The sequence below is a fragment of the Ictalurus furcatus genome, chromosome 13 (assembly GCF_023375685.1).
Source record: "Ictalurus furcatus strain D&B chromosome 13, Billie_1.0, whole genome shotgun sequence".
Lineage (NCBI taxonomy): Eukaryota > Metazoa > Chordata > Actinopteri > Siluriformes > Ictaluridae > Ictalurus > Ictalurus furcatus.
In genome coordinates, this window is record NC_071267.1 from 19127628 (window position 1) to 19247840 (window position 120213).

General features: G+C 37.6%; 4 protein-coding genes across 6 annotated transcripts; 1 reads left to right on the forward strand and 3 right to left on the reverse strand.

Moving 5' to 3' along the window:
- Positions 1 to 16383: 16383 nt before the first annotated feature.
- On the reverse strand, positions 16384 to 53214 carry abca5 (ATP-binding cassette, sub-family A (ABC1), member 5). Its single transcript, XM_053639150.1, has 39 exons — positions 52733 to 53214; positions 52474 to 52636; positions 49230 to 49419; positions 48834 to 49001; positions 48378 to 48475; positions 47876 to 48102; positions 47461 to 47602; positions 46807 to 46995; positions 46363 to 46510; positions 44723 to 44900; positions 44329 to 44387; positions 43970 to 44080; positions 43481 to 43656; positions 42687 to 42806; positions 42458 to 42596; positions 42262 to 42352; positions 40671 to 40810; positions 39595 to 39714; positions 36265 to 36466; positions 35983 to 36149; positions 35548 to 35675; positions 34495 to 34632; positions 34246 to 34359; positions 33896 to 34066; positions 31741 to 31854; positions 31312 to 31449; positions 28104 to 28169; positions 27928 to 28019; positions 27680 to 27803; positions 24267 to 24384; positions 24058 to 24149; positions 21722 to 21897; positions 21457 to 21532; positions 21140 to 21234; positions 19498 to 19617; positions 18962 to 19114; positions 18713 to 18792; positions 18561 to 18616; positions 16384 to 18462 (listed from the first exon to the last, which is right to left on the reverse strand). Exons 2-39 carry the CDS (start codon positions 52576 to 52578, stop codon positions 18322 to 18324), a joined length of 4962 nt encoding a protein of 1653 aa, XP_053495125.1. The 5' UTR covers positions 52579 to 52636; positions 52733 to 53214; the 3' UTR covers positions 16384 to 18321.
- Positions 53215 to 54209: 995 nt separating this feature from the next.
- kif19 (kinesin family member 19) lies at positions 54210 to 100676 on the reverse strand. Its single transcript, XM_053639152.1, has 20 exons — positions 100169 to 100676; positions 98478 to 98558; positions 70472 to 70582; positions 70230 to 70317; positions 68522 to 68658; positions 65348 to 65473; positions 63868 to 64062; positions 62369 to 62515; positions 61641 to 61763; positions 60964 to 61120; positions 60184 to 60358; positions 59627 to 59825; positions 58596 to 58866; positions 58369 to 58490; positions 58040 to 58203; positions 57013 to 57118; positions 56697 to 56820; positions 55905 to 56290; positions 55062 to 55227; positions 54210 to 54783 (listed from the first exon to the last, which is right to left on the reverse strand). The coding sequence occupies exons 1-20, from the start codon at positions 100205 to 100207 to the stop codon at positions 54644 to 54646; spliced, it is 3057 nt and encodes a 1018-aa protein (XP_053495127.1). The 5' UTR covers positions 100208 to 100676; the 3' UTR covers positions 54210 to 54643.
- Positions 100677 to 102641: 1965 nt separating this feature from the next.
- Positions 102642 to 111905, reverse strand: dnai2b (dynein, axonemal, intermediate chain 2b). 3 transcript variants are annotated; one of them, XM_053640646.1, is made up of 13 exons: positions 111636 to 111904; positions 110958 to 111148; positions 110088 to 110249; positions 109156 to 109277; positions 108868 to 109010; positions 108525 to 108638; positions 107378 to 107517; positions 107017 to 107139; positions 106709 to 106932; positions 106218 to 106353; positions 105839 to 105985; positions 104808 to 105041; positions 102642 to 103353 (listed from the first exon to the last, which is right to left on the reverse strand). In XM_053640646.1, exons 2-13 carry the CDS (start codon positions 111141 to 111143, stop codon positions 103330 to 103332), a joined length of 1755 nt encoding a protein of 584 aa, XP_053496621.1. In that variant the 5' UTR covers positions 111144 to 111148; positions 111636 to 111904; the 3' UTR covers positions 102642 to 103329. The 3 variants fall into 3 exon arrangements, with proteins under 3 accessions (XP_053496621.1, XP_053496620.1, XP_053496619.1); XM_053640644.1 differs by lacking the exon at positions 102642 to 103353 and having other exon boundaries at positions 104359 to 105041; positions 111636 to 111905; XM_053640645.1 differs by lacking the exons at positions 102642 to 103353; positions 111636 to 111904 and having other exon boundaries at positions 104358 to 105041; positions 110958 to 111228.
- A 2560-nt stretch (positions 111906 to 114465) lies between these two features.
- On the forward strand, positions 114466 to 118747 carry ppa1a (inorganic pyrophosphatase 1a). The gene is made up of 8 exons (XM_053639871.1): positions 114466 to 114733; positions 115866 to 115930; positions 116307 to 116360; positions 116824 to 116943; positions 117381 to 117467; positions 118158 to 118284; positions 118370 to 118497; positions 118644 to 118747. Exons 1-8 carry the CDS (start codon positions 114673 to 114675, stop codon positions 118743 to 118745), a joined length of 744 nt encoding a protein of 247 aa, XP_053495846.1. The 5' UTR covers positions 114466 to 114672; the 3' UTR covers positions 118746 to 118747.
- The last annotated feature ends 1466 nt before the right edge of the window (positions 118748 to 120213 follow it).

The window sequence follows — 120213 nt, forward strand, 5'->3', positions numbered from 1 at the left end:
TCCAAGTTGGGTTTTGTAACAGTCGTCAACTTTTTCTTTCCTTTTCCTTTGAACAAACCATTTCATCACTTAACTAATCAAACCAGAGAGGCTAAATTAATTTTTTTTTTAATCTAAATTTTTAAAAAATTTTTAATCGGTAATGCAAATAATATGATAAGATGATATGTATTTGAGTTTTAATTATTATTTATGTCACATTAGAACATTTTTGTTACATTTGCTTGTACATGTGTATAATTAGTACATGAATGAGCATTGCTCTTGGCAATATGTGCGCTCTAAATTAATGTCATTAAAATTATGAATAAAGCTTTACTTTTATGTTTGGAACTACAGTTGTCTACTGCTACATTTACACAATTGTCTATCAACAAAGTAGCTGCTGCAGAAGCTACTTAAAAAAAACTTTTTTTTTAATGCAGTCATGAACTATGGGCCGTTTTTTATTTTAAACATTGATCGTTTCTACTATAGTTTGATCTGTGGAAATACGTTGCTGGGGGCTAACCGACAGCGTTGTATCTGGAAGTATATTTTGTACCATTTTTATTCAGAAAATATCACAGGATAAGACAGTATGGTTTGTCTGAACATGTATCAGACCTGTGTTTTGAACAGCCTTATAGTCTTGGTGTTTTTCGTTTTTACACTAAATTCAGCCCATGAAGGCCATGGTAATGAGCTGATGAGTGTCACGTAATGGAGGCTGAGACAGAAGCAATTGCAGGTATGACAGTTTAATGAGACAACAAATCCAAAGGGTCAGGCAAAATTTGAGAAATATAAACAGGCAGAGGTCAACAATAACGCAAACGATCCAAAACAGGCAAGGCAGAGAATCAAGGTCGAGGGAATAAACACAGTCAAAAAAAAAAAAAGAACAGAACAGCAAACACTAGGTAAGGCTTAGTAACGACAGAGATAAGATCAACTGAGCATTTACTTCAAACAGATGACTGAACAGTTTCATATACAGTGTGGAGTGATTGTGAGTGTGATTGGGAAGAGCTGTGTGTGATCAGTCTTCAGCAGAAGGTGAACATGTCCGTATGTTGTTTGGGAGTTTTAGTCATCATCAGCCATGTTTGTAGTTTGCAGTGCATTCTGAAATGGCGTTGCTAGTTTGCCGTGATATGACATTGAGTTGAATCAGGTGTGTTAAATGAGGTAGAACATTAAAGTATGACACCCTTGGTCCCTGGCCTAGAAGATTTCAAGCATGTTTAGCACATCCCTCCTACCACTGCCAATCCATTCCACTGATGCTGAAGACATAGACACACTGTTTATTTCTCTTTCTCTGTATCTTTCTCATCTGTCTCTCCTTGTGTCTGTTTGTCTGTCTGTCTCCCATAAACTCAACTCAGTGGCTGATTTTAACTATAAATCACATGTCTCTGACCCCAGCCGATGCCTCCCGCAGTTTGAGAAGCATCTGTTGTTGGAGGCCTGAATGGAGTATGATCTCTCAGCAGTCAACAGAGATATGGAGGCATGCCTGTGGTTTTATCACTATGCCAGCTATGGCTTTTAAGGATTAGTTCAGCACCTGGGCTACTCTATGATCCCTCATGATGGAGTGAAACTCATGGAGCTGAACAACACAACAAATCATTCAGTCAAAGTAATCTGCACCTACTCACTCATGTAGAACTGTCAAATACAGAAATCTCACCAAGCTTAGATGATGCACAAATCAATAAGTATTACACGATGCTTGTTGTAGTATGACATTTGAAAAAGCATCACCTTCATGAAGGTTTGCTATTTTTTCCCTCTAATCAGTGCATGCACATGATGTATTTTAATTAGTCATCACGGACCTTTATCATAATGATAGAGCCACCTGTTATTGTCAGTGCTTTTTATTGAAGAGCCATTTCGAGCCTGCAAATATAGCACAACTCCTGACACTGCTTCCTGGCTGTCTCCTGCACTGTCAGAACAGCCAGAGCAAAAAGAACTACACTGTGATGCAGTATCCTGCCATCTGATTCATGGTGTATGACAGAATGTAAAGAAAAGAGAAGGAATGGAGGGAGAGCACCAGAGAGTGTGGGGGAGAGAGAAAAAGATGGCAACAAAATTGGGGTTGTGAGAAACCTTCTCCTTAATGGGTAAGTCAGGCGAGTCAGACTTGTCACAGCAGCGAGAAAGAAGCAGGGACTCTGCTCTTTAGTTTGCCATAAATTGAAAATGATGTGTCAAGGAAGTTTACTTTTCCAAAATCAGTGACGAATAGGTGAGAAATTAAGATGGCACAGCTGAAGTGGGATACAGAATTTTACCATGTTACCATGCATCAGTAGTTTACACATAGTACATACTACATACATGAGCAGCATTATGTAGTTTAGTGACATCTCAAAACGAATTGAACATGCAATGAAAGGAAATACAAAATTTACCTGCACAAATACCCACAGCCAAAACTTATAAAATTATTAGTTTTTTTTAAGGTACAGTTTCCGCTATTAGAATGTATTAATTTGTACTTAAGTTTTTTGGGTTTTTTTGGTTTTTTTTTTTTTTTTGGGGGGGGGGGGTCATGCAAGACCACCCTTCTTTTGTCAGCAGTTCTATAACGTCAGCTCAATAGTAATTGTACACTACACTACATGTGAGATTTGAACATATGAAGTATGCCATTTTGTTGAGCTATTTTTATGGACCCGAAGTGAAACTATTGTTTGCTCTGGGCTGAAAACAAACATTTGGTTAAAGCTAAGTTTTTACATGGCTGTTTGCTCTGGAATCTGTACAGTACATGGATGAGCAAATAATCAACCTATCAATTTGTATTCCATGTCTTTAAACAAGGGGAGGGTTTTTTTTTATCCTTTCAGACTGTGAATGATGTGATTTAAGTTCAGGAACTTTAACTGGTTTAGCTTTAACTGAAAGTACTAGAGGTGGGAAAAAATTAAAAATGAAGAATATATGTGTGTGTAAGTGGAAAAGTGGTAAACTGAGTGGAAAACTGTTCTGTGGTCAAACGAATCGAAAACGAATCAAGACCATGGACGCCGCAATCTCTAAACTAAAGAGGACTAAAGAGGAGAGTGACCATCTGGCTTTTTATCAGCACTCAGTTTGAAAGCCTGCATCTCTAATGGTATTGGGGTGCATTAGTGCCTGTGGAATTTCAGCATATGGAATGCTGATAGGTATATACAGGTTTTAGAGCAGTATATGCTTCCATCCAGATTCCATCCTATCTTTACTTCTGAGAGACTCTGCCTCTCTAAGATACTCTTTTTATACCCAATCATGTTACTGACCTGTTGCCAATTATTCTAATTAGTTGCAAAATATTCCTCTAGATATTTCTTTTTAGAAACTGCTACTTTTCAAGCCTTTTGTTGCCCACATCTCAACTTTATTGAGATGTGTAGTGGCAAATTCAAAATTACTTTTTTTTTTTTCTTAAAATGGTACATTTACTCAGTTTAAACATTTGATATGTTTTCTGTGTTCTATTAGGAATAACATATGGGTTTAAGAAATTTGCAAATCATTGCATTCTGTTTTTATTTACATTTTACACAGCATCCCAACTTTTTTGGAATTGGGGTTGTAATTATACTATATACAGTATCTCACAAAAGTGAGTACACCCCTCATATTTTTGTAAATATTTGATTATATCTTTTAATGTGACAACACTGAAGAAATGACACTTTGCTACAATGTGAAGTAGTGAGTGTACAGCTTGTATAACAGTGTAAATTTGCTGTCCCCTCAAAATAACTCAACACACAGCCATTAATGTCTAAACCGCTGGCAACAAAAGTAAGTACACCCATAAGTGAAAATGTCTAAATTGGGCCCAAGTGTCAATATTTTGTGTGGCCACCATTATTTTCCAGCACTGCCTTAACCTTCTTGGGCATGGAGTTCACCAGAGCTTCACAGGTTGCCACTGGAGTCCTCTTCCACTCCTCCATGACGACATCACGGAGCTGGTGGATGTTAGAGACCTTGTGCTCCTCCACCTTCCATTTGAGGATGCCCCACAGATGCTCAATAGGGTTTAGGTCTGGAGACATGCTTGGCCAGTCCATCACCTTCACCCTCAGCTTCTTTAGCAAGGCAGTGGTCATCTTGGAGGTGTGTTTGGGGTCGTTATCATGCTGGAATACTGCCCTGCAGCCCAGTCTCTGAAGGGAGGAGATCATGCTCTGCTTCAGTATGTCAAAGTACATGTTGGCATTCATGGTTCCCTCAATGAACTGTAGCTCCCCAGTGCCGGCAGCACTCATGCAGCCACAGACATTCCCACCACCATTCTTGACTGTAGGCAAGATACACTTGTCTTTGTACTTCTCACCTGGTTGCCACCACACGCATGACACCATCTGAACCAAATAAGTTTATCTTGGTCTCATCAGACCACAGGACATGGTTCCATTAATCCATGTCCTTAGTCTGCTTGTCTTCAGCAAACTGTTTGTGGGTTTCTTGTGCATCATCTTTAGAAGAGGTTTCCTTCTGGGACGACAGCAATGCAGACCAATTTGATGCAGTGTGTGGCGTATGGTCTGAGCACTGGCAGGCTGACCCCCCACCCCTTCAACCTCTGCAGCAATGCTGGCAGTACTCATACGTCTATTTCCCAAAGACAACCTCTGGATAGGACGCTGAGCACATGCACTCAACTTCTTTGGTTGACCATGGCGGGGCCTGTTCTGAGTGGAACCTGTCCTGTTAAACTGCTGTATGGTCTTGGCCACTGTGCTGCAGCTCAGTGTCAGGGTTTTGGCAATCTTCTTATAGCCTAGGCCATCTTTATGTAGAACAACAATTCTTTTTTTCAGATCCTCAGAGATTTCTTTGCCATGTGGTGCCATGTTCAACTTCCAGTGGCCAGTATGAGGGAGTGTGAGAGCGATGACACCAAATTTAACACACCTGCTCTCCATTCACACCTGAGACCTTGTAACACTAACAAGTCACATGACACTATGGAGGGAAAATGGTTAATTGGGCCCACTTTGGACATTTTCACTTAGGGCTGTACTCATTTTTGTTGCCAGCGGTTTAGACATTAATGGCTGTGTGTTGAGTTATTTTGAGGGAACAGCAAATTTACACTGTTACACAAGCTGTACACTCACTACTTTACATTGTAGCAAAGTGTCATTTCTTCAGTGTTGTCACATGAAAAGATATAATCAAATATTTACAAAAATGTGAGGGGTGTACTCACTTTTGTGAGATACTGTATAACGATGAAAGCCAGACAAGAAAATAAAACTAAAGCACCCCCCCCCCCAACTAAGATTAATATCTGCTTTAGAATATACAGTAAACTTTAGTTTATTGTTAAAAATGTGAACTATTGCAAAAGCAGGCATAATTCCAACCAATCATGTTCAAGTATTCAACATACGAGGACCTAAATTCTCTAGTGTATTATTTGTTCTGGAATTGTATAACACAAAGAAATCAATATTGTTTATTCATTGTCTTCTGTAGGCTAATGCATAAAACAAATAAAGATTCATATTTAATTGCATTATGAAAGTATCTGTGATTGAGAAATAATGGGTTCACTAACTGCTCTCAATCTGCTGTGTCTCAGTCTGTGTATTATTGTATTAAATGGTATGCTCAAATGAGTAATGGCAGCACTGAGAGTGTACTAATTTGACAGGCAAAACCAGACACCAGCTAACTTGAGTTGAAACAAATTCTGGGTTAGTGTCATCTCCTTAAGTCACATTTTTATTAAGTGGTTGCATTAATGTTGATAGGCATTACTATTGTTATATCATTTCATATGTGATATCCATCCATCCATCTATCCATTCATTCATTCATTCATTCATTCGTTCATTCATTTTCAGATCCAGAGCCTATCCTGGGAACATTGGACTTGAGGCAGGGATATACAGTACCCTGGGTGGTGTGATACATGTACATCTCCAATAAAACTTTTACTGTATATAGGCACTTTTAGGATTATGAAATTTGCAGCATTCAGTATGCTATGCATGCTAATGTCAAAGTTATTTTTCTAAAAGATTGCCTCAAATATACTTAAATGTCACATTTCCCTTTTAAACAGAAACAAATGTCACATTTTAAACAGAAACAAACAAAAGTTTTTTTTTGTTTGTTTGTTTGTTTGTTGTGTTTTGTTTTGTTCTATACACATACCTGTAGGTGTCTGAGGGGCATCCAGCAGGGTGAATGAATGGTATAGTGTGTGTGTGTGTGTGTGTGTGTGTGTGTGTGAGTGTGTGTGTGTGTGTGTGTGTGAGAGAGAGAGAGAGAGAGAGAGAGAGAGAGAGAGAGAGAGCGAGAGAGAGAGAGTGAGTGAGTGAGTGTGTGAGTGAGTGAGTGAGTGTGGTGCGAGAGCAGCCTGGAGCAAGCATCGCTGTTACTTGCCCAGAAAGACAGAAGGGAAGAGAAAACATAGAATAGAGTTTCCTCCACCCTCATGAAAAACAATCAATACAAATGCATTGATATAAATAATTTGGTATTGTTTTCTATATGAAATGTTTCATTTGTTCGTTTCTGTGTCACACATGGTGCTCCCTACAGTGCTGAGGGACACTAACTGCTTCTCTTTCCGCTAAATGAATGGTGAATGTTATTAATCTCCCTGTAGCCCATTCTCTCTCTCTCCGTCTCTCACTCTCATGGAGGTTAATGGCCCTTTGTCCTCTATTTGATTAGTTAATTTCTATGGCACTTAAATAAAAGTTAAATGAGTGCTGGCTGTGTGCCAGCTGATATTATTGACTTCAGTTTGCAAGCTTCGATGTAGATACAGTTAGTCAAAAAAAAAAAAAAATTAAACACACACAAAGCAAAACTGACACAAAACTCATATGGATTCATATTGACTTGGTTTCTCCCATCACAGTGATTTTGATGGCCACATGCACACAATGTCACATGGTATTAGTGCCGTGAATTGCATGTTGTACAAATCCAGAGCCAAAAAAAACACCATATCCAGTCACAGGGCAGCTACGCAGTGGTTCAAATCATGGAAAATTGTATCCCCAATCAGCATGGTCAGGGAACCAAGAAACCAAGACACACTAGCTTCCTCAACTCAACAATAACAATAGAATATTTCTTTCATGCCTCACAGATAGACACATTAGTCTTGAATGAGGGACATGAAAACAACATTTTCCCTGTGTGGTGCTATGCTTCGAAAGCATGCTGATTTCTTTATTTTAATTCATTTATTTATTTATTTATTGCATTCAGGTACGGTAGTGTTGAGTCATTAATCACTTCATACAACAGTATTCACCTTGACGTGCTACCAATTTAAACTCTCAGACATCATACCATCCTATTACCTTATACAACTACTCATTTCATCACAAACAATGTTGGTGCATCAGTGGATGGATCTTTTTGAATAACACTCTTTACAAATCAATTTCAATTTCTTACCCACCACAAAGAGAGGAGATGCATATCGATCATGTTAGACAAACACAATTCTCTCAGCTTCAAAAACACATGGTGTAACACAATAGGCACAGCTGTCATCACATCGCTCAAAAATTACACTGATACAAATGTAACTTCCTGCCAGTTAGCAATGCATGGTCATGTGTTTCTTTAGATCTTTTCAAGGCTTGGTGTGTACTGCCATCAAGTGGTTATCCTTAAAAATAGGTCACTTCCCTTGAGCCTCCTTATAGAAGTGGTTGAATGCACAGAATAAGATGATTTTCATGTGTTAAAAACAGCAATCATGCAAAATTCCTGTTCACACCCATTGAAATTCAAATGCTCCTAAACCAGGATTTAATCACTTTTCTGTTAAACAATAAATATACTCAAATGACTTGCTCTGAATTATGTGTAATTTACTCCGTTGACACATTCAAAACAATACAATTTCATGATGATTATGACAGGGCTTGGACTGCACTGATAGTATCAAGTCAGAAGAAATAGAGAGAAAGCTAAGTTTGTAATTGGTGGAAATAAGATAAATTATATAAAACAATGCATTGATTCATCACTAAGCATATCCTATTTGAAAACAATCATAAATGCCTGTTTTTGAATGTGAAAATAATTTTCCATTTCCATGGTTTCATACAAATATATTGGTTTTAAAAAAACAACACAGTATTACATGAATCTTTATTTAAAACTGAAAGGGCATATCCCTCGTGTCCGTTGGACACTGGCATTTTGATTACTATGGTGTATTTGACCATATTTTTGTCTTCATACAAAGACTGCATAGCCTTTTTATGCACTTTTATGGCCTCTATAGAGTTCCTAAAAGATTTTTCTTTGGTAGTGTACACAATGTACTTTAACATAGCCAGAATAATAACATGAGGTCATCGTAATGTGTGTGCACAATTTACTATTCATGCTCTCAATTTTCTATTTCGAATTATTGAATTAATAGTAAAGTGCCCATGTTTTTTGGGTTTTTTTGTGCTCTCCTTTAAAGATAAGTCCATAGAGAGCACTGCTACTTACTGGGAGCAGAATGTATATACTGAGCACTGTTAAAACATTTATTTGGAGAATTGTTAGAAGTTCTGCTTCAGTCTGCATTTATAGAGGCTACCTTGATATCTAGATAAACTAATTAAGGTAGTTAATGTTTAGACAGCATAAGTTAATGCTACTTCACCTACCATGAATAATGTTGTTATAACATAACAGTATAGTTTTATATAAAATATGATATATAATTAAATTAATTTCATTGTTAGTCACAATGCTATCAGAGAGATCCATAAGCACGGTATATTTAGAGGAGAACACACATGATCTAAACCATAGGCACAATTTTATTATTTAAAAAAATGAGAGCATTTCTAAATTAAATGCCACACACATTTTTCTACTTCATGACCTCGTCATTTAGTGCCTCATGGCTGCAATAAACTAAATTGTGCACAAAATGTAGTACATCCTGTGCAAGAAATTAAAAGGGATCTTTTCATACCCACTTTCTTTGCAAGACTATATCCATGTATAAGCATAAAACCACATATTTATAAAATAATGCACTTGTAAATAGTGGATTATGATAATATTGGTGAGATGGCAAGAAGTGTCGTATAAAGTATATTGTCTTATAGCAAACAACTTTCATCTACCTTAATACTTTTTATAAAGTTCTCACGTCATCTTACCAATATTAAAATAAGCCATTGTATAGATATAACTTTCTTGTAAAGCATTACTAATAATTCTATGGAACAGTGAGTTACAGAGTGAGACTAAATTACATGATTTATGAACTACAGATACTACAGACATGATATAGGCTGTTTTGTATTCACTGCTGTGCTCTGACAGGTCACGTGGGCTGGATCTGTTGTCAGAGTGACACAAAATCTCCAACAAGAAACCACAACACTAGGATGAGCCTCTTCACATAAAATAGCAGCCTAATTATAGGTGCAATTACATTTTGCTTATGATTATGCTCTTATTTTTACATATACAGCTCTCCAAAATTCAGCAGGGAAATTCTGATTTATTGTTTTGAATTATAAAGTTTAAGGCCCGGTTCATATGTTACAATGTTCCTGTTACTTCTACAAGCTAATGCAGTGTAGCAGAAAATTAATAAATGAAAGGACAATAATTGAAATAAATGCTCCGGGCCACAACAGCATCCCCTGGTATGAAAAGCATTATTGTAGATGACCACCGCAACAGCTCAAAAAGAAGCAAAAATAGGTGGAAACTGCTTTCCAGAGATAGTGGAGGCATTAGGTTTACATCTGAAAAGAGCCAGAACAGGTTCTTTTGTGATTTCACAACCATTTCACTTTAGGTTTACTTATGCTATAACCATGCCACTCTTAAGCAAACTGTACTGCACTTTCCTTTCATCCTTTCAATTCATTTAGCCATATTCAGTACCCTTCAGAAGCCTCCAGTGTAGATTCCCATTTGGTGTGTGTATGATAGAGATGTCCAAAACAGCTGTAGATGCAGCCACTGTTGCATGGGGAAAGTAGCTAGTGCAAGCTCAAACAGTTGCTAGATAGTTGCCAGATAATGTCATAGATAATGCATTACAACTTGAATTACATTCAACTGAGAATTTTTTTTTTTACATTAAATATGGTGTTATTTTTGTGTTAATGTTGTGGAATTAAAGGTAATACATGGTTTTCCCAATTTTGTAGTGCTCTGGTAAATGTGTTTTATCCAAGAGGACACATCTACAGACCCCTCCAAAAGTGTTGGAATGGCTAGGCCAATTCTTTTGTTTTTGCTATACATGAGACAATAGATCAGCTTTCATTTCCTAATATTTACATCTAAATGTTTTAAAACAGAGCTTTTAACTGTTTAACCCTCCTATTATTTTTGGGAAAACATGACTTCCACAGTTTAAATATACACAAAAACAGCAAAGAACAGCTTAAAACAGTAAACCTTTCTTATGGCTTGTCTCGGACAAGCCATAAGAAGAAATATTTGCATATAAGTTCATGATCCTAAATTAGGAAAGTCAAAAAAATTAAAAATAGAAAAAGGGAGATTAACCAGTATTCCAGACATCTCAAATGTGGAAATGGGTCAAATTTGTAAAGAAATGCACAGATGAGCCATAAAAGTTCTGGAACCAAGATAAACCGCCACCAAAGTGATGGAAAGGTCACCAGAAAGAAAGGATCTGCTCATGGTCCAAAACATGCAAGTTCATTGGACAAGCATGCTGGAGGTAATGTCATGGCTTGGATCTGCTGCTGGAATGGGATCACTAAACTTTATTGATGATGTAACTCATGATGGTAGCAACATAATTAATTCAGAAGTCTACAGAAACATTCTGTCCTCCAGTTTACAGAGTTATGCATCCAATCTAATTGAGCGGAACATCATTATGTAGCAAGACAATGACCCAAAACATACTGCCAACACAACAAAGAACATCATCAGGGAGGAAAAATTGAATGTTTTAAACTTTCCAAGTCAATCACCAGACCTTTACGCAGCTAAGCATACATTTTACCTCTTGAAGATAAGACTGAAGGGAGAAACCCCCCAAAACTGAAAGAAGCTGTGGTACAAGCCTGGAAAAGCATCACAAAAGAAGAATGCAGCTTGCCAGTGGGTTCATCAGCTTGGTGCAGTTATTGCAAGCAAAGGATATGCAACCAAATATTCAGTGTTATTTTCTTTAAGATTTTCTGTTCCTTTGCTTTTGCTCACCTAAAAGCTGGGTGGTCTGTCTTGCCATTCCAATGCAATGAGGAGACTGTAATTTCATGTGATTTAGAGGTGACTAATTGTCAGTCCAATGGCATTGCTATGTTTATTTGAAGTTGTTCATTTCTAACGCTGCAGTAACAACTAGCCTAGGTGCAAGTATCAGAATGCCTTTTGAATTATAAACACAGAAGTGGAGCCCAAAAAGGAGAGGAAAGAGAAAGAAAGGGTAAAACTTCCACAATTAGAATTTTTCACATTTATTACTTTGGTAACCTTGTCTACCTCCTTGGCAACAAACTCTGGTGAGTAACAGTCATAACTCTCAAGGTAGCAAAGGCTAATCACTTGGTCATTTTAATCCACATACTAATTAGTTATCTAGCAGTTGTAATTTGATATTTTTAGCGGTCTTGTAGCATATTCAAATGTCACTATTTGCTGAAAAGAAGGCCTCTTTAGCCATAAATAAATAATAGCCATGAATAAATCTGGCCATAACAGGGCTGACTAGTTACTGACTGTTTATAAAAGGGTAGAGATGCATCAATGCCATTTTTTTCCAGACCTTGTACAAGGTCATGCTTTTTGGTACTTCTGATGCTGATGATTATACTGAAATAAGTAACCTACAACCAGTAGCATAATGAACCATGTTATTTAAAACCAAGTAGTACATAAACATGGTTTGCGAGTAAAGTGTAGAGTAAAGTGAGAGAAAATTAAGTACATGTGTATCAGTGCTCAGTGTTCTCTCTCACGTGTCTCTGTACACTCACCTCACCACTGCACACTTGTGAATATGTTTGTATGTGTGCATATACTGGCACCTTGCACTCATTTTAATTTTAACTTACACTTATATTATTATATGTATACATCTAAACATATTCTCTACTGTTAAACATACTGTTGGAATGCTATAAAGATGCTTCATCAAGTTACATTTGTATTTTAAGGAGCTACTGTAATACCTCTTGATATTTTCACAAAGTTCAACCACTGTATATAGTTTTTCAAAGACATGAGACGTTGGAGATAATAAATCACATCATTAACCACTTTATGGTTTAGACACTGGAGACCATGTGTGTTGATACCATGAGAAAATATTTATGATTGATACACAAATCACACTGCAAACAAAAAGTTACACTAAGTGATACACTACATAGACACAAAAAGGAATGAGCCATATTATTCTCTGTCACTCTTCGATACATGTTTTTTCACATCAACTGTTTTTGTAAGGAAGCTGAGATCAGAATGCAGGACCAGCCACTGTAAGGTGCCCTTGGAGCATTGGAAGATTAAGGGGTTTGCTCAAGGGATCAACAGTGCTAGTGGGCAGTTCTGGGATGTGAACTCTAAACCTTTCAGTCGGTAGAACTTAACTTCTGAACAATCTGTAAAAGGCTTACGACAAAACACGATTTGAAATTAGACGTTTTAGGTAATATTATGTCCATGAAAAAGAAAAAATATATGTAGATAGTTTGTTGTAGATTGTTAGAGTATTTTTAAATCATCATCATCTGTAAAGCATCCATTAGATCATTCAAATGATCTAAGCACTTCTTAAATGAAATTATAAAATATGCACATAGTGTTTCATAACAATGTTTGAAATGCAAAACTGATTACCACTTTAGTTTATTAAGCATGGAAAGTAATAAAGTGTTGGAACAACAAGTGGGTACTTCATAAAAGATTTCACAATAATTTATGAATGTGCTCTGAGGAAAGACATTACAGATACAAATTTCAAACAGTCTACATCTAATAAATGAAGGTTCTTATCTCTTTCAGGACAGTCACAATTACACAAACACCTTAATGTACATAAACATTACATGAATCATCCAACATTCAGTTCTAAAGCGTTCATACTTTGCTTATGAATGCATTATAAATGCCCAGTGGTTCATAAATATGAATTTATGAAAGTGCTAATCCGGGAGTTCGGGGGAAAATATTACATTTTTATGCCTATAATTTGTTATATAATGCAGGACCATCTCTTATTTAATAATTAAATCCGAGTTTATTTGTATAGCAATTTGTCACAAAGCAGCTTTACAAAATCCAAATGTAGATTCAGTTACTTAAATAAGAAAGCCAGAGGGGACAATGGCTGAATCTCTGAAACAACTTGAGAAAGAAAACCTGAGACAAACCAGGCTCAAAAGTGAACCCATCTTCTTCAGGGTGACACCAGATAGTGGGATTACACACTCAAAGAACACTTTGTTAGGAACACTATACTAATACTTGGTAGGGTCTCTCTTTGCTCTCAAAACAGCCTCAATTCTACAAGATGTTGGAAACATTCCTTTGAGGTTCTGGTCCATGTTGACAGCAATTCCAATTTCAGGTGCACTTTCATGCAGCAAATCTCCCGTTCTACAGTACCATGTCCATACCATATAAGGTGTTCTATTGGATTCAGATCTGGTGACTGGGCAGGCCACGGAAAAAACATGTTCCTGAAAGCAGTTTGAGATGACTTTTGCTTCGTGACATTATCATGCTGGAAGTAGCAATTAGAAGATGGGTAAATTGCAGCCATGAAGGAATGCGCATGGTCAGCATAAATACTCAAATAGGCTGAGAATTATGATGTATATAAAAATGAGAAATATTATTATTTAAATAAATTATACACAGCACATTAAGACACACTCCAAAGGGAGACATCCATTGATATATTAGTGTACTGTTAGCCACATGCTGATAAAACGTAAGACTATTTAAAATGGATATGATTTTAGATAGATGACAGTCTCTTAGCTGAGAAAGTTAATACAGAAGAGCTTAGCATGAAAAAAAAATAAATTGCAAAAATTTGACAACTCTTGGGGGCCACAAAGGGATGAACCCTTCACAAGGGAGGCTTCATGCTGAAAAAGTTTAAGAACCATTGCTCTAGAAACTGCTGTGCATGAAAATCCCAGATCACCAGTTATAGAAATACTCAAACCAACCTGTCTGGCACCAACAACCATGCCACGGTCAAAATCACAGAGATCACAATTGTTCCCATTCTGATGGTTGATGTGAACGTTACCCGAAGCTGTGGCCCGTATCTGCATGGTTTTATGTATTGCACTGCTGCTACACAATTAGCTGATTAGATAATTGCAGGTGTAAAGGAATTCCTAATTATGTGCTCAGCGAGTGTAAATCATTATAGTATACAGGAGTAGAAGAATAAAGTAAAACAATACTAAGTGTGTTAAAAGGTTGTTCAGTATAAGCAGATTGTATAAGTCCTGGGCTAAGCACAGAACAGTCTTTATGATTAGAGGAGCAGTTCAAGTAGAAGTATAGTATATATTTTTATCAGGATAAAAATAAATATCTAAAATAAATGGTCAACCTTGTCAGCAATTGTTTTTTAAATAATAGAATTTCTACAATCTCCTCTTGCTGCCTTTGACCAAATATCAGGTTACATATAAAATCCCTGCATCATCCGTCACCATGTGGAAAGCCAAAGAGCTTTTAACCAAGAACACCATCCATACTGTATGTTTGGCTAAAAAAAGGTGACAGCATACAGGAATATTCCCCCAAATCCTCTATATCTTGAATCATTGATGCATTTTGGCAGTTATGAACGTTGATTGCATTTTGAAATCCATTAATTACCAAGATATACATTGCTGCATATTTTAATTAAGTTGTACCATCCAGGAACTCACAAAAGTTTTGGTAAATTTAAGAAATATGATTAGAATTTTTCCCTTTCTCCTTAAATAAGATTTACATTTTTCCTCCTCTATTCACATACAGGCTAAAGTTAAAGCTAACCTACCATAACTGCAATTAGATTTTCAAAGTGGACATAATATTTTCTTGGATTTTATGCATTAGGCTATATAACAGCAATGTATAAATTTTTACCAATCAACAAAACAAAAAAAACAAAACAAAAAAAAAAAAAAACACAAAAAAAACAACAACACACCACATCTATAACCATAAGCCTAGTGGAGTTTCCATACATTTTTTTATTTCATTTCTATGGGTTAAATGCCTTTTAACAAACACATGTTAAAGAGATGAACTGTGTGTAAATCAGCACAAAAATAAATAACAAGAACAATAGATCACACACACACACGTGTTCACAGAAAATTAGTGCACACTCGTTTAAAAGATTGCATAATACAGCAAAACAATTTTATAAAGAAGAAAAAAAAAATCTCCAGTCTCCTGAGGTGATTAAACTAAAATCACAGTAATGAGTTTGAGTACTATAAGCTGTGTTTAAAATGAGCAAATACTATATATAGGAATGTGAACAGGCCTGAAATCCTATAAACAAAAATAAAGGGGCAACAAAACCCTGTGAACATCATCTATTAAAGTAACCACTTCAGCTGGTGAATCAACTGTTTGTTTAAATTCAATCTATATTCATATTATTTTTTAGGTATCTGGGTACTAAATAACAAATGCATTCTACAAGGTTACATATTGGTGGCTACATTTTACTGCAAGACACTTCTGAGTTCACAAAATAGACACTGATATTTCAGTTAGGCATGACACATCATTTACAGGAAGCAGTGACCGCACATACACAAAAAGGTTTTCCTATATTGCACTTTGGTAGAAAATAGTATATTTTTTCCAAGGTAGATTTCATTAAACATACCCAAAACCCTAAGAAAGGAGAAGCAACATCATACAGATGTTCAGCCATACCAGTATAAGAGGCTACATATGTGTAAAAATAAAGATCATTTAGTAAAAAATAGCAACTTTCAACTTTATCAATACACAAACAAAAGTAGCAGTGCCATAAGTAGAACCATTCCAACAATCTCCAAGACATTCACATCACATTACAGATGTTTTGCAGAAAGCTTACACACTCGGCTTGGCTTTAAGATCAACTGGCCTCGCTGCTAATGTTAGTGCGTTGCTCTTGATGCTATTGGACACTAAACAAATTTTAACTTGCCTCTTATAATATTACAAATAAAATGTTAGTACACCATGATGGCCAGTTGCAAGGGACAAGATAACAGTTCAGTTAAGTATAAATACACCAAATATTTCAAAAGCCCTCAAAAACCCTAACTGAATGCAAGTAAAATATAGTAGATATACCAAAATTAGTATGTTGCACCACCTTAACATGAATTACAATTTTTTAGGACTGGTTCAAGCAGAATACCTCCCTCGTTTTATATTCAGGGACAAGTTTGTTTTAATTGTGAAGTAGAAGAGAAAAATATTGAAATATGTACAAACAACAAGTAGCCAACCCCTAAAGACACTCGAACAGACTTGAACAGCTTTTCATATAAACAAAAATACAACAACTTTACATAGCTCCTTGTGTACCAGACCAACAGGGTCAAACTGTCACTCTTACACAGGATTAGAGGTGCTGAGTTAACAAGTTCAACTGCATGCTAATGACTCATTCTAGACAAAAATACAGTCTTTCATTGGAGCATTTCACCCATCCAGCCAATCAATAAAAGTGACAACTCTAACTGCTAACCTATGGAGAAGAGGTAACTATAATAACGATGCTTATTCCACCTCAAAAAAAAAAAACAAAAAAAAAAACGATTTTTAATTGCTGCTGAATTTTTGAACTGCACTTAATTGACATACCTGAAACATAAAAACATCTCTCTATAACAAACAGTTGTGTTGATCTGCATAAAGAAAAATATGGACATGGAAAGAATTGCTTTATTGCAAACTCTAAACTCCATACTAATCTGCTCATTCTCCTTTTTACAAGTACAATAATTATAAATAATTCAAACGGTCACTTGTTTTAGATCATGTTGAATTTGCATTTGTTATTCTGTGTGTAGCCTGTGCCAAAGAAGCAATAACCAGACAACACCTTTAATCAACAATGTTAATATTATTAATGTTAATAGCTAATATTAGTCTTCTTCCAAAAGGGGAAAATAAATTGAAACAAGTGAATACAATGTGTGAAAATAAGCTCCATCCATTAAAAAGCATTTTCTCCACCATAAAGCTCTTAATCTTTGCTACAAAAGTAGGATAACTGTCACAATCCCATTTTTCAATAACACAAATAATAGTTCCATCATGCGTCCAAGGACTTGCTGAGACGTAATGTTAAATAATTAAAAGAGGAAAGGAAAGGAGTCCTCTGACTTCAAAGCCTTCCCCACCACCTCTAGGCCATGTTTCCAAGTCTGATAAATTAAGAGTGCTACATGCATGTAAGTGGAGTGCATGGGAAACTACATTCTACATTCAATCATTTATGACATTTACACGAGAACAGGAAGGTGTAAGGAAGGCCCCAAGGAAAGTAAAAGATAAAAATTACACACACACACACACAAGAGAAACGGGGGGGGGTGTTGCTTTGTGAAATCATTTGCCATTCAGTACCTATATTGATGTGTACAGGTCTATACCTTCTGATCAGGCATCAGTCTTTGGACAGCTGAATGTCTAAGGGCCTGAAGCGTGTGCTGGTGTTGGAAAAGGAGTCCAAGAGCTCCGCTGATGCAGCAGAGGCAGTGGACACTCCTCATGCCTCATGGTGGGGTTGAGAAGCAGAGACTCAACATGCTGGTATGTCTCGGCAGTGCCATCACACTGTGCTTGTGACGTTTCAACCACATGCATCAGATTCCCAAGAACAAAGCACATACAAGAGCATATACGCTTTAGATCTCTTGCTACAAAAACTAAAAGCACCTTTTTAGTGTTGATGTGAATAAGTGATTCAGCGATACGCCTCCGTTGCATTGCTTTTCTACCTGTTGACTGATTCAACACGCATGACATCACCCAGCAGCTGGAAGATAAGCTCAAGACACAAGTGAACGTGGTATAAACCTGTTCACAAAGGCCAGTAAGTAGCAAAGGTATGTAGAATAAATAAGGGGGTGGGAATTCAAAAATCTCTCAGTCTCAAAGATTTTTTAAATCCCAGCACAAGCTTAGGAATCTGCGAGTGTCATCTGAGATGTGAATAATGCAGTCATGTTGGTGCCCGTGCCAACTCCATGGATCTGCAGACCCTCATAGCAGTGGCACCTAGTACTGGGGCACCAACTATCTGGAGTGAGACACAGAGATGGTAGGGGGAGACAGAAGGCTGAAAGGGCTGGCTCACAACTGGTACACAATACTATCAGAATGATTGACGGACGCTCTGCCATCCTGCGGTAGCCGCTGCCACTGGAATGTGGTGCTAAGAGAGCCCACGTCATCCTCCTCATTCTCCTGTTCTTTAGCAAATTCCATGAAAACCTGACACCAGAACAGATATGGATACAAAAAAGTATTTAAAATATTCTAATTGCAACAAATTATTGTGGTCTATTACAGCACTGTGCATTTCGACCAACCTGCTCCAAAGTAGACTGGGAAAAGTTGTACTCTTCAAAATTGAAGTTTTGCTTAGCTGCAGAGAGAGAGTGGGGGGGGGGGGTGTCTTTAAACACAAAGTTCCCAAAATTCCAATAAACAAGACATTCAATACTGTTCTCTGGCCACTCACCACTCTCTAACTGAGAGAAAGCTTTGGCTAGTGATTTAACATCCCCCATTGGAATCTTATAAACCATCAAGGTGGCAAAACTGCAACACAACAGGGCAACACAAATATCAACAGGACCAAACGGGCACATACTGCTTAGTCACTGTTGTCGAAAATTCTACAAAATATTTCTTCAGTATGTCACTCAACTCCCAACCACTAATAATACACCCCTTTTGCACTATCACGGTGAAACATCCACACACATACCTCTCCTGGCGTGCAGCATGAGGAAAGATCCTTAGTATCTCCTTGTGTAGTAGTGCCACCTGCTGGAGGCCTGTGAGCTCTTCTCGAAGTTTAATCTCCAGACTGTAACCTCGACCATATTTCCCCTTTAGGTGCTGTATGGAACCAATGCAACTACAGAAAAGCCACATTAGAAACAATCAAATCATACAATTATTTAACATGATCATTTTAACTGCCCTGCATAGTCATTTTCCATGCCATAAAAATGTGCATTCATTTACCACATTTGCTCAGAACGAATAAATGCTTGATCATATTTTTAATAGTTCAGTAATTGAGGACTGTGTTTTGCAGAGATGAACATGTCATTAACAAAACTAACCATTTCATAATGATGCAGAATGAGTTTTTTGGACCCCAAATACTTTTAATATTATGGGACATGGACTTATTTAGAATAAGCATTCTTGAAATAACACTCTTTATCTTAAAGAGCATATGAGATATAAATAAAGAATTACTATCTAAAAGATCAAGAAAAAAACAGAGCGAACCGTAATTGGCCTGAAACCATGATGGCCACTCGATCACACACAGCTTCTGCCTCCTCCATGTAGTGCGTTGTTAAGATAGCACCACGTTGTTTGTTTTTAAAGGCCACACGCATCGCTCTCCTGGCACAATGGACAATGGTAACACACAGAGAGTACCCTTTTACAAGTACTGTAGTTGATTATTCACATTTCTGAAGACATTAACTCCAATGCTCAATGAGATTGATCACACTTTGGATTTATATCTATCCAACAACATTTTTTGTATTGATTATGTTTACAGGAGGCACAGTTTAGATTACATAAAGCTATTTTTCTGAGTTTCCAACAGGCATACTACAACCCCAATTCCATAAAAGTTGGGATGCTGTGTAAAATGTAAATAAAAACATGATTTGCAAATCTCATAAATCCATATTATTCACAACAGAACATAGAAAACATATCAGATGTTTAAACTGAGTAAATGTACCATTTAAAGAAATAAAAAGGTAATTTTGAACGTGATGGCCGCAACACGTCTCAAAAAAGTTGGATGGGGGCAACAAAGGGCTGGAAAATTAAGCATTACTAAAAAGAAACAGCTGGAAGTTAACTGTCAACAGGTCAGTAAGATGATTGCCTCTCTAAGATACTTTTTTTATACCCAGAGTCTTTCAGAAGTAAAGATGGGCAGAGATTCACCAATCTGCGAAAACTACATCTACAATTTGTGGAACAATTTCAGAATAATGTTCCTCAACATAAAATTGCGAAGACTATGAATCTCTCATCACCTACAGTACATAATATCATCAAAGATTCTAAGAATCTGGAGGAATCTCTGTGCGCAATGGACAAGGGTGAAAATCAATATTGCATGCCCGTGATCTTTGGGCCCTCAGGTGGCACTGCATTAAAAACAGGCATGATTCTGTAATGAAAATCACTGCATGGGCTCAAAAACACCTCCAGAACTCATTCTGGATGGCACGGCAAACTGTGTTCACAAACAAACACTGGTTAAATCTCAATCATGCAAAGAAGAAGCCATAAGTGAACATGATCCAGAAACGCCGCCATCTTCTCTGGGCCAAAGCTCATTTAAAATGGACTGAGGCAAAGTGGAAAACTGTTCTGTGGTCAGGCGAATCGAAATTTGAAATTCTTTTTGGAAACCATGGACGCCGCATCCTCTAAACTAAAGAGGACTAAAGAGGAGAGGGACTGTCCAGCTTTTTATCAAAGCTCAGTTCAAAAGCCTGCATCTCTGTTGGTATGAGGGTGCATTAGTGCTTATGGAATGGGCTGCTTGCACATCTAGAAAGGCACCATAAATGCTGAAAGGTATATACAGGTTTTAAAGCAACATATGCTTCAAAAAAAGACGTGTTACAGCCATCACATTCAAAATTACCTTATTTTTTCTTAAAATGGTACATTTACTCAGTTTAAACATTTGATATGTTTTCTATGCTCTATTGTGAATAACATATGGGTTTATGAAATTTGTAAAGCATAACATTGTTTTTATTTACATTTTACACAGTATATTAATGTGGTATATTACTGTGGTGCAAACATCCTTTAAAAATAAAATTGCCATTACAAGCATACATCAGCAAACTCAGAGTATAGAAAAGTAAACTAAAAGGGGTCTTACCACATTCGCTGCTTAGACTTGGGGTCCATCCCAGATGAAGGTTCATCTAGGAGCACAATCTGAGGGTTCCCCAGCATGCTTAATGCAAAACACAACTGCAAACAAAAGAGCAGACTCTCATTAGAAAGAGTGGCCTATCCTGGTACCTGTAAGTATATAATACAATTGAAATATAAATAAGTAAATAAATACATAAGTAAGTACATAAATAACAATAAAAGCAAAACAAATAAATAAATTAACACTTATTAAATGGAGTTCTGTATTAAAAAATAATTTTAATAATTGTTGCTTGCGCTGTTCAGTGTTGCTCACACCTTCCTCTTAAGGCCTGCAGACAGACTTTTAGCCTGTTTATGAAGGTGCTCCTTCAACTCCAGTGCATTAACAACACTGAAAGTTAACACACACACACACACACACACACACACACACACACACACACACACACACACACACATTAATCAAGAGGCTAGATAAGAATAATAATGTACAATTAGATTTACCATGTAATTTTAATTATCAGCATTGAAAAGACACCATTCCACTAGTGGTATACAGTGTGTGTAGAAGCAGAGGTACCGTCTGATGATGTTCAGTGCATCTTTGTGGTGTAAACCCTTAATGGCAGCATAGATCTGGAGGTGCTCTTGTAGGGTGATCCTAGGCCACAGTGGGTTTACCTGGGGGCTGTAACCTACATGCTCAAGTGGGTTATCCACTGGCCTGAACTCTGTGCCATAGTCTCCCATTAAAATCTGAACAAAAAAAGGAAAAGGTGCAAAACTATTTGATGAGCTACAGTGGAGGAAATAAGTATTGAACGCGGCAACATTTTTTTCAGTAAATATATTTCCAATGAAGTTATTCAAATGAAATTTTCAGCAGACATCAGTATTAACTCAAGAAATCCACAAATATAAAGAACTCACAACATTATAGCCCATAAATAAAGTTGTGTAATAAAATAGAATGACACAGGAAAAAAGTATTGAAGATGCTAAGAAAAAGCAGTTCTCCAAGATATGGTAAGGCAAGAAACCAGCCGAAATCTGTAAGTAATTATACCTCCTATCTGTGCAAAGTAATATCAGCTGGGTTAGTAAATTGATGGTCTATAAAAAGGTGTCACACAAGAAACATCTCATGATGGGTAAAAGCAAAGAGCTCTCCCAAGACCTTCGCAACGTTATTGTTGCGAAACATAATTGATGGAATCGGATACAGACGTATTTCAAAACTTCTGAATCTTCCAGTAAACACCATCTGGGCCATTATCCGCAAGTGGAAGCAACATCACTCCGTCATCAACCGGCCTCGCAAAGGAGCTCCTCGCAAGACTTCTGACCAGGGAGTCAGAAGAATAGTCAGAAGAGTAGCCCAAGAGCCAAGGACCACTGGGAAAAAGCTCCAGAAACACTTGGAGGCAGCAGGTACAATAGGAAATGCACTCCACCGCAATAGCCTCTATGCACACTCACCCAGCAAGACTCCATTACTAAAGAAAAGACATGTTGAAGCTCATTTAAAATTTGCTACAACACTTTTGGACAAGCCTATGAAATACTGGTAGAGTGTAGTCTGGTTAGACGAGAGCAAAATTTTACATTTTGGCGGTCATACCACACACCATGTTTCGAGAAGAAATGGCACTGCACATCACCCTTAAAACACTATACTAACAGGGAAGTTTGGAGTTGGAAGCATCATGGTGTGGGGCTGTTTTTCATCACATTCCAACGATAAATGGAGCCCTTCACTGGGAGATGCTTGAGAAGAATCTGCTGCCATTCACCAGGATGATGAAGATGAGATATGGGGTGGACCTTCCAGCAGGACAACGATCCAAAGCATACAGCAAAGGAGACTCAACTTTTTTCAGAGAAAAAAAAAAATCAAGGTGCTAGAATGGCCCAGTCAATAGCCTGACTTGAATCCAACTGAACCTTTGTGAAAAGAGCTAAACATCAAGGTTCACAAGAGGGCCCCCCAGAATCTTCAAGTTTTAAAGACAATACGTTTAGAAGAATGGGCCAAAATCACACCTGAATACTGCGACTGATTAATTTCTTGGAGTCTTGAAGCTGCCATTACAAACAAAGGCTTTTCCACTAAGTATTAAATAAATTTCAGTTAGCGTGTTCAATACTTTTTTCCTGTGTCATTCCACTTTATTACACATAACTTCATTTATGGACTTTAATGTCTGGATTTCTCTGTGTGTGTGGATTTCTTGAGTTAATACTGATGTCTGGTGAACATTTAATGTGAATAGCCTCATTGGAAATATATTTACTGAAAAAAATGTTGATGCCTTCAATACTTATTTCCCCCACTGTATTGCCTTAAATGTGTACTTTTCTATACCCATTTATAAACTATACCTAGTTTATTAAAGCAGTGGTTCTCAAAGCAGGGCCCCGAGACACTCAAGGGGGAAAAATAGCCAGAAGATTTGTGATTTCTTTTTAAATTCCTTACAGAAAATCACAATTCACAATTATCAATGTTATTATATTTATTATTGTGTTTATAGTTATTTGGCTATTTGACAGGTCAATGGAACCAAATGTGGTTAATCCAAACTTCAATAACTCAAGAACAAGTAGGACTATAAATAATGTCAACTTAGACTTAATGTCTTCTATTGCTAGAAAGTTCAGGAACAAGAAAAGCTCTAGGGCTCCAATAAATAGCCAGAACATTATATTACTCAGAATATTAATGAGCCGTGAAATTTATTTTACAGTTAAAGGGGTCCCTGACTCCAAAAAGTTTGAGAACCCCTGCATTAAAGTGTAATGAGATGCCATGAGCATGATGTTCCACATCAAGCTTAATTAAAGATGTAAAAAGCCCTTAATGCAGTCCGTTTCGTAGCAACAAATTAGAGAGTGACAGAAGGAGGAAGTACACACTTGTCCTGCAGTAGGAGTCGTCTCTCCGGAGAGCATGTGCATGATCGTGCTCTTCCCTGCTCCATTAGGTCCCAGAAGCCCCAGGATCTCACCTGCACAAGCCAGGTAACATGATGTTAACACAGAATTTCATACCCACAATGAAGACAGACACAGGAAAAAAAATCACCTCATTCAATGTATGAACAGACAGACGGAAGGTTACGTACCTTTTCTGACACAGAAGGAGATGTTCTTGGCAGCCACTTTTCTCTTTTTACTTAAGGAGAAGCCGTCTTTCCTCACTAGGTACTCCTTCCTCAGGTTACTCACCACCACCAATGGTTTCTGAGCACAGAACTGGAGTGAGTCTTGATTATCAGCCCTTATCATGCAATTATTCTACATAGGTAATACACATAATACTATGATATTGCCATAGGAAAAATGAATACCAAGAATTTCAAAATGCAACTGGATCTTTCATTCTAAAACATTAAGGGTTATAAAATGTAATGAAAGCATCAGTATGGATCTTTTGGGAGCACCCCGTTTTACATATTTTGGGAACACAGAGTTTTTACAGTATGGTCTGAAGGAACATCACATCATTTTTATCAACCCAGTTCTCAAAATAAGACAGAAAACATCAAACTTGGCTAATGTAGTGCTATGAAAAAGTATTTGAATTATCTGATTTCTTCTGTTTTTGTGTAAATCTCATACTAAATAGTTTTAGACCTTCAAACGAAATACAACACAAAACAAAGGCAACCTGAATAAACACACAATACAGTTTTTTTGTTTTTTTAAATGAAGCAAAAAAAAAAAAAAAGTTATCCAACACCTATTACCCATGTGAAAAACTAATTGCACCCTTAAATTTAAAATCTGGTTGTGCCACCTTTAGCATCAATAACTGCAACCAAACGCTTCCAATAACTGGAGATCAGTCTTTCACTTACTTCTAGGACTAGGACTTACTCCTATGATTTGAATATTTTGCTTTTATTGCAAGTTGCCCAGGCCCTGAAGCAGCAAAGCATCCCCAAACCATCACACTTCCACCACCATGCTTGACCGTAGGTATGATGTTCTTTTCGTGGAATTCTGCCAGATGTAACAGGACCCCTGTCTTCCAAACAGTTCCACTTTTGACTCATCAATCTACAGAACATTCTCCCAAAAGGTTTGCAGATCATCAAGGTGTGTTTTGGCAAAATTCAGACAAGCCTTAATGTTCTTCTGGGTTAGCGGTGGATTTCACAGTGGTTTTTGCCTGTTTTTGACCTGGCCAACTGTTATGAGTGGGGAAAGGGTTTTTCTTCAACAGGGACAGAATTCTTCTGTCATCCACCACAGTTGTTTTCCATGGTCTTCCAGGCCTTTTGGTGTTCCTGAGCTAACCAGCTATCTCTCTGAATGTTTTGATTTTTCAGCTGAATGATGGCTCGTCTTCACTGGCAGTGTCAGCTGTCTGTACTCCAAATTGAGAGTTAACAGCAACAGATTCCTAATGCAAATTCCACACTTGAAATCAGCTCTACTTTGCTTACTTGTAAGTGAAATAATGAGGGAATAACACACTTGGCCATGGAACAACTGAGTAGCCAACAATCAAATGGCATTTGTTCCCTTATAAAAGGGGCAACCAGACATATAAAGCACTGTAATTCCTACAGCCTTCATCCGGTTTGGATGTACATACCCTCAAATTAAAAGGTGAAAGTATACACTGAATTCAACTGCATTATTTAATTTCAACTCCAATATATTGTGGTCGACAGCTAAAAAAAAAAAATCTTTGCCAAATATACATATATTTATGGACCTAACTATGGATGCCACATAATTAAACTACATCTGCCCTTGTAATGTAATGTCTGTATATTATATTTATCTTTAATTACTTTAGGGTTAAAATAACATTATTATTATATATTCTTGAGTTACTTTAGAGTTCAATTGTATATAAACACATTCAAACAGTCATGTGAAAAAATAAGTACATCCCATGGAAATTGATGGAAATTTTTTTGACATATTTGGACACGCAAACATTTGATCATCTTTGAAACAGTTCCTATTAATAAAGTAGGTACAATTGAACAAAACCACAAAGAAAATGAGCTTTTTCAATCAGTTATTCAACAGAGTAAGTAAAAAAAAGTAAGTACACCCTTGGCCTCAGAAGCTAGTATTGCCCCCTTTAGCAGAAATAACTTCTTGTAGGCATTTTGCATTTTCCACCAGTCTCTGACATCAGCTTGCTGGAATTTTTGACCACTCTTCCATGCAATATTCTTTCACTTGCAAGATATTTGAGGGTTTTCTTGCACGTACTGCCTGTTTCAAATCCCCCAACAACATTTCAATGGGTTTCAAATCTGGGCTTTGACTAGGCCATCCCATAACCCTCCATTTCTTCTTTTTGAGCCATTCCTTGTTGGATCTGCTAGTGTGCTTAGGATCATTATCCTGTTGAAAGGTCCACTTTCGGTTCAACTTCAACTTTTGGACAGATGGCCTCACATTATCTTCAAGCACTCTTTGATATGATGCAGAATTCATAGTTGAATCCATGAAGGCAAGCTGCCCAGTCCCTGAGGCTTTAAACCAACCCCAATACCATAACATTTCCACCACCGTGCTTCACAATTGGTATGAGGTGTTTCTCCTGAAAAGCTGTCTTTGGTTAGTGTCAAACATGTGTGCTGTTACTGTGGCCAAACAACTCTATCTTTGATTCATCTGTCCAGAGCACATTATTCCAAAAGGCCTGCTTTTTGCCTATATGCTCATTGGCAAACTGTAGTCTTGCGCTAATGTTCTTATTAGACAGCAAAGGCTTTTTTCTAGGATGCCTCCCATGCAGGTCAAATTTGTGCAAATCTCTTTCTGATTGTGGAAACATGGACTTTGACACCAACAGTTGCAAGACTTATTATCAGATCCTGTGATCAAATTTTGGGTTTCTTGGAGACATCTTTTTGTCTGCTCTTGGAATGAATTTGCTGGGATGGCCAGTCCTGGACAAATTGGCAGTTGTTTGAAAGATGCACAACTTGCAGGTTATTTTCCTTACAGTGGAATGATGTATTTCAAATAATTTGTATTTCAAATAATCTTTTTAAATCCCTTGTCAAACTTATAGGCCATCCACAATCTTTTTTCCTGTAGGCTTTACATAACTCTTTAGATCTTGGCATGATGGCACCACACACCTCAATAGCATAGGGAACAACAGACACTAGATGTGAGATTTAAATAAGACCGGCTCCACCTGCACTCCCTAAGCAGGTTCTGATCACTGGCACCCAATCTTGAACACCTGATTCTAATTTTATGGATCTGAAGCGGTGATAAATGAAGGGGTGTACTTACTTGTTCCATGTGACTGATCTTTTCTTTTGTTAATTTAAATAGCGAAAATTACAAAAAAAAAATATCAATGTTATGTGTCATTTGTCATTTGAGTACCTTTATTAATAGGCATTGTTTAAAGAGGATCAAATGTTTGCTTGTCCAAATACATACAAAAAAATTTTAAACACTAATTTCCATGAGGTGTACTTATTTTTTTCACATGACTATATAAACATTTTATATCTAAATGCAATATTATTAGTAAACCATTTCCAACCTCTTCACAGCACTGACAGGTGAGGGCCTCCTTCACTCGAGCCTTCTCCATCATAACATCCTCATCCTCATTACTATTCTCCTCTGGGTTCCACTGCAATTTGCCCTTGGTTTTACATGAAACCCTACAGCAAGGACAACCAACAACAGCCATCAAATAAAAATATTTTGCATCCCACACACACATAACAAAATGGCATTAAAAAACACAAAGCTGAGATCATAATATTGTAAATAAGTAGAGAGAACCTGCACAGCTGGTGATTTTTCATAGTTTGGCCTCCATAGCGGTTCTCTAGCCATAGCAGCAAAAACAGAAGCAAAATGCACTGGAAGTAGGGCTGCAAACAACATAAAATATTCAATGTAACAAATCAGGGCATATGTGTAAAATATATGCAAAATTCAAAGTCTAAGAAACTCACAGAAATAACAGCAATAAGTAAATTCTTCCAAAGGAAGTCCTCATGGTAAGGACTTAAGAATGTAGCCTGAAATTAGACAGACAAGTCAATCATTTCATTTAGCGTTCCATCTCAATTCATAAAAATGTGATATAATATTCATTTATTTTACTGTCCAACATGCAAACTAACTAACTAATTTTAACCCATACTTTAGCTGTTTCAGATAGCTTAGAGCTTGTGTGCCTTTCAGGATCATTAACTCATTATGCATAGCACCATAGGACAGTTACACTGAACACATAGGCTAGGGGAAAGAAGTATTGAATGCGTCAACATTTTTTTCGGTAAATATATTTCCAATGAGGCTTTTCACATGAAATTTTCACCAGACATCAGTATTAACTCAAGAAATCCAGAAATAAAAAGAATTCACAACATTAAAGTCCATGAATAAAGTTGTGTGTAACAAAGTGGAATGACATAGGAAAAAAATATTGAACATGCTAAGATAAAGCGGTTCTCCAAGATAAGGCAAGGAACCAGCTGAAATCTGTAAGTAATTAGACCCCATATCTGTGAAAATTAATATCAGCTGGATTAGTAAATTGATGGTCTATAACAAGAAACATCTCATGATGGGTAAAAGCACAGCGCTCTCCCAAGACCTTCGGAACCTTATTGTTGCAAAATATATTGAATAAATCGGATACAGACATATTTCAAAACTTCTGAATTCTCCAGTAAACACCACTGGGGCCATTATCCGCAAGTGGAAGCAACATCACTCCGTCATCAACCGGCCACGCACAGGAGCTCCTCGCAAGACTTCTGACCAGGGAGTTAGAAGAATAGTCAGAAGAGTAGTCCAAGAGCCAAGGACCACTGGGAAAAAGCTCCAGAAACACTTGGAGGCAGCAGGTACAATAGGAAATGCACTCCACCGCAATAGCCTCATGGTGTGGGGCTGTTTTTCATCGCATGGTATTGGCAAACTTCATATAATTGAAGGAGCGATGAACGGAGCCCTTTACCGGGAGATTCTTCAGAAGAATCTGCTGCCATCCACCAGGATGATGAAGATGAGACTTTGGTGGACCTTCCAGCAGGACAACGATCCAAAGCATACAGCAAAGGAAACTCTCAATTGGTTTCAGAGAAAAAAATCAAGGTGTTAGAATAGCCCAGTCAATAGCCTGAATTGAATCCAATTGAACAAGATTTAAAGGCAATATGTTTAGAACAGATGTGTCCAAACTACGGCCCGCGGGCCAACTGTGGCCTGTGGTCCATTTTTAATTGGCCCGCAGCAAATTCTAAAAATATAATGGAATATGGGCCACACATGAAACTTGCACTTGACTGTATTATACTTCTCAGTTTAAACACTAGGTGGAGCTACTGTCTTGATCAAGGCAGCTTATCCACAAAACAAGGATAATCAAAGAAAATTTTGCCATGATTGACCAAAAATGGCAGAACCAAAGAAACGCAGGATAGCAAGTGAGTGAAGAAAATTCCAGACACGATGGAAAAATGAATATTTCTTCATAGAAGTCAAGGGGAAGTGTCTGTTTGATTTGCAATTAAACTGTTGCAGTGATGAAAGAGTATCATGTACACCGACACTATGAAACCAAACATCAGACCTACACATCCTATACTGGTGCCGAGCGACAAGAGAAAGTTGAGCAAATGGCAGCTAGCCTGCTAGCTCAACAACAGTATTTCTACAGTGCTAACAAAATACAAGAAAATGCCACAATAGCCAGCTACGAGGTAGCTCAACTCATTTCTCAGGTGGGGACTTCATAAAACGTTGCCTTATTAAAGTCACAGGAATAATGTGCCCATAAAAGATACAGGAATTCAACAACATGAGCATGTCCAGAAACACAGTTGTGCGGAGAATCGAAGACTTGTCAGCTAACTTAAAACATCAAGTGTCAGATAAAGCTTGTGCTTTTGATTTTTACTCGATTGCATGTGATGAGAGCACAGATGCCACAGACATCACACAGCTGTTAATTTTTTTGCAGGGAGTTGATGATAACTTTTGCATTACGGAGGAGCTGCTTGATCTTAGGAGTCTATAGGGCACAAAAACGGGTAAGGACATTTTTGAAACTATGTCAAATGCAACTGACAAGATGGAACTTAAATGGTACAAGCTGTGTGGAGTTACAATGGATGGGGCTCCAGCTATGCCAGGTGAGTGCAAAGGAATGGCCTCTATGGTGTGTGCCAAGGTGAAAGAAAGTGGAGATGAGGCTGTTAAAATGCACTATATCATCCCCCAGAAGCCCTCTGCCAAGCCAAGACAGTCCAGCTTGAGGATGTGATGAACAATGTTGTAAAAACTGTCAACGAAATTCAAGCACGAGGGCTGTACCACAGAGAATTTCAAGCTTTTCCATCTGATGTCGCTGAATACGGGGACCTATTTTTTTTTTTTTTTCAACTCACCTATAGTGGGAACAGTTTTCTATATATTATATTACATTATATTACATTACATTACATTACATTACATTACATTATATTATATTATATTATATATATATATTTAAAAACACAGTATTCATACATTAATAATAAATAAATACATTAGTAAAAAAGTTTTTCGAATAAACGATGTTAACAAGCCTAATAACTTATTTGTATAATAAGCTTAAACATACTGTAGCCATCCCCTTTTCCCCTTATTTTTCCCCACTTTATACAGGGCTGTGAAGGGGGAATCACCATCCTGACTAAGAACTTTAATACACTAGAGGTGAGGCGATATACTTCATCTCTAGTGAGTGGCCCAGCCCTTCGTATATTTTTCTGTATGTGGCCCTCAGTGAAAAAAGTTTGGACACCCCTGGTTTAGAAGAATGGACCAAAATCACAAATGAATACTACGACATATTAATTTCTTCAAACAGGGAGTGTCTTGAAGCGGTCATTACAAACAAAGGCTTCTCCACTATGTATTAATTACATTTCAGTTCGCGTCTTCAATACTTTTTTCCTGTGTCATTCCACTTTATTACACATAACTTTATTTATGGACTTAAATGTTGTGAATCCTTTATATGTGTGGATTTCTTGAGTTAATACTGATCACATCCAATAATCATTTCCCCCACTGTACATTGCCAGGTTTGGTGGCAGAAACATGGTGGACATATTTAAGATTTCACACGCAAATAATAATTGTGGATATCAAATTACAGAAGATTACCATGGTAATGCAGCTGAAGCACCCTATCAGAGGATACAGTGGGTTGAAGAAACACAGCACATTATGTAGGAAACGTGTTAGTCCAGGATTATCATTCACAAAGACCATCTGAACCATGCAGGCAGACACTAAACAAACCTGAGTCAACAAAAAAAAAAAAAAAAAAAAAAGATACAGCCAGTCAATTAGCCTGAGTTTCAGGAAAAAAAAAAAACCTCCATTCATTGTTCTCTTTTAGTTTTTTTTTAACTAACTCTAAAAACTGTTTCTTAAAGCCGTGTACACTTTGTATTTTGGTACTGAATGCATTAAAAGAGCACCATTTTTATTAAAAAATATATATATTTGGTTGACATTTAGTGAACAGTAAAGATGCTTTTTTTATTATTATTATTTTGTGTTGTGCTAATATCTCCGTCTGTGACATACCATCATAGAGATGACGGAGAAAAAGTCTCTGTTGCTCTGGACTTTAGTAAACATGAAAGACACACAGTACGTGAAGAGGATCATGGCTGGGCAGAAACCAATGAGAGAAATAATCTGAAAAAAAACAAGCAAAAAAAATGATGTGACTGGTCATATAAAAATTTTCATACAGATGCTGGTTGTTAAACAAGAGTTATACAGATACAGAATACAGAAAAAGTCTTTTAAGGCAATAGGAGCTGTGATAGCGGAAACTGTGTGTCTGATTTTTCAGTATAGTACATTACTGTCGGATTGTAGGTTTATAAGTAAAAGGATGAACTGTGTAACTCTTTTATAGATGAATACGAAAAATGTTTACTATATACAGTGGTGAAGAAATAAGTACACCCCATGGAAATTGTTTTTTTTGGGGTTTGTTTTTTTTTTTTGTTTTTTTTTTTTTTTTACATATTTGGACAAGCAAACATTTGATTTTGATACAGTGCCTATTAATAGAGGTGCTACAAATGACACATAAAAATGGACATTTTGTAGTAATTTTCACAATTTAAATTAACAAAAAAAAACAGAGCTGTCATATGGAAGTAAGTAGGTACACCCCTACATTTATCACACCTTCAAATCCATATAATTTGAATCAGGTGTTCAAGATTGGGTGTCAGTGATTAGAACCTGCTTAGGGAGTGCAGGTGGTACCGGTCTTATGTAAACCTCTCACATCTAGTGTCTGGTGTTCCCTTTGTAATTGAGGTGTGTGGTGCCATCATGCCAAGATCTAAAAAAGGTTGTGGAGGTTTAGGAGTCTGGCAAGGGATTTAAAAATATCTCCAAATTATTTGAAATATATTATTCCACCATAAGGAAAACAATCTACAAGCGCTTTTAAAACGACTTTTCAAACGACTACCAGTGTATCCAGAACTGGATATCCCAGCAAATTCAGCCCAAGAGCATACCAGCTGATGCAAAAAGAATTCTCCAAGAACCCCCAAATTTCATCACAGGATCTGATAGTAAGTCTTGCAACGGCTGGTGTCAAAGTCCATGTTTTAATAAACAGAAAGAGATTGCACAAATTTGACCCACATGGGAGGCATGTCAGGAAAAAGCCTTTGCTCTCTACAAAGAACATTAGAGCAATACTACAGTCTACCAGTGAGCATATAGGCAAAGACCAGGCTTTTTTGGAATAATGTGGTCTGGACAGATGAATCAATGATAGAGTTGTTTGGCCACAGTAACAGCAGACATGTTTGGCACTAACCAAAGACAACTTTTAAGGAGAAGCACCTCATACCAACTGTGAAGCACGGTGGTGGAAATGTTATGGTTTGGGGTTGCTTCGCTGCCTCAGGGACTGGGCAGCTTGCATTCATTGATTAAACTATGAATTCTGCATCACATCAAAGAGTGCTTGAAGATAATCTGTCCGAAAGTCGAAGTTGAACCAAAAGTGGACCTTTCAACAGGATAATGATCCTAAGCACACTATCAAATCCATCAAGGAATAGCTGAAAAAGAAGAAAAGGGGGGTGTGGAATGGCCTAATCAAAGACTAGCTTTAAATCCCATTTAAATGTTGAGGGGGGATTTGAAACAGGCACTACGTGCAAGAAAACCCTCAAACATCTTGCAACTGAAAGTATATTGCATGGAGGAGTGGTCAAAAATTCCAGCAAGCTGATGTCAGAGACTGGTGGACAATTATGCAAAATGCATAGAAGTTATTTCTGTTAAAAGGGGGCAATACTAGCTTCTGAGGCCAAGGGTGTACTTACTTCTTCCACAGAATATCACATCTATTGATATTTCTGTTGAATAAATGATTGAAAACGTTATTTTTCCTTGTATTTTTGTTCACTTGTATCAACTTTATTAATAGGCATTGTGTCAAATATGATCAAATGTTTGCTTGTCCAAATAGGTCAAAAAACCTAACAATTTCCATGGGGTGTACTTAATTTTTCACATGACTGTATTATTATTACTGTGCTCATTTCTACTCTAAAGATTCTTAACAGGGCTAGAATAATCAGGAAAACTCTAGTGAGAAGTTGCTTTGAACTAAACATGTAAATGCTCAAGGTAAAATATAATTTTTTAATGTATTATGAAAACAAGAGTTTCATTTCATGTATGCTTTTCTCCTCACCACAGCCAAGACATTGCTGTTAGAAAGCAGGTCTGTGGAGTGAAAAGCGAACAATGTGCAGGTCATACAGATGAGGATGAGGTAGAAGAAGGGGATATCTACAGCTGCTTGCCCACACCAGTATGCTGACGGCACCAAACCAGAGATCCTCAATGTTGAATGACACTTTATCTAAATCACATGCAAAAACACACCATAATTTAATCACTACATCTCTTCTGGCTAGATTATCTCTGAAATGATGGTCAAGGGAAGACATGCTGATTAATGCCAAAGGGTAAACACTTTAAGGTAAACACTGTTATAGAAATTAAAATAAAGCTGAAAGATATCCATTTACACATGAATACCTCTCGATCTCGTGTATGGTCCATTGCGAAATAGGCTGGCATTCCAGCTGCTAGCATACTCAGTATCACAGCCTCAATGAAAACCTCAGCCTGAGCTGTTGAATCTGCAATTTGCTAGAAAAAAAGGAAAGAGTTACAAACTGGACTGCTCTAACAATACTCACTCTCTCCTGTAAAAAAACAAAAAAACAATGAGAATGTTAATGATGGCATGGAAACACAAATCTGAAGTAAATTTATGACACTCACATAGTCAAAGGGTTTGGTCCAGGTGTTTATGTGACCAGTACCATTGTAGCCTCTGAGGAGAGCGTTGCTCAGAACATTCACTGCCATTGGCAAAGAGTGTACTGTAGTACTGTTAAAGGCTACAATGTAATTAAAACCCTGAAATGATAAAAGGAGAAAAAGAGAGCTTAAATGAGAAAAAGACAGAAAAACCATCATTAATGACGCATCACTTAAGTCAACTGATGAATGAGACACAAATGGTCTGCGTAAATGGTAAATGGTCTGCACTTATATAGCACTTTTTAAACTTAGCGGTTCTACAAAGCGCTTTACACTGTTTCACACACACTCACACACACTCACACACACTCACACACACTCACACACACTCACACACACTCACACACACTCACACACACTCACACACACTCACACACACACACTCACACACACTCACACACACTCACACACACTCACACACACACCAATGGTAGCAGAGCTGCCATGCAAGGCTCTAGCCTGCCATCGGGAGCAACTTGGGGTTCAGTGTCTTGCCCAAGGACACTTCGACATGTGGAGTCATGTGGGCCGAGAACTGATCCGCCAACCCTACAACCCGCACTACCACCTGAGCCACAGCCACCCCCTCAAAAACTCAAAAGGAAAAAAAATGCAGCAGAGAGGCATCAGAGGCAACAGGCAAGAAGTGAGCATTTAATGGATTCAAATTCTGCATCATGGTGCCTTTCCAAGAGTCACTTCTTGGATGAAAACTCCTTAATCAATGATACACAAGCAAACCCTTACTACCTCATAGCTGTCAGCTTGAAAGAAACAAGAGATCCACTTCACTTTAGCTTTACATTCATCCCATTCACACACTAATACATTAATAGACTAGTTTAAAGCAAGCATTTCAGAATAACAGTTTTATGTTTAAACCCCTAAACGACCATAACATTATCACCAAAATTGGAGCTGAAATTCCTGAATCTATATTAAAGCCATTACAAGCAAAAGCAGTCTGTTGCTGAGTTTTTGGTTTTGTTCCATTGACTAAGTTTGACTCACCTTACTGGAACCTGTTACATTGATGGCAGCACTGTGAGGTGCAGCAGACATGTAGTCTGGTTTCCTCATTATTTCCACCTTAATGTCCTGGGACTCCAGATTATGAATGAAGCCTGATATATCTGAATCTATGACATAGAAAAAACACAAGCAGAAAAAAGCTTCAGCCAAAACCCCACTGTGTGGCATCAATAATAGCATTAGGCAAAAGAATCTATTGTAGGTCTCTGCAGACTTTCCTTTATTGAGACCCATATAAAGTAATTCCGTTAAAGTATTCCTCTAATTGACACATTAACTTCCAGGTATTGATAATCTGACAGTATTTAAATAGGGCATATTAATCATTCAATTAAGTAAATTATCTGCCTGTTTGCTCAGTGTTTTTAAAATCAGTAAACTAAACTCCCATCCAAGAGAAGCAGGCAGACAAACCAGAGGAGTTGAGCACGAGCAAGCTGGTGGCATATTTGCGAGGTGCTTCATGGCTGCGAAGCAGATAAATAGACTTTAACTGTATCTCAGGGGAGTGGATCTTAATATTCCCCGTAGCCAGTGAGACAACCAGCACTGCAGTCAAGAAGACCAGGAACAGAGTCACACTAGTGTAGGAGAGAAACACCAAGAAAAAGACAAATAAGTATATAACGAATCTCTCATGTAACAGCGATCACCACTATATAAATGAGAGTTTTGTAATGCAATAACTGAACTCACTTGTATATGATGGGTTTTTTCTCCCTTTGCAGGTTGAGCATATGGAGCCAGGCCACAGTGCTAAACTGCTGAGTCCAGAGGGTGTGGCCAGTCACTGCATCATGCCTGCCTTCTGAGAAGGTCAGAAGTCTCTGGTCCACATCATCCAGACAGGAGGGGTCACCTCCTTCTTCTACCTTCTCCTGGTTAAACACACTGTAGTCTGAAACAGAAAAGGCTAATGTCAACATTGGTCAATCTGTGGTAAACTTTAAGGTATGTAAATACTTGATGTGTGAGTGGGTGTGCATGACTTCATATAATTAAATATTGACGATTTATTTTGTATGTGCTCTTACATGCCTGCAGATTACATATTTTCCTTTTGGGACCTGGGAGGAAATTTAAAAATTGAAGAAACATTCCCCCCTAATTATAATTAATAATAATGTTGATTATTATTAATAATTATTAATAATTTGTGTGTGTATATATTATATATATATATATATTAATATATTAATATATTAAATATTTAACTTTTTTCAATGAGAATCTGGAAATTAATTACAACTGGGCATGATACAGCTTCCAAGAGAAAGAGAGTTTGTTTTTAAATACATTACATTATATAATATATTATATGTAATTATATATAAAATTAAATATATATTAGGGATGCACCGAAATGAAAATTCTTGGCTTAAGCCGAAACCGAATATAATGACAAATTTGGCCGAAGGCCAAATACATTTTTTCACGTTTTTTCCATTTATTTTGCCATTTTTTTTTCACCATTGCATAAATTAAATAGTCAAAATGTGCTTTTTACTATTTTGTCTTGCTTTTCAAATAAAAAAATCTATTACAAAAACTACAATTTCAAAATATTTATTTAACACTGAACATTTTTTTTTCACTCCAGCAGGTATAGGCTACCAACAAGGCACAATATAACATTAAATAAATAAATGAGTAAAATAAAAATATTTTTATGTGGTCATCTTTGAGCCCCCCTTGAATAGCCTATGTTAGGCCTATAACTGACTGCTGAAAGAATGTAACACTCTGTAGCCTACAACAAAAAAGTGCATTAAAAAGTGCATTGACAAGGGTGCAAAAAATGGTTCTATTCGGTTATATATACGGCTGATTATATTGGGGATATATACTGCTCGCGTCCCTGTACACCTCGCGGAGTATTATAGTATAGTTAGATACGTTGTTAATGTTATGTTCCTTGATAGATTTAGTTAGTTTAAACTATAGATTAGTTCATTTAGTCCCCACTGGTTTTTCCGCTCCCAGTCCATATTACTAGTTCATGTTTCTTGTTTTGTGTTTTGACCCTGTTTTATGTGACCGCGACTTTGATTCTCTTTGCCTGTCTTGACTAAGTTTTTTGGATTACGATTTGGATTTGTCTGCCTGCCCTTAAATAAATACGTCTTTACCTGCTTCCGTACTCTACTCCCTTACGTCTCGCGACGTGACAGAATACTCCAGAACAGAAACAAAACAAACCCACATGTCCACAGTAAACATCCGAAGAGCACATGGCTCGTGCATGTAGCTCGTGCCCCCTCATCGAGGTCGTGACATTAGCGCGTCTCACTCTGGTTGCTAGGCTATTTGGTCACGTCATCAAACACGTGATTGTTCGGTCAAATTTATTCGGCCTTTTCACTTATTCGGCCGAATAATTTCGGTTGCATCCCTAATGTGTGTGTGTGTGTGTATACATTTTTTATATATATATATATATATATATATATATATATATATATATATATATATATATATATATATATATATATACACACACACATATACATACATATACACACACACACACACACACACACATACATACATACACGCACACACACACACACACACGCGCGCGCGCGCACACACCCCAGTGAGCCTTCAGCGTGCATGACCCTGTTGCCAGTTCACCAGTTGTCCTTCCTTGGACCACTTTTTGTAGGTACTAGAGGTCAGATTTATCGGTTGTTGTTGTTCGGCACCAATAATCGATTGCTGGAATTAATTATACTATTTAAAACTATATATTTGGTTCAGTCTGGATGTATATTTTTTATTTACTTTAATATTTATTAAGAGTTAATATATTATTTCATTTTTAAAAATACAGTGCATTTTTTATGGTACACTCAGTACTGTATATTTTTTAAATAAAGTTCAGCAATATTTTTATTTGATTGTTACGTTTTTCATTCAGTATCTACTTTAAAAATTATCGGTTGATTAATTGGTTGTCAGTGGGTACTGCCCAACTTAGTTACAGTATCAGTAAAATCCACTATCGGTCGACCTCTAATATGTACTAACCACTGCATCCTGGGAACACCAGGGCTCTACAGTGCAACCATTTCACTCGCATTTGTGACTGAAATGTACTTTGTGTGACTGTGAAAAAATATTTAGGCGCACCGCTGACCTGTTCAGAGTTGTATAATACAACCAGAATAAAAACTACAACTACACAATGCATCTATACCGTGCAACAGTTACTTTCACACTGCTTTTCATCACCTCAGTCAACTGAACAAGTGTGCAAATACTACAAAGAAGCCATTATGATGAAAAGAGTAACACTGTAATCATCTGCTTCTCTCAACTCGCCGATCTCACAAACTGCCATCTTTTATTGATCACGAAAAATGACCTGAACCTGTGACTGTGACCTGCTCGTGTAGCCACAGCAGCGTCAGGTGCAAGTAAATTAATAATAATGCTAACGCTACAAGGTGGGTGTAATTCAAACTTCTTTATTAAATAATTCCTCACCAATCATATTCAAGAGTAGAAACTGTTCAGTCTGTACACATACAGTACACTGCCGCTCTCCTTCACTCGCTTCACCAACTCTAATAGACAGCGCATTCACTTCATTTAAACTCACGGTTGCCAGATATCACCAGAAAAGTCAACTCCAGTTTCCATGTTTTGATTTAAATTTTTGACTGTGCTCCTAAATTTTTGTAAAGAAATTGTTACCGTAGAGCCCTGAACACCCCCACAAGACCTGCTGTTTTGGAGATGTTTTGACCCAGTCATCTAACCATCACAATTTGGTCCTTGTCAAAGTTACTCAGATCCTTACACTTTCACATTTTTTCTGCTTCTAACACATCAACTTCGAGAACTGACTGTTGACTTGCTGCCTAATACATCCCCCCTCTTGACGGGTGCCATTGTAACGAAATAATCAATATTATTCACTTCACCTGTCAGCTGTTTTAATGCACACACACACACAAAGGAAGACAAAAAGTTTCATCTCTTATCTGAAGATGTAAAATTCTGTTTGAACATCCATCTTACCCGTCTGGTCCACTTCCGCTTCCGCCTCCAAACGCAGAAAGACATCTTCTAATGTTGTCATGGAAACACCGTAGTTTATGATGCCCAAGTCAGATCTACTGTCCAGCTTGGCAAAAAGTCCTATACATAAGATGTAACATTAAATGTTATCCAAACATGCCATATAATAGAACACAGATTTACAAACAATAGTACGCTCATTAGTAAGAAGGCGGATTAACTAATGTCATTTTCTTCATTATGGAAATGTTTAAAACCTTGTACCTGAACTATCAATAGAAACAGATGGGTGAAAAATAAATATAAAAACTAATTAATATAGTGTACATTATAAAAACATTTAATAATAAGTGTCTTATAGGCCACCACAAACCACCAGAACAGATTCTACAAGTCTTTGGAAGTGTACAAGGGGGGTGGACAACATCCATTTACAACATCTTGATAATGTGCTGGTGAAGTATGTTGTCTACCACACTGGTCCAAAATCTCTCGTAGGAATTCAACGGTGTTCAGATCTGGTAATTGTGAAGGCTGTGAAGCATATGATTTACATCATTTCATACGTATCAAACCATTCAATGAGCCCTTTTGCCCTAGGGTAGATGCTGATAATGTCATCCTTCCAACAGGATAGAAATGTTTTATCATATGTTAAACATGATCAATGAGAAGAGCTTTGTGTTGATTTGCAGTGAAATGGACCCAAAGCATACCAGCAAAATGTATACAGCATTTGCGAGCTCTTGTTTTTTTTTTTTTTTTTTGCTTTAATTTGATTCTGTCAAACACTGAGACGACACACTCCAAAACACTCTGGCAGACCCAACTAACAACCCATGGCTGCCAATATGAACACTGTGTAGTACTTACCTACTTAGTAATTATGCCTGCCAATCTGATGTCAGCAGTTGTTTAAATCATATACACCATAAATGGTGCAGAGGCATAAACATGGTGTTTCTAAACGCATCAATCAACACTAGCAAAACTGTTATGCAATCTTTTATTCAGTCAAGCATAAGGCAGTGTGCTCTATGGCAGATGGTGAAGCAGAAGGTTAACAGAAGACAAACCTGGAAATGTTTCCATGCTCTCAAAAGGCAATGTGAATGTGAGTTCAGCTTCCTGTTGCCTTGACAACTCAGCCTTCAAAACATGCTGCTTGACCAATGATGTGAGGCTGTCTACCTCACAGGTTTCAGTCACAGACATCCTACACAATGTGAAAATAACATGTTTAGGAAAGACACCATCTTGAAGTGAACAGTAATGTTGTCACCTTCCTTTCTAAGCACACAAACACATTCTGGAAATGCCAAGATAAACATAAATGTAATAAAATGTAGGGATTTCATTATTTTTAAAAAAAATAAATAAATAAAAATATTTTATTATATAAATATATATTATATTTTAATATACTTTTTTTTTTTTTAAATATGCTATATGATGGTCAGTTAATTAAAATATCTACACGGTTATCTGTTATTTAAAAATGTACTATTTCATAACCTAAAACAAACAACTTGTTCACAATTAAACTGCCTTATAAAATACTCAAAATTCTTATACTATATGGGTAGCATTATTTGGACCAAAGTAGGACTGGGCGATGTATCAAGCTTTGGAGATAGAAGATGAGACAATATCATTAACATCGAGATATACATAGATAGACGTTGCATTAAAACTTATTTAAGCTTATTCAACTTTCTAGCTTTTGCGTCTCTCCGCTCTCACATGCCGCACGTAACCCTGTCCCCACTCACTCGCTCCCATTTTCTGGCACAGGACACAGCCACATGCACAAGGCAAGATAGCAACAATGAGCTGGTGTGTAAAAAGAAAAACAATAGCTCAGCCATTTGGAGATGGTTCAGGTTTAAAAGGTCGGATGAGCATCAGAGCAAAGTAATATGTAGAGAGTGCAATAAACATGTCACAATACGTGCTGGAAGCACTACAAACCTCTTTCACCATTAACAACAGCGACATAAACTACAGTACAAAGAATGTATTAAACTTTGTGGAGGTTGTGCTGTTGCAAGTCAGACTGGAAAGCCTTCTGCCCCAAAACAAACCGCTTTACAGGCTTCATTTACTCAGGGTGTGCCCTATGAAAGGAAAAGTGCTAAGTGGCGAGACATAACAGAGGCAGTGGCCTACCACACTGCTAAATTATGTTAAACAACGGAAGAAGTATTCTCAGATGTGCACATTTTTATTACATATATTTTATAAAGATTTTTTAGTTACAGTTCAGCAGGAATGGATAACCTGTACGTTTACTTTTTCAATCAGTCTGTTACTGTGTTAACAACCAAAGGAATATATTGAGATGTGGCTATTTATGTTTTATATATTTATGCAATTTTTTATTTACATGTTGATATTTACAAAGCTGTGTGTATTCTCAAACAGGAAGAAACCTGTATTGGCACTTTATTTTGATCAAGTTGGTTTACAACTGAGCATTTAACCCACACAAACAGTATCGAGATATACATCATATATCGCCATTCAGCCCAAATATATCCAGATATGACTTTTGGTCCATATCGTCAAGCCCTGGACAAAGGGTTTTACAAACCCAGTGAAATATTTTTGAAAATAATTATGGAATAGCTAATATAAACTAAATATAAACGCACATGCAACACTGACCTGAGGTGGTAGCCAACACCACATTTAGTTTTGAGGTAGAGAGAAGAACCCACACATTTCAGCTGGCCTTGAGAGATAATTGCCTTACGATCTGTGGAGCCAGGAGATTTAAACAGCAATATAAAATTATCCTGAGTGTGAACGTGTGTGTGTGTGTGTGTGTGTGTGTGTGAGCTGAAATAGTGGTGACGCAGACCTGCAAGTATGTCCGCTTCATCCATATAGTGTGTGCTAAGGACAGTAACTCTGCCTGCCCTGCGACTCTTCAGTAATGACCACACTTGGTGACGAGACACTGGGTCCATACCAGCTGTAGGTTCATCCAGAAGCAGGATCTTCAATTCCCCACACACATACACAAATAAAGGGTCAGAGGCATTCACCTATATAATCATAATTCTGAGCAGTAAGGGCTTTCTTCCTACCTTGGGGTCTCCTAGAATTGCAATGCCCACAGACAGCTTCCTCTTCTGACCTCCACTCAGGTTCTTGGCCTGGGCATCCATGATCTTCTCCAGGTCTAGAGCCTTCAAAACTTTCTTAACCTTACAAAATAAAAATGTCAGGTGTGAATTCACTGGCTAATAAAACCCATAATTAATGTATTAACTGCTGTTTTCTTTTGGTGGTGTGCATTTAATTAAATGCATATTCACCCAAAAAATTAAAGGCAAAGTGTGACTAGACATCAGTAAGTGATGGTACACTATTTGGCCTCAAGTTTATAGACACCTGACCATCACAGCCATGTGTGGGTCTTCCCTAAGCTGTTACCATATAGTTGGAAGTACAGAATTGTTTAGAATGTCTTTGGGTGCTATAGCATTAGGATTTCCCTTCACTGGAACTGTGGGGCCCAAACTTGTTCCGGTATGACAATGGAAGAACTCGAGTGTCCTGCACAGATCCCTGACTTCAATACCACTGAACACCTCTGGGGTGAACTGGAATGCTGACAATGTGCCAAGCCTTCTTGCCCAAAATCAGTGCCTGACCTCACTAATGCTCTTGTGTCTAAATGGGCAAATCCCCGCAGCCACATTCCAAACTATTGGAAAGCCTTCCCAAAAGAGTAGAATTTATTATAACAGCAATGGGAGATTACATTTTGAATGGAGTGAGCAATAAGCACATATGGGTGTGATGTCAAGTGTCCACAAACTTTTGGCCATAGTGTGTGTGTGTGTGTGTGTGTGTGTGTGTGTGTGTACACGCTAACCTCATTATCAATGTCACAGGGCAGAATGCCTTTAATAGCTGCAAAAATCTTCAGATGCTCCTCTACAGTCAGCACATCAAAGATGATGTTGAACTGAGGGCAGATCCCCACAAGCTGCTTCATCTCAACCCCATCTGCTATTTCCGCCACCGGGGAGCCATATATGGTAGCAGAGCCTAGGGTCATAAGAGCAACAACAGCCATGCTTTTAAAGGGTGTTTGCCAAATCTATGAGTTAACTCACCACAACTCAGTCACATTTTTCTGGCCAAACAGCATTCCTGAAAATATATGAACATTTAAATTAATAGTTTCTACAACAACCCCACATTGTGATGACAGTCCCAAGTGACCAAAAGGCATTTTTACTAACACCACACAGTTTAGGTGCACTTTCAAATTTGCTCAATATAAAAATATTCAAACAATCAAAGTGTTAATAAAACATGCTATATCATGTTCGAATTTTGTTATCTGAATTAATCACACCTTCTGTTGGAGGACAAATGCCACACAGGATGTTCATGAGGGTAGATTTTCCTGCTCCACTGTGACCCAACAGAGCTGTAATTTGGCCTTCATAGATATCAAAGGTCAAACCTAAAACCAAAGTCAACATTACAAAGGAAGCTTCTACTGACATGCTGCTTTTCCAGGCAAAAGAAACAAGGGTATTATCGGTGGTATACTTCAGGGATGAGTTTTAGAGGTTTTGCAACATATGATAGACAACAGCACAAAAAGGCTGTCAATGTGATTTCTGGTCTATGCAAAATAAACAAGAAGAAAAGTACTAAACTAAAATACAATGCTAAGAAAGGAACATGACAAAATGAGACTAGACCCACCTCTCAATGCTTCCACTGTGTTGTCTTTCCCTTTATAGGTTTTACGGATGTTACAGATCCTGAGGGGTACAGAAATAATGTGGACAAGCCATTAAGACACACCCAGATATTAAATGGAAAGTCTGTTAGCATACCATGTCTCAGATGCAAGATGCAGGATCACTGGCACCAATCTCAGAAAGCTTTACTGAATTTCAGAGCACGACATGTAACCTCTGACACTCATCCATAATAGTACTCAATAAATTTCTTCGTTACTGGCATAAGTCAAAAGGTGTGAGAACGTTAAATGGAACACCAGTGCATATACACTTGTTTCCTCATTTCCTTAGCTTCCTTGTTCACACTGGATAATAATACTGCTGTTTACATGTTGACAAATGTGAATTGATACCTGATAGCTTCTTTGCCTCTAAACTCAGGAGAAACAGGCTCTACTGATTCATCAGCTGTAGGAGTTCCATTCACCTCTGCCTCATACACAGAGCTCACTTCCACATAGCGCTTCCTGCGTCTTGACCAATAAGAAGGCTTCAGGAAGTAGATCATAGAACGTCGCATTCCAAACTCCCCTACAGACAGGAAAAAATTATGTTGAGATCAGACTATGTATTTCAAAAGACATTACAAAACAGTCATACATCTGCTTGAAAAGTAACAGAAACAGTCAGTACGTTTACATGGACAATAATAATCCGATATCTTCACCCGATTAAGACGATACTCCCAGTTAAACAGCGATTATTGATTACCTTGACCCGACTAAAGTCATACTCGAAGTAAACACAAATCGAATTAAGACATGTGGAGTATTCCTGTTTTAGTCGCATTATCAACATGCATTACAGACATGTAAACACAATCACACTATTAACGTTGTGTGGGAGTTTTCACCGCATTGTGCGACAGGACACATACACACATGGCAGTGCTCAACCATTTGACGGCAAACAAGAGAGCACGGCTGCGTCCAAAACCACGTACTTACCTACTATATATATATGTATTTCGCCTAGTATATAGTAGGCAAAATACAGGTATTTCAGCTACTATATAGAAGGTAAGTACATGGCTTCAGACGCAGCCCATGGCTTCAAGCAGCCGTCTATTTGCACCTATAGCATGACAAATAATGAACTGCACTTGAAGCTTTCATAAAATTAAAAATGAAACACTCAGAACTGTATACGGTACCATAACGGAGACGAGCTGTAAATTGATACGTGAAATTCTGGAGGGAACGTCGACGGCGTGGCGTGGGGACGTATTGACTTGTGCCGTTAATCGATCTATGTTCTATAAGATGTAAAACGGGAACATGAAAGGAGTATTCTAAAAGCAACTCTTGTAAACACCTTAATCACAATATTGTCTTATTCAGAATAAGGTCAATAATTAGATTATTGCTGTCCATGTAAACGTAGTCAGTGTTGCACTGTAATGTGATATTTATGTCATTCTAAGGCTTACTGAACTATAAAAGCAGTCTCAACCTGCTTTGTGAGATAATAAGGAACTGCAGGAAGGTTGTGAAAAATGACTTTTGGATGCATCAGTTATCACCAGAAGCTGAACTACTATACCAAAGTCAAATTCAAATTTTATTGGTCTCATACACAGAACCATACACAATACGACATGCAGTGAAATACTTTTAAGACTGTCTTATATCTGTCTAATAACTTACATAAAATAGAATCTACTTGCATGCAAGTAGAAAAAGAAAAATATAAAAATACAATATAAAGAAATATAAAAAGATATATGGCACAATAAGTATGGACTATATGTGGAATATAGTATACACTATGTTATCTATTTAACTGCAGCTAACCCAGCCTGATGATGCAGAAAATTGTATTGCAGATACAACTGCACATACAGTGCCCTCCACCAATATTGGCACCCCTAGTAAATATGAGCAAAGAAGGCTGTGAAAAATTGTCTTTATTGTTTAACCTTTTAATCTTTTGTTCAAAAAAATTCACAAAAATATTCTGCTCTCATGGATATCAAACAAGCTCTGAGTCTCACCTGGCAAAACCTGCTCTAGGTAAATGGCAAGCAGCAGATAGAGGATGCAGTCTAAGCAAAGCATAAGCAGTGGCACATAGAGTGGATGAGGGCCATTAGCCAGAGTGGAGAAGACTGCCCCATCCTCCTGTGCCTCCAGATACACCACCTACACACGAAAACATTAAGATATTTTACACGTAGGTAGATTATGGTCAAATAAATCCAATATTTTGGTGTATACAGAGGTATTGCTTAAAAGTTTAACTTGTTAAAACTAATGTTAAACCAGTGTGGTTTCATCATTCATTGTTTATAAGAAAAAATAAAAATTTTATGAACCTGGTCACATAATTACCAGATAAGTGTTCTGAAATTACTTAGGTCACTAACAAATTGTATGGGAATTTTATACTCAAGTACAAAATCAAATGGACTCGATTTAAATGGACTTGGAGGAGTTACCTGTGCAATACCTATTGAGAAGGCACTGGGGGAAAGCAGGCAGAGCAGCCAGACAGCCAGCTGGGGAAAGTCCCTCATCAGCACAGTAAACAGAGACAGAGAGCCAAACACCAAGGTCAGCATGGAGCCCACTGTACTTGCAAACTTGGGTTTCTTAAACAAAGGAGTCAGCATGAAGGAGAAGAAGATCTGGGGAGAAAGAGACCAAAGTAAGTGTAATCTGTATGATCAAAGATCAAACATTAGCGAATGATAAGAATGATTAGCTGGCATCAGCAAAGCTCTGTATTTACAATTATAGACTTTCAAGATATTTGAGAAATTTAACATAAGGCTTTTGGAAAAGTGCAAGAACTGTAGACATTTGCTTAAAAAAAATGCTACAGAAACTGGAATGCCGTCATGCCAGTTAACTGAAAGTGCACAATTACTGTGAGAAAATGAACATTTAAAAGAGAATGAAACTAAAAAGAATCAGAAAATAGTGCGTCGTTTGAAACCTGAATGCCCAATAGAGAGTGAAATGAATAGAGGCCTAAGGTTAAACAAGTAATATATCAGCAGGTGCCATTTAAAATTGATCATTGTTCTAAATGATTTTTCTAACTCATCCTGCAAGGAGTATAGCTGAAGAATAGACTCAGTTAAACTCACAGTGGATATTCCATAGAGGAAAATGAGGAGGAAGATGATGAGGAAATTGCTGTTGGAGAAGAGAGGGGTCCATGTGGCAATAATAGCCATAAGAACAGATATCGTTGTCACCAGGGCAGCATAGAGAAGACCCCATGAGAGCCTATGTGGGTAACGTGCACGCACGCGCACACACACACACACACACACACACACACACAATAATTACAAACAAATGTAATATTTAACAAAAATACTTGCACCACTTTTAATTTTACAGTTTGCTAAATGAAGAATTCCTAGGATGAAAAACTATTTCTTCTAATTACTCTACACAGCCACTGTAGGATAGAGTTTTATATCAAATAACAAACTAAAACCTTAGTATCCACAACATTTCCACAGCCATTCTCAGTCTGTTAATCCCCATGCGTACCAGAATGCCGTGTCATACAGTCCCATCATGGTCATGGTGTCTTTCAGCCGATGCTCTTTCTCAGCTGCTACATTGACAATGAGGAAGGAGACAAATGGTGTGAAGGCCAGCACTAGATAGATGGAGATAAGCGCATGAGGAAACTTCTGGACCTCCACTGAGCCTGGGTGACCCATCATTACCACACGCAACTTCAGCTCTCTCCATGCTGAACGTTTCGTCTGCATCTGCACCACCACACAGACAGAATGATCGGGTTTCAATGAAACATGCATTTGTCTCAAGTCTACTAATTTTTTTAGAATAGTCATTTATTTTTAATTTAGTGATTGTACTACATACTTATTGAGACTGAGGTTAAATAATTAATAATAATAATCATCATCATCATCATTATCATCAGGGCTGTCATAAAAAGAATAACACAAGTATTTTTACAAAACTTAAATGAGACTCACTAAGCCAATCTACAAAACATGCAACTTTTTACTACAATTCTAACCTGTATGATAGCAGCGTCAATCAGTGACTGCAGACGTATGAACCCATTGTAAAAGTAGTTTGCTGCACGGCAGTCTGAAGAATCTTGGTAACAATTTGCTGTGCAATGACAAAGGTACAGTATTAAGCATATAACCTAATTTATATATTAACAGCACATTTCAATTATTGGTTAACAACTAAATATCACTGGGAGTATGCAAATTAGCACAAAAAGATAGTTAAATGTTCAAGAATTATATAATACAGTAACTAAGAAAAGATTTCATATATCAATCCTATATGAGGATTTTAGGTATAATACATAACAATATAGAAGAATGGTCTAACTGCTATTAGTCATGTTCGCACCGTTACATACTCATATTGAGATTAGCAGAAATATCTTGTTGCCACAAGGTGGATATAATAATGATTTATGGTTATGAATTTTCTTTTTTCAAGCTGTCTTTCTTACCAGTTGACTCAGTGTAGACACTAGTTAGGGGGACGTGGGAGTAGGGGAAACGTAGCTTGTAGGACATTTTATCAATGAACACTACACCCACATAGCCAAGTGGCTCATACAGGCTGGCGTTTTCCAGGTCTTCTTCACTAGAGAACATCTCCAATCGTTCCTGCATTTCTGTAACCAAAATTGCATAAAAGCATCAACTGAATCAAAACCGGAACATACTTTTAATTTCCACTGAAAAAAAAAAAAAACATTAGAGTAAAAAAATGCAGTATATGGGTGGGGTAACAATTACGGGGGAAAAAACTCTATTCAATCTAACACAAAAAGCAGAATTCTAATATTAATTATATATTAAATGAGAATAAATACATAAATCATCCAGGTACTGAGACTCACGTAGCTCTTGTGCGACCTCCTCCATAATCTGACTTGTGACATTTGTTACAGGCGTGTAGCCCAGGCCTCTGAATGACGCGTACTCATCGTCACCAAGATTAGTAGTACTGATGCTGCCATAAGAGATATGTGGGTTTAGCATACTAATGAGGATGAGAAGGCCCAAAAGGAGCAGAGGAAGGATCAGCTCCTGCACAGAGAGAGACAAAGAAACTATACAACAAAAACAAAGAAACAAACAAACTAAGTCCTACATATTTTTAACTAAATAAAAAAAGTTTACAGTGAAGCATCTAAAGCCCTGGCTTATATAATAAAAATCGATGGGCCTTTGTAAAAAGTCAGGATAAGAATATACAGCTCAGCAGTTTAGATAATCATACAATGTATAATGTATATCGTTTAGACGTATGTGAGGAAATCTTACTCATATAGTTTTAAAATACTGAAGAGTCATTCAGTATTCCTGCACATCAACCTCCACAAAAATCAATTTAGCTAAGTGGGCACTTGCTTGGTGAGACCTCACTTGGCAAGAGATCTAGCTTCTTCACTTTACTTCTTTTTAAATAGAACATATCATTGGAGAGGCAAAAAGCCTTCTCAACAGTGCTCTATTTATATAATGTATGCTCAGAAAGAAAGATGATGGAGTAGATATAAAACCTGATGTAGTTTCTAGATTCACAAGAGCCTTGCACAAACTATAATTATTTACCTACAAGCTAGCTAGTTGTATCATCTTCAGTTTCCTGAAGCGTTCTTACAACTAGAGGGAGGAGGTGGAATTTAGGTGTCAAAAATCAGACTTACACATGTTCACTGATATACTCTATGGCCAAATGTATGTGGACACCTGAGCATCTCACCCATACAGCATGTGGGTCTTCCCCCAAACTGTTGCCATAAAGTTGGAAGGACACAATTGTATACTGTAGAATGTCTTTGTATGCTGTAGCATTACTGTTTCCCTTCGCTGGAACCAAGAGGTCCAAACCTGTTCCAGCATGACAATGCCTCTGTGCACAAAGCAAGCTATATAAAGACATGTTTGCAATGGTTGTAGTGGAAGAACTCGAGTGGCCTGCACAGACCCCTGACCTCAACCCTGAGCGCTTATGTTTAAAAAGCACAGATGGGGTGATTGTAGGTGTCCACCTACTTTTTGGGCATATATTGTGATATGCAATGCACAGCATAAAAAAAATCATTTAAAGCTACAGACATTGAATTGCTTTTCTAGGTCAACAACATTAAGAAATTCAAGGCAGCTATGTGTTATTCACGAGGCTGTACACTTCATTAACAGGATACTCATCCCGTACTATACATAAATCCCAGCCCATACATTTATGATCACCATTTTCACATCAGAATTGTCCAAAATACATAAAGAAGGAAGGGGCAGATAGGTCCCTTGAGGCAACATTGTAATAAATGCATGTCATATTATCCAAAAGCCAAAGAGTCCCATATGTGAAGAACAACTGCCTCACCCTTACCCAGAAATACAGCCAATGAGCTGGTCAGCATAGGTTCCTTGGATGGAGTTCAAGCCAAAGATGGATATTTCAACACAAATCACACAGCTTACTAGTAGTGTACTTCTCAAATACACAATAGATTTTCAACATGTTACATAACATGTTTGTTTGAAATCCTTAATTCATTTGGCCTTTCAGATTAGGACTGCTCATCAAAGATCCTATTGTTGATTATAATGAGCCAAAAAGACAAAAACCAGTCTCTGGTCAACAGTATTCATCTCAGAATCTCAAACACAATATATACACTGCACTGTGATCTGAAAAAAACATTGACAGATTTGGATTACTAATGCATAAACTCCCAGCTGGCATTTTGATCTAGATATTAGATTAGTCAGTGTTTGAGAGACCAGTACTTAATGATAAACATACCAGAATAAACCTCTTACAGTGCCTTGTGAAAGTATTCACCCCTCTTGGCATTTTTCCTATTTTGTTGCCTTACAACCTGGAATTAAAATGGATTTTTTGGAGGCTTGTATCATTTGATTTACACAACATGCCTACCACTTTGAAGATGCAAAATATATATATATTTTTACTGTGAAACAAACAAGATATAAGACAAAAACAGAAAACTAGTGTGCATAACTATTCACCCCCCACCAAAGTCAATACTTTGTAGAGCCACCCTTTGCAGCAATTACAGCTGCAAGTCTCTTGGGGTACATCTCTATAAGCTTGCACATCTAGCCACTGGGATTTTTGCCCATTCTTCAAGGTAAAACTGCTCCAGCTCCTTCAAGGATGGGTTCTGCTAATGTACAGCAATCTTTTAAGTCATACCACAGAACCTCAATGGGATTGAGGTCTGGGCTTTGACTAGACCATTCGAAGACATTGAAATGTTTCCCTTTAAACCACCTGAGTGTTGCTTTAGCAGTATGCTTAGGGTCATTGTCCTGTTGGAAGGTGAACCTCTGTCCCAGTCTCAAATCTCTGGAAGACTGAAACAGGTTTCCCTCAAGAATTTCCCTGTATTTATCACCATTCATCATTCCTTCAATTCTGACTAGTTTTCCAGTCCCTGCCAATGAAAAACATCCCCACAGCATGATGCTGTCACCACTATGCTTCAATATGGGGATGATATTCTCAGGTTGATGAGAGGAGTTGGGTTTGCGCCAGACAGAACATTTTCCTTTATGGCCAAAAAGCTCAATTTAAGTCCATTTTAGTCACATTTAAACATTTTTACAATGCATGAAGATCTACAGCCCACAACATTTTTAATAGTGTAACATCAGCATCTAATCAACCAAAAAAAAAAAAAAAGACAGAAGGAAATTGTTCAAAAGGGCTCCACCATCTAGAGCCTTATTAGAAGCAATTGAGGGACGAGAATTTATTTTATTTTTCTAAACCTTCAGTAATCTGCCACCATGAGGGCAGATTATGGCATGCACTTGCTACTTCACAATCTGCCTTATGATGAGAAACATGGCTGAACTGATGGTCCTTTTTGCAAACTTCTTTTGCTTTTTAGTCAATTATGTTATACATACTGTATAATAACACAATTATGTTACTGACATTTTATAAAATGTTCAAATGTTAATAGTCCTAAATTACAAATCTGGATGGAAAGAAGTGTAGGGTAGTCAAAGCTTTTATCAGTTTGGGAGCCCCTGTCACAAGCAAGATTCGACCTCATCGCCATAAGAACTGAGGATGGCAGAAACAGCAATAAAAGGCACCTGCAGACTTTGTTGCTTGGTTCTCCATTTGATGAGGATGTTTTTGTAGAGCAGGCCCCTGGTTTGTTGCCACACTCCAGAATCTCTTCTGCTTATAGACTGCATTCTTGCAGCACGCTTTAGCAGATTGGGACAGGGACGAGATCGCACCTCAATAGCACAGCTGAAAAATTATAAAGTTAGCAATGGAAGCTATACAATTTCCAAAAGAGCAATCAAATGCAAAGTAAGTGAAGTGGTGGAAAGTTTGAACCCGCACCTGTGTTGATGTGGACAGTGGCTGGAAGTCTCACTTCAGTCTTGTAAACCACTTTCCAAACAGCTGGTTATAATTTTACAGTCTGGACTACTGTCTAAATTATGACTTATTTTATATAGCGAAATGCTAGCTGAGCTGAACAGCTATATATCCGCAAAGTGCCTAAGCAATTTCTTGCAAATTTACTAACCTAAATTATTCATTCCATATTAGTCGTATCAAAGAGAAACGCATCGAGCTGACGAGCGCGCGAACATGTTAGTTAGCTGTCATGCTAGCAAGTAAACACAGGTAGCTAAGCTAACCTAGTGACAGAAAACGGCACCCTATCCGATGTTAAAGCGCTGACTCAAACGAAACGGACTTACATATGAAATACATTAAGTCATGTCTTACTTCTAGGACGTTTTTCCTGGTCTAAAGAGAAAATGGCTAAATGCGGGACATGCTCCTCTTCCGTTTAGACAGTAAATAAACATGCACACATACAGTGTATATGTGTATATATAGATATATCTTAAAAAAAAAAAAAGCCAAGGCCGGTGACGCTGACCAATAAGGACGCGAGGTTTGTGATGGTGACCAATAAGGACGCGAGATCTGTGATGGTGACCAATCAGGATGCGGCTCTTTTTTTTCTTTCATAGCCAATGCCAATACTTGGGTGCATATGTTTACAGTGCTTTAGGTATTTCGAACCTTTGTGTGGGATGGGATTTAAATATATATATATAGTTTCATTATATTACAAATAATAAATGACAAAAATATTCATGGGGGAAAATGTGCGCACTGTTCATCCTAAATACTGGATGCGTGCAAGGCTCTTATATACAAAATATAAAGACAGCAGTTTGTAAATCAATTTTATTTGTATACAAATAAAAAATGTACAAAATGAAGAGTAGAAAAAAGAGTATATGTATGTATATGAAAAACATAAAAGAAAAGGCAGGTTGATTAAAAACATCTTCTGAGGTGTAGATATGCGATAAATACATAGATATGTTGAATTTGTGACAGACTGTACTACTAAGGGATATGTCATCCATAGAGAAAATGCAATTGAAGTGCCAGACTTAGGCAAATGAAAGAACATCTTATTAGTCATTTACAGTAAACACTGACTAAAACAGTAACATCATCAGTAACAGAGCATTCTACAAAAGTTCGGAGCCTATAAAAGTAATCACGGAAATCATACCCTGACTGCAAGTGAGACAATGAAAACACTATAAACCAAGTATTCTTTTTGCAAACATGAGACCTGTGAGATATACTGTTCCTTTGTGGATAAAACTCCCTCCCTCCCATACCCGGGTTTGTAAAAAAAAAAAAAAAAAAAGGTTAACATTCAGCCTAAATACACTGAATTACGTTCTGAAGGTGCTTTGTATGATTTCCCAGAATCGCATAATACACACACCATAAGTCATGATCACACACTAAACCCAAAAGCATTAGAGGCAGGATTATACCCTCTGTCAAATTTTCTCAGCTTAAACAAGCATTTAATTTCTATAATATCTTGGGTTTAATTTTTTTTAATAGTACTGCATCCTCTGAATCAATGATAATCAATGCACGTTGATATATAATTCAATGGATTTGCAAATCATGACATAAGCACTTGCATGCTACATGCCAGAGATAAGCTTCAAGCACATCAGCAGAAATACATAAAGGAACACAGGAGTCCACCCAAGATATGAAAGGCTCTTAACCCAGTCTGTCTAATCACAGCACAAGGCAACAGTCTGGACTTGTAGTAAATTTGGTTCTGTCATGTGTAACACGGCAACGAGATGAAGAGAAATGTTGTCTTGGATTCCAGTCTCTTGAAAATGAGTTAGTGCTGGGGGCATATTTAGTCTTTCTCCAAGTGGTGTTGATGAGTAAATGAAAGGGTCCTCAGTGTTTGCGAGTGCGATGACCTCCAGCACCTGTGGGCGTGATGTAGAGGAGCGGCTGAGGCTGCCTGGTTTGGGGGCCATGCTTAACGTTGCTAAGGTGGGAGGGAAGGTTGATCAAGGGAGCATCAGCTGTTGAACCTATCAGGTTTGGGAAAAGAAGACGAAATAACATTCTTACAAACAAATCTGATATTATCTTAATATATTTCCCACTATTTAAAGCTTAGTTCAAAGTTGTGGTTCATAATGGAACAGGAATGAAAAAAGTATTAAAGTGCAAAACCACTGGTGATATAAATGAATATTTAAAAAAGGTTCTTTATGGTACATACAGCATCATGTTTATTAGTCAGGAAAGGTATGCTCGTTACAACTGTAGAAAATCATGTACAGACATTATCGAGTGTGTTACTGACCTGTCTGATGGTTGGCGTGGGAGAGTCGGGCTTTGCCAAGCTGAACCGGAGCTCTGTGCTGAGGGCGCAGGAGGGGTGCAGGAGGCTGACCGTTAATGTGTAGGTGTGGGTCAGAAGTGCTATCAAGAGGCCGGAAACGTTGGCTGGTGCTCTTCCCCTGAGTTACCTGGAAGAGAAAAAGTACCTAAATGTAGTAATCATTCACTCAATCTTACTTATTTAAAATACCAATGAGGAATCAAAAATAAAGGAAACTCGCTGAGGGCTTTTTTCACATATGTGTAAATTATTTACTTGTTTGGTTAGTTGGTTACATATTTATTCATTTATTTATGCATAATTTACTCATATGCATTTACCCCTTTGTGTGGTTTATATTGGCAGGTGTTTGGGCAGGAAAAAAAGAAATACTTGCTACAATTCACAAAAATGATCGAGTCTGCTCCTTGTACTCTGTGTTCAGTATAGTCGATTATCTCTAGTTTGTTTGTTTGCATTTCTGTCACCATATATCTGATCAATAAATGAAAGACTTTTGACACTATGACACTAACCCCGCTCCTTCCCACACACCTCTTACTGCATGCTTCTCAACAATATTGTATGTTTGTTTAAATTTGTGATGTGTGAAATCATACCACAACCAAAAGTATCTATTTCACTCAGAATTGGCCTAAGCAAACAGACTAATAGGTTAGAAACACTGAGATTACTGACAAAGATCATTATGTATGCGAACATTGCATATTTAGTCTTCTTTCTCAGCTGGCTAATTATTCCTTTCCAGGCCTTTATGTAAATAATTACTCTAACAATGTCTTGAAAAATGTCTTAATGACTCACAGCTTGCCCAGTGACCTCAAAGGAGCGAGATCTTCTTTTACGTCTGCGAGCCTCAAAGTCTTGCTCCCGTGGGCCAGTGTTTTTGGGCATGGCCTGGCGGTTCCTGGGTCGTGTCCAGGTGCTGTTTGGGACAGGGCCATCGCCTGTACTGCTCGACAGATTGTCGTCTGACGTGGCGTGGCGGAGCTCTGGGCTTGGCTGCCGTCCTCGACGCAGCACCAGCCTTTTCAGAGGCGCATCAGTTAAATACAGTATGCTCTTATTTTTGGGGGGATCCAGAGTCAAAGGAGGAGGAACACGTAGGGCATCGATCTCCAGAACTTTGGAACGACGCCGTGCTGCTTTCGCTGCAATGCTGTGCACACCTCTTAGAAGCTGCTGTCTCTCTAACAAGGGAAAAAGTGGAGGATAATGAATTATAAAAAGATGGTGAAGAAGATTCACTTGGACAGGAATTAAGCCAAGTATGTAGACTCTAATGAATTTTTAAAGAAGACATTATCATGATTTGTGATCGTGACATTCATACTGAGCCAAATAAACAATCTTTTACTCTGTAATTGATAATACAACAGATGGTACAAGTTCAGAGTACAGAGATGGTCACTGTGACTTGCGCTTACACTGACAGTATGTACACTATCTGCAGTAAAGGTATTAATTTAGAAAATAATGTTACGTATTACACAATTGCTTCATATTGTCTCAAAAGTGCTTCTCACACCAGCATATGAGGCAAAAATGTGACTTCAGGTGAGTAATATGCAAACCATACTGTAAATTCACATTCACCTTTAGGAGTGAGAGGAGCTTCAGTTCCATTCTCACTGCTCTCAGGTGAGGAGTCCATATGACTGCTCACACTGTGGCTCAAGAGGCTGTAGCTCAGAGCTCCATCTAAAGCACTCGGCAACAACTACAGACAAAAAAAGGCAATCATAAAGTCATTTTCTACTGCATAGTCATGTATATTCCATGCCGAGGCTTATGAATCCTACACAGGTACTCTCGATCAGATGGAACAGTTCTCAAGGGAATGTCTGAACCGCTCTGTTTGTTGAAACACCGCTACAGAAACATGCATCAGTTGAAATTTGAGAGTGCTGACCTCTCGATTGCCCTGTCCGTTGATGTGAATTGGTGGAGGAGTCATAACCACAGAGCTCTTCATCTGCTTTGCATGTGGGCTGCTCTTAAACACACGGTTACTGTCACTGTGGAAGGCATAAGAGAAAACATGTAAGAAATGCTGTGGGCTAATGCAACAGCATGATGTTACATGTTTTAAAATAATGAGAAGGATTTAACATGGAAGTTAAATGAAGGTTAACTCAATAAACCCTTTTTTGTACACTTGTAACAGTTTTTATTTTTGTATTACCACAAAAATGCTTTGTTTATCTGCCTTTTGGTATACCAAAAATCAAGGGTCAGAACTTATGTACATGGTTCATATTTTGTACAGTACATTACACTACAGCTGTAATAATCACTCAGTAAAAAAGTCTACCGTATCTCAGAAGTAAAATTGTACTTCTTTTATTTTGCTTTTTCCATTCTGATTGATAGGTTGAAATGATAGGTTCATATTAATGCACTCATTCTAATACGTTATTGTTTTAATATTAGGAAGAAACTAATTTTGCAGATATTGACAACATTTAATGTGACTGTAAACAGATAAAAGGTATGATGTCATTCTTTGATCACTAACAAATTGTAGTCTTTGGCAAATTGCGGTGGTATAAATTGATAATTGATAGTTGATTATTTTTCCTATAACAGCACACCCTGTCATGTTTAAGTCCTCAGATAATGCACCATGTTTTGCATGTATTATCATGTAGTTGAAAGTTCCCACATTCAAAGAGGACAATGTCAAGTGTCTTCAAGGTTGTGTTGTAAGCAAGATATAATTATATAATGATATAACTGTACTCATTACCATTGCATGCATGATTTTTAACTAAAAATGTTTTTGTGCTTTCAGAACTAGCACTGAAAACTAACTGAAAACTAAGCATGCTTTTATTTTATGTATTGTAATGGTATAAAACCAAAACTTAGCAAGCAGTTAGAATAATTCTTGAATAAGGCCTATTTAAAATGACAGTCTTTGTGAATAATGTTTGTACCTATCAGGCTCAGGTAAAATGGGTGGCAAAGTGTGTCTCCGCACTTTGACCCTTCCTTGTCTGGTTTCTGACCCCAGTGTGCGAACACTCTCTTGATCTGAATCCAGCTCCTGCAAGGGGTCACGTCCTCTGCTAGGGAGGGCAATCTTGGGCAAAGAACCCTCCTATGAATAAAAGGCAGACATGGCATGTGTTTATTCATAAAAGTACAGATGACTCAATGCATTTGGTAAATGAACATACAGAATCTATAGCATGTGACAAGTACAGAATAAGCATTTGAAAGATAATATATAATTATATTATATAAAAGCAATATAATGTCACACCTTCAGAGTATGGATGGTGGCCTTGTCTAAAGCTACAACTCGATCCAGATTTCTCTCATCCAACTCTCTAATGTACATATCATACAGCTCCTGAAGCTGTGGAGGCACCATCAGACTGTGATCTGTATATAAGACCAGATATAAAAACATCAATACTGACAGTTCTTAATGTATATTTTCAGATACCACAACATAGTTCCCCCTCTGCTCTGCCCTGACACACTCACTGTCGATGAACTGGCGCTGCTGCTGGATGATCTCATGGCACAGTTGCCTGTGCTGTTCAAAGCGCTGCACCACCACATCCTTCTGGCGGATGACGTTGTCCTTGAGAAGTGTGTGCGACTGCATCTCTGCGTTCTCAATCTCCAACTCGTGCACCTTACAAAGGAGTCCCAGGACCTCTCGCTGCTCCTCTGAGCTCACCCTGCATGGCAGCAGCTCCTCCAGACGCCGGGCTCTTTCACGAACCTCCACTAGGAGGCGCTCCAACCCAGACTGGACACCACAGCAAAGTCGCACATGTTTAATAAACTCACCCAGTGACTAGAGTGTAGTTTTCACCATAATTTGTGATCAACATAATGTTTAACTTGGCTGTAAATACTGAAAAATGGTAAAACAATGACAGAAAATCCAATCTGTTCACCTCTTTTGGTTGTATTATTAAGAAATGTGACAATTATAGTTTGTATAATATAATAAATAAATATACCATCTTACAGGCCCAAAGTCATACCAAGTGTGCTCAGATTCATAATGTTTTAATGCTTGATTAATTGAATTTGGTGTGAGGAAAAAAATAGAGCAGAGCTGTGCTTTTTGCCTTTAATAATTATCTTCCCAATGTAAAGGACGCAAGTAAAAAAAATTATGTTAAATGAAGTCTCAATAGGATAGGTGCTGTAAGGAATTACCGTGTCTGCTGTAAAAATGCTGATAAGCAATTACAAAAAAATGTTTCAGTCATCATAGTCAAAAGGAAAATCCTCACACTCACACTTACACCAGGAAATTAATTAAATCACAGGATGGGAATGGGAGTCATATAAAAAGGGCTAGCTCAGTCAAAAGAATACCAAATGTTTGAATATGGGCAATAATTCCTCTTTAAGATGTATACATTGATATGATGCTCTAGGTTCAGTATGACTCTCACAAAACCTAAGGTACAAGTTCCAAAGAAGGAGTCCTTTTTATCCCCTTACAGTGCCCATGGAAATAAGGTCTGAGTCTCTGTGGTTCTGTTAGTCATTACCTTTTGTTTGCGTATTTTTTTCTGTTCAGCCATAAGCACGACCAGGTTCTCTCTGGCCATGGCCACATCCTGAGTCTCAGTGCTATCCGGAGGAGAATCTGGAGTGTCTGAATCCTTCTCACTCTCGTCCTTGTTAAAACTCTCTTTCCTCTGTTCACCTCGCCACTTTCTGCGGTGCCTGCTGCGTTCCTGCTCCCAACTTAAGAGAAATAAAAACACACCTCAGATCAGGAACAGGCTAGGATGTCATTCAGTAGGAACTGAATTTGTTTCAAGCTCCGATATTGAAAAAACAACCCCCTTAACTATGATGGAATTTGAATTTCAATGGGGAAAACAGCAAAACAGACAACTTGACATTCAAATTAATGTTACTACTATAGTAGTTAAAACATGACCCAAAAAACCTAATGACCAAAAATTTGAAACATTTTTTATGTGGTTTAGTGTAAACAGGGATTTCACTTAATAAAGTTTTAGTTTGAATGATCTTCTGCCTTGTGTATGTGTATTTTTACACTCACCATCCACTTATAAAGTTATAGAAAGATTCTCACTCTGCAATGGTTAGCAGGTGTTTGGATGTGTCAATCTGGATCTCCATGTTTGTGTTGTCCAGCTCCATTAGCCGTTTTCTGATCTCCATTTGCTGTCTGAAGGCTTCTATTAGCTGTTCCCTCAGCTGGTCTATCTCAGCACGGCTCTGCTGTGTGGAGTGAGCCTGGACCTCTGCTACAACACCACAAGGGGGCAACAGTGAGCCAGAGTCTGTTTCAAAGGGGTCAACAGCAACAAGTGTCAAATCCCTGTCAGATAGTTGCTGTGGTGTGGGGGAAGGGTCTGAGTATGTAGACAGGTGTAAACAACCTATAAAGTACTCAGGTATATAGAAGTGGGAGCAATAAAAACAAATTTATGCTCTGTGAAAAATGTTACTAATTCTGTCAAAATTATAGCTTTTTTTTTTTACTTTAAAACAGCACACCAGACCAATACAGTAAATAAATGAAGGCCACTAAGCCCAATAATCAAATTCACATATGACTGTGAATTCACTGTCGAAAACCACAATGCAACAGGTGTTTGTCCATTGTTTCAATTCTATTCAATTTAGTTCAGTGATGACAGTCTTTTATAGCTGCAAGTAACTAGAAATTATATCAGGGACTTGTTACTTGTTAGTGTGAATGCCGTATATGAGCTCATTCCTGACCAGACTATTCATGACATGAAAATTTGGCATGGTAAATAATTTCAACAGCACTGTTGTAGTGCAATAAGGGGTCAAATGGCTGTGTAAAATAAACCATTCCCAAAAGTTGGAAGAAGTGAGGTACCCTGCACATGTCGTATGTCTGTTCTGTCAGCATTGCTCTGACGACCAGATTGTTCAGTGATCTTCTTCTTCAGTCTCTGTATCTCACTGCGCAGGTCTGCGATGATGCTGGTGTACTGGGCAATGTGGTAGGACACATTCAGCAAATTTCTCTTCACCTACAGAGAGAGAAAGAGAGAGAGAGAGATCTCATACTAAATCTCTCATAGTAAATCCATCCATCCATCCATTTTCTGTACCACTTATCCTACACAGGGTTGCAGGGAGCCTGAAGCCTATCCCAGGGGTCACGGCGCACAAGGCGGAGGACACCCTGGATGGGGTGCCAATCCAACACAGGGCACAATCACACACACACTCACACACCCATTCACACATTACAAACAATTTAGAGATGCCAATCAGCCAACAACGCATGTGTTTGGACTGGGAAAGGCAACCGGAGTACCCTGAGAAAACCCCCAAAAGCACAGGGAGAGCATGCAAACTCTGTGAATCGAACCCCTGACCATGGACCCAGAGGTGCAAACGTGCTAACCACTAAGCCCCCATCATAGCAAATGTGTCTCTAGCTATGTCTTTCTATTTTAATGTAAACGATAAATCATTGACCCAACCTCCACTGATATGCTGTATAATTGTGTTACCATGTGCATGAGTGTGTGTGTGCATCCTCACCCGTGTGCGGATGTTTTTGGCACGATCAGCATAAGTCAAAGTGTTACGGGACTCTTCAAAGGCAGATGAAGCAGGACTTATATGAGCTATCATTACTGTCCGACTGTTTCCACCAAGAGAGTCCTGTCAGTCAGACACAATGGAAAAGTTCATTTTCATTGTATAGCTACAAAATGTAAAATGCCACAAAATATATAAAGTAAAGAGAGCAGCAGATAGGCTAGCTAGACTGCTACAGATGGGTGACAAATCAAAGGAGTGGCCCTGTTATGGTTTGGGGGAATGTTTCTGGCATGGTTTGGGTCCACTTGTCTCCTTCAAATCAATACAAATCAATACAAAGTAATTCTGATTATGCCATGATGAAACATTTATATCCTGATGGGAGTGGTCTCTTCCAGGATGACACGGCTCCCTCCACAGGGCATGAATGGTTTGAAAATCATTTGGCCTCCTTTGGCTTTGGCCTCACCACACTCACCAAATCTCAAACCAACTGAACACTTAAGGGAGATTTTAACCCAAACTGTTGGATAGCGCTCTACACCACCATCATCAAAACACAAATTGAGGGAAGGATTTTGTTGCATCCCTCCATTACAGTTGTAGAATCTGTTCCAGTGGCTCATGGTGGCTCATTCATTACTAAGAATCTATAAGCTAGTTCTTCCTTTAATTTGTCACTTGTCTGTAGCCATGGAAAGAGAGCGAGAGCTTCATGTCTCAACCTTAAGCAGTCGTGTCAGCTTGCTGTCTCTGTAGTTGATGTATTTGTTGCCATTTTTCTCGCTCAGAGCATTGATACAGTTTCCAAGTGCCAAAAGAGACCTGTTTATGTGAGCTCCTTCCTTTAGCCTCTGTCCCCTGTTCTGTGTCTAAAAGTGGGACAAGAAAGGGATTATTACAAAGTATAGTCTATAGTCTAACATATTATAGTATGGGCTGTTCACTGCTGCAATTTAACAGGATCCAATGCCAGCCAATCTACTTTCATAAACACATACAAGCAAAACAGGTCACTAAAGTTTTTTTTAGATCTTTTTTTCATACACAGTTCTCTCATCTATTCTTCTGTTTTGAGATTGCACACATTTCCTTCTAACTGACAAACCAATATTTAAAAGATATGAATCCAAGATCTCAAAGATATGAATCGTTCTATGACCAGACAACCAGAGACATGCCTCTGGGCAAACTGGTTGCTGGGCCCTGCATACATTTCCACCAAGCGTCTCAGGTTGGTTAACACTTATACCTGTTTCCATGGTAGACGCACATCGCTGGTTACTGGTGTAACCGTGGTTCTATGAACGGTGGAAGACCGCCACATGGTGGCGATGATTCAGTCACGTTGGAAGCTATATCAGTTTACGTCATGGTCTACTATTCATTCTCGCAATCCGAGTGACCAGAGACTCTGGTGGTCTTCAAGCATTCATAGAACCACGGTTTACGCATAGGTTGTGTTCCTCGTGACTTGACTGTATTCCTGTTCCACCATGTACTGACCGTCTCTGACGGTCCTGAGCTATGAAATAGAACCTCTTTACAAAAAAATGCTCCCATGAATTTTTTTTCTCTCAAGTGGAAAAAAGCCTACTTAAAAAGCATGACTGACATGCAGCTGAATCAAAGCACCATACTGTGAAGGGCAGTGGTAGCTCAGTGGTTAAGGTGTTGGTCTACTGCTCAGCACCGCCAACCTGCCACCATTGGACCACTGAGCAAGACACTTAACCCTCAATTGCTCAGATGTATAAATTAGATAAATGTAAGTTGTTCTGGATAAGAGCGTCTGCCAAATGCCATAAATGTGAAGCTTCTAGCATAAGCCTGACTAGTAGATGGTTGCTTGGAGCCAATAATATACAGTATTGTTATTTTAGAGAATGTTTCACAAACTTAATCTATTTTCTAATGACAACATATTTATTACCAAGAAACCTAATTTCCCTTTCTTAAGTGCTTTTTTCATTAGCTATTATAATTTAAACCAATTTATCAAAAACAAAGAGAGGTGCAACAAACAGCATTACATGGCTGTTAAAATGTAGAATAGTGTACTATAAAATATTGTAAACATGCACATCTGCCCTACTTACTCTAGGTGCTAATGGCTACACAGAACTATTAGGTGCAATTGCATTGGCTTGCACGACTTTACATCATCTACCACAATTACACACATGGACTCAGACAAGCGCACAATAACAGGTTTGTGTTGTACCTGTGCAGCACGTTCAGAACCGGCAAGGTCGATCATAAACAGCCGAGCAAAGCGGACCTCCTGCAGGACATCTCTGCACCGACTCTGCTGCCGCACGGCAACCTGGAGTACAGCATGAGAGCGTGAGGACGTCTGATTAGCCGCCGTTGGCTCCTGAGTTCGCTGCTTATTCCCCTTCATCAACAACTCCATGATCTAATAAACAGAAAAACACAAAGACATAGAGAGACTTAGAAAGATCATTCAGCATTCACCTATTAAAAAATGTCTGAGTTTTGCTAATATTACTACTTTATGTAAAGTTACAAGGTGGTTTATTTAAGCAATTGAGAACTTTACAGCATTAAAAAGTCTAAATCCACTACAAAGATGTCATTAAAATTCCTCCTCTTGAGGAAATACAGGAGCGTTGCTTTCATCTCATGTGCTTTTGTTTACATTTTTACCTGTTGTGTTTCTATCCTAGTACTGTCTCCGCCCCGTCCTATCATTGGTGTGTTACCCGATTGTGCCTACCTGTTTTGTGTTTATACCTTAGTTTGTCTATACCCTGCTGGTTTCCTCAAATTTCTCCTGTTTCCTCCCACCTCCCAAAAATATGTCAGTAGGTGGATTGGCTAAGTTAAATTGCCCCTAGGTGTGAATGTGTGTGCATGGTGCCCTGTGATGGAATGGCATCCTATCCTGGGAGTATTCCTGGGATAGACTATGAACCCAAAAAACCCTGACCAGGGTAAACCAATTGAAAGTGAGTGAGTGTTTCTTTTTCTCATTGCCGAGTCTTATCATGTTTCAAGCATAAGTTCCAAGTCTTATATTATAGTTTGGGGTCTGTGTGTATTATTTCCTGCTTTTGACCCTCAACTGTTTTTATGATTATGAATCATTCTAGTTTGTTGCTATCTGACTGTGCTCTGACCCATAATTTTGACCTCATTTTGTGATCATGGATCATTGTAGTTTGCTGCTATCTGCCTGTGCTCTGAACCCCCACATCTGACAACAATTCATAGATTGCACACGCAAAGTTTTCATACTTGTGTCCTGCCGTTATTCATCATACATTAAACAAGACTTTTTTAAATATAATTTATCAAAAGCTGATACACAGCTTATTCAAGAACAAAAAATTATTCATATAGGATATTGAAATATACAGTATGTGAATAATCTGTATATACACCATTTGCTTGTTTAATTGCTGCGTTATAAGCTGGGAGTCAAATTATTGTGGGTGGAAATTCTGAAAAATTAGCAAAGCAAATTAACTTCTCCAAATTAAATCATCACTATGACTATGAAGCATCTATTAAGCACCTACGTATCACAGTTCTGTATAAAGATAACTAATTCTGGTCCTCAAGGCTATCACAGGCAATTTTAAGAAAACCTATTTTAACCTATTTTATTTTTTATACTATTTTATAAATAAAATAGTTCAGGTAATCATTTCCACTTGATGATAAAGTGTGTAACTGACCTCACGGGCATTAACAGTGGAGACCTCTGTGATGCCAGCTACCTGGATCTCCCCTTTTGAGTCCTCCCTCAAGTCCAGAAAGCCAGAGGATGGATTCAGCAGGTCCCGGATCATCTCATTATAGATCTGTAGAGAAAACAGTGCTCAGTGTCCAAACATCAAAAATCATTATATTCATGCATGCATATCTACAATCAGAAATATATTAATTAATTGGTGTTATATTTATATAAAATCCATTTCTCCACTGTATAAATATAGCATGTTTTTCAGTGCACCCTCACAACCTGGACCTGAAAAGAACATTACACAACACTTCAAAAACCTTTCAGTGGTTCGCTGAAACCAGGTACAGAGCATAACCACATCCCGAGCGACTGCGGTCACTTCAAAAGCTGTAATTTTAGCAGCGCCAAATGGAACATTTTCTCCACATTAGTGAGGACGCTTTCATGTCTCCTAAGGAGGTGATTATTTTCAGGGTGATGATGAAGTATATTAAAGCACCCTGAAATGGAAGGAAGTGATTAGATGCACACACACACAAACCAAAAATAAATGGAAAAAAGGAAGTAGACAGATGAGAGAAGGAGAGAGGTGTGCATGACATTTAGTTATTTAGTTCCATTTCTTATAAAAAAAAGAAGAAGAAATGAGCTTGAAAGCACACATCTATTAACAAGCCTATTCATCCCAGGAGACTATCAAGACACTATAATCTGTCTCCTTGAAATGAAAAACATGAACAAGTAAGATTACAGATGCATATCATACATTTTAAACAACATGAGTATCTAAGTGTTGTGCTTATAATACACTAAATAGTGTGTGCAGTGGCATTATGTTAAACCTTATTAAAATGCACACTGCATTTAGGGAATCTGAAGCTCTCTCAGTGTGTTTGATTAGGGGAATTTATAGAAAATTACACATTCCTGCATGAGTTGAACGTGGTTAATGGTGACTATATATTATTTATATGTAAGTCTTATTTTTACTGAAGCTATAAGTATCTAGCTATTCATTATGTTGCACTAAGCACAACAGCAATTAATTATGGCCATTATTTACTGACAATAAACATAAATTGAAAATAATGTTTGTCCATTATAGCAAAAATAGTCAAAATATTTACTTTCCATGTTCTGTATTTTACTGCAAATCCAGAGGCACTTGTGTAATTTATTCTTCATTTGTCATTTCTCATGTCACTATTGTGACATCCAACAACTTTGTCCATTTTTTTGTCCACTAAAGTAATGAAATCTTAATGCGGGATCGCAATGCTGTAATATTAAAGAATGAGTTGCCGTATGAGTATGTAGTTCTTAAATGCATGGTCAGGGGCACTTTAAAAAAGTTTCAACCATAAACCCCTTTAAAATGTATGATTATAAAAGGAAATATATATTCAAACTGGGATAACCTACCTAGTCAGGACCACCAAGACGGTCCTGACAGCATAAAGTGCCATTTACAAAGGCCATGTGCTTCTTTTTTTTTAAATGGAGTGGGTAAAACCATATCTTTGTGTTTACTGCATTTAAGGTTATTGGTAGACTTAGAAGTAGGTGTAGGATATTCTTATTACATATAAGTAGTTGGATACAGACAAAATATATGTAACATATACATCATATCCTAAAATGCCACAATAACAAGTGTGTGTGTGTGTGTGTATGTTTGTTGGAAGCTGATGAGATAGAGAAAGGCACCAGATGGGTCCTTTCCAAATCACAGTCATAAACCAACCTTCAACTTCTTTGTGTGTGTGAGTGGAGACAAATATTCTCCTCCACAGAAACAGTAGAGCAGCTCCACCAGGGCCAGAGATCAACCAGCAACTGTGACGGCCCTCTATGTGGCCGAGTCTCAATGATCAATTCAATTCTGATTTATCATCACTGCATTCAGACGGGTAGCGCAGCTGGTGTTCAGAGTAACATTTTTCACCCAATGTCCTGCATATGTGCATTATTACCATTCTGCTCTGTAACCTTTACATGACCAACCTGTGTGTGATTGTGCCCTTGTACATGACCAGACAGCTGGTCCATTCAAATTCTTGGAAGGGGGCTTTTTAATAAAGATCAATCAATTATGTTCCCTTCCTTTCTTTCTCATTGCTGCCAGGCTCTTGTTGGCTGAATAAAGCTCCCAGTCGCTTTCCTTTCTAGACTTTTCTTTCACATTTGACACATAATGACAGTGTGCTATAACTCTTACAGTACAGACATTTCTTTTTTAGATCTCAGGCAGTTGTATAATATGGAAAGTATGTGTTAGGAAAGTTTAAGGTAGAACTTTATTATGGTCAAGCAGTAGAAGTGTATGACAGTGATGGACATGGGGAAGACAGAGTTAATGGAATAAGTATTCTTATTCTTATAAGTATTCTCAAACAGCACTGTTGAATTATCATATTTGAGGGTAATAACTTTCCTTTCACAGGGACCTGTATGGCAGACACTCCACATAACCAACAGCTAATAATAAGTGGATTAAAAAATGTGTTATTCAGTATAGAAAAATGTAAAATCTTTGATATGATGAGGTTTTTGACAAGGAGGCTTTTTTTACGATTATGGAAGGAGTCTCAGGTGCTGATGCCTTGTAACACTCAGGAAGTTTTTCACACTGGAGAGTCTTTAGGACAGAGGAGTTTACGCTTTCTGGGTTCTCAGTAACATGATGAGCAGTTTTTTTTTCTTAGAACTTTAACAGAGAGAAAAAAGAGAGCCCGGTGATGGAACAACTGTTATGTTCCACAATATTATCTTTATTAACTATAAATGGTTAAGAAGTATGATGTGTCAATCATTCATTACAGTTTGCAATTGTTGATCAGTTACTGTGGTATAAATATTTCGGGAAGTGCTGTTATTGGAAATCAATCAACTTTGGGGTGTTAAAAGTAACTCTGCTTTGTGCAAACTGTAATACCCCACTGTTTTCCTGTCATGTCTTATTCCTTACTTAATGGTGTATTGATCTGTCAGATTGACGGTCGCATAATTTGTCCAGCTCATATGCTATTTCAATATGTTTAAAATGTGTTAAATATTATCATGGCTATAAGGCCATAGTTAAATATCTTATCATTTGTACTTCCTTTTGAATTTACGGAGACAGTGGGTTGTGAGTTTAGTAGAATGCTCATAACTGTAATCTTACCTCCAAGTAAGACATGGAGACACTGTATTGCATGTCATCACTGGTCTCTTCAATAGCTTTGAACAGGTCGTTAAGAGTGCGGACATAAATGCCAGGCTCCTTATCCGTCCCCAACATAGTGTAAGTCTTCCCACAACCTAAGTATGTATACACACACACAGACACATACAGACACACACAGACACACACATACATAAATAAATAAATAAAATTACTCAGAATACAAATACTCAGATACAGACATACACTATATGGCCAAAAGTTTGTGGACGCCTGACCATCACACCGAATGTGGCTCTTCCCCAAAACTGTTTCCACAAAATTGGAAGCACACAATTGTATAGAATGTCTTTGTATGCTGCAGCATTACAGATTCCCTTCACTGGAACTAAGTTGTCCTGCACAGAGCCCTGACCTCAACCCCACCTTTAGGATGAACTGGAACACTGACTGTACCCCAGGCCTCCTCACCTGACGTCAGTACCTGACCTCACTAATGCTCTTGTGGCTGAAAGGGCAAATCCCCACAGCCACGCTCCAAAATCTAGTGGAAAGCCTTCTCAGAAGACTGGAGGTTATTATAACAGAAAACAGGGGGACTAATGTTCAAAAAGCACATATGGATATGGTAGTCAGTTGTCCACAAACCTTTGGCCATGTAGCATTATCTTGTATTATATTTATGTTTTACACCAAACATTTCGATATAATTTAAATAGAGAGAACATATGTTTATAGAACAAGCACAGTGAGTCCAAAGGTCCTTTCCTGTTGTTCATGACCAGGTTTGATGTATCCTGAGCTTTTTATAGGCAGCTCTCCAACAGGAAAAGACCTTACGCTGGCTTTAGAGATGGACGGTGATTAAAATAGAGAGTAAACACTGGAATAAATAGAAAGCCTCCTCCTTAATAAGATTCACTTAATCACACCCAGCATAAACATTGGATTTAGCAGAGTAGCTACAAAGTAGTGCTTTCAATTTCAATTCGAATATGACAAAACTGAACATATAACTAAAATTCGCTCATGTATGTTTAAGCTTTAAGCATATCAAGTTCTAATATTATCTCCTGAATTTGGAATAAGCACTTAGTTCATCATTTTCTGTTAGTCAATCAGAAAGCTGAGTCAAGTCTTTTAACTCTACCACAGTGAAAATGGCAGATGCAAATGTCTCATGGGACTAATTTGTGTTGGTTATCAAAAGTTTATCTTTTTATCTCATATTTTGGTGTTACAAGTGCAATTTGTTTCTAGACCATTTGTTTCTATATGCAATTTCAAATCCCTTCCTGTCACAGATCGTCTTAGATTGTCTTTTATAATAAATTGAAGGAGAAGGTTTCAAGGCTTGGTAATGTTTTAATGCAGTTGCAGATAGACTAACAAGCAGCATACAGGTCAAAAATTTGAAAAATAAAATAAAACACGGTTATAGGACAGACAGATATGCATTGTCTTCAGCTCAAGTGGCTAGTACAAAGCTACACAGAAACTTTACAAAGCAAAGACAGCTTTCATCACAGAGACCAAACAAACCAAAGAAGCCAATTAATGTCTTAAGGCTTGTGAATACTTAGAAGCTCATGTGTTCTTAGAAACTAGATGTCTCCTTGGCTTAACAACCCGAAAACTTTAGTATCCCATTAGAAAGACATATGCACACACTCATTTCCTCGTACAGAGTAAAAGATGACACACTAACCTGTGGGTCCATAGGCAAACACAGTGGCATTGTATCCTGATATAAGGCCCTCGATTAACCCTTTTGTAGTGGCCCTGTATACCTCCTCCTGTTCATAACACACAGGAATGTTTCTGTATTTATAATCAGCTCTTAGACCATACAGATGTGATAATTCAGAATATATTCAGACATGCTTGATTTAATGCTTGATGCATGCCATGCAACTCACATGGACTTCACGTGTTCAAATTGAGGACTACCTGTGTGGCTGTGTAGTCAAAGGCCACATCAAACATATAAGTCTTCTCCCTGGAACGATGTGCTCGCAGGATGTCGTCCGGATCCTCTAGAGGGTCCATCAGCACTACCATCTGAGAGAAAGAGACAGCAGAAATACAAAGAGAGGGATTTTTTTTCAGTCTCATGACTGATATTGAGGGACATTAAAAGAAGTGGCAGTAGACACCAAAGCTGTAAAAACCATTTACATAAAGATTCAAATGCAACTTAACATTAATGACCCTCAAACTGTCCCCAGATTAGACTATATGAAGTAGCTCTACACTGTGTGATCACACAAAACATAGAATGTGAAAGTTGTTTGATTGTCCTAATGAAATAAAATCAATTCTTAAACTTATTATTATTATAAAAGTACAAATTTCAGGTTTATTTTTATTTTATTTTCCCACTGTAAGGTTAGCTTTTCTCTGATAGGTTAAGTACAAATCTACTATCTTTAAATTTGGTTGATGCAAATCTAAAATGACTTTTTGACACCATTTATTTCACATGATGACATTGCAGAACCTGAATAGTACACTAAATCTGTTGTAACTGGTACAAATAAATAAAAAATAATATAAAATTGAAAAGTTGTATCTGATTTGAACTAAATAGCTCAATATTTTAGAATCAACTGAATTGTCTAATGTTGCTTTATAATTACAAGTTCTCAACATCAGCATCAAGTGATACAAGGATCATTTTCAGGAAATACATGCTTAATAGACTTGATTGATTTTTTTATCATGTTTTGTCATATTTTTCTTTTTTATTTGAATAGTAAAATTAGGCATAGTAAAATTTGGCAGTCCTTGTGAATACATGAAGAAAAAGCACAACCCACAGAATGCAGAAATAATTAATGACAGTCCCTTTTAGTCCTATAACACATATTATCTGAATCGTTATGGAAAAGCAGTTGGGTGAATGAGACACAGTGTAAAGCGTTTTGGATAAAAGCGCTATATAAGTGCGCCATTTATTTACAACCCCAACTCCGAAAAAGTTGGGACAGTATGGAAAATGCAAAAAAAAACAAAAAGAATCATTTGAAAATTCTATTCACACTGTGCTTTATTGAAAACACATTATTAACATATTATTTTATGTTTTACTTTGTGAATTTAATTTTTTATTATTTAAAATATACACTCATTTCAAATCTGATGACTACAACACACTCCAAAAAAGTTGTGACAGTCGACTGTTTACCCCTGTGTAACATCACCTTTTCTTTTAATAACACTTATTAAGGATTCGGGCGCTGAGTGAACACACCAGTTAGTTAAGTTTAGCAAACTGAATTTTCCCCCATTCATCCATTATGCATTTCTTCAGCTGTGCAATCATACAGGGCCTTCGTTGCCTTATTTTGCACTTCATAATGCACCACACATCCTCAATCGGAGACAGGTCAGGACTGCAGGCAGGCCATGCTAGCACCCGCACTCTCTGGTTACGCAACCATGCACTTGTAATCTGGGCAGAATGTGGTTTGGTGTTGTCCTGCTCTGGATGGCAGCATATGTTGCTCCAAAATGTGTACATATCTTTCTGCATTAATGGGGCTCACACTGATGTGCAAGTTACTCATGCCATGGGCGCTGACACACCCCCATACCATGACAGACGCTGGCCTGGATGGTCCTTTTCCTCTTTGGCCCGGAGAACACCCGGCAATTTTATCCAAAAACTATATGAAATGTTGACTCATCGGACCACAAAATATGATTCCACTGTGCTACAGCCATCTCAGATGAGACCGAGCCCAGAGAAGTCGGCAAAGCTTCTGGACAGTGTTGATGTATGGCGTCTGCTTTGCACAGTAAAGCCTTAACTTGCATCTCTGGATGCAGCGGCGAATGGTGTTTTCTGACAAAGGTTTACCAAAGTATTCTCGAGCCCATGTCAAGATATCCATTATAGACGCATGATGGTTTTTAAGACAGTGACGTGTGAGGGATCGGAGATCACGTGCATTCAGAATGCTGTTCTCAAAGTGTTGGATTATTCACTGATGCATCTATTGGCAGATTGGTGAGCCTCGACCCATCCTTGCTCTTGAAGGACTAGGCCTTTTAGGAGGCTCTTTATATACTATGATTAGACGTTTGCCTCACCTGTTTCACATCACCTTCTTCAACTTGTCACATCGCTATTAATCCTAAATAGCCCCTGTTCCAACTGTTTTTGGAACGTGTTGCATGCATCAATTTCAAAATAAACATTTACCTTCAACATAACTATGCAGCTGATTAGGTAAAACATAAAATACATTATCTCTATACATTTTTTTTGTTTAAATATAAGTCAAAGTACATTTACAAATCACTCCTCTTTATTTTTATTAGCATTTTCCATACTGTCCCAACTTTTTCAGAATTGGGGTCGTAAATGCTTGCAGACCTATTAGCAAGACACACTGTTCTGATTATTCTTACAAACATATTCATTTAGACTAGCACATTTCGTCCTGGAGTTGAATAAAACATTCAAAGCACATGTAATACCAAGCAACAATAAGGAGCTAGGTATTTTGTAATAGACAATAATATGTCCTTCTGTTACATTTTGACCTCATCATCAGATCTGAAAATGTTTTGTTAATGCAGCTAGAGAGCATGTCATTGTAAACCAGTGGTAAATATTACTTTTGTTTTATAAGTTTGCTTGTTCTGTACTCTTTTCTGCAGATTATTTTCTGGAAATTATACTGTTGGAGCAAAAATGGGCATGAACCTGAAACCTTGTTGTGTCAAGAGCTCTACTCATGCTGGAGTGCTGTGAAGCCCATTGCTCACGCCGCAGCTGCCTGTGACTGGCCGACACTCCCCCCACCCCCCGCCAATCGTTTGATGAGCTCTCAGATACACACACTGCTGCTTTGAAGCCTATTGTTTGAAATGCACAAGGGGAGATCTGACTTTTAAAAGAGCACAATTAAAACATCAAACAAGGCATACTCAAGTCTATAAAAAGGGGATGACAACTGAAAAGGGAAATGTAAAATGAAGACTGCACCCTGTTGAATCGAGTGAAAAAACTTTAAATATATCCAAAGGTAACACTAAATCTAACATATCAATTATCTTCAACAATTCTTTTTCAGTTAATGAAACTGGTATTTTAAGTTTTGTTAAATTGTAGTTTTTAGTTTTTAAAAAAACAGCTGTTCCTGATAATTAACCTGTGATCTTCAGTGGTGTCCAATATTTGTTTCTGAGTTGACCTTTTTACTTTACAACTTCTTTGATTGATATTTTGGGCTATTTTCACTTTGGTTATTGGTTTTCTACATGCCATACCCACAGTGCCATTCGTCTACCTGCTGATAGTGATGCCAGTGATTAAGCCCTGTTTCACCTCGACCTAAAGAGAGCGATGCAGCAGCGTTTTAGTCCTTCAGGCTGTCCAGCTACTTCACCTCCTCATCCCTACACTCTGCTCAAACAGATCAGGTTCCAAAGCATCAACATTCATGCCAATATCACCGTACTCAACCAACACCATTGTGTCATCTTGTCATCTTGTACATCACTAACTAGCCGAGCCGCATTGTATATCTATATTGCATTCTGGAATTTTAAGTCGAATGATTTCTGTCTCTTCTACTACTATATTGGATTGCAGGAAATTGGTGAGTGAGAAAAGAAGCTCTTACTCTTTTGTTTTTAGGGGCTAACAGCCAAAGATGCTTTTTTTTTCTCCTATCAAACACCATTTTAACTACACTAACAATGCCTGCCTATGACATCAGAGATGCAGACAACTACTAACTGCTCACAAGGATAAGCAAAAATACACCACAAACCAACAAATTATTACCATATATATTTTTTGTCTCTGCATAGCCTCTTGTGTCTTATAAGTCAAGAAGGTTTTTGGTGTGTTTATCAAGGTGTCAGTGACAACAGCAGCACACTAGTTATGTATGCGTTTGCGTGTGGATCTAACATTAAGGGCTTCATTAAGGATCACTGTCCTGCTCATGGCCATATGGTGCGTGTGTCTGTTAAGTAACCGAGCACCATCACACACAAACACACACTGTGACAGCTGCACAGTGGATCCTTTGGCACCAGTCATTGTGTTAAGTTCTCCACCCAACTCTACATTACAGTGTTTCTGATTAGCTTAATTGATTACTGGAAATGATTGTTTATTAAAATATTTCTCATAATGGACATCACTGTACAGGCTGTCCTAATGCATTTGACTGTTCCAGTGCTACAGGAATTTCCACAATGTTTATGCATCCGAATGCAAAAAAAGTCTATACTGAATCCACATTTTAGTGTAAATAATAAACAGTATTTACAGTTTCCTTAACCTTTTGTACCTTGTGTACCTTGATCTAGAAAAAAATATGTAAATAACCACATTCCATATAAATGAACCGATATGCTTATGAAATATATATTTTATACTTTATTTTAAAAATGTAACAAATTACTTAGAACAATTAGCTACCCATTTATTGTAGATAAAGCTCAAACTGTGTTCTATTGAACATATATGCATGAGATGCTGACTAAATGTATGAGGTTTAAATAAATATATAATATGAATTCACAATTACATTTCTGACACTGTATTCACTGAATAAGTCATAGTAGATCATAAATAATATACTTTATAGAGGAAAGATTGAATAATAAACAAGGCTTTAAGTGGTTAAAAATAAAGGATGTTTCTGTGGATCATGAATAGGAAATTTTTATTGTAAACTTTTCAATTTGCTGTTTTTCTATACTAGCATTTATTATGCTTTCGTAAAACGTTTATGTTCATACTGGGTGTTTATAGAGGTTAAAAAAAGAAAAAAGAAAAAAGACGAAGGAATTCCATTTTACTCTTCATTTGGAAATGTTGTGGGGTTTGAAGGAGCCACCACAGAAATCTGTACTGTGCCATCTATGCATAAATTAAATGAACCCATGAGCAAGTAATTTAGCATCACATGCAAACAAGGTATTATTGGCTAAAACACTAAAAATATTATGCTTCTTCTTTAACACTGTCAAAACTTACACTGAATACAAGCATTATAACTATTATATAACATTTCTAACACAAAATGACCCAATGTTTGTGGATACCTGACAATCACACCCATATGTGGCTCTTCAGCAAACTGTTGCCACAATGGTGGAAGGACATAATTGTATAGGATGTCTTTGTATGCGGTAACATTAAGATTTCCTTTCCCTGGAACTAAGAGGTCCAAACCTGTTACAGCATGGCAACGTCTCTGTGCACAAAGTGAGCTCCATGAAGACAAAGTTGGTGTGGAAGAACTTGAGTGGCCTGCGCAGAGCCTCAACCCCTTTAGGATGAACTGGCATGCTGTCTGTGCACCAGACCTTCTGGCCACTAATGCTGAATAAGCAAATCCATATAGCCCCACTCCAAAATCTAGTGGAAATCCTTCCCAGAAGAGTGGAGGTTTTTATTATAGTGAGATGTCCACAAACATTTGGCCATATATTGTGGAACATTATGGCTTTTGTAATAAACATTGTATAAACTGTTTTTCTGAATCTAAAAATTCATAAACTATCATTTGAATGACATAATGGAAAATGAGTCATTTATTTATTTATTTATGCATGTATTTATTTATGCATGTATTTATTTATTTACTCAGGACCTGTACCTGTAATATAAGCAGCAATCTTATCCAGGGCAACATTATATTTCTACATTACTTATTAATTATGTGCATGATACTCATTTTATTCTAACTGAAAAGAATTGCTGATCAGGGCTAACCTGAAGAGAAAGGAAGAGAATGGGGATAGCCTGAAAAGAGGGAGAGAAACATGTAGGAATCTGTGGAGGCCCTTCTAGATAGGGATCCACGCAGAAAGGTAGAAATCTCTGTTTTCTACCTGTACTGGAATATGAGAATGTTCACTGTATTAGGCAGCACAACTGATCTTCTGATTAATTCATGTTTTCATAAAGCTGCAAAATGAGATGGGAACTGAGGTATAACAAGACTTCTGAGGCATGACGACACTGTACACAACCAACAACTCATAAAAACATTTTCAGCCAAGCTGAAGTCAAGCCCACGTGTGTCATATGCTCAAATTTGTTGCTAAGGTTTCGACAAGCACTCCCCAAGCCATACATGAATCAAGCCAAGAGTGCTAGATCATAAATGATTAACATGCAGCAGCAATATGCCAGGTTCAACACAACAGGCTACAGATTACATGAAATCAATTAGTGATATGGTATTATTTAAATTAGCACAAATAAAAGTGCAGTGGTCAGGGGTGACAATACAAGTCCCCAGGGATGATTAAGTTACCAATTAAGCGGCATAGGAGGATTAAGTGGGGAAGGGAGGACAGTTCTGGATGCTGTCCAGCTGATTAAAACATCTATCCCTCATAAAGAAGATGTGTGTAGGGGGTAAAACTCCTGCTAGAGAGACTGCCAAGACAAGTTACACTATCAGGTTGGCATTTCCAGCACAGCAGGGACAGTTAGTGGCATGGTTTCAATATCTGATATAGTTCTCAAAGTTGTATCCAGAAATCAAACACATGAGGCCCACAATTTGTTGTTTACAAATTCTATATTGTATATTGAGTATTTAGTTATTAGCCTATTTGACTGCATTTAATCTAAACCTCAATATTCCCAAAACACATAGGCCTATAAATAATGCCAACAAAAGGATAATGACATTTTGCATGAACACATGTCCTGTGTGGGGATAATTCAGGATTACAAGTTCAAATATACCGTATATCCAAAAACATTTCTGTACATGTTTAAATAATGAGCACAATATCTCAATAATTGGATTGTGTTCATAAAATAAATCTGTACTGAGGGGGCCTGTGTTTCTTTGTTTTTGTTTGTTTGTTTGTTTTGTTTTGTTTTTTTTACATGCACATGGGTACCTGGCTGAAAGAAATTCAAGTTCAAGAGTGATTACATTTCCTGTGCATGTGAGCAGAAACATATATACACAAAAATAGACATACATGATTATGAAAAAACAGATAAACAAAGCAGGATTACGGGAAATGTGCACGCAGGAGCAGAGTGAAAAACAAGCACTACAATAATATTACGAAACTAGATCCCTCTATGTTACTGAGTGCACAGGGAGTAAGTAGTTCACTCCAGAGAAAACCTCTCCAGAGAGTGAGAATAAGATCAGAGCTCATTATTATAAATGACATAATGCGTATGTGTAAAATAATCTATTTTTAAATTTAAAATGTTTAATTTTCTGAAGATTTAATTTGAATGCATATACAATGTGTCATATTCATAAATACAGAGTACCAAAGATTAAATAAAAATCCATTTAAAATCAATCAGATTAAAAAAAAATTAATTAATTAACACTGTAAGATTAGTATTTTTCATGAAGCTAGAAACTAGAACCCATCTGGTTGCTCAGTTGTGCCTCTGAGGGAACTCTTAAAGGTTCTATATAGAACACTACAGTTAAATGTTTCCCTATCAGGAAAGGTTGCAAATAGAAACCCAAAGAAGAACCTAAGTATATAGTATGTATAAAGTAGCATAAACACAAGTCTGTACCCATATTTTAGGCTTCCAAAATCAAAACTGGGCTTTCCTTAAACGTTCTATATAAAACTGAACAACACAGTGCTTCCCTTTCCAAAGTTCTGTGTAGATCCCCTAACTATGAAAAGTGCTTTTCAAGAGCCCTAAGAATGTAGTGTAAAACATGAATATTTGGACAATCCTACACTGATTTGTCAGTGAGGTTAAATTCAATTAAAATTTAATTTTAGAACTGAAAAGTGCACCCCCATCAGGCTGTCCCCTGCCTTGTGCCCTGAGTACCCTGGGACAGGCTCCAGACTCCCTGCAATCCTGTGTAGGATAAGTGGTATGGAAAATGGATGGATGGATAGATGGATGGAACTAAAACGTGCTGGGCAATATGACTACAATCAATATTGTGAAAAAGTATGTCAAAATACTCTTCTGAGGTATCGCTGACATTGTATAACATTTTTGCACATTTACATACTTAAATATTTGCATATTTGCAGTACTTGCATATTTAAATACTTAAAGTCTTAACCACTGAGCCACCACAACAAACACAACAAGCATACACTGATTCAATGCAATCTTTTAGTGTGAGTTAATTCAGTGATAGAACTGGCTGAATCAATGTAAGCTAGTTGAGCTAAGTGTGGTGGCTCACTGGTTAAGGCTTTGAGTTACACTTTAGAAGGTCTGCTTTCAAATTCCAGTATAGATCCCTAATGAGTAAGACAGAAGTGACAGTAGCACTGAAAAACTTCTTGAGAAGGTAGAAAGCAGAATCAAAACAGAAGCCCTTACTGTGCAACACCAGGTAGCGGCATTTTAAGTCTTATAAGTTAATAAAAAGACAAAATGTATATAAAGTATGAGCATAATGTGAACAGAAGTGTTGAGATGAGCAAGATTTCACACATTTTACAAACTCCAAAGTCACTCGGGACTGCTGCACTTCAATGGCGGTAAACCTGTGATGTAACGATATTTGATACAATTGCTCTGTGGAACTAAACACCCACAGCAACAAACGTCCTGGAGGCAGCCCAAGCCACAAATTAGTGATATGACCTGAGCCAAGAGCCGTCTTCACTAAAACAGCTTCTCTGTCACACTGTGTCATTAGAACTGACTGAGAAATGGATGAATATATAGAGACTGTCTCCTTCAGTCACAGCATTTACACAAATATTGTGCATGGGTGCTGTTTCAGTTGACATATTGACACATTTTGCGTCTGTGTATCTTCATCTTGTCCACAAATGGCACAGTTGTGAGCTATGCTTCTCTTGAAGCCTCTCTAAATCAGATGACGTGTTGTGCTCTTTGTTCTGTGCTTTCTGTTGATAATGATCAGCCTGTCAGTGTCTGCACACAAATATTCATCCATGCTCGTGTGTGTGTGTGTGTGTGTGTGTGTCTTTCTTCCAGATACCCCATTCCAATCTTCAGTTGGCAGTTGGCATGGCTACGAAGAGGCTTACAAACACCTACTGCTATCAGCACGGTGGAATAGAGGCTATAGGGTTGTTGGGGTTGTGTGGGGTGGGCTGCAGAGTCCATTCATTAAAGGGCCTTGGGTTGTAACTCACTATTTTAAACACAAACACACACATTCTGAGGGCTGTAAATCACTATTTGATATGTGTCCATGTCATACGCATTAATTCACCAGATGACAGTCTGCACTTTTGTGAAGGGTTAGAGGAGATAGGCGTCTTAATGTCAGTAACACTGCCAAAAATGTTAGGGAGACTTGTTCACTTTTAAAAATAAACAATAGCTTCAGTTTAGAAGTGAAAATGGGATAAAACACTGTGATTTTGCACTGCAGTGATCTATGTTTCAGACAATTCTTTAAACTTAAATGAGTGCAAATACTCACACATTAGGGATGCATGATATATTGTTGGCTAACTGTTATCACAGTACTGATCTTTGCGATGCTGATACCACAGAAAACAGCATAGTGCTAATAAGTACTTGAATAAAACTTTTATCAGTGTGAGGGTACATTTACACGACAACGATGTACTAAAAAGAGAAAAGTTTTTCCTTTGTATTTTTGAAAAGTTTCTCGGACAGACTACAACGTTGTCAAAACAATCCCCGTTCACACGGATCCACGGAAACGGCTAAAAACGCTGTATTATGCATGCCAGGCTAGTAGTTGGCGATGCCACTTTGTAAAGAAACACTACACGCCTGCGCACATAAGCATTCACATCAACGTGTAATATTGATTGGGTAAAGACTGCCCTATAAACAAATATAAGTAAACGGGGGAGCTGTGGTTTTTCTGCATAAAAAGCACAATAACGTTTGCATTTCTCAAACAATTTCAATGGTTTATGATCTATGTGGAGTATAAAAATGTTTTGTCTCTAGTTACTTAGAATCTCGATAGTTAGACTTGGAAAATGATTCATAAGGAATTATCCATAAGTCATAAGGAATTGTGAAAACTCATGCTTGCCAAGCATAGATTTGGCTTATTTTTCTTGGTTAATAAATGCTGAGACATCCCTAATGTAATATAATGTAATGTACATGAAATGTCCATAAAAGTTTTTTCATTGTGGAAATAGATTTTACTGTCTTCAACCCCAGCTTTTAGCTTTTCTTGTGCTCCAGGTCAGAATTCTGTTAACAAAGCTCGTTCATTTCTAAATACTGGGGAAAAAAAATCGCTGGAGAAGCATCAATAAACTCAAAATCTTGAGCAGTACAAACACAGTCCTGTAGTTCTGAGTGTCTCGCACATTGCTTTGAAGTACTCCCGTGCATGCCTATAGACTGAATACATAATACACATGCGAATGACGTAAACGTTTACACAGATTCCCATTTTAGTACGTTAACACGGAGACGATAATGGTATCGTTTTCAAAAACTTGCACTTTGAAACCTGTTTTCAAAAGTTTGTGTTTTCAGGCCCCAAAACACCGCTGTCATGTAATTGAACAGCCAAAACATATAAAAAATTTTCCGTTTTTAGTTGAAAACGTTGTCGTGCAAACGGCCCCTGAGCTTAAATAAATAGTGACATTAGTGTGATCCAAAAAAATGACTGGTTGAAATGAACACTAGTCAGTCTATAACCATGACACAACCCAGGGTTCACCAGAGTGTTTTAATACTGTATATTCCAAGTAAAATAAAATAGCAATATATTTTTGTCCCTAACACACATGCACACCAGCACATGTACCCTCACAGGGACAATAACAATGGGGCATAATTGACCATAAGAATGGACTGCGCTCTTTTGCAAAACGAATACAAAACTTGCCTAGCTTCATCTGTCTCAATACTACAAACAAACTATCTGTGTGGCTGATTAATTGATTAATGATTAATTAATTGATCTGATTAATTACCTCTATTATCTGGACAACTTTGCAGCATCTGGGCACAAATAATTCAGGGGCATGAGTTCAGCTACCACAGTGAGATTCACAGACACACATTTTGTGAATTTCCCACTGGAGAGAAATTAAATTCCTCCACGTCTCCTTCTGAACCAACAATTAGAAACATCTTGAATATAGTCAAATTTATCTAGTATTTCCTATTATAAGATTACAATAAACCTAACATATAATTACTAAACCCATTTCACTATTATCAGTATTATTTTGCCTATTTTACTAAACATTGCTTACTAATTTCTTGTTCTACTGGCAGAAATTATCCATCAATGGAATAAGAAAATATAAAACTTGAAATAGTAAAAGCATCCTTAAAACAGATGAATAATCTTATATTTAAGATTATAATAATCCCATAATAATAAAAAATTAGATAACTTTGCCCATATACAAGATATTTTCAATTATGTCAATTGCACTGATATCAATTTCTCCAGTGTATTTTATTCTAATATTGTCACGTATCAAGAAACTCTGGACTCCACTTCCCATCAGCCACTGCACTGCTCTAGTTGTCACATGACCACCTGCACCTGATTCACGTTTTGGTTAATGAGCACTCATGTGTATATATAGTCCTGGTCTGCACTATGTGCTTGTCTTTCGTTGTTTTAGACCGCTGTGTTCCATGTTTCTTGATCTTGTTAGTTTATGTTTAGTTTTGCCACAGTATTATGTTAAGTTGTCTTAGACTCATGTTGTTTATGTCTCAGTGTTTTGTTTCATGCCACAGTGTTTTGTCAAGTTGTCTTAGTGTCTTTGTTTCTTAGTACGTTGCTTCAATAAACGTCATTATCTGCACCTGCTTCTGGCTCAACCACGATTCGTGACAAATATAAATGTTCATTACGTGTCATGTAACAACTGCAAAACACTATCCACCCTGCATTTGTATAAACAAGTTCATCAGGTTGTTAGAATTTCTAACATGGATTAATCCAGAACATAAGATGTGCCGTGCTGGATTGGAGAGATTACAGGTGCTCTGTAGTGTACCGTGGTCAGATTGCAACCGTGACGTAGACGTGACTGATGCACCAGGCTGCCCTGAAACAAAAGAGCCAAACAAAACAGAAACAAAAAAAGCTCAGGGACCTTGAAAAGACCATGACCTTTGAGCAACCCTTTCAAAGCTGAGAACTGAGCGTGAAGAAGGTGAAAGCTATCTGATCGCTGCACCTTCATTCCACGATCCCTAGGGACCTCGTGTCCTCTTTCTGAGGTTCTTAGGACCTCCTGTGTTCCAGAGTTGCATACCTGATACACGGTGCCTAGTTGCAGTGCATTGCTTCCGTGTTCTCCACTGCTTTAGGTAAGCCTTCTGCTGTCGGGGTAACACACAACGCTACACTTGCTGAATGAGGGTTTAAGCTGGCCACACTGGATTGGGGTTGTCTGAGGTCTTGACACTGCCCTTATGTAATATCAGGACTGAAGTTGAAAGGTAACAAGAGAGATGTGGGGTTATGAAAGATCACAGATGGAATTAAGTTTCTCTGTGACTTGGTTTGTTCTTTATTAACCTCCCCACCCTCAAAGTATAACATAATACCAGCAAGAGCTTGTGTCATTTATACCCCATATCTATTCCATATTTCAAGAGATACATCAAAGAAGAAACAGTAAAACATTTCCATGCATAATTTTTTTATATCTGAACATTTGAAGAAAAAAAAAACTATACTGAAACTATAAAATACTGAAAATAACTTTTTCAATACAAGGTCCACTGATACTGTATATACACCTACACTTACATTAAACACACACAAAAAGAATTATCTGTAAAAAAAAAAATAATAATAATAATAATAATAAATAAATAAATAAATAAATAAAAGCCTGTCTAATGGGAGTATTAGATCATATTAGAGTTACTGGGGATGGGCCGGTTGAGAGGACAGAGTCTTGAGTTGTAAGTTTAACAACGAAGGCACTTTCACTAGCTGCACCTGCACAGGTCAGTGCACTGTGTTGTCTAGGGAGGCAAACTTCTAAATACTAAACTAGTCCCAACATGCCTGCTGACATATAAAATTAACTGTGGGGGTAATCAGTTGATAAAGATAATTATCTCTTTCTAACAGTAAATCTTCTGAGACCAGCAGTGAAAGAGGGTATCTTTGCGTTCAATATTTACCCTAACTCAAGCAAAAATGTTTGTCTGGTAGAGCTAAAGAAACACAGAGTTAACAGAGCAACAAATTATGCTATGTGTTTAATTGATAATATTTGTGCATTTTAGATATGGAGAGACTGAATAAATGCTACTATCTGGATCTGGATCTGGATGTGCATTTGATTTGTGCACCAACTATTTGAATTAGGATTTCAACCAGTGGGCATGGTTTTGGTTGGTTTGTTGGTTGGTTGGTTAATTAAATTAAATATGAAATCTACCCCATGCCCCTAGAAATACCGGAAAGCACTCTCAGGATGATCTGTGAATTCTGGCTCTGATAGTTCCTCAACCTCATTTGAGGACAGTTTTTAATCCCACCCACACAATTATTATTTTTGTTTGTTCCTGCTCATGATATTTTCTAACACAGTGGTTTTCAAAGTGGGTGCCCGAGGGGCCTCAACAATTTGGTGTGAAAAATAAATAAATACATGATTTTTTGTATATATATATATATATATATATATATATATATATATATATATATATATATATATATGTATATATATATATATATATATATATATATATATATGTAATGTAAAGATGTAAGATGTAATTATTAATAAAAAGGGGGGATATATACAGAAGTCTGTATTTTTAATGTGTTTTAAAGACATCTTGCAAAAGGGGGGCCTCGGTCAAATGTTAATGCCATTTGGGGGGCCTTGCCCTGGAAAAGTTTGGGAACCCCTGTTCTAACATATTTAGTTAGAGAAGTACATACATACAAAGTGTAACTCCTAAGATTTGCACCATATGATCCCTAGAGGAGACATGCATTGTTAACATCATTATAGCTTACGTGATCAGCATTAGGAAGCAAGGTCAAAGTTGACTGTGTGTCCATGACATAAAGGTCAGCATTGCACAGCTATCTAGTCTAGTAGCCAATTACTGACACCATAACAAACATGCCGGCTCCAAGAGCTCCAGACAGTTTAACAGCTCTGTGTCCATGTCTTCACATGCTGCTCATGTTGTTCTTTTTTACTTAATTGACTGACTTCCTGGCTAAACCCACAGAGGCATAAGAATGTGGGAGAGAACATTTTTACATGTCACATGTATCATAATATCTCAAAGGCCTCATTCAAAATATAGTGTTAGTATACATTAAATCTTTACACCATACCCCTCCCTGTTGAATTCTCAAATCTGACTGTCAAAAGGTGTTGATTACTTTCCTATAACAGCATGGCTCTGACAGTAGTGGCATCTGCAAAGCAAATCACAGGTTTATATTAATGCACTCATTCTAGGAGACATGTTTTCTGTGAGGATATATTTATTTAACATTTTTTTGGAAGGAGCCTCCAGAGTCAGTGCTTCGTAAAAATCAGACATAAAACTATAATGTTTTCCACCATGGGAAAACTGTTATAATGCAAGTGACATGAACTAACATGTTTTGTAAACATTCCACAACATTAAATGTAACTATAAATGGATAAAATGCATGACATGTTGTTTAACAAATAAAAAACAGCCATGATTAGCAAACTGCTTTGGTATAAGAGGAATAAAACACTTCAGGATGTGCTGTTAAAGGAAGATAATCAACTTTGGGCCGCATCATTCATTATTCCTTCTATAATAAATTCTACTATCAAAATTGTAGCTGTCAGTCCATACAAGAATTTTTTTATGATTGTTGCAACTAAAAATGCTTAATTTTGCTGTGGCCTTTTTTCAAAATTTGACGAGGTTTTGTGCTCTTTTGCAGACAACTAATTGAATTGGCGAAATTACTGTTGTATGAAATTGTTTTGCACGGTCTTTCACTGTGATGTTTATTGGTAAATAGTTTAGTTGTACTCATGTTCAACGAACATGAACCGAAGACAGCTTTGGCTGAATGTGCACTGTGATGACATCACATCTTGGCCTAAATCTGCTGAAGAAATGCATAAGCTCTGCCAAATATTGCAGATATTGCAATATTTCATCCTGCATGGACTATAAGTTCAATTCAATTCAATTTTATTTGTATAGCGCTTTTTACAATAGACATTGTCTCAAAGCAGCTTTACAGAAATATCAACATGGTATACAGATATTAAAGGCGTGAATTTATCCCAACTGAGCAAGCCACTGAGTGGCGACGGTGGCAAGGAAAAACTAGATAAGATGTTTTAAGAGGAAGAAACCTTGAGAGGAACCCGACTCAGAAGGGAACCCATCCTCATCTGGGTAACAAGTAGAATAAGTCTATTCTGTAAATGGTGTTTGACACTGTCCTATGAAAATTGGCATAGTTTTTCATTTTTGTCTTTGCTACCAGGCCACAGTAACTTAATGCATCTCTCACAGCTCCCATCAATGGACTTAAAGGAGGAAATTATGGGGAAAACCCCCAGCATTGTTTCATTGTTCTGAAGCAGGAAGTGGTAAAATGACTACTTATCATACTAAGGATGAATAGCTGCAAAAGTGTGTGCACGTGTAAATACCCTATAGTAATACTAATAAGTATTCTAATCATCACTAAGAAGGTGTGAAGTGTGCTGGGAGCGTATTAAGAAGGGCTCATCTGGCCTTTTGCAGAAGTGTGAGACAAATATAAATGCAGAAACCTGGGGGTGTTTTTTGTTGTTTTTTGTTGTTGTTGTTGTTGTTGTTTTAAAGTCTTTTAAAACCAATTCTGCTGTTGTATCTTTCTCCAAATGTTTAATGTGTGGTTTGTAAAACCATAGAGTGAAAGGAGATCTTACCTACAGAAACAGAGATCTTCTCTACAAAACTGGCCATCATTAATTAGTGTACGAATACTTGAAAAAAATACACTCCATCTCAATGGACAACAGTGGGGAGTGTTTGCACATAGTTGCTAATTTAAACAAAGAACCATGTTGTGTAAGTCATACACGCAGGACTGTTTTTGTGGTCCTGTTGTTTTTGCTCTCTGAGGTCTCTGGTGTGTATGTGGCCATCACAACATCTCTCCATTCTTTCTGCCCTTCTCCCTTATTCTCTCTCTCTTCCTGTTTGGTTGAGCAGAAGGCGGCCAACCTGGGGCTTGGGTAAATGCATTAATTAGTCACGCAGAGAGAACAGCCTAATCCATTAAATAATACACTGGACATACAGTTGGTCATAAACACCCTGCCAATACAATCTAATTTTATAATTGATCATTAGTGTAGTATATAACGCAAGTAAATAAGGAGTTCCACTGATTTTTTTTTAATCCAATATAATTCACTCACTGAGGAGTAAACACTCATGTAGATTGTTTTGAAGAAAAAAGGTAATTGATGAAAAACTTTAAAGTTTTTTTCCCAAAAGTTATAAAGTGATAGATGTTTGTTCACCTAAGTACCAGTGAAGCGTCTCAGGTTCTATATGTAATACCGATATAAAATGAAATACAGTATGTAATATCAGCCGTGATGGCCACATACACACCAGAGACCACAATGGCCCACAAAAAATTCTGTAAAAGTAACTCTTATACGCTGTATAATCTCTATTTATCAATTATTGTAACAACACAAAATTATGTGCTTGCATGCAGTGAATGATTTGAATGATTTTATCTTTTTTTGACTCAAGCAAATTATGCTGACATTGCAAAAAGGTTAAAAAGGTTTTAAGTTTAGGAACATTTGGTAAATGGCACACTTATATAGCGCTTTACACTGTGTCTCTTTTCACCCATTCGCACACACACCAATGGTAGCAGAGCTGCCATGCAAGGCACTAACTTTCCATCAGGAGCAAATTGGGGTTCAACGTCTTGCCCAAGGACACTTCAGTATGTGGAGTCACGTGGGCCAGGAATCGAACCGCCAACCCTACGATTAGTGGACAACCTGCTCTACCACCTGAGCCACAGCCGCCCAGGTTTAGAAACCAAAATGCTCTCAAACGAAGTCTATTTTTCTGTGGGCCAGTAGCTCCTTCAGTAACTTCATCTCTCCTTCAGTCTACCTGCTAAGTGTGCACTCTGAGTTTATCTACTACAAGCCAACCTCACTGTGTCCCTTGTTACACCATGCCAACACCATCAAATAAGTGGCTTCATCTCAAGTGATACCATGCACCAATGCCTGTTGTTTAATCACTCATTAGCAAACAAACTCTTGCATCACTAAGCTCATGTTAGTGAACATTTTACTCTTTTGTCCATAATGATACTGAGGAAAAAATAATGTATGTTCAGATCAAAAAGTCACCTTTATCATTATTTTATTCACTCCTCTTCAGTAACTGAACACACACACACACACACACACACACACACACACACACACACACACACGCACACACACACACACATTCACATGCTCATTTGCACCTAGGGGTAATTTCCACTTACTGCATGTTTTTGGGAGGTGGGAGGAAACCAAAAAACCCAGAGGAAACCCACACAGCCACAAAGAAAATCTCTCAATCAGATATCACCCAATGATTAAATAAGAGCACTCATCAAGGATGAATGTTCAGATAATCATAGGCAGTTGGAGAGTTCTATCAGAGACTTCCTGAGAGGGGTTTATATGCCAGGAGAAGCCTCTTTAACTCCCCTCAACTGTTACATCTTTTCACTAGAGCCCAACTTATCTGATTATGAGTGGGTGAAAGAAGAAAAAAAGAGGGAGAGAGGCTGTAGTGCATAATGAGGACAAATTTTGCAGTCCACTCTGAGGAACCCCCCTGCGGCTTTTTTCAGACGTTACCAGTCTATTAATGACTACATATTAACCTGGTTCCCCTCTCTCTCCAGGCTCCTTAAATTCACTAGCAACTTTTCCTAACCTGGTTTTAATACTGTCAGGCCTCCAACAGAGTGTTTATATTCTTGGCTTTAAGTAGCTCCTGTGAACTTACCCTGGTACTCTGAGAAGACTATTCCTGCCAGAAAGCTCAGAGAAAGTTAATAAACAGTCCATAATTGTTGCAAATAATAACAGCTGTTCTTAATCCATTTTCAACTGACACAAGAACAGAGATGCCAAGGTAGTGGTAGGAATCCAGGTTTTGAGCTAAAGAGCTGTGGAAATGCACCACCCATAATAAACAACAAACAAAAAGAGAACTCTGCAATGAAGGACATTTACAGAGAAGCACGGGGAAACGAAGTGCAGTCAAACCATAAAAAACACAATACCGAGAGTAAACCTGTAAATGCTCTGGGTCTAACTCTCAGCATTTCCCTGGCCCGGAACGAATCTAAATCATGCCTGTTGAAGGCCGTTTTTGTTTGCAGTGCTATTCCTTGCTCCAGCTCTGGGCCTATTCAAACACCAAACCTATAAAAGTCACCACACACTATTTGGTGAGACTCTTCGTTCAGCCCTCGCTGGCCCAATTTGTGACAAGTAATTATTATCCGCTCCAAAATATGCCAGGCCACAACAGCACGGCCATTGAGCAGAGACCCTGAGAACATTTGGCCAGATTAAGAGAAAAGAAGAGGGCTTTCAAAGGAACAGGCCAGAATTAAATTGGAAAAGAACTTCTTTAATCGGAGTGGACAGATGACTGCCGGTCCTAGTGGCAGTAAACTGGCTCCCTTTCTGCTCAGACTTGCTCTCTTGCTCAGTATTGTCCACCTCAAGGTGAACGCAATTTGAATCTGCACTCAGAAACAGGAGGAGCTGAAAGACGGCAGAAACCGAATACAGATGACTCGGAAAGGCTGCTTTGCTGCCTACAAAGGGAGGAATTTGCCACGTTCTCAGGTAAAGTTCGTGCTGAGTCCAGATGAATACAGTTCTTTGTTTTATGGCCAAGATGTGTGAGATATTTCTGTCTATTTGTCTTCACTGTTCTCTCTGTGTCTGTCACTTACACACTCAGCTTGTCCTTTTTCAGTCCAAATTTGACTGTAAAATTACTTGTGCTCGTGAGTGCAGGATATGATGACCCTTGAGGAAATTATGCTCAACCTTTCCAAACTATATGCAGATTTATTTCTATCAGAAGCCCAGCAGAATTTGGGCTGACACAATACCAAACAAACATCACACAATACCACAAAGTTTAACAGTAAGTCATTGATGAATCTTCACTGTGAGAATGTTACAGGTGCAACGTAGTGCACTCTGGATCTTTAAACTTTCATAAGGATCAGATAGTGTTTGATGTTTCCAGCCCTTTCTCTTCTCCTCCTCTCTCTGTCTGTCATGTCCATCAGAACGGATGCCACTGTACGAGGGGAGGAAAAAAGAAAACAAACAATGCCTCTGACCTTATCTACGGATCACCATGACAACGAGGCCTCCCTATAAACCATTCCTCCTCTGTATGTGCATCTGTATGTGTGTGTGTGTGTGTGTGTGTGTGTGTGTGTGAGAGAGAGAGAGAAAGTGATAAAGAAAGAGAGAGAGAGAGAGAGAGAGAGAGAGAGAGAGCACAGTAACCCTACTGAGGACTACCGTAAACACCCCCCAAAAGCAACAGGATATCAGTCACACACAATGGCACAATCTCCAAACCCCATCCACTGTGTTTACAGCTGTCAGTCACCCAGTCACACCTGTCCTTTAAAGCAGCCCATCAAACTCTGTCTATCACTGAGGCATATTCTGCTAGTGCATGGCTTGGGTATGAATTTAGTTTCAATGAAAAGAAAGAAGGTTCTCCTTTTGGTTTGTATTTTAATGATGGTCGTCCATATGTTTTTAATATAACACCAAGCTCTCTTGCAATGCTGCTTCAACTTCTAACAAAATACAGAAAATATCTATAATTAAGTACATAACTGAAGTACATTGATTCATGGTATTACTCAATTCAGTGTTTTTTTACCACATACCATTAGTCTTGGGGAGTAATAGAATACATGTAAGGGCGTTACATAAACAGGATACAAAAAACTGTAACTGTAATCCATTACAGTTACGTCAAAAAACAAAGTAATTAGATTACAGGTACATTTTGTAAAAAAAAAAAATGGAATTCTATTAGGATTACAAATTTTTTTCATTTAAAAGAAATTTATATTTTGACATAACACAATACAGACAGCCGCTTGATTATAGTTCTGGTTCTCTCTTGCCAGTCATGATTCATATGAGCAACCTCCTGGTGCATGCGCAAATATATTTTGTGCAAAGTTAATTTGGCAGAATTCTGACACAAACTGAAATGCTTTTGTTAGGGTGACATTACGTCCTCTTTTTCGGACCTTAAAAAAGTGTCCGACCGGGATTTCTAAATTTGAGATAATGTCCAAGATTCAGTTTCATTATGATATGCTTATGGTCTATACTGTATCATGTATGTGCATATTTGTGTTGCTTTAACCCGTCTCTGTAATTCTCGCCTTCTCGCACAACAATTGGTCGATTATAAAAGTCTTGCAGCAACTATTGGCCAAATTCCTGCCTCTCGACCATTGGCCTACTCTCAGCGAACGTGTTAAGGTGAAGAGCTGTTGTGTACGGCTTCAAACAGTTGCGTGACAATAGCAGCAAATGAAGCCGTCCTGAGTCCAGAGTCGAAACAATGTCCACGCCCATATAAGGTCATTTTTAATTTCATGTTATCACATTGCTTCGTATTACACGGCCATTAAAATGTGTCAATGATGGCTGAAGGTTCACTCGTGGCATCTAATATTTTATTTTATTCCATGAGCATTCAAAAGAAAGAAAGAAAGAAATGTAATACATAGGCAGAGTGAAACCAATTTTATTTATATATATATATATATATATATATATATATATATATATATATATATATTTATGTGATGCTAATGGTGTGTCTTTCTCAGTGTATTAAAGTCTGCATTCATAATAACACTGTTTTGAACGCTGTTAAGACACTGGTAGAAAAAAAGGTGTCCTCTTTTTGGAAAACCAAAATATGTTCACCCTAACTTTTGTGATGTAATGTTACCCCCATCAGGGACAGTGATCTTTTATTTATTTATTTGTTTGTTTGTTTAATTAAAACAACTCCAAACATTGAACATATTTTAAGCTATAAAATAAGCTCTAAATAAAAGTATTTTAGATCATATTTATTTTCTCTTGACTTTATTTACATATATGACCTTGAAGTAATCCAAAAATAATCAGATTACATTACTTTCATACTGTGATACTTGGATTACAATACTGATTACATTTTTTTATGAAGTAATTTGTAACTGAATACATTTTTAAAGTAACCCTCCCAACCCTGTATGTCATCATATACCAATGTACTATGGCTTTACATGTGTGTGTGTTAGTTAAAAGGAATAGTAGAGAATTTGTTACATTTATAAAATTGTCCTTTGGTGTGACTTCATTTTATTTATTTATTTTAATGTCATGTAACCATTGTATTGTGGAGGATTATTCTGAGTGACATTTTGTCACTTTGCAATTTTAAAACTATGTCTTTTCCTGTAAAAGAGAAATATGAACAGTATTATATGGACATATAGTACAGTATTTATGCCCATGTTAGAGAGAGTAGGTTGAGACAGATGCGAGTGCAGTTAGAGTTATTTATTAAACGACTGGCAGTCAAATCCAAATCATTAGGCAAAGTCAAAGTCAGGGAACAGGCAAAGGTCAGGCGATCAGCAATCAGCATTCACAGGGAAACTTCAGAACACGAAAACCAAGAAACAATCAAAGTCAGAAACAGAACAACAATCACAGAATCAACGGCAACAATTATTGTTTGTGGCTTGAGAATCTGGCCGCATCCAATTATCCCTACTACCCTACCATACAGTAGGCGAAAAGCAGTACGCCAAAGGAATAGTATGTCAGAATTCTCAGTAATCATAAAACAGTAGGTGAGAAATACCGAGATGACTTACTGCTTCTGCCAAGATTCTGCAATACAGAACCAATGGATACTATGCTATCCCATAAGGCAACAGGACTGGTGCAGAAGAGCTGTCCGAATCAAAAATATCGGAATGCAGCATGGCTTGTTTGAAGTTGTAGGTCACATGACAGTGTTAACATAGTGGATATAGTATGTCTGGATTGTATTCATACTACACATATACTGAGCAGAACGTACTGTATCAACAGCCAAGCAGTAGCTGCTGACTCAAGAGTAGTAGGTACCATCACAGTACAGATTTTAGACACAGGGTCTGTTTTTAAATGTTTGGGTGATTGGGAACAGGTGAATGCAATCAGAAGTCCGGTGATTGGGAAAGTATCAGCAGTAGTGGATTCTGGGAAGTGTAGTAGGGGCATCCATGTCTGTAGGCCGCGGTGCGTTCTGGGAAACTGAGTTCATCGATTGAAATATTGAGCATTTTAATAGTGAATAAGGTGGATACTATAGAAATTCATATTTTTCAATATGTTTAAATATTCATCATTGATACTTTTAGAGCTGAATATGCATATTATTGCAAGGAGGGTAAAAAAAAAGTTTATAACTTGGGTTGTTTTTTGCTTTTAATTTTTTTCCCGAAATAAAATAAAAACAAAAACATTTAATAATACTGTTTACAGTACAATATTTATAATACTGGTATCTAGTCGATGGCACAGTTATATGACAGGTAAGTAAGAGCTGACCCATATGATGGAGCATCTTGTATTTTTACGAAGCTCTAATAGATGCACATGCCTTATCTCACGCTTGAAGACCAGAACTTACCTGTGTGACATTACACATTGATGATGCATATCAATGAGGCAACTCAGCACCTTGCTTGTTTACATTACCACTCCTTTCCATTATCCTTCCACATGACATTTAACAGCTAATGGCACCGTCAACCCTCTATATAAATACAAATGCATCTGTTGGAAAATTCATATCTACAAAGTACTATCATAAGCATATGAGATTGCCTACTGTAAAATAGTTATATAAACAGCCATAATAAATTTATGAAGACTAATAGACAAAAGCTGTCATGTGAGTAACACATCAATAAAAACTCAGTCATGTCTATGACAACATCTGATTGGGGGATCGTACAGGAAAACCATAAGGCAGCTTTATAACTCCTCAGAGTCGGCATAGGCAAGTCCTTGCAAGTCTGGGGTTTCCGTAATTAGGAACATCTTATCATCATTGGAGGATGTAGTTCCACAGGTATTCTGCATTTACACCAACATAATTAGAATCCTATTAAAATCCCAAACATCATTAACAAGTGCTCAAAGGTATTCTAACTAACACCAACCCCAAACCCTAACATCAAAATGATCTCAAAAACAAATCAAATGTATAGCATGAAAGTATGAAGACAAGCTTGTGCCAGAATTATGACAGAATTACGACGCATCCTGCCAGCGTTGTGTGCTGCTCAGGTGCAGTGAAGCAGGTGGCTGCTGTCTAATCCCTCTAAAGCTCCAAGGCTGAGCTCAGACTCAAGGGGCTTATGCCCTCAGAGTTCTCCCTCTTGGGGAAAGAGTAGAGTGTGTTGCCTGTAAACGAAGTTAATCTGGCTCAACCTGCCTGAAGATGTGCAGAGCCATATGGTACATGTTGCCTACACTACACTCATGATGTTTTGATCAGTCAGCAAATCTGGCTAATTGATTTTGATTAAAAGGTGGCAGGATATGAGGGTGGGAGTACTGTGTGCTCTATTGTGTTGTGTGTGTACATTTTACAATTTCATTTACATTACATTACATTTATGGCATTTGGCAGACGCCCTTACCCAGAGCGACTTACATTTTATCTCATTTTATACAGCTGAGCAGTTGAGAATTGAGGGCCTTGCTCAGGGGCCCAGCAGTGGCAGGTTGGTAGTGCTGGGATTTGAACTCAGGATCTTCCGATCAGGAGTCCACTGTCTTAACCACTGAGATATTTCAAAAATATTTACATTTCCATGAATATGAATCTGTGCTTGTGCTATCTTTGAGGCATTTTTCTGAGTGATTATCTGTATGTGTGTGTGTGTGTGTGTGTGTGTGTGTGTGTGTGTGTTTGTGTAACTGAGAAATCATTGGGATCACAGGTTGTGTCTCTCTCCGTCACGTCCAATCATGTGGTTGCACAAACACAATGCAAAACCTATAAGCCCTTGTGTGTGCTGCTAATCGCTGCAAGCAAAACCCCGTCACCTCTCACATAACCTGTTTGCCTTGTGGACTCTTAAGCGCTCTGATGTACACAAACTGCCCCAGACACTGTACCAACACAAATACACTACGTAATTAAAGTAGGCTCAGGACACGTCTCAGATCCTTAAGTAATATGACCATTTTTACCTCAGAGCATGTGCATATCTATTTAGAGACACAAAGTGTTTTCGAACAGAGACAATAAGTAATCATACTAAAGCATGTTTGATTGATAATACTGTTAAGCCACTGCAATATTATTGCTTATAATCACAAACTTTAATACATATAGTAGTGTAGATAATGTGTATAAACTGTTATTAAAGTGACCATGTGTCTGTTTGTCAATTTTATTTTTTTGTGTTTTTATTTATATTAATATAAACTTTACTAATAAACAGGCACTGACATATAAATGTAAGATATTAGCTAGCCCATTGAGCAAGCACAAACTCTGATGTGCTGCCCAACCCCATGTTTCTGTTGCCAGGAAACTGATTAGGCTAAATATATAATAACATATCATGAGCTAGATAGCTACATATATTAAGGATATTAATATAGATTGAGGGAATTGAATGAGAATATGATTATTATCCTCATGTTTGCACTTTCAACAAAAAGGTAAGGCTATGCACACAGCATACAGCTTTAAATTATGGTATATTTTGTGCATTGAGTCTATACGGTATAAAAACATCACAATTTTTGTGATTATAGCTGCCACCCACATGAGCACTTTACAGTAGATATTGTGACTGATTCTCTTCAAATGATATTGAGCTTTGAATTATGGTATATTTTGTGTATGAGCCCATTTGGTAGTGAAATGCATGCCAAATTTTAAATGGTGTGCATTATAGCTGACACCCACATGAACACTTTCAGTTGGTTTTATGACTGTAAGTCATTCTCTTCAAATGCTATTGAAGTTAGAAACGTCCCTTAATTTGCAAATATCGAATGTCCAACGTCAAGCCAACTTTATGCCAGTCTGTCCCCCCTCGCTTTTAAATCGCTTATGAATGCCCGTGCGGCTATATTCATTTCACTCCCGCTTTTGAATTAGCGCCACTTCAGGGGCAGCAATTGCTTTAATGGTGGGTTCATTATTATTCTTAATGAAAAACACAACAACAACAAAACAGTATAATGAAAAACTCGCTTTATATTTATATTAAACCAAATCTTCTGCCATCATCTTGTCAGTCAGCTCGCCTCACTCTTCCTATCAGTCACGTGATAAATAAAATCTGACTACTGCTGATCTGTGCTGCAACTCTGACTCATTTGGCTCATGGTGAATTGAGCAGACGTGTTCAGTTTTTAATTGTAGCGTCCGTTTTCACGCTCAAAAAACAATGTTGTCAATGAGTCAATCAGACTCATGCTGGGTGTGTGTGGACAGCATTTACCGCGCGTTTTACAAATCATGATAATCGCGTACAGTTTTGATGATAATTAAATGTGACATGGTAATACTAACCATCTGAAAATTTTATCATGGTTTATTGTGAAACCGGTAACTGTTTCATCCCTACTCCAAACATTACTAATCAAATTAACATCTTGTCTCCTCTCTATGCTGCTACTTAACCATATGACTATAACAACATAGCAACAACCATTACGCATGACCAATTATTTTCAAACCTAGCATCATCCTTGTCAGTACTGTCATTATCAATCGCTAAATTACCGCAAGTAATCACAGCTGTGTGAAAGGATTTATTCCCATAGTGTTACCTAAATATAACTCAGACCCCAGAGCTTTGCACTCTTTATTCCACTAATAGCGGTAATAATCAGCCCTGACCTGTAGACAGCATCGTTGCACAACGGACACTTACATAGCCTCTGGTCATGTGTTAAATATTCCAGTCAGAGACCTTAGGTTACCTCTGATATATTATTATCCAGACCTTTAATACAGCTTGAGACCTTTCAGTGGTTGAGCCACAATCAGGCAAACACTTAAATGTATCAGATAATGGCTTCGGGTCCAATGGTTGCTTTACAAACAGTGCTTTCTCTTGTGTTGTGAAACAATATCTGAAAAACTCATTTATTCCAGCTGGTCCGTGCACTCACACAGTGTGTTCTGATTTAGTTCTCCAGTGTCATGATGACACAAATATAATAATTCAATAATCAAAAGAAAAGAGTATTTTCATGTCAACAACAACCAGCAGCTTAACCCTTTACAGTTCTATCTTATTCTACAGTTATTTATATAAAAGCAGATGATTCAGTCACTACTATGAATTATTCAGTAAATACAGAAAAAAAATAGGAAAACTAAGTAGTAACAACATGAGTGATGTATGTATACTCCATGAAATGGTCCAGGGAGTTTAAAGAGCTAAGCAGCAATTTGTAAAGAGATACATTTTTATTAGAAGACAGGGGCATTAGATGGACTGTTAATCATCTGGGGCTGAGCCCAGATTCTTCTCCATAAAAATCTTTTTAAGACATCATTCTAAATACACTGTTTTCTTGCATTTGAGGGCTAATTTGAAAATTGGACAGAAAGTTTGATTTATCATAAAACTTGCCTCTGGGTTCTCACTGTGTGCAGGACTACCAGACTGATGAAATCTAAAATTTTTTGTCTGTATCTAACACTAGGCTAGTTTGGTGTAGCAAGACAAGAGGAGGCAACACTAAGATATCATTGTATGGGTTTAGCTCCTACAGTGCCACGCAAAGTAGGTTCCTTATGCGCTGCTCATATCATGTTTATGTAAATTGGAACTCAGAGACATTCACACACCTTGTTTTCCTGCTCAGCGTGAGATGTTAGTGTTTCAGTTAAAGAAAAAATATTCAGGGCTACAGCCCCGACTGCCCGGGCCAGGTTTGTTTCATGCTCACCAACCTGTTATATAACAATATAGTAATTTATATACTGCAATTTTATAAGAGCATAGCAAATAGAATAATGTGCAGGGTGATGTTAGCAGACTGGGCCAGTCAAGCACATTTTACTTTTCATTCGTTCATCTTCCAATAGGTGGATCCATTACAGGGAATCATGTCCTCAAAGATTCACATCTAGGGCCAATCTAGCATTGCCAATCCTCCTACCAGCATGCTTTTTTTGAGGTGGAAAGAAACTGTCCATGCAGATACAAGGAGATTTGCAAACTCCACATAGACTGTAACTCAAGCTCAGCATCAAACCAGGGACCCTGATACTGTAAGGCACCACCCACATTTGACTTTTGGGCCTTGAAATACTTGGGCCATTTTCGGCTATATCTATGACATGCACAAAGATTGAGGCTTTCAATTGCATCTGAATACATATATACTTTTCTAACTTTTTCATGTCTTGCCAGTGATTTACAATGTGATTAAATTATCTGAGGTCACGCTGATGTATTCTTGTCTTCTTGAAACATGGCTACAGCCTGGATAGTGTTATGCTGGCCTGTTTTCCTCATACGACTTTGATCCTCTTGTGAAAGAACATCAACAGACTCCAGATAGAAACGCCAAACTAAACTCAAACTAAACTCAATCCCAAATCTTTTGTTCACTTTGTTGTGACAAGATGTAACATGTAGCAAACTATCTAATTTCTAATGGTGCATAAATATAAATCATGCATAAACATGACTTCAATAGAATATTCAAGTGGTTTAAACAGATATAAAGGGTTAGGATAGAAGTACGAGCAGTGTTAGTGGTTGTACCTGTTCTTATTACTTCTTTCGTATGACATCAAAGAAGAACCAACTCACAACTCTTTCATTGGTTGGAATTTCGTACAAATCAGGTTGCCAATACACACATAAGGATGCCAAACTCTTACCTGGTCATCCACTCTGTGGGCTACTATTGCAGCCCCTTCTTCTATCTCGACATTGCTCAGAGGCCGGATTCGCAAAGCCACCTAGGAAAGAAGCATGAACACAGCCATCATTATTATATAGGAAATAAAGATTCCCAGTAGAGAAACCTAGTTAAATAAACAAAATACAAATCATGATACGGAAATGCTGAAGCAAATAAAAATATCAAAGCATAATTAAAATTTTCAACTAATATATTTTTTTATGATTACCATCACCATAAGTCACCTTCATTTTGATAAAATCTAAATTCATTTTGAGGTATGGATCCAATACTGAATATTGCCTAATTTGGGCTATATTAGTTTAAGAAGCCACTCAATCTGTTAGACGGTCATTTAATTGGCCTGTACACTCTCTACATTCTCTCTAGCTGTTCAAAGGTGCTGCAATAATTGAGAGCTGCTCCAGTTCAGTGCTGCATGTAGAGGAAAAAGGGAGAGGCAACTGAACCAGGCAATGTGAATTATTCAGTCCAGGGTCAAAAGATTACTGGGAAACAACCACACAACTCTCAGAGGATGAAGATTCAACCCAGGTTTGACAACCTGATTTTGGTGTTGTAGAAACAGAGCCATTAGAATTGAGTACAGGTGCATAGGAAAGTACGAAAGCTTATTTAGATCTAAAATATGATATGATCGATGAGCGGCCACATAGTTAGTTGTAAAAAATAGATTACAATTACAGGGTGTTCAAAAACTCAGGAATCAATGAGAGTAAAACTACATATACTTAATTTTGTGAACACACGCTCTACAAGTTCACCATTATGCACTATGCATATCATGTTTTTGCTGCTGTATCATGTTTTTATGGATTTTGCTCAACATATTCCCATTGGTTCCTGACTTTTCAGACCCTGTATAATCCTTATGTAATAACATAATTGATATATGCGCTCAAGGTAGAAGTTGTATAGTTGTACATAACTAGGGCTAGGTTAACATCTTGTAATTAAACTCTCTGTTGTTGACACATCCATGCCTACACTCTGGAAAATGTCTTTATTCTCTTTGACATTCTATCTTCGTGATCGAAAGTTTTCGGCTTGTACATGCGCTATTAAGTTGCCTGCAGTTGCTCAGCCCATTGGTTCCCTGCTGTTTGTTAACAATGGCGCAAAGAGCTGATTTACATTTTTTAAAAGCAGGTCTGTAAGTGACTGATATAATCCAGGACTGCTAAAGTGATTGCATTTGTTGACAGAAATGCATAAGAGCATGGCAGCATAGCAGTCAGGTCAAGTTAACCTTTATTCAAAACCACAGAAGCTGACCCAAAGTGCATTACAGATCAATCAAACAAATAAACAATGACCGAGTTATGTATTATAATAATAATAATAATAATAATAATAATAATAATAATAATAACAAGAGAAGTAGTAGAAGAAGAAGAAGCAAAAGAAGAAAAATATACTTTTAAATACAGCATCAAGTAAAAGACATCTTGACTCATATGCCACTATGACAAGCAAAATTTTGCAATAACTGAAAATATGTCATCCCAATCCTGCAATTTGTATTTGGGACAGTTCTAACTAGGACTGGGTTATAATATGATGTCATAATAAAGTCGTGTTCATTCTCATCATGGAATATTAATGCAGAATAAATGAGGTTGGTGAAGCCTGGGTTGTCCTACTTACTGTTAATTGATGGTCCTTCGATTCTCCTGTATCCTTCATGGTGATATCACCACCTCCCGATCAGTCACTGTGTAGATCTGAGTCTCAGTAGAAAGGCAGAAGAATCAGCATCTGCGATGGCACCATGTTTCACACGACGATCCGCCTGCCTCGACTATTGCGTGAGGACATTCACCTGCCTGCACTGATCCTCTGCTTTTCAGTGCTCCAGTGGAGACACTGGTTATTAATTTATTACATATAGACAGTCTACGTGTCGTCAGTCTTTCTATCCCGTTCAAACAGACCAGTCTGTTCCCGTTCGTGTGTGTAAAAATGTGTCTCCGTGCTGTTCTCTGAGATCAGAACAGTGTTGTTTGTCCCCTTAGAGATGAGGAGTGAAGCCTCATATACCCACCGCGTCATTAACGCAGCAGAGGCTCAGCTCCGGTTCCTCGCTAGAACGTGCTCAGCTGTGATCACTGCGCCCCCTATGGACAAACAACGTTACTGCTTCTGCGTCCTACTACAGCAATTCATGTAAGGTTCAGTTTTAACCCAGGACACGAATCCTTCCATGAAGGAACCCCTGATAACACTTATTATTTTGATGGTGGAGTGGCTGGCCGCCTTATGTCCCAGGGCGCCCTCATGTCTGTTACCCTCTGGCTCGTTCCTTTAGTTATGCTGTCATAGCTAGTCTTGCCGGAGTCCTTTGCGCTCACTCAAAGTACATTGTTCTTAACCATTACGGGACAATAAGCATACCAAATCATTTCTCCCTCTCTTTCCCTCTCTCTCCCGTTCTCTTTCTGTCAGGCTACACATGATACTCCTGAGATACCAGTGAACCTGACTCCTTCTGCACTCCCGACCTGCCTGATCCATCCTGATGCCCAACTTCTGGTTGGAGTTCTCAATTGAAAGTCACATGCCGCTGCTGAGAATAGCCCCACACAGTGCAGTCTAAAGATCATTGAAATTACTGAGGATGGTACCACTTAAAAACTATAAAGATGGCTTTGGACCTCAATTCATATGAACAGTTATGCTGTGATGGCTAGGACTACAATTGATATGTCTGGTAAGGGAAGTGCACCATTTCTGACAAACATAACCTACAACATATTTTGAAAATGATTATAGATGACCATCCATGCCATCACAACTACACTCTGCATGAGCTCCTTTCCTGTAAAAGGCAGAATCTTCAGCACATTGCTACCCCCAACACCGACCTGGACTAAACAAGACCCTGCCCAGCACCACTGTAAGATGACCCTAGTATACACTTTATTGCATAGATAATGCACAGATAATGCTATTGTGCTGCTATAAGACACATATTACTACTGATCATTTTCATTTCTACCTTTCTCTATCTATTTTTCTATACAAATTGCATTATAGTAGAGAGTGTACAGTTTACAGGCAAATGTTTGCACTGGTTCTTTGCATCCAGTACTGTTCTGTTGCCTTATCTAATTAGCATGCACTCTCTTGAGTAATTATTGAATATTTTGCACTCATCTGACACTGTTGTGTATCTGCATCTTGTGTAGTCCTGTGTACTGTGCTACAGACAGTCTATACGAGATTTCACAGAGTTGTTTTTTTTTATTGTTGCAGCCAAAATTGCTTGATTTTGGCCGGGGGGGTTGGCTTTTTACAAAAATTGAGATGAAATTTGGACGTTTTTTGCAGAAAACTACTTGAATTGGCGAAATTGTTTTGCACGGAATATTTTTGTCTTTCGCAGTGATGTTTGTTAGTAAATGAGACCTTTTAGCTGTACTCATGTTTTACGCACGTGAAAGAGTGCTTTGAGTGAATGCATGTTGTGATGACGTCACATGATGCATCTTGGCCCAAATCTGTGGAAAATCGGCAGCAATTTTGATAAATTGCGAGTCCCTCCAAATGTTGCAGAGTTTGCTTGATTTTGTGTTCATTTCTGCAATCACAAAATTGTGAAATCTTGGAAGGACTGTACAGCATTGTTATGTGATCCTGGAGAAACAACATTTCATACCAATGTTATATGGAGGAATGGTAATAAGACAGATTGACTTGTTAATAATAACACTATGTTCCTAACACTAACATTTCCTATGAATTGAGTCATGTTAGTAGTTACAAAATTGTAGTAGAGACATCTCTTTATTCTGATTGGTTGTAAATTGGTGTTCAAGAGCCATCGTTTTTTAATTCTGCTTTCAGAGCCTGGGCACACAGAGACTGAGTTTTTCCTCTGAGCATATAATTTGCCAAATATGTCACCAAATTGCACTTGAAAACACTTACCCCTTTGATACAAAAAGTATTTTAATATACTGTAAATTTAAATGAATCTGACAAGCTGTGTTTTGTTGAGCAGGTGGTGTAAACAGTCATTCAGATTCATGGGGAGTGATAATGGAGAAGCTGCAAATGGGGGTCAGAGCACACAAACACACAAACTATTTCATCAAGTAGATCTGTCAAAATGTGTAAGGCACAATGACCGCATTTGTGTGGTTTATTTTCAAAATGGCCAGCTGTTACAAAGGAGCGGGACTCAGTAGTGGAAGGCGTTTGGAACAAGAGATCAGTATGTTTTCTAGCCATATAGTGAGACTTCTGACATTTTAAAACAAATATAACAAAAAAATTGTATATCACTTATATCAATAAAATATAGCCAGATTTTCATTAGCTTACTGTATATTGCAATTTGTCAAATCACTAGATGCAACAGTGAAATGTAACTTTAAATATAATGTGAATTGTAAATGTAAAATGTATTAGGAAACAAATGCAAGGGAAAGCTAATGAAGGCATATTGAATGAACCCACAGTGCTACAGTGAGTCAAAATTGTTTTCAAATTTTACCTCAATCAGTAGTTTATTTTTTATTTTTATTTTTTTTTACTTTATGCAGAAATGTCAAATGACAAACTCACCTATTGGATTGAATGCATTTTCTCACAATGTAAAACAAAAACATAATGTGTGATATACATTTTCTTTAATCAACCTTTGCTTGGATAAAAAATGAATCACTGTGTTAGCTGTGCAGTTCCAGCACTATTTGAAGTAAGAGATAAGCTGTGTGAGTGCTGTTGGTGAAAATGTGTTTCTCTCTATATTTCCATGATTGTGATTTGAAGAAAAAGAAGCGACGTTGTGGTGACTCTTCTTCTCACAGTTCCTCTTCACCATTCTCCTGGTTGAGTAACAAACATGGCAGTTTAGAAAATATCGAATAGAACTACTGTTCTAGACACTGTACAGTAATCGCTATGTTGTTAATGTATGTCCATCAAAACCTGTGTAGTAAGCCAGGGGCTCTTGTGCAAGTAGACACAAATAAAAATGGTCATCGACTAACAAACCAAATAAAGCTTATTGATTTTTCCTCCTTGTGCCTTACACAATGCATGTTCCACATAGTGCTATATATAGGCAATAGGAGGCTTATCTCAATGGAACAGGCCACGAAATCAGGGTGCAATCTGTCAAAGCTCCACAACCCAGGGCAAGTGCATTTCAAATGTTACTATGAGAAAAATGAGCGATATTAACAGAGGACTTTCCTGCGGCATAAAACTTTATTTTCTTTCTTTAACGATGAAATGATGCAATTCCTGCTCACATAGGTATTTGAATAATCTGAAAAATGCAGGTTATGGTTCTCATTTGACAGACATGGCACCTGATTTAATCTTGATGGAAAGTGCCTTTAAAGCTAAAATTTTAAACTGAAATTTCAAATTGAAACTTGCACGAAATAATGGTAAATAAATGGTCTGCACTTATATAGCACTTTTTTAACCTTAGTGGTTCCAAAGCACTTTACACTGTGTCTCATTCACCCTTCACACACACACTCACACACCAATGACAGTAGAGCAGCCATGCAAGGTGCTAACTTGCCATCGGGAGCAACTTGGGGTTCAGTGTCTTGCCCAAGGACACTTCGGCATGTGGAGTCATGTGGGCCGGGAACCGAACCACCAACCCTACGATTAGTGGACAACCCGCTCTACCACCTGAGCCACAGCCGCCCAATAACATGAAGATAACATTTTCAGTAAATGAATCAAAATTGCTTATTCCAATTTATACCATCTGAAATCTCATTGAAATCTCAATTCTGATTGAATAGAAGGTGTTGATTACTTTTCTACAAGAGCAGCTCTGACAATACTGCCAGACAAATCATAGGTTTATATTAGTGCACTAGTTCTAATACATTATCATTTCTATAGTAACAAATTGCACTGGGACTTGTATTGATTTAAAATGTTTGCAACTATTGGTATGGTATGTTTTCTGGTATGGAAAAGTCTTCAGGATGGAAAAGCTTTGTGGGTTTTTTTTTTTTAGTAACAAGCTGCATTTTCTATCTTAATTTCAAGAGATATAGTTAAGAATGATATAGGTGTGGTTTACAGCTGTTATAAGTGATATCAGGAATTAAGTTGTTTATCTGACATCTATGTAACTATATATGTAACTATAAATGGTTAAGTATGACGTACATACATATTTTATAAATAGAAAATTAACCCTAGTTAACTAACCCTAACCATTAGCATGTCAGCCATGTGAAGCAGATTGCACATCCTATTTTGTTTTATTGCTTACATAACAAATGTTTTGTAAGGAATTCCTGACCTTGTTTTCCTCCTTCTCTATTTTCTCCTCTTTTCCACTTTTCTTCATTTCTTCCTCCACCATCTCATAGAACTCTTTCTCTGCACGGGCCACCAGGTCCTCGGTGCTCTCCTCTCCCTCTCCGTTTTTGGTTTCTTCCTCCTTGCTCTGCTCTGAGCGGCTGCGCTCTTTCAGACGCATCTCTCTGTGTCGAGCCTCCAGAATCTTCTCCCGCTTTGTCTCCCGTTCAAACATCTGTCAGCATGCATACACTTACTGTATGTTACTTTTGAATTCATAAGCAGCACAAAAGATCAGCACAGAACTCTCTGGCATTAATGCCACATCATAAAGTACTATATTTCTGGACTAAGTCCTTGAGCACAATTTCATTGCTATCCTGACTTCCATCCATCCATCCATTTTCTGTAATGCTTATCATACAGGGTTGTGGGGGAGCCTGGAGCTTATCCCAGGGGACTCGGGGCACAAGGTGGGTGACACCCTGGACAGGGTGCCAATCCATCACAGGACACAATCACACACCCATTCATACACTCATTCACACTATGGAAAATTTGGAAATGCCAATCAGCTTAACATATATCTTTGGACTGGGGGGGAGGAAACCAGAGTACCTGGAGGAAACCCCCAAAGCACAGGAAGAACATGCAAACTCTGCGCACACATGTTAGAGGCGGGATTCGAACTCCAAACCATGGAGGGGCGAGGGATACTTCATGAGCCAGCTCTCCTGACATAGAGGAGGCCTCTACTGGATTTATTTTTAAAAATTTTAAAACTGTTTTGACATTGTAAAGAACTTACATAGCCTACATGAAAGAAAATCTAACAAAACATAAAATGCCATTTGCTTTCAGTAATTGGAAGAAAAAACATCTCTCTTTCTTAGGAATAAAATGTTCATGTATCGATATGTAAATTATTTTACAAAATATATTAATTGAGCATGTATTATTTGTTAGATAGATACTGTATATCCCACTTATGTAGGAACTGTGTGTGTGTGTGTGTGTGGGTTTGTGTCTCACTGCTGTAGCCAGCGCTTTCTCATTTTTCTGCAGGGTGCACAGGCCTGATGAGATCTCGAGGAGAGTAGCAGTGCCCAGCTGTGAGCCACACGCCAGAAAACGGCCGTTATCCTGCACACGCATGCTGTACAGAGCCTCGTCACACACCTACCATAAGCAGTACAAACTTCATCACTTGGTAGACATATACAGTCCTAAGTCAAAGGTAGAATCTTTTTTTTTATTCTACTGTTTAGGAAATAAGTGTCATTATAATCACCAATACTTTATAATAACTGAATTAAAGCAATTCAAATTACTGAAGTACTGTTTGATAAACAGGACTGTTTGATACATTTGGGTTAGGAGGTAAGACTGGGACAGAGTTGAGGCATCCTACTTTTAGAGTGAGTGTTGGGTCATTCTGCTTGAACAGGAAGTCCCATACGTCTAAAGTGCCATCCATTTTGACAGTGAAGAAGACTGAAGGTCTAACAGGGCTCCAACATCCATCTGACAGGTAGGCCATGTGATATCTGTATAGGAAGAGATAACAGAAATCATTTTTGCACCAAATGCACTGAAATTTGAAATATTTCCATCCCCATGTCCAAGCAAGTTGCATATATATTACTCAAACATCAATGTTACTGTTTTCTTCATGGAAAAAGAGAAAACAAGGAAGCATGCATGGAAAAACAAGGAAGCCTGGATACCAAATATAGCTGTGTGATGTTAAATACTTCATTACCATACTTTTTTTAGTATAGCTTCATTGACAAGATTAAATGATAAAATCGATGCCATTTGATTACTATTGAAACACACTCTAGGAGGCAGTTTTAAGAGGCTTCACTAGTCTGTGTAGTAGTAGTAGTTAGAGGCATTTACTTTGTCCACATGATGGAGGATTCTCTAATGTCCTCAGACCAAATACGAGCGGTCCAGTCAGCCACGGTCAGGAAGTTCTTAGGAAAGAACGGGTTCCTCTGCAGAGCGTATATAGGCCCATGATGGCCACTATACGTGCATACAATCTTCTCTCCTGGAGTTTTGGCTTTCCGGTTGCATGAGACCACCAGCCCCTGTTCCGTCCCAACCATGAACTTTGTGGGCTGGTAAAACAATAACTTCACATATTAATCCATATTTTTCATATTTATTCTCCATTTGCAATTCAGGATATAGAGGAGTCTCACCATGGTGGTTTCAAACTCCAGTGAGATGGCACCCAGTGCGTTTTCCAGCTTCCCCTTCTTGCTGGGGTCCAGCACCAGCCTTTCTGTGGGCTCACTCATCTTCCGAACATCCCACCACAACACCTGATCCAATACACATGTTTACATATAAGCTTTATACTGTAGCGGGGCAAAAGATAAATTAAGCATATGGAAAGAGAAGTGATTGTGTATGTGCACTGAGTCCCCCAACAGGCCAAGACATCACAGTAAGATGCCCTGTCATGCTATGATGATCTTCAGCACAGTGTTATAGGGAAAAACATGGTTGGTGAACCGCATCATGATGACACAGCTTACTGTGCTGTTACTATGCACTGACCTGACCATCAGTGGAAGCTGAGAAGAAGTCTGTGCCTGTCTTTGACTGCAGCCAAATGACTTTATACACCGGGTCTCTATGGCTGTGCTCAATGGCAGTCATCTCAACCGGCTGGCTGCCTTTACGTGTGTCCCAGTATGCTGAAGAGAAGCCACCCATCACTCAGTTGAGTCTTACGTTAAAAAATACACTTTAAATCTACAGCTATCAGCACAACATACTTCAATTAACATTAAAACAAACGTTAACATTTTTGTGCCAGACATCTAACCTGAAATTGCCTTACATATCAGTCTTACATAAGTAATGGCATTTTAAATTGAACTGCTGACAGAAAAAAAAGAAACATTTTCCATTAAATGTTCACTGAGAAATGAGCGTGCTTAGGGCAGCTAAGAGGAATCAGTCTCCCATAAAGTGTCAGAATTAATAGAAAATCAAACTAAAAGCAAAGGTTGCTCCAGGTTAGGCATTAAGACTGAAATGGGGTAACTTTATTATGTAACATGTTTACACCCAATAAGAGCACAATCCTAAAGTGTTTTATTACTCTTACACAACAGCATTCTGCAAATGCTAGCAATTGTTCTTTATTTAAGTAAGAACTTACACGGGGACCTGTTTGGTGGACACTCCACATAAACGCATAAACATTTACAAATTTGTGTAATTGCTAATTGTATGGTGAAATTTTCTGTGCTGAAAAATTTATTTAATATTTTTGGAAGGAGTGGCCAGTGTCTGTGCTTTGCAACAGACAGAGGTAAAGCTGTAAATTTGTGCTGAAGTTTTCCAACAAGGGAAAGTCTTTGACATTTCTCATTAACATGACAAGCTTCTTTTTTGTTTTATTAATTTAAAGAGAACATAAAAAAGAGAGGGTGGTGAGGCAATGACTGTTTATAGCTGGTGTAACATAAGACGCAGCAGGAATTAAATTGTATGTTGGATTTCCCATAACATTAAATGTAACTATAAATGGATAAAAATTATAACACCTTTCTTAAATTAATAAATGACCGTTCAGAATTGAGAATTCAACAGAAGTGCATCATAATATATAATATTACTGATTAAAAAAGCAGTGATAAGCAGTTCAATATAACTTGCTTCTGTCATGATAAAGATGTAGCTTGCTTGTCCTCACCAATTTGGCCATTGTAGCTTCCACCGACTAGGATATGCGAGTCTTTGGGGTTATACTCCAGAGAGACCAGTGGAGAGGCAGATTTCAGGGTCAGCTCAGGTTTATTCGGATTCTCTATACGGAAAAAATAATAATAATCGCAGAAAACACAGCAGGACTATTAGTTATAAAAATCGTTAAATTATCTCCATTGAAGTCATTAGACACGTCTGCATCATCTGTCTGTTAAAAACTGATTAAAATTTTAGTGTTTGATTACATGACATGCAAAATAGTTTGATAGTTTTCCTTAACAATCACCACAACCAAACCACAACCACACAACTGGATGTTTTTGCCATACCAATGTCCCAAATATAGGAGTCGTAACACATGTTTTTGCTGAATTTCTGAAACTCTAAACAGGAGTAAGCCACAGCAAGCTTGCGGCCGCCATCAGGGTGCCATGACAGACTGGTAGCAGTGCGTTTCACCTCATTCGGGTCTCTGAACACAGACGAGATCAGAGAAGGAGTAGAAAATTAAAGCCAGTTCTCATGCAATCTCATCTGTCACCAGGGTCTCATCCAAACAAGATCATTTCTAGCACTAGTTTTTGCCATTATGTTGTTATACTTATCAATTATCTCACCTGAACACATTGATGGTTTTGGCCGAGGGCTGCTCCTCCGTCTCCTCTACTACCTCCTCTTCCTCAAAGTACTCCTGATAGATATCAATGGCATTGTTCTGTCTGATACAGTCCTCCATGTGCTACAGTAGAGAGAAAGACCAATCTGTGATGGAGAGATCCACCAGTGCCCTACTCAAATTTGTCATAAATGACACCTTCTACTGAACGTGCAAAAAAATGTATCAAAGAAAAATGTATAGAAAAAAGATACAAAATTTACTGCAACAATTGTGTCCATCACAAACACTAACACAGCTAGAGGAGCATGCAGGTCCTATGGCTAAACATTTCTGGATACTAGGTGATTCTTTAATAATGTTCATATCAGACATGATAAGTTTAAGCCATGCAGGCTATTTTGTAACTGTACTCATAATGCAAAATGTGAATTTAATGCTGTGTTAACAAATCTAAGCCAAACATCAGTCAGAATCTGTCACTGGAGAGCAGTTAACTAGTTCATTCCATTCATTCATTCATTTCTCACAATGTTTATCCTACACAGGGTCGCAAGGGAGCCTGGAGCCTATCCCAGGAAACTCAGGGCACAAGGCAGGCGACACCCTGGACGAGGTGCCAGCCAATCACAGGGCACAATTACTCACACATTCACACACTATGTACAATTTGGAAACGCCAGTCAGACTACAACGCATGTCTTTCAAATGGGGGGAGGAAACCGGAGTACCCAGAGGAAACCCCATGACGTACGGGAAAAACTTGCAAACTCTGTGCACACAGGGCGGAGGCACTATTCGAGCCCCCAAACCCAGAGGCATGAGGCAAATGGGCTAACTGCTAAGCCACCTTGCCCCTCCTCGTTAATTATTTCATTCTCCAGATAATTTGTTTAAACCCACTTGATCTATAAAATAAAAAGACACACTCACACTCCCAAGCTGCATGATGGTGTTCACATAGTTCTCATCCTTCTCCACTTTCTTCCTGTAGCGAATGGTCTGTTCCATTTCTTGGGGATTGACATCTTTTGGCCACCCCCCCTCCACATGGTTTATGCCACATGTCTCAGACTCAAAGCGCTCTGTGTTCACCTGGAAAGAAAAAACCTATGATGATAAGTGACTAATGATAAACTTTATGCCCCCCCCCCCCCCACCCGTTGCTGTTATAATAAACTCCACTCTTCTGGGAAGGCTTTTTACTATATTTTGGAGCGTGTCTGTGAGGATTTGCTCATTCAGCCACCATAGCATTAGGGAGGTCAGGCACTGATGTTGGACAAAGAGGCTTGGCCCATAGTCAGCATGCCAGTTCATCCCAAAGGTGTTCAGTGGGGTTGAGGTCAGGACTCTGTGCAGGATACTTGAGTTCTGCCACTCCAAACCTTGGCAAACCATGCCTTCATGGAGCTCGCTTTGTGTATCGGGGCACTGTCACGCTAGAAGAGGTTTGGGCCTCTTACGTCCAGTGAAGGATGAAGGGAAACTGCAATGCTACAGCATACAAAGACATCCTATAAAATTGTGTACTTTCAACTTGTGGCAACAGTTTGGGAAAGGCCCACATATGGGTGTGATGGTCAGGTGTCTACAAACTTATGGCCATATAGTGCATTTATACTGAACCAATTTTATTGTTATAAGCATTTTGGAGATTGTGTGTTGCTCTAGGATCTGCTCTCCTATTCAGAAAAAAATGACCTATAAAACCTGAGTTGAGGTATCATGTAATGGAGCAATTGCTGAATGAGTAGAAAAAGAGTGTCATTAATAGTGCGCTGAATGTTTTCCTGTACTAACCTCATGCTCAGACATTTCCTGCGTGCACTGTATGGCTACATCACATGGATCTCGGGCTATAAAGTCAGCAGCGAGAGATGGGTCAGGCAGAATATCCACATGAAGCTCAGCTGGCCGGTCCGAGAAGTTACACTGGCGACCAAACTCGCTGCGTTTCTTAGTGTACACGTACACAATCTCCATCATGAATCCTACAAATCAATGTGCAGTGCAGTTAGATGGATAAAGAGATGGACAGAGACATTGAACAAGATGACAGACATTGTCATAAAGCAGCTTTACTGAAATCTGGATGTAGATTTAGATTTAGATCCACGATGAGGAAACCTTGAGAGGAACCAGACTCAAAAGAGAAGGTATATTTTATTATCTAATAGAAAAACTAATAACATAACTGTTACTAATAGACCTTATATACTTGATTCAATAGAAAATGACAACACGTATGTTTCATGGAGAAATGTGTGGAGCATGCTTATCAAACAGATTTTTAGCGACCTAAAACAAAAAAAATTTTAATTAGCGGCGCTAAGTGTTAATCTGAAGATGTGTTTCAGCAGGATGTTAGTATCAGGTGTATTACAATGTTAAAGATAGCTAGTGTTTATACAGAGCACGGTTAAGAATGGCCAAGTTTTCGTCACAGAAAGAGGTGTTTTTGCGCTGTCAAATCCTTACCTGAACTGTGACTTGTTAATATTAAGTAAACTTCTCTCTCTTTCGTGCTCTCTCTCTTTCTCTCACTTTTTTTTTTTAGATTGAGATTATCACGAGTTTTCTCCACACATTCATATTAAACCCAGGAGTTTACTGTAATCATAGCAACAGTCCCCTCCCACTCCCGGAAGCGCAGCTTTTTAAAGGACTAAAGCGCTCAAAGGCTAAAATGAAATAAAATAAAATAGGATAAAATTATTTAAACAACGAAAGGTTTGTGACACGCATTTGTAAAGTGTTACTACAATATTTGCAGATTAGCAGTAATTAAACTAGTCAACTATAGTATCATGAGTATAGATTCTGTTTCATTATTTTTAAATTAATCCTTTCATGCAATAATTATTTTTTATTATTATTATTATTTCCAGGTTATTGAGATAATTATTTTACTACTTCAAATGGTATGTCATGTGAATTTCGACTTTTTGTAAATATCAAACACTAACAACAATGGATTGTTCATGAGTATAGTAGGAATACCAAGACACAAGATTCTACCTAAAATACAGTGTGTTTATTAAAATAAAATGTAAAAAACAATAATAAAAATAAAAATAAAAACGTGTAACATTCAGATCTAAAATATTTACTGTTGTAGAAAATCTTATTTTTTTCTCGATCAAAATATAGCAGTATCCTTGAGATTGATGCAGTTTACGGCTGATGAAAGCTTCAGCTGATTTGGGAGGTAAAACAAATACAGTATCTTCAATTGAAAGAAATCAAAGCCTCATATTACATGAAGCTACACATAACATATTTTGTCTAATTTGTCTAATTTATTTCATTTTTGTGGGCAATATATTTTGTAAAGATAGCTATACATGCTAGACAGATATACATGCTGTGCTGACACCTTAAATTTCCCTAAAATAGCCTTAAATAAATCATTCCTAAGTATGGACACTGTGCATGAAAGGATTAAAGCAATTTTTGTATGGTACTGTGAACCTATATTACATCACCGTTGTTGTTGTTGTTGTTGTTATTATTATTATTATTATTATTATTATTATTATTATTATTCCATGCTACGATTTACATTTAATTACGTTTAATTAATATAATTACAATTACAGTAAAGTTCTCAGCGCCCCCTGCCGTTCACAATAAGCAACATTCCCTGTACTCCCCCTCCCTCCACAATGTTGTTGTTGTTATTGTATTTCATCTTCTTCTTCTTCCTTACTTTATATATACGTTCTTATGATTTTAGTCACAAAATCTCAATAGCTTTTTTCCTTGACAGCAAGCCAGCCAACATAAGTGATTGTCATATTTGACAATTTATTAGATCTCTTTTTCACTTATCATTTAGAACCATACAGAATCAGGTAAGTTTGTAAAATAATGTACACTCCTATTTAATTGGATTTGAGTCACTTCAGAGTGCAATGCATAAAGTGTGGTCATTTATACCCCTGCATACTAAAAATGCTGACTCACCAGTTGAACATTCTGGTGGGAAATTAAATATGAATCATGTGAAGTGCAGTCTCTCAGCGGGGTGGCATCAACCCTTAAATGTCATGTCTAGAAGGGATGATAAAAGAAACTTTTTGAAATGTATTAATGAACACTGAGAGTTTCAAAACAGTCAGTGTATAAACTCAGCAAAAAAAGAAACTTCCTCTCACATTCAACTGCTTTTATTTCCAGCAAGTTGCTTAACGTGTAAATATTTGTATTAATATAAAAACATTCAACAACTGAGACATAAACTGAACAGGTTTCACAGACATTTGATGAACAGAAATGGAATAACAATTGGGGGGGGGCAGTCAGTAACAGTCAGTATCTGGTGGCCACCAGCTGCTTTAAGTTCTACAGAGCATCTCATCCTCATGGACTGCACCAGATTTGTCAATTCTTGCTGTGAGATGTTACCCCACTCTTCCGCCAAGGCATTTGCAAGTTCTCCATCACGTCTGGGGGGACATGGTTACATGTTACATGTAATTTTCCACTGCAAGGACAATCAGCTGTCCTTCCTCTCTACCTGTAGCACTGTCTTAGGTGTCTTACATTACAGACATTGCAGTTTATTGCTCTGGACACATCTGCAGATACCATGCCTCCCTGCACAAGGTCTATGGCCTGTTCATGCAGGTGAGCAGGAACCCTAGACATTTTTCTTCTTTTGTTTTTCAGAGTCCATAGAAAGGTTTCTTTAGTGTCCTAAATTATTTTAACTGTGACCTTAATTGCCTATTGCCTGTAAACTGTTAGTGTCTTAAAGACTGTTCCACAGGGGCATGTGCAATAATTGTTTATGGTTCATTGAACAAGCATGAAAAACATTGTTTAAACCTTTTCCAATAAAGATCTTATTTGGATTTTACTAAATTATCTTTAAAATACAGTCTCCTGAAAAAGAGACGTTTCTTTTTTGCTGAGTATATTTAATGCTATAGAAAAAAAAACCTCTGTGAGGGTAGCTTACTCATATATTTAACAATATATTAGAGGAAAAACCAAAGAGCTGGAAAGTAAAAGCAAGGAGACAACACTAATTCCATGAAGTACAGTTTAAACCTTCTTAATTCCTACCTCAGTCCCATCTGGTGCCATCTAACTGCTATGCAAAGACTTTTAATTTAGATTTGCTATTTAAGTGTTTTCTGTAATTGACAGCTACACAGAAGCTTAAAAGCATTTAAAATTCATGACCCAAATCACAGATTTCTTAATTGTAGAATATTTACTGTCTATCAGCGACTAAGGTTTATCACTATGCATCACAAAAATGCGGAATTTTGAAGCTAACAATATCTTCCATAAACACAGCACCATCATTAGGTAGATAACCCTTTTTCCCCTTTTAATGCTCATGTGACTTCTAACATAGGGATAAACTGCTCACCAGAGGCTTAAGAGCCACCATATGTCAACTACCCCGAGAAGGACCTCATCCTTCAGGCTTTCTGAAAGATCCTGTACAGATTTAAAGGGGAAAATCTGAGCTTGACATTAAGAACAGCACTGCTACATCAATATGAGCTTCAGTACTGAAGAGAGAGGACAAGCCAACACACAGGACTACAGAGTCTACTTTAGTGAGTAACCTCATATCCTTTTAACTTAGTCATTTCTATTAACTGATATTATGGAGTATTATATGCATAGAGAATTTTAGGATCTAATATTGGATCTAAACAACTAACTGCTGTTTTCACCATCTAATGCATCTAATGCACCATCAAAAGCATGTCTTTTACTGATGTATCTTTCATAGATGAGTCGGTCCTTTGAACAGGAGTTCCAACTTGCATATATCAGCTATTTTTAAATATCTTTTTTCTCTCCTTTTTTTTTTTTTTAGATATAGTCAATGTAGTCATTCCTTCTGTGTACTCAAAAATGTTTCCATAAAAACCTTTTTTTAACATCTGAGCTGTTCATAAGCATTAATTGTTTGACAAATGTTTGATTCTTGGGTATGTTTATGAGGCAGCATGACAAGAAGGATGAAGGGATGCTTACTGTACTTACTTCACATTTGTCGTGCCTTGTTCATATATCAGTTATATAAATTATTTTATAAAATCCGATACTAAGCAATGTTATTTTGTCAATTATGAAAGAGAGTTATTTAAACTATTACAGCAATGATGAACATTCACTGGTCAGAATATCTATAATATATGTAAAATAGAATAACTATGTCCAATTTAGGGAAAAAATAGCAATGAGCCATTTAGAATCTGAAAGAGTCAGCTCTTATTTGTGAACTGAGCCGAATGATCTGACTCACTGAAAAGAGCCGGAATTCCCATCATAAATGTTAGTGCTCCTTGGTGCTGTATAGTGATATACGTACAGTATTTGTTTTTTTAAAAAAAAATTTTAAATGATATTGTAGCTATTTAGTAGTGTTTTAACTTAGACAGTACTGTGTAATAGATGAAAAAAGCTTCCCTCATATTAACAGGCCCAAAGAATCATCAGTTTGTGGCAGTAATGGTTCAGAGAATAAGGTTTTAAGACTCAGTTGGCACTCAGCCAAATAAAGGTAATCTCACATAACTGGTTTAAATGAATTCTGAATTAATCTAATAAAGTTTCATGATATAACTTTTTTTCTTTGCATTATTTCAGACATCAATTTAAACATTTCATGTTTCAGTAATAGCGTATTATAGATTGTGTATGCATGCTATCAGATCATGTAACCAACTCTTTTCACAGAAAACTCAGATGGAAAATACATATCTCCATTCCATGACATTCTCCTTTACGCAGATGAGGCCAAGGTATGCAGATTTTTATTTGAATTCTTTTGTTTTACATGCAATCGTTGAAATTTAAAAAGAACCACAGCTAACTAAACAATCCATTAATCACACTAAGAAAAATCTGTTCTGTCTGTAAGAAATGCATTACATTACAGTCATCTATAAATATCTATTCTACTAATGATTCTTTCTATGTTCTTTTTATACTCTGCCAGGCTTATATGTTTTAGACCCTTTTAAAACAGAAACAAGAGGCATAGGTTGTGAGAAAGCAGAAAACAAATTGTGAAACTACTTCACTTTACAACTTGCTAAGCTGCAAAATCTGTTCATACATTATAATTTAGGAGGACATCTGTTATCACTTAACACACTTTTTACTCATTTTCACCAGAATATCTTCCATGTAGTTGTTGAGGTACCCAGATGGACAAATGCAAAGATGGAGGTATGGATTGCTCTTATTGCTAGTGGATATCACTGATAGGAAGCATGATTTCTTGTCTGATATCTGAAAATTCTGTATATTTTCTGTATTGCTTTCTGGGACAACATTATAGTTTTGAAACAATGACATGCCTTTTGGCTCTGATCAAACATCAACTGCAAATACAATATGTCCTTCTGTCACTCAGTCAGATGATTACATCACATCTTGTACTCTTATCAGCAAGCTCATCAAAGTTTGACCCATTTTATAGAAGCAATTCAAAATTGCATGAGTCAAGACCTTTATGATTATATTATGCATTCATTTAATCATTATGTATTTGGGAACAAAAGCACACTGACTTTGAAAGATGACGTAATTTCTTAGATATGCAAAAATTACTTATATCACAAACATGACAATTGCCATTGATGATTTATTAACATTATCAGATGTCAGACATAATCTTTGGACTCCTTAGATCGCAACCAAAGAACCACTGAACCCACTGAAGCAGGATGTGAAGAAAGGAAATCTGCGTTATGTGTGTAATGTATTTCCACATAAAGGCTACATATGGAACTATGGAGCTTTCCCTCAGGTCTCTTTATTAACCATTTTACAGATTTAACATAAAAGATGTTTAAGATAAACATATTTCCAGTGCTGTGCAAAGGGAAAATGACAGTTTTCTAGCCAGATGTTTTGGAACTACTGAAATGATACTGAAATTATTCAAGCATCAGATGTGCTTCTGTAACCTGATTTCACTTCAGAAAGAGCCTGATCATTAATACATGAGTACATGGTGTGTTAGATGAATACATTTTTTTGGAAAGAATGGGGAAAAATTTATTTTTTATATCTTACAAAAGTGACACATGGATTGTCATTTACAATATTAACTATAATACAGTACGTAATTTCCTTCCTACACTAATTATGTTTAGTGTGTTTGATCTCAGTAAGTCCAATTTTATCTGGTTCTTCTTCCTAGTCTCTTTCAGATAATTCGATTTCTTTTCTCTTTCATGTTAGACATGGGAGGATCCAGGACACACTGATAGAGACACAAAATGCTCTGGAGACAATGACCCCATTGATATGTGTGACATCAGTAACAAGGTAAAATAAATTAGAATGATAAGGGAATGGGATTAATGCACACAGAGGGGTGCAAATGGCTTAAAAAAAGGTAGAAGCACATACAGGATAAACTCTTAATCCCATAAACTACAAGAATTTGTCAACAGAGGCAGACTGTGAGCCACCACAAGCTGCCTGGACAGCTTCAGTGCATCTCGGGATAGATTCTGCAAGTATCTGGAACTACAGAGATGAACAACATTTTTCCAGAAGACCAGAAGATATTCCCTCACTTGGTGTTTTGGTGATGGTTGTAGAGTACAATGTCAAAATCTCCCAGTTGAGTTGAGGTCTGTTGACTGTAGCAAGTCATAGCACATTATTTACATCATTTTCATGTTCATTAAACCATTCCTTGACTCCTAGTGCCCTGTGCATGGGGGTGGGGTCATACTGGAAGAGACCACTCCCATCACGATAGAAGTGTTTCATCATAGAAATGTTTCCCTCAATGGCAACATCATTTTTTAATTTGTCACTCTGCATTTTCCCTGTCGTGGAATAATATGTTTTATATGAGCAACTAAATAACAAGCCAAGAGTTTCAGGGAATGAAAAACAAAGAATCAGCTAGGCCAAATGGGTCAACAAATGATTTTTAGCTAATTTTTCTTTGAAAATTTTCCTTACATTCCTGTCTCCTAAAATACCTCCCACTCATTTCTGCAGGTCTGCTCATGTGGAGAAATCATCAGGGTGAAAGTGTTGGGAATTCTTGCACTGATAGATGAAGAAGAAACAGACTGGAAAGTGATTGTGATTAATGTTGAGGATCCTGAAGCTGCAGACTTTAATGGTGAGCTTCTGAAGAAACTTTAATCTGAACTTACCAGGAACTCGGTTTCCAGCTCTGGCTGCATGCCATCATTTTTTTTTTACAGATATTGAGGATGTAAGGAGGCTTAAGCCGGGATACCTGGAAGCCACAGTGGACTGGTTTAGAATGTACAAAATACCAGATGGGAAACCTGAGAATCAGTTTGCATTCAATGGTGAATTCAAGAACAGGGTAAAGTGAATGTATGATGACACCAACAATGCTTAATTTTAAAAAAAAATTGTAAATAGTAAAAACTAATAATAATAATAATAATAAACCTACTATTTTCACGGTTCACTTTGAGTAACAATGTAACCTTTATTATTCACGGCCAGGACTTTGCCATTAAGACCATAAAAGATACCCATGAATATTGGAAGGCATTGATATTGAGCAAGACTAAAGCAAAGGAACTTAACTGGTATGGCAGTGAATAATCAATCACTCTCTACTAATATACACACATTTTTTTTCTAATATCAATGCATTAATGATTTAATTAGTTTGAATAAGACCTGGTAAAAATTGGGTATGATATATGACACTATGGCAAAAATTAATAGGGTTAAAGATAATAGGGTTAAAGTATTGTTTAAAATCTCTTTAACATTTTGGTGTATTCTCTTTATTTCTAATGTATGCTCCAGCCTGAATACATGTGTCACAGACAGCCCGTATGTCTGCTCTGAAGTGGATGCCAAAGCCATTGTAGACTCAGTGAGTGCCTTACAATCAGAGCCCACAGGGAGAGGACTTAAAATATTAATCTCTTGACATCAATAGACATATAGGAAAATGAAAGTAATCTACAAGAATATATCTCTAAATTCATTACCAATGTGTTACTGAATATCTTAATTAATAATGAACAGAGAAGTCATAATGTCATAACATTTTGTATCTCGTGTTGAAAAGAAAACTGCTTCATTATGCCATGAATGTGTTAATCGAATAATATTTCTTCCCTCTCAGGCAAATGCATATGTTGCATCAGAGCCTATTCCTAGCTCAGGTATGTAATTATTATTACTCTGTACATGAGATTCAGCCCTCACTGTTTTCCCTCAATGTGCAAAACTGCACACAATACTGATGCAAAAAATGTTTATTTAAGCAATCCACAAACGAGCTTTACCTTCATTACACATTTTCTTTTCAAAAATTAATGCAACTGACAGGTTGATTTCATGGTTTTTATTTGTTGACACTCATGCCAATCATTTCTGCATTTCCAGCTGACAAATGGTACTTTTACAGCAAGTAATCAACAAGGGACAACAGATGACTGACTACTAAGCAGGAGGATGCACTTAGCTAATACTGTGTGTGTGTGTGTGTGTGTGTGTGTGTGTGTGTGTAAATAAATAAATAAATAAATAAATAAATAGAACATTCTTGTCAATTGTGCTTGTACATTTTCCCAATTAGTACATAACTGAGTGTTGCTCTTGGCAATATGCTTGCTTTTAATTAATACTGAATATCATTTGGATAAAAAAAATGATGAATAAAGCTTTAATTAATTACTTTTATGTTTGGAACTATAGTTGTCTAATGCTACAATAAATAGGTATTGTACTGAAGAAACCAAAAACCTTAGACACAGATATATAAAGACATAATATAGACAGCGAGGCTGTCTTTGTTTTTTTGTAAATTATTATTATTATTATTATTATTATTATTATTATTATTATTATTATAAAGCAGACACCAAAGCAACATTTGTTTGTAGTCTAGCAAGCTACATAAAAGTCACAACTAACATGACATTAGGTTACATCTTAAGAAATATGCTAGACTCCAAATAGTGAATATTACTGATGTAAAAATAAAATAAACATTTATTGATCAGTGCTTGTGTCAACTGTTTCTTGTGGTCAGTGAGGCTAGGGAATATTTTAC

Excerpts from the sequence above, each read along its gene's own strand:
- dnai2b (XM_053640645.1), bottom strand. The coding sequence starts at position 111,143 with ATGATGGAGATTGTGTACGTGTACACTAAGAAACGCAGCGAGTTTGGT. Across the intron at positions 107,518-108,524 it reads AAGCTACAATGGCCAAATTG|CATACTGGGACACACGTAAA; the intron begins GTGAGGACAAGC and ends GCTTCTCTTCAG. Across the intron at positions 106,354-106,708 it reads TCCTCCATCATGTGGACAAA|ATATCACATGGCCTACCTGT; the intron begins GTAAATGCCTCT and ends CTTCCTATACAG.
- ppa1a (XM_053639871.1), top strand. The coding sequence starts at position 114,673 with ATGAGCTTCAGTACTGAAGAGAGAGGACAAGCCAACACACAGGACTAC. Across the intron at positions 114,734-115,865 it reads GGACTACAGAGTCTACTTTA|AAAACTCAGATGGAAAATAC; the intron begins GTGAGTAACCTC and ends CTCTTTTCACAG. Across the intron at positions 115,931-116,306 it reads TTTACGCAGATGAGGCCAAG|AATATCTTCCATGTAGTTGT; the intron begins GTATGCAGATTT and ends CATTTTCACCAG.
- abca5 (XM_053639150.1), bottom strand. The coding sequence starts at position 52,578 with ATGCAGTCTATAAGCAGAAGAGATTCTGGAGTGTGGCAACAAACCAGG. Across the intron at positions 44,901-46,362 it reads CCTAGAGCAGGTTTTGCCAG|GGGAGTTTGGAATGCGACGT; the intron begins GTGAGACTCAGA and ends TCCTGTCTGTAG. Across the intron at positions 21,235-21,456 it reads CTGCAGGCCTTAAGAGGAAG|TTGTGTTTTGCATTAAGCAT; the intron begins GTGTGAGCAACA and ends TTTTGTTTGCAG.
- kif19 (XM_053639152.1), bottom strand. The coding sequence starts at position 100,207 with ATGAAGGATACAGGAGAATCGAAGGACCATCAATTAACA. Across the intron at positions 70,583-98,477 it reads CCCACAGAGTGGATGACCAG|ATGGTAGTGCTGATGGACCC; the intron begins GTAAGAGTTTGG and ends TCTTTCTCTCAG. Across the intron at positions 58,867-59,626 it reads AAAAAATACGCAAACAAAAG|TCTGGGTTGGAGCGCCTCCT; the intron begins GTAATGACTAAC and ends TGTGGTGTCCAG.